This window comes from Nelumbo nucifera, chromosome 1 (genome assembly GCF_055504915.1).
Source record: "Nelumbo nucifera cultivar China Antique chromosome 1, China Antique-T2T, whole genome shotgun sequence".
In the NCBI taxonomy this organism is placed as follows: domain Eukaryota; kingdom Viridiplantae; phylum Streptophyta; class Magnoliopsida; order Proteales; family Nelumbonaceae; genus Nelumbo; species Nelumbo nucifera.
In genome coordinates, this window is record NC_142649.1 from 150,985,555 (window position 1) to 151,129,733 (window position 144,179).

Here is a 144,179-nt window from a genome sequence, read left to right on the forward strand (position 1 = left end):
ATAACGTTCTAAAGACAGTGTCTTCAGACGTGCCTCAGATTTTCTCCTCCAAAGTTTTCAGTGACCCCATTTTTCCAACAATTTTAGAACGTTATTCTGCAATGGAGGCGGAAGCAAGCATGACTTCGATCAAGATGATCAACCAAGATCTTGTTCGACTGGACCAGTTCGATGGAGCAAACTTCAACCGATGGCAAGACAAGATGATCTTCTTTTTGACCGCACTAAAACTGTACTATCTCCTGGATCCGAATCTACAATCACTTCCTGAACCCACTGACAAAAACTTAAAAAAATTGAAGAAGGAAAGAGCAAAACGAGAAGATGATTCACTTCTGTGTCGAGGACACATATTGAATGCCTTATCAGATCAGCTCTACAACTTCTATACGGAACTTACATCCCCAAAAGAAATCCGAAAGGCTTTGGAATTCAAATACAAGGTGCAAGAAGCAGGTATGAATAAGTATCTTATCGCACAATACTTTGACTTCACCATGAATGACCATAAACCCATACTAGAGAAAGTTCATGAACTACAGTGATAGTCAACAAAATTTGATCTCTTGATATCATCATTCCTGAATCTTTCCAAGTGGGAGCAATTATTGTCAAACTACCACCCTCTTGGAAGGATTACAAGAAGAAGCTTCTATATAAGGCTGAAGAGCTTACCTTGGAGCAAATTCAACAACACCTTCGTATTGAAGAAGAGTCTCGAATTAGAGACAGTAGGGATAAGACCCTGGCCAGTATGCTGAACTCTAAGGTAAATTTTGTGGAAAATGGATTGAACAAGACTAATCCTGCATTACAAGTAAAGAAGAAGGACATGAACTTCAAGAAGAGCAACAACAAGAAGGGATCCTGCTATGTTTGTGGAAAGAAGGGGCATTATGCCCGAGTCTGCTGACATCGAAAAGGTGGAACTAAGTCCGCAAACATGGTGGAAGACAATCTGGTGGCCATGATTACTGAAGTAAATATGGCAGAATCATCTTCTTGATGGTGGTTTGATTCAGGCGCCATAGTCCATGTTTACAAGGACAAGTCCTTGTTCAAGACATATGAAGAAGTGACTGATGGCCAGGAGGTACAGATGGGAAATCAAACATGTGCCAAAGTTGTTGGAAGAGGTAGCGTGGAATTGAACACCTCCGGAAAGACACTGACTCTCTTGAATATTCTCCATGTTCTTGACATTAGAAAGAACTTGGTCTCAATAAATCTTGTTTGTAAGAGGGGATTCAAAGTTGTTTTTGAATCCGACAAACTAATCCTATTTAAGAATGTGACGTTTGTTGGAAAGGGATATAATTGTAATGGTATGTTCAAATTAAATATTAATGAAGGAAAAATTTCTGCTTATATTGTTGATTCTTTCTCTTTATGGCATGATAGATTAGCACACTTGAATTTTAAATCCATAAAGAACATGAGTAAACTCGGTATAATGGCTTATAATAATGAATCAACTGAAAAATGTGAGGTATGTGTAAAATCTAAAATGACTAAGAAACCTTTCCCTAGTGTTGAGAGAAATTCTCAACTTCTAGAATTAATTCATTCTGACATTTGTGAACTCAATGGTGTATTAACTAGAGAATGTAAGAGATACTTCATAACATTTATAGATGACCTTTCTAAGTACACCTATGTCTACCTTATGAGAACTAAGGATGAAGCCTTTGACATGTTTAAACTGTACAAAATTGAAGTTGAAAATCAACTAGAAAAGAAACTAAAATCCTTAGAAATGATAGGAGTGTTGAATACTTTAAAAATGAGTTTAATTCTTTTTGTGAAGAATTTGGAATAATACATCAGTGTTCTATTCCCTATACCCCCTCAATAGAATGGCCTAGCCGAAAGGAAAAATAGAACACTTACAAAAATGATAAACTGCATGTTGTTAAAAGCTAATGCACCCTTGAACCTATAGGTGGAAGCACTCCTAACAGCCTGCCATTTACAAAACAGAATTGTTTATAGATTTAATAGCAAGTACCCATATGAATTATGGACAACAAGAAAGCCTAATCCACCCTAATCCCATTTGCACTAAGGTTGAAGGGTTATGACTTATGGATTTGGGTGGGGATGAGCTATCCCATTGCATAGCACGAGGGAGGGGAGGGAAAAAAAATCCCCTGCATATTTTAATATTCCATCTTACACACAATGACTTACCACTAACCTGGACAGTGATTAACATGCCATAATATAATTGATATAAAAGTATAAATGCGAGGTTCAAAATGTCACAATATATTGGTGCGTATTGTATATATATAAAGGATTGTGTATTTCCTCTAATTTTTATGTTTTGTTTTGTTTTGTTTGTTTTTATAACCCGCTTGTTTCGTCTAGATTGAAAGAGGCTATATATATTTCCTCACTTGATATGTAAATGGGAGAGATGAATGGACTGGAAAGAGGGAAGAAACATAATAATGGTAAATAGTGATGGGAATTGAAAGAGCAAGATTAGATGATACTCATGGATAACAAAGAAGAAAGTACATCCCAAGGAGCTGTGAAGAATCAAGTTTTCCACGCTTAGGACCCAATCATGAATTTTGATAAATAATACTACCCATTGATTGGTCAAAAAATTATTCAATTATCGAAAATTCAAATCTGAATCCAATCCAAGATATGGTACATTAGACCATTCAGACTTGGCCTCTCTATATAGTCTTTAAAATGATGAAAAAGTCTGAAAGTTTTTAAACAGTTAATTACTTGTGCATACGTAATAGATTCATATAAAACAAAATATATTTTTTTATAGGCGTATGAAAATAAAAATAAAATATTTTTTGAAGATACAGGTATTCTATAATCCAAATTTGAAATAATCGGTGTTCACCAGGAAGGCCAGCAGACAGCATTGATTCACAGGTCGATTGCAAAAAACAGAGGAGAGAAAAAAAGAGAAGGGGTGGAGAGTGGAGACTAGTTCTATTCCGCTTCTGTTCTCTGGAAATGTGGAAGACGAAAGAAAAAAGAAATAGAAACTTCAGACCTGGGTTCTCAATGTCAATCCTTCTTCACGCAATGAGACAGTCAACCTGCAAGCTGTTTTCTCTTCACACAGTAAACTGGGTTTTCTTATCTTATGGCGAATCAGCAAAGGGTCTTTCCTCACAATCGTGCAAGCAGTAGTAATGGCGAACCTGCGTACTACTTAAAATTTTTGAGTACTTATATCAGAATGGGGTGACCCAAAAAGCAGATGCTCTGTTAAGGTTTGTTGCAGCAGTGGAGGGAAAAATGGAGAGAAAGGAGAGGGAAAAAGAAGAAGGGTGGAGAGAGAGAGAGAGAGAACCAGGGGTGCCGCTGGTTTGCATGTGAAGTTCAGATGAATAGTGAAAAACTCAAAAAAAAAAGAGATGGTAACCATGGGCATTTTTGTAATTTTGCCTTCACAGTGACGTTGATTTGACGGGATTGGACTTGAGTGTATATTTACGGAAGTTGTCATGCAGAAGAAGATGAATAGTTAAAAACTTAAAAAAGATATTGTAACCATGGGCATTTTTGTAATTTTACCTTTACATAATTTGTTACATGCTCTCTCTGGCTCTGATTCAACTCCGAGAACTTGTGAAGATGGCAGCTACTTCATCACAAACACAGCCCTCTTTTGAAGGAAAAGGAGAGGCTGATGCTTCTGTTTTTTGGACTCCCCCTCAAGCTAACTCGATGAAACTCGATGTGGACGGGGCTCTTTTGGCAAATAACGCCGCAGCTTTTGGCTTAGTTATCAGAGACCATGCTAGTCTTTTTGTGGCAGAAAAATGTGGCAAAGATTCAACTGTCTCGGCTCTTCAAATGGAAGTTCTTGCTGTCCTAAATGATTTGTTGTTTGCTCAAGACTTGCATAATGGAAATGCTTAGGCCCTTACGTATAACTAGTCCTAAAGTACAAGATATCTATCTATAATTTACCCTTGGTTTTTATTACGCCTTGATGGCTCTGAATGGATCTACTGAATGGGTGATCAATTTTTCTATTCAAACCTCAAATGATAATCCAATGTTCAGCAAATTCAGCTCTTGGTTTTGAACTTCTGATAAGTCATTTTTGCCTGGCATGGTCCATTGTCAAGTATTTTCAATAACAGCAATGTTGGCTCTTATAGCTTTCTATATATGTATGCTTGAAAAAAAAAAAAAAATTTAATGGCTGCAGGTGGTGGATTATCTACTCGAAGAAGAAGTGAAGAAGCAGAGTTGTGGTTTATTTTGAAAGCAACATTATTGGGGGATGGGGGGGACATATTTTGGAGAATATTAAGGATATTTTGTATCATTTTCAAAATGTCATCTCTATTTATATATAAAGTGGATGGATACTTGGTTTGGCTTCCCTGCATCGCATAGCATATTTCATGTATAGTTTGTGCTCTTATAGTATTATTTCTAGTTCTTTGAATAAGGCTGCTCACTGTATATCTTAGAAAGCAAAGTTAATTTAGGTCTCTTCTTTAGAGAGAGAGAGAGAAATCTTCTTTAAATACTTTTGTTGATAGTTAACAAAGTATATATTTACCCATTAGAGAGAACTACCCCCAGTTTTTTGGGTAGCAAAACTCCTCAATTTTGTGAGTCACTAAGAACAAGTTAAAGATAGACAAAGAAAAGAAGTTTGGTGACAGCTCAAAACTGAGCTAAGAAAGAATACAATATCAGAGAAAAAAAATTCTGATCCCTGGTCACGAGTAAAAAAGTAAGAATGAGAGAAGCGTTATAGCAGAGACCATTCATAAGGTCATGGAGGGAGTTGGAAGCATTAAGGAAGAAATCTCCCACATCCCCATAAATGAAAGAGAACGATTGGCAAAAGGAAGTAGTAGGTGGTCTGGTCGCCCATCGCAATTCGCAAACAACAAAATAAGAGTAAACAACGGAGAGATGAAATTGAAAATAACGGCAAGGTTGGGTTTGTCTTTTGTTGATCAAACAATTTATTGCACTTGAAGAAGAGAGTGGGGACATAAATTCTTGTCTTGGAGACAAAAGGCTCCCCAAGACAAGTAGGTGTAGACTTTGTAAACTTGGCCCATTTCTTTATCACTATGCTATTATGGTGATTGCCCCCCCTCCCCCCCTTACTTGTTTCCAAATCAATATTAAATAATGCAGCGGGAAGCTCGTATTATGAAAATAAATATATGATTCATTAATTGGGGTCCATTGGACTTCTTTTCAAGTTTTAAGTCCGTCCGGCCCATCAAGATAGTCAATCAGATGGGAGAGTAAGAGTATTTGGGATTTCATGTATCCACTTCCCCGGCCTACGTCACCTGGGCAGTGGTGTTCAAATTCGGTTCATAAATCGAAAATTGAATTCGGATATTGGTTCGGTTTGTTTTTTTTTTTTTTTAAATTGGTTTTCGGAATTGTTCGATTTGATTGAGATTTTCAATCGAACCTAATCGAAAACCGAATTAGTGTTCATTTAATGAAGTATATTAAATATTTAATGTGATTTATGCTAATTAATTATTAATTTCTCAATGACAAATTTGGCAATTTTCCATTCAGTTTTAATTGTTTGTGAATAACTTTTAATTAATAATTGGTAATTAAAACCTAGACTAATCATTAATTATTCATTAAATATTAATTGTTTTTGAAAAATGTCCAATTCGCCAATTCTCCATTGGCATAAGGCTATAGGGCTTTGGGCATAGCTTTTGATGGTGCGCAATCCGGTCGGTCCTAGCTGCCGGTTACCTCGCTTCTGACGAGATTGGAGGTGCCTGAAATAAGGAAGAAAATGGAGACCTCCGGGGAGGAACCCGGTTGGAACACTCCGAAGCTCAAGTTAGTGCTCTTCAGAAGGCAAGGGAAGTGAGAAATTCTAAGACCAGGAAGCGCAAGAATCACATACCTTCTTCCCCATGAGATGGGGGCCTTTATAGTCACCTTGTATACTTACTTCCGAACCCCTGTCAGTTCGGGTATCATCACCTCTGCCAGATCGGGTCACTTCTTCTGCCAGATCGGGGGTCATTTCAGGTGTCAACCTCCACTGCCAGTCGCCAGTTGCCAGTTCGGGTGTCATAACCTCCACTGTTCCTTGTCAGGGCCGTCCCTGCCACGTCTGAGATGGCGGTGGCAGGTGACCGTTGGGGGGCGGCTATCATGTGTCGGACCCCTAATCAGTCAGGTGCGCCACCTCCATGTATGGGCTTTCTGGGTGTCAGGTACGGTTTAGTCAGGCGACTTGGTGCCGAAGTGGTGTGCGAGGTGGTCTTGAGTTCGGATAGAAGTATGGCCCGAACTGCCCTTGGGTGGGCAGTTCGGGTCTTTGCCTTTTGTGCTTTTTGTAAGGCTTAGGACCTTGAAGGGGGAGCTCGGGGCTCTTCAGCCCGGAGCTCGAGTTGTAGGTTCCCCTTTGGGGGAGCTGACCTTTTGCTAGGAGCTCGGGTTGTGGGGCCCGCTGTCGTGCCGAGCTGGCATTTCTGCCAGGTCACTCTCGGTTGCTTCCACGTGTCGTATGGCCAAGGGGTCGGGTCAAATCTTCCTCCATCAATTGCCCCCCACTCCCCATGCTCGGGGTCTTGACCCGGCGTGGGGAGTTCACGGGATGACAGGTGGATTTGCCTCGGGACACTCTAGCCTCGGTCTGGGACTTCTCTGGTCTGGCTCGCTTGTGTTCCTTGCCCAACCAGGGTTGGCTTGGTTTGACCAGGGATCAGTCCCGGTCTGCGTGTAGCTCACGCGCGCAAATGAATTTTCAAACTTTTGAACGTGCGCGCCAAACAATTTCAAATTTTCGAATGTGCGCGCCAGAGTGTCTTTTCTTTGGGGAGTGCGCAACTGACTTTGCGGGGAGCCGTTGGATGGTTTCGATCTTGGCCGTTGATGCATGGGTCCAGTGGCTTTAAATAGTGGGGGGACCCCCAGTCACTTTCCTCTGTTATCCTTCAGCGTTTGTTCCTTGAGCTCGCGTCCAAGCCTGTCAGCTCGCGTCACTCGTTTGCAGTCCGGTAGCTTTTCCTGGTGAGTCCTCAGCCCTCTTTGTTTCGATGTCTAGCTCGGGTAGTTTACGTAGTCTCCTGGGGGGGTCCGATGCTGGTTCTACAAACCGAGCTGCTGCCCCCGATAGCCTTAGTGAGTCCGAGGCAGGGCCCGAGGTAGAGCTCGAGAAAGAGCTCGAGTTCGAGTCCGTATACAGAGTCACCTCGGGTAGTTTGGCATCCACCTCCTGCCGAGGTCGGGTGCCAGATAAGTTTGAACCTTCCACTATGACGCCCGAAAGGTTTTGGTCCCTTATTGTCCAGTACAACCTGCCCGGGGAGTATACTTACTTCGTACCTTCGGGCGACTTTCCTTGGGAGCACGGTTCAGATGAGATCGTGATATTCCGGGAGCAGCTTGTTGCCGGGCTGCGCCTTCCCTTTCATCCTCTTATCGTCGTAGTCATGAACCACTTCGGCGTTACTATAGGTCAGCTCCACCCGAACTCTGTTCGTAACCTTGTTGGGACTATCTCCCTATGCTGCGAGCACTGCCTTCCTTTAGACCTGGAAGTCTTTTCAGCTATCCTCATGCTCAAAAAATAGGCGAGTCCCCTGCCCGAGCGTAGGAGGGCGTACTACTTGTCACCTCGCCCGAGCTTCAAGCTCTTACACGACCTCCCAAACAAGGTCCCAGCATCGAAGCGGGACTACTTCGTGGTTCGAAGTGTTACGGGGTGGCCGTTTCCTACTAAGTGGGGTTTGGCCGCTCTTGACCCCGGTGTCGCATTAGACAAAGACACGGTGAAGGGACTCCAAGACTGGGCCCGACAAGGGCTCAAATGCGAAGTCTACCTGACGGAGGACAAGCTTATTCAGGTCGCTCTGAGTTCGGGTAGGTTTCTTGCTCAGACGAAGATACATGCTTTTGCTTTTATTCCCGTCTTCTGACGTCGAGCTCCTTTTTGCAGGTGTTATGGAGGCAGAAAACACTCGAGGTGCAAACTTGTTCGCTGGCATGAAGAGAAGGAAGCGAGCTGCTAAGCGGGTCCGCGCCATTCCCTCTTGGGTTGCGGAGCCCGAGGCACCGAGAATGGAGCCTCCTGGGGAGCCCGAGGTGCCCCCTTCAGTTCGGGAAGCGACAGGGGCTCCCTATGCCGACACTGCCTATACCCGGGCTGTGCCTTTGGGCTCAGGAAGTCACGAGGAGGTTGGGAGCGTACTGACGCTGAGCTACACTCTCCGAAAAAGCAAGAAGGCCATTTGCCCTGAGGAGGTCGCGCGGTGGGCTGATCTTCCTACAAATCTCATAGGCGCTCGTGCCGCAACTCACGCCATGATGGTAAGTCGGAGTAGTGCTTGCTTTCTTTCTTCTTTTTTTTCTTTCTTTTTTTTTTTTTACTGAGCTGATTTGTCCTCGTTCTGGCAGGTGAACTCCTCTATTCATGCCTTGGCCATTCAGGCGGAAAGGGGCTTGAAGCGAGTAGAAGCTGTCGAAGCAGCTTCCCGTGCTGCGCGGGCCGAGCTGTCGAGGTCTCAGAGGGAGAAAGAGGCCTTAGGAATGGTGGTGAGACATATGGCCGACCTGAAGTTGGACCTGGAGCATCAGGTTGAGTACCTTTAGGAAGATATTAGGGAGTAGACTCAGATCTTTTCTCAGGCCGTCGAGGAGGCGAAGGTGAAAGCCGTCACGGATTACATCGCTTCGCCGTGCTTTGACGACATGATGGTGGGCTCGTACAGAAGGGGTTTCAAGTTGAGCCGATGGATGATATGGAACACGTGCCCCGAGCTCGATGTTAGTGCCATAACCACTTCGTGCATCACTCAGGAGATGGCTGCCGTAGCCGATGACGATGCGGATTCCGAAGACGAAGCGGGTTCTTCGGGTGTTGTCGAAGTCCCTTCTAAAGGCGAGGAAGATTGACCTCTGGGCTTGTGAGCTCGTTTGTGTTTTTTGTTTGTTTTTGCTTTTTCTTTTTAAACACTGTAAAGCAAACGTTTAGCAATGAAGTACTTTTTCTCTTCAAAAGTGCTGTGCAAATATTCTCCTTTTTGTCAAAGTGACTATATACCCGAGCTCCTAGACTTAAGCCCCGAGGCGAGTTAACAGTAAGGCTATGTGCCCGATCTGTTCTCCGCTCGGGTTAGTTAACATAGGCCGAATTGGACCTTGGGCTATGCACCTCGGGCTCTATACTTCTGCAGATTGCTTTCGTTGATGAGGTGCCGAGGTCCCTGTTAGCTCGGCATTCCGGGCCTTAGGGTGCCGAGGTCTTTGCTAGCTCAGGATAGCCCTTAGGCTATGGTAGTGGCTCATGGCCTGCTTTGTTTGTTAATTTATAGGTAAAATCGTCTTAAGTTGACGATGTTCCATGCCTGGGGTATCTGTTTACCTTCCAGGGTCTCGAGCTTGTATGCTCCTCCGAGTACTCTCTTCACTCGGTAGGGTCCTTCCCAGTTCGGCCCGAGTTTGCCAACGCCGGGTTCAGGTACCATGACTTTGCAGAGAACCAGGTCGTCGACGCGAAAGTTTCATTTCTTAACTCTGGCATTGCAGTACCGAGCTACCCTTTGCTGGTATGCTGTGGTTCTAATGTATGCGAGGTCCCTTAACTTGTCAAGTAGGTCGAGGTTGGTACGTAGCTCGTCGTTATTAGCATTGTCGTTGTATGCTTCCAACCAAAGTGAGGGGACATCGATTTCGGCTGGGATGACTGCCTCCGTGTCGTAGGTGAGGTTGAAGGGAACTTCTCTAGTGGTGGTCTTCTCTGTAGTTCGGTATGCCCATAGAACGCTGGGCAGCTCGTCTGCCCATAACCCTTTAGCTCGGTCTAGCCTGGCTTTTAGTCCGCGGAGGATAGCTTTGTTTGTGACTTCTGCCTGACCGTTTGCTTATGGGTGCGCGACCGACGTGAAGTTTTGCCGGATCCCCATACCTTGGCACCACTCTTGGAATTTGATGTCTTCGAACTGCTTGCCGTTATCGGATATCAGCACCCGAGGTAGCCCGAAGCGGCACACTATGTTCTTCCAAAAGAAGTTCTGGACGTTTCGAGCTGTGATGGTTACGAGAGTTTCAGCTTCAATCCACTTGGTGAAGTAGTCTACTGCCACTACTAGGAACTTCCTTCCTCCTGTTGCTGGCGGGAATGGCCCGAGTACGTTGATACCCCATTGTGCGAAGGGCCATGGGCTGGTGAGGTACTTGAGGTCGGCGGCAGGCTGATGGTGAATATTGGCGTGCTTTTGGCACTTCTCGCACTTCCTGATTAGCCCGACTTCGTCTGCTTTCATTCTTGGCCAATAGTACCCCTGTTGTAGTGCCTTCTGAGCGACGGCCCTGCCCCCCAAGTGTCCGCCACATAGGCCTTCATGAATGTCACGGACTACAAGCTCAGCTTCGGGAGGTTGCAATCAACGCAGGTAGGGGAGCGTGTAGGATCTTCGGTACAATCGTCCGTCTATCATGACGTACTTGGCTGCATGGCGCTCTACTCTCCTAGCGGCATTGCGTTCTGCGGGGAGAGTTCCATGTAGCAGGAAGCTCACGAGTGGATCAATCCAACTCGGTTCTGCTTGGGCGACAGGAGCGACCTCTTCTGCCCCCCAGAGAATGCTAGGCCGAGGTAACTCCTCTATGTACACCGTTCTCATGGTGTTGTCACTGGTGTTGGCTAGCCGGGATAGGGTGTCGGCCTCAGTGTTCTCTAACCTCGGGATTTGCTTGATGAAGTGGGACTGGAAGTTAAGTAGTGCTTCTTTTGATGGTGTGCAATCCGGTCGGTCCTAGCTGCTAGTTACTTCGCTTCTAACGAGATCGGAGGTGCTTGAAACAAGGAAGAAAATGGAGACCTCCGGGGAGGAACCCGGTTGGAACACTCCGAAGCTCAAGTTAGTGCTCTTCAGAAGGCAAGGGAAGTGAGAAATTCTAAGACCAGGAAGCGCAAGAATCACATACCTTCTTCCCCATGAGATGGGGGCCTTTGTAGTCACCTTGTATACTTACTTCCGAACCCCTGTCAGTTCAGGTATCATCACCTCTACCAGATCGGGTCACTTCTTCTGCCAGATTGGGGGTCATTTCGGGTGTCAACCTCCACTGCCAGTCGCCAGTTGCCAGTTCGGGTGTCATAACCTCCACTGTTCCTTGTCAGGGCCGTCCTTGCCACATCTGAGATGGCGATGGCAGGTGGCCGTTGGGGGGCGGTTGTCATGTGTCGGACCCCTAATCAGTCAGGTGCACCGCCTCCGTGTACGGGCTTTCTGGGTGTCAGGTACGGTTCAGTTAGGCGACTTGGTGCCGAAGTGGTGTGCGAGGTGGTCTTGAGTTCGAATAGAAGTATGGCCCGAACTGCCCTTGGGTGGGCAGTTCGGGTCTTTGCCTTTTGTGCTTTTTGTAAGGCTTAGGACCTTGAAGGGAGAGTTCGGGGCTCTTCAGCTCAGAGCTCGGGTTGTAGGTTCCCCTTTGGGGGAGCTGACCTTTTGCTAGGAGCTTGGGTTGTGGGGCCCGCTGTCGTGTCGAGCTGGCGTTTCTACCAGGTCACTCTCGGTTGCTTCCACGTGTCGTATGGCCAAGGGGTCGGGTCAAATCTTCCTCCATCAGCTTTTAATTAATAATAGCTAATTAATTAAAAGCATTCTAACTTTTAATTAATAATAATAGTCAATTAATTAAAACCATTAGATTTTGGGGCCATTTTAATTTTTAATTAATAACACTTATTAATTATAAATGATTTATTAGTTGTTGATCAATGTTTGTCATTTATGTAGAATTAGGGCCCAACCAAACCAAACCGAACCAAATTTGGTTAGGATCGGTTCGATTCAATTAGAGAAAATGATCAAACCGAATAGTCGATTAGATCCTTGGTTTTAACCAAACTGACCGAGTATACACCCCTACAGCTAGGCTTGGAAGTCGATTATACACCCCTACAGCTAGGCTTGGAAGTATTTGGGCCCAAAGCACAATTAAGGCGCAGAAGTATCCTGGATCAGCTAGGCTTCTTTCTTTCTTTTTCTTTCCTTTTAATTGTAGGCCTCTAGTTTACAAGCAAAATCATGCACCTTGTTACATTGGGCTTTCAGTTAAGCCCAAGAACTTCCCATCTAGTAGGATCTTAGAGTTTATTGGGCCGGCAGAGCCCATGTGCACCGACACACCGCATCTTAAATTCTTAATCCGTGATTATATTCTCAATTCCACCAAAAATGGCATCTGAATCGGATGCATCATACGGGATTCAAAGCATGATAATGGTGGGTGGGAGTGTGCGACTGAATTTTTTTTCTTAGCAGAGCCAAAAACCATCCAAAGCAAACCATATTTTTCGAGTCAGCAGTGTCTCTGTGAGATCTACCTCGTTTTTTCTTCAAAAAAGTTCTACTTCTACCTCGTTTCCCTTTCCTCTTCATTTCTCGTGTCCTTCCTTTGTTGAGTAAGCAAGCATGTCTTTGTATCATTCTTTCGTTTCCGGTGGCGGTGGTAACCTGTTAACTTTCTCCTTTTCATTTCTACCAAACCGTTTTGACTGGTTATCATTCTAATCGTTTGTGTTTCTTTACTTGTTCAAACGCTGCGCGTGCATCTGCGCTATGTGGATCTGGTGAGCTTGTGTTTCACATTCCGGAAAAGCAATTCGAGTTCCTTCTCAAAGGTGAATACGTTCAGACCTTGAATAGTTCTTTGCTTTCTCGGTGGTTTCCTGCAAAAAATATAAATCGAGTTTTCTATGTTCTTGTATTCGAGTTTTCTGCACACAATTGACACTTCCATGCCAATTCGATCAACACATCCTCCTGCTCTTCTAAATGCACCCTGAACCTGAATTACTGATGATTTCTTGCTTAGTCTCTTCTCTTTCTTTTACTTTGGGCTTCCGGGGTTTGAAGTTTGAACTATTGTCCTCACTGATTTGTCTTCAATTGCATTGGCATAGCTCTTAAGGTCAGACACTGTTACACAAGAGACACTGCCTTGGAGACCCCCACAACCAATAATATTGACAAAATTTTCGCCCAGTTGAGACTTGAGAGAACAAAGTTCCCAATTGTTCTGGTGCTCATATCTCTAAATATATAAATATATATATTGAACTAATTATCTGCAGGAATCATCAAGTAAATCTGCTCTGCTGATGGCCCAAAATAGCGAAGAACAGTCCTTGCTGGTGGGGTTATTAGACCCTTCCTCTCAACCCAATCAGAACAACACCACAAAGAAAAGAAGGTACAGCCGCTGCAAAAGTGCTCCTATAGCAGAATTTACTCTTCCAAAGAAAGATGGGAGAGGCATACTTCCACGTTCTGAATCCATCTTTGGCAAATTCCATCCCAGTTTCATGAAAGTAGTTATCTTCTTGTCTCTCTACCTAGGCGTAGGTACCCTCTGCTTTGTCCTTGCTAAGAATCAGATCAAAGGTGAGAAAACAAACGGGATTCTTGATGCTGTGTATTTCTGTGTGGTGACAATGACCACTGTTGGATATGGAGACCTTGTGCCTAATAGCACTCTCACAAAATTACTTGCTTGTGCTTTTGTTTTCATGGGAATGGCTCTTGTTGGGCTAATTCTTAGTAATGCAGCAGATTATCTCGTAGAAAAGCAAGAAGTAGCCTTGGTTAAAGCCCTAAATATGTATAACAATGTTGGGGAATTTGATATTCTCAAGGAGATTGAGACCAACAAAATAAAATACAAGTTTCTTCTGAACTTGAGCCTGCTTTTGCTGTTAATTATGGCTGGAACAATCTTCTTAACTAGAGTTGAGAATTTGGATATTGTTGATGCCTTCTACTGCGTTTGTTCCACTATAACAACTTTAGGGTATGGGGATAAGAGCTTCTCAACTGAAATGGGCCGTATCTTTGCTGTCTTTTGGATACTCACCAGTACTATTTGTGTAGCTCAGTTCTTTCTCTACCTTGCTGAGCTCTACACTGAGCATAGACAAAACTTGCTTGTAAAATGGGTTCTCACTAGGAAGCTGACACTGGTAGATCTTGAGGCAGCAGACCTTGATGATAATGGTGCAGTTGGGTATGTCTTAATTTTTTTCCAAATTGAATATCAAAATGCTAAGACTGAAAGAAAAAATCATTCTTTTTTAAGACATTTGTGTGAGCTTTGCTATCCCAAGACCTTGTTTCGCCATTATTTTCTCTAGATTTGTTGATGGATCCTATAGACAGTTTAGTTTTTCTCTAACAATTGTTTTGTTTGGTTTAATTCTCAACAGTTCTACTGAATTTGTCATATACAAACTCAAAGAGATGGGAAAGATCAGTGAAGAAGATATTGCGCTTATAATGAGGGAGTTTGAAAATCTTGATGTTGATCAGTCGGGGACATTGTCAGCATCCGATTTATTGCTTCCACAATCATCTCAAGCAGAGAAATGACACTGTTCCTTTCTTTCCCTTAGCAAACAGAAAACCAAGTAATACCATGTTGGGGTTGTTGGCTGCTACCTTCTTGAAATCTTTGTAGAAATATTTCACGGCCTTGTATAACCAATCCAATCTTAACCCAAGTGAAGGAGTTACTTGAGAATAGTTATTTGCTTATCTCTTCTGATCAGGATTTTCTTTAGCACATTAGAAATTTACAGTGGGAAGAGCATTCACTTTCATTACATCATGGAGTATCAAGTTTCTATCTTTATTTTCTAGCTAGACAAGCTACTTGGCCCTTTATACACCGAGGGTGATCTTCCTTCGTATTATCCATCTTCTATAATAAAGTAAGCTTATAATTTATTACAGTTGCCTTGTTGTTGGGTGGTCATTAAATTATCCCCTTGACATGTTAGTTGAAATAGCAGTCAATCCTTGGTCCATTCTATTGCGTGAGATTGAAGGGGAGGATTCCCGCGCTTGCCAAGTCACCGTAAATTGTAAATTCTGTTTTCTAATGAGAAATTATTAGTTTTATCTGTTGAGCAATGTCATATCCTTTTATATTTTGAATCCCACTTTATTTACAGAATTAGCTATTTGTGTTCACTGCGTTGAAATTGAAAAAATGAAATTACGATTTTCCCCCAAACTTCAATGTAACATTATCCAAATTGACTGCACTTCGCATGCTACAGAAACTACAATTATTTCTAATTCAACAGAAAGAAACTGTATGTTGTTAGATGTAGCCTCCACCTTGAATTTTTGATGGTATGTACTTCTCTGCCAAGAATGAAATTGAAGAGGCTGACAATGCTTCAATCTCAAACTTCACTCCTCTTTGCATCATCATCTCTAGCTCTGATCTGCCATGAAATGATACTACTTTGGATTGTAGGGATCATCAATTTAATCACGAGTGACAGAAAAAAATTACCAGGTAGAGGAAAAACAATAAAAATAAAATAAAACAAGCATCAGCATCAACCTCCATTTTGGTGCTTCTCTTTGCAGGTAGCATCTCAGTAACATGGCTTCTGCTTTCTTCATATCTGGGATGGATAGAAAGAAACTTGAGGATGATGTTGGAATAAAGAATTTACTAAGATGGATGAGTCTTACTGAAAGGAAACTTGTAATAAACATGTCACCTCCTGCTGTTAAAGGAAGGAGGCACCTTTCTGGAAGGCCATATTTCTTAGAATCTGATGGAAAAGCTCCCAGCCAGCGTATCTCAGGTACTCGTAGAAATTTTGCATCATATGCCATTTGCTTCGAAGTAGGCAGTTTAATAACTTGATATGTAAGTATTATAACAAAAATAAGCATGGCAGATAAGAATCCTTACCATAGAACCGAACCGGTAAGTCGTCAGTATATCAAAACCATAGGGGTCACAATCTACCAAGCAATAGACGGGCAGGCACAAATTTTCAATAAGAAGCCGCAGAAACCTGATTGAAAAGAGTGTATTGGCTTATAACAAACTAAACAGGAATTAGGGAAAAATAATACCCTAATCCATTATGTCGAAAACAGAACAAAAATAATAAGATCAGAGACACCACATGCACATACCTTCTTGTGGGAACATCCGGATAGCCTCTTCCCTGAAATAAACTAAACAGGTGTCATAACGATGCTTTTCAGCTGTAACAGGGAGGTACTGAAGGAGAACGCTTACAGTGATAACGATACAGTTGTTCGTATCGCAAAACCTGTCGTCTGCTAACCGCTGGAACACTGTTTATAGAAATTAGAAGCCCGGGATTTCAACTAATACACCAATTTGAAGAATCCACATAAATCATGTCTCCCATTCTGAAGCAAAGTTTTACCTGCTTCCTTTTCTACGATTAGTATGTACTGGGCAACGCTAACTATCCCTGTAAACAAAATATTAATTGAAAATTCCAACCATTACTTGTCATGCTTGGCATAGATTAAAAAAGTGAAAGATAAAAATAAGTAGGATATATAGCATGTACAAGTATTCTTTCCCCGTCTCACACCTAAATACGACTTTCAGAATTAAATCAACCCAGGAATTGAGTATAAGCAAGAAAGATGTTTTGAACCTAACTAAAAACAAATAGCCGACAACTAATTTCATATAATGCTCTCAAGATCATGAAGATACCTTCAACTTCTTCAACAAATACAGGAACAGGATGAGCCTGCAATTGAACCCAGATTTACAGAACTAAAATACTGGGAGATAGTTATTGATGCTTTCAGAAATATGAATTCTAATTTTACCAATTTGATTTCGTCATGTACCTTACTGGGGCTATTTATGCAATCAAATTTCTTTCCTGCCTCAAAGAATTTTAACCAACCCATCACCAACCTAGGGCATGAGTAAATGGTTGAAAATTACGTTATCAGTTTATGACAAACCTAGATCATATGATATCTTTTGAATACTTGAATAATATAGAAAGGAAAAACCATACCAGATAAAGGGTAAAACACAGTTATACTGCAGCATGTATAAGAAAAGCTAATTCACATTCAAATCCACCCCCTTTAAAAAATTACTGAAGCACACCATATGTCGATCCTCAATGGAAGTGACAATTCAGACACAATTAAAAGGATGAATTACTGAAGCTACTTCAGAGGCTACAGGCACAGAAATAACAAGAACGAAAAGGAAAATATACAAAAAAGTAGGATCTTGTCAATGTCGAACCAAGATTCAAACAAAAGGAAACCAGAATTTCACTGCTTGATTAAATAAAGGTACATAAGGATGTAAACTGAGACTAAATTTGATAATCCCAAAATGACTAAGAAATAACTAGTATCATACTGAGTTGGAAATACCACACTTTTTTACTCTACAAATTGGAGATACGCTGAAATAAGTAATGCATCTCTCTAACTAAATATTTTAAACATGACTACTAGAAAATATTAAAGTTAGTAATTAATACAAGCTAGAATGTTCAGGAAAAGTTACCATCTCCAGTCCTAGAATAATTATCTGAGCATTTTTCTACTGCTTCATTAGATCAAAGGATACCCAATTGAATTTTAGAAAACAATTTGTTATTCTTGTTCCTGGGAATTTGGGACCACATTCATAACAGACTAACAGAGTATGCAAAAGGCTGCCATGTTCCTCTTATTTTCCATGAACCAGAGGTTCTCTTTCTCTGTTTAAGTTGTGACATACCCTTTTCCAACAGCCACCTGTCAAAAGGAGAACATATGGTATCACTGACCCAAAATTAAATATTTCCATTTGAAACTATAACAGGTTTGAAGAACAACCAGTTCACAGCATGAATGATTGAAATTTTCTATTAATATCTTCGTTCAACTTTGTAATTAGTTATTTGTTGCAAGTTTCTTACACGGCTTGCACATCTCAACTGTTTGTGACCTCAGGAGAAGCTATTAAATTCATTTGTAGTAGTATAGCATACCATCAACAGCAAACACATACATACACGTGGACATGCATGCATACATCTACATAAAAGTGGGCTTTCACATTTTATAGCCAAGGGGAAAAAGTATGACGCCAGTAAGATAAACACAAAGCTTGAACCACGTAATCGGGATCCTAAACAATTCCTTAAAGAGTTTAATATCCGAAAAAACCACATGTTGGTCCAGAAGTTCCCATTGGCATGATATTGGTACAGGATCCACATTGAATCTTGTGATTATGCACTTTTTGAGTTCAACAACATGGTTTGGTCTTTTTATTCTTTGAATAACTAATCTGGTTATACCAACTGCAGCTGAGTTTAGCTCCAAAGGAATCTAATGGCTTGGACATGCAAATTAGAAAGATTGTCATTGATGTTGTTAAGAAAGTGTCCAAGTCCCCATGGTCCACTACCAGTTCTACTCCACCTGATTGTATTTGCTGAATCATCCTCAATGGTCAAGGAAGGAGGATGCATTCTCAAGCAACCCTTATACTATGAGAAAAGATGCTGCTTTTTTTTGCAGTGTTAAGCATGATCCTTTCCATATTTTCTTCCATAAATGCTTGAGTTTATTCAATTGTTCCTAACAATGTTCTTCTGTTAAATAATTAGAGATTCTATTAGTGAATGGGATAAACTGTCTTGTTACTCCAGTTTTCCTTTTAGTCATACATCACTTTGTTTTCGACTGATTTAAAATTTAAATTTCAGGATAATAGCACATACCACATTTAAGTTATGGCGACTACATTCTAAAAGGATGCATATGTCGTTGATTGCTCGATCTACAACTGCTTGCTCTGCAAAAGAAAATTATATAGAAAACAAAAAAGAGTGTAAGGAAGCTTACTTCTTTAGGGTTGACCCATGGATATTATTCAACGGTCTGTTTTTCAGTTCCCAAAACTCAATATTAGAAAACGAAAATATAACGTCTTATATACTAGCACTAGTTTTTATTTAAAGAAATGATAGAAAGGAAAAACCATATGCCTTCCACTCTCTGTCGCATTAAAACAAACACAGCCTGGGGAAAAAGAAAAATCCTGCCTACCAAATATAACGTGAATGGAGGAAATAAAAACACGGAAATAAAAATAATTAATGTCATGATACTGAATTTTGTAAATTAAGGGGAACAATACATGTCGTATCTAGCAATAGAAGTGTCTCATAATAATATATGTTTTGGCATACAAAAGAACGAAAAATGTGGGGGGAAAACATTGACTAACCTGAAAATACAGCTGGATGCATGTAATATATGTCTCTCTTCGATCCATGTCTGTTTTCTTGCAGCAGCTGCTGAATAATCAACAACACCCTCAGCAAGACATCTGAGAGAGAAGAAATAGAAAGAATTGAGAAACGATGTTGACACGAAAACATAGCATTGAATCCGTAACTCATGAAATTGTATGCCTCCGTCTCCGGGCCCTGACTATTTCTGGCTGCAGGAGCAAGTTTTTTATGCGACATAGTATGATCTTGCCGCCTTGCCCGGAAACAGAGGAAGGAGGAAGAAATATAGTAAGCTAACCCAGTCTATATGCATGGCACTCCTTTTGAAGTGAGACTATCTCTTTTCCCATGTGTAAATCAGAGCTGCAACAGCTGCAAGAAGCATTGGCTAGATATTTGTTAGAACCATCAACGTTTAAATCATCGTAAAGGCAACGTGTGAAAGCATTTTCACATGATGTTGCCAACATTTTAGGAAAAAATCAGAGGATAATACAGATAAACTTGATGGTATAAGATCAAGGATTCAGGATATTGTAATGTAGAAGTATTCGCGTAAATTTATGAAAAGAAAAAAAAGAAGAAGAAGAAGAAAATCTGGTGACTTCAAGTTTCTACTGCTATTAAGATTTCTCAAGTTTTTACTGCTACTGAATATACACTGAAAGAGGCCAACCATTTTCCAGAAGGATCAGTGCAATAAATTCTGTAGCGATTTAGGGTAACGGAGGGAGATCGTCCTCGGCGGAGATCTTCAAGAAGACATCGAGTGAATTCTGCAAGGGTTTCCGACTTGTTACAGTTGAAATTTCCAAATATCCACTTAAATATTTAGTCAGCAGGTTACTAAATGTAAGAAAACTGTAGTTGCATTATTGCGAAATTTGGGTTGATCTGTTATCACCTTTGATTTTCTTGAGCAGATCGCAGGGATTTGAACTGGAACCTCTTCTGCTCATCTCCTCTCCTGCGTTTGTTCGAATAATCGGAGACGTGGATTTGAGCTCGAAATTTTGAAACACGACACGGACAATGCCATCCATAGCGTCTACTCAAGTGTCATGTGTGTTGGGCTATGCATGTATATTTGCGGGATTGTCAATGGCATTTTTGTAGCGTCTACTCGAGTGTCGTGTGTTGCGCTATGCATGTATTTTTGTAGGGGTATTGTCAATGGCAATTTTGTAATTATTTATATGATTTTTCATATACTTTTTAAAAATCTTAACTTAGGGGAGGTAGGTAGTCGAGTGAATCAAGAGCATGTAAATGTTAAACATGAGATTCCCTCGACACTGAACTGTGTGTTTATACTTGTCATCCATTAATGCAATACAATTTGCCTTTTGTCTAATTCGCGTGCCATGCTTGTTGCCTTTTTTTGTGTTGTTGCTTGTTGCTTAAGCTTACTCGTCGCATTCGAGTGTCGCACGAGGCCTCAACTGCCCCTAATTCAACACAATGAAGAGCAACCGCGACATTGCTGATGACACACTACACGGGCCACACCAAGCCCATGACACCAATAAGGCTCCACTCGACCAGCTAGCTAGCATGGACATGCGCATCCTACGTTGCGAGGCAACAGTATGTGAGACTCGAGATCGGGTCGACGAACTCCATCTCAACACAAAGACTATAGAGAATGTTGTGGTGGAGTTAGAGAGCCGCTTCAATGGAGCCCTCCGAGACGTCCACAACACCTTGCAGCAATCACAAACCAGCTCTTCCCAAAGCAGCCTTCAAGGCATGATGGACAGCTTCCAAGCACAATTGGATGAGATGAGGGCTGAGCTGACAATCATGAAAAGAGCTATGGCCAATTCCACCGGCTCTTCATCCGCTCCATCCACCCACATCAAAGTGCACCAACCAACTCCATACTCCGGTTCTCGTGATGCTCAGGAGCTTGAAAACTTCTTGTGGCAACTTGATTAGTACTTCTCCGCGACTGGCATTCATGATGACCAAACTCAGGTACATACAGTCGCCATGTATTTAAATGATATTGCAATGTTATGGTGGCGTAGATGTTGCTAGGACATTGAACGTGGCACTCGGACCCTCAACACCTGGGTCGATTTCAAGAGAAAGTTCAAGCGACAATTCTTCCCTGAAAATGTTAAGTACTTGGCATGAAGAAAGTTGAAGAACTTGAAGCACCAAAACTCATTGCATGACTATGTCCAAGAGTTCTTAGCCCTGACCCTTGAGATCTCCGACATGTCTAACAAAGACCTTTTGTTCAACTTCATGAATGGTCTCAAACCATGGGTGGAGCTCGAACTACAATGGTGGTGGCCAAGCAACTAGTTGATCTAAGGAAGTTAGAAGAGGAAGACCACCAACCACATAGCCCACGTACCAATAGCTTGAGTGGGGGAGATCAGAAATTAACCTCTACACAGGAGAAACTAGTGCCCACTAACAAGGCCAACAATTACCAATAAGGGAAGAAGCCACAAGGAGCCCAAAGCTATCAGGGCCACCGATTCATGAGGAGACCAACTACTACTCCTACGCCTTGTTACCTTTACAATGGGAATCATTGGACAAGTGTCTGTCCAACACGGAAGAAACTCAATGCCCTCATCGCCAAACTCAGTGACAGTGAAGAGAGTGATGAGGAGAAACCCACAGCAGCGCCAAGAGTAGGCACCCTCCAACTCATCAATGCCATGGTTAAGAAAGAGGCCACATCCAAGCGGCCCACCAAAGTCCACAAGGGGCTGAAATATGTAGACATCACCCTCGACGGGAGGCCGACCCAAGTCTTGGTGGACACTGGGGCCACCCACAACTTCATCTCGCTTGTTGAGGCAAAGCGACTCGGCTTGATCACCACCAAACATACAGGGTGAATCAAGGCTATCAACTCAGGGGCCAAAGCGGTAGAAGGCATGGCTCGTGGAGTAGAGCTCCAAGTTGGGTCATGGAAATGACCCATCAATCTATCTGTAGTACCCTTGGATGATTTTCAAGTTGTCTTGGGAATGGAGTTTCTCGCATAGGCAGAAGTAGCTCTCATGCCACACATAGATAGTCTGCTCATCTTGGAGGAGTGTTCTCCTTGCATGGTTCTAGTGACAACAACCTTGAAGGTACATGGGAAGCAACTTTCGGCCCTACAATACTATTAGGAAACTGATATCAATGAAGCCAGCACTGTGCTTACAAGGAAGACCCCATCTCAATCATCTCACATTAACACTGGGACGAGTTGGGAAGTCATCACTAGGAAGAAGTCTCCCCCAAAGCCGTTCCAGCATCAACACCAACAACGACACCAACGTCAGCGCCACGAGCCGACAACACAGAAGACTCCTGGAATACCCAAGGCTGTCTCCAACCACAACCAGTTCCACTATGACAATCAACGGGGAGAGCGAGTACCACCAAATCCACTTAGGTACCCTATCCGCCACTACATTGATCAAGCCAACCCTCATAGGAGCCTTGTGAGAAGCAACCCTTAGGGGAAAAATCATCAGGGGGAATAATACCCAAAAAATCCAAACCTTCATTTTGACCTAGCATTGGCCACAAACTTTCCTACTACCAAAGCAGAACATCCAAAATCCTACCTTGAAGCAGCCAAGCAATGACTTAACGTAGGGACTAGCTAGCCATAGGTTTTCCCACCATCAAGAACACCCTAAAGACTTTCACCCAACCTCATGCTCGGACCTTGGAAGAGACCAAGTTCGTGGAGTAGCTGAAAAACCCTCCTTCATCAATAGCAGATCTAAGCCTCAAGCAGAAGCTAGTCTTCGAGTGGGCTATGCATGTATTTTTGTATGGGGGGATTGCCAATGGCATTCTTGTAATTATTTAGTATGATTTTTCATTATTTTGATGTATCTTTATGTCACTTCCCCAAAAGTTTAACGTACTCTTTGAGGGAAGGTAGGTAGTCGAGTGAATCAAGAGCATGTAAATGTTAAGCATGAGATCCCCTCGACATTGAACTGTATGCTTATGCTTGCCATCCATTAATGCAATACAACTTGCCTTTTGTCTAATTCATGTGCCATCTTTGTTGCCTTTTCTTGTGTTGTTGCTTGTTGCTTAGGCTTACTCGTTGCATTCAAGTGCCGCACAGGACCCCAACAACTAGCCCCATGACATCCTGGCTTTGTGAGATGATTGAACACGTCGGTATTTTGTATCCACGTGGCCTTATGTTTAAACAAATTAGTTGAAAAATCAGGAATCTTAACTGTCTTTTACACACAAAAAAAAGGCTAATTTCCTTAAACTATCTCTATTGTTTAAGAAATTGACTAACTGTTTACATATTGTTTTAAAGTACCCGTGCTCTTCCTAAAAATTAATATTGTCGTTAAGTGTTAACAAAAAGAAACGAAGTGTCTAATTTTTCCTCCAATATTCCTCAAATTTTAAAATAAAACCCAACTGATGAAACCTTGGGTGGTGACATGACTATCAATGGAACAAGCTCTTTTCTTTTTTAACATCTTCAGTATCCCCCACTAAGTTTCTGAGTTTTCCCACTCCCAAGCGTGAGTACTCCTATTTCGTGAATCCTATCTCCCTCCCAAGGTTTCACCCTTTCGCTTTCAAGCTCAAACTCTGATCCCCATCCTCATCCCTTTGAGACCTACAACAGCATCCTGGCTTGAGTTTTGCTTAGTCATAGACTTCACCGCTGCAACCTAGTGGTAAATAGGGGAAAATCCATGTTTGACATCATTTCTAAAGAAAGGTTCAAATGGTTGTCGTGTGATTTGGAGGATCTTTTATTGTGCTGACTTTTGGAAGTGTTGTGATGGCCTAATTGCCTAAAAGGGATGTGAACAGTTCTCTAGAGCTACAATGATGGGTTGGAAATGGTCGGTATTTGACTTGGATAAACTTCAATTTAATGTAACCTTTTTTTATTACCTGAATGCTCGGTCGAAAGAAGGATGACAACTCGGGGACAACCACCACGGCATTTGCATTGAAGTAGACCATAGTAGGGGGACTTCAACGACCGAAGATGCTATGTTTCACATCAGTTGTAGCGGTGAGCATAGACGATGGGGGTGAACATTGAAAATTGCAATTGGTCAAGGGATTTCCTTGGATGAAATTGAAGTTGTTAACGAAAAGCTAGGTTATTGTAGTTTTCAAACGTATAAGAGGCGACTTGTTTGACATTAATTATGCTTTGCTCGATTTTAGAAAGATAACAGTGATGGAGGGGAAAATATTGTTGGAAAGCTTGAAGGAAGGACAACCAGAATGAGAGGAGATTATTTTGATTCAACAGCGGAAATGAACCAATAGAAGGGGATAGTTGCAGATTGCATATTGTAGCAACGTGAAAAACGAAGAAAACAAGGAAAAGAACTAGGAACGGGAGCTTGCAGTGGTTGGTAGATGTTCTTTGTTTAGGACGATGGTGCGCTGTTTACATTATTGTTTTAGCAGCAGAAGTGGAAGGATGGATTGGAGTGGGGAAAAGGAAGAATGAGAGGAGAAAAAAAGAGGGGCACCACCAAACTGGTTCGATGGTGTTTTGTTCAATATTGATGGTTGATTTGGAGTGTTGGCTGGTGAGAAAGCGAGAGAGGGAGAGATTATGAGAGGAGAGAGAGAGAGAGACAAAGGGGAGAAGTGAAGAAGATGGGGGAGATGGTTCACCACTGCTCCACTTTGTTACTGCCGTGTCAAGGTTGAAGACAATGGACAAAGGAGGTCTGTTGCAGCAGTGGAGATAAGAGCAAGGGAGGGGGTTACAACGAAGAGAAAAAGATGAATAAGATGATGGTGGAGAAAAATAGAGAAAGAGAGAGAAAATGAGAGAGAGAGAGAGAGTGGGATTGAGTTGGACGAAGGTGTAGAGGGTTGCCACCACTAGGCTACTCGGTTAAGAGGAGATAGTTTTGGTAGTTTAAGTAGTTGGAACAGGGGAGAATCCAGCACAGGAAAATCTAAGAAGAATGAGAGGGGGAGAGTTTTGGTATTGTTGTCGCCGCTGGTTTGATTGGAAAAGAAAATGAACAGCGGTGAACAGTGCTTTAGAGGTAGGGGATGATGTATAGTGAAAGCTCGTTCCCCATCATCACACTGGGAAGTCATTGAACCGAGACTTCTGTTGAACCAACTTTTAGGAGGTCATTGAACAATAAGGGAATTTTAGGAATCTTAAAATAATTATCACTTACGTGATGTCACATGTAAATGAAGATTGACAGAAAATTAATGATAATGAAGGTTTTAGACAATTGTCAAAAAATTTAAGAATACTTAAAGACAATAACTAAACAGTAAAGGTAGAGTTAGTCAATTAGGTAAATAATAAGAATAGTTTAAGAAAATTTCCCAAAAAAAAGAAAAAGGCTTTCTTAAATCTTTTTAAGGCCCCATTTGGGAGGATTGAAGTTTTTGATTGAACTTCTTTTATTGAGTTGTTTCGAAGAAACCATTAATTTGATAGAATGCTATATTTTTGGCTGTAAGATGGTTAGGTTATTAGACCCTTTCAGGTTTTCACCAAACATTGATTTCAGGCTGTTCAAGTGAGAAGGGCTTTCCTATGGGGATTTTTGCTTTGTGGTTGGACTTGGACCCACTCAAACAGCCTATGAGCAATGTTTGGTGAAAAAACTGGAGAGTCCATATCTGTTGCTTCAATTCAGCCAAAAAATTAGGTTAAATTGAAAGAACTTGTTGAAATCAACTCGAGGAAAGGAAAGCAATTCATGCTTTTTATTGACCCTGGTATTCGCTACTGTTGGGGCTTGCAAACAATAGAGAGTACGCAAGTGAGATCCTATCAACAGACTCGAATGAAGAATGCATGTAGACTGTACACATCAATGTGGAATGGTTGTTGTTCATCCTAAACGCTCATTTGCTTATGTAATGGCTAAATCTTGTGCACTTGAACAGGTTAGGATTGGAGTTAAACCTTCGTCTCACTCAATTTGGTGAATCGACAATTTTCTTCTCTGGGGAAGAGATCGATCGTGCTTGTGAACCCTTTTGTTTTGCGCTGATTGCTAAATGTTCTTATGGTCGTCCAAAGATTCCAGAGCTGAAATCATTGCTTTTGGATCGTTCCACTTCGCAGAAAGAAGTGATTGTCTCTGTTATTGACTACATCCATCTTTTATTTCGGTTTCAATGTGAAGATGATTTCCTCAAAGTCTGGTTAAAAGAAGTGATCTACCTTAAAGGTTTCCTCTTTTGGTTTTTCAAATGATCACTATTCTTTAATACTAGGGGTGAGCAAAAAAAAAAAAAAAGAAAAATCGAACCAACTGGAACCGAATCAAAAAATCGATTAATCGAATTGGTCGGTTCGATTTCGGGTAACCAATATAGAAAACTGACCGTTAAACGAACCAATCGGTATACATATATTTCTATATATTATATATATATATTTATGTATAGTATATATATTTTATATATTATAAATTAATAAATATGCATTATATATATAAATATGTATATTTACAATATATGATATATTATTTATTATTTAAAATATAATATTTTATATATATATATTTAATTTTTATAATATATATTATAAAAATTAAAAAACCGAAAAACTGACGAACCAAACAAACGGTTCCCCCTCGGGCTATTTTCATTCAACAAGAGGTTTAAGACAAGAAGACCCCCTCTCGCCTAGTATTTTCATTTTTGCAGAAGAAGTATTTAGTCGGGGGCTGCAAGTAATTTTCAACAATGGTTGTCTCTTACTAAGCCCTCCCTCGAGGGTGTTTAAGAGTTACCCATAGTCTTTATGCAGATGATACAATAATTTTTTCTAAAGGAAATAAGAGAGGCATCACAAATCTCATGGCTTTCTTAAATGTGTATGAAAGAGCATCTAGCCAACTAATTAGCAAAGAGAAGTCCTTATTTATTGTTCATCATAAAATGCAGGCTTCTATGGTAAATATGATCAAGACCATTATTGGTTTTAAACAGCAACATCCTCATTTTACTTATTTAGGAGCTCCAATTGGTGTGGGTAAGCTGAAAATTGCTGATTTTGAACCTATCATTGCAAAAATTCAAAAGAGGATAGAAGGTTGGAAAGTTAAACTTCTCTTCATAGGTGGCAGGTTGGTGCTTATAAGACATGTTCTTTAATCCACCAAAACATATTCTAAGGGGGCGTTCTTTTTCTGGATTTTGAGAGGGGGGAAAGTTGGTCAATGGGATTTTGATTCCCATTAACCAAAAATCTCATGTTCTTTTTTTAGATTTATGTGGGGAACAGGGAAAGTTTATTTTCTTGGGTATCATTTATCCGGGTAAGTGATACCCATCTCCTAGGTGGGTAAATAACTTTCCCACCTTGGGGGAAAATTGCCAACACTTAAAAGAGACAAAAATACTCCTTGTATTTTTATGGATAAAATGATCATTACCTTATTTACATGGGAAATAAAAGAGTATGAGTAAATGCACTTACCCGGGTAAATCTTTCCCGGAAAACAACTACTTGGGTAAGTGCATTTACCTAGGTAAATAACTTACCAAAACATGAACGGGGCGTAAGTATCACTTGCCCTCCTAAAACAGTGATTAATAGAATTCATCAACTGTTTGCAAATTTCTTTTAGGGTTCTACTGAATTTGGGAAGAGAACTCATTGGATTGGTTGGCATAAAATTTGCATGCCTTTAAATGAAGGAGGTTTGGTCATTAGATCTCTTTTTGACATTTCAAAAACTTTCAAATTGAAGGCCTGGTTCAAACTTCTCCCAAAGAGCTGTTTTTGGGCTGAGTTGATGTATTCAAAATATGTAAAACAATCACCCTTTGCTTTTCTAGAGAAGAAACCTGGAATGATTTGTTGGGGGTTAAAGAAATGGCCATGGAACATTGTGTTTGGGTTGTGGGGAAGGGTGACAGCTCATTTTGTATGATAATTGGTCGGGTCTTGGAGCTTTCTATTTCAAGTTAGATGATAATAATAATGGGGATATATATATGACTTTGAGATTCGACGTATGTTGAATGAGGATGGTAGATGGAATCTCAGTATAATAAATTAATGGTATCCCTCATCAAATAGTTCTCTTGGTGCAAGCCTTGAAAATTTCCCCAAACAATGAAGATGATAAACTGATTTGGAACTATAGTTGTAATGGTAATTTCTCTCTCTCTCTCCTCACCATGACCCTTACGTTGATTGGCACAAGAATGTGGAAAGTTGGCCTTCCCACTAAAATCTGTGTGTTTATGTGGAAACTTTTACATGGCGCATTGCCTCTTGATATGGTCATTAAGAAGCGTGGTGTTTATTTGGCTTCAAAGTGTAAATATTGTGGTCAGCCTTGTATGGAAAGCTTAAGCGGCCATGTTTTTGTCAATGGAGCGCAGCTGTTGCTAACAAGATTAATTTGGTATCACTTTAGTAATATATCTTTGATATTCCCCTCATCTCAGCGCAACATGTAATGGAGTGCTGCTACATTAAACTCTCAATCTCACCAGCTTATTAAAATTACCCTTTCTATATTATTGTGGGTGATTTGGAAAGAACGATGCTCTCGAAGGTTTGAAGGAAAGGGTGTCTCTACTTTGACTAATTTGTCTTATGGTAATTAAGACTTCATATCCAGATAGCAATCCTTCAATTTTACAGATTTTAAATATTTCTATTTTGCCAATCAAAAGAAAGAGAATTTGTTGGGTCTATTGGCACTTCCCTTCTCAATTCCAGTTTAAAATTAATGTTGACGGAGCATGCATGTCGCGGCAACCTCGGTGCCTTGGAGCATTATCTACTTCTTAAGAGAGATTACAAGTCTGTTTAATTCTATGAGAATCAAATTTTCTCATACACTTTGGGAAGGAAACAGATGTACAAACTTCCTTGCTAACCTGGGAATTATGATTATGAAAAGAAGTAGACATGTGTTTCACTCTTCTCAGGATCATCATGAAGGAAGACTCTCTTCTATGTAGCTCCCAGTCCTTCCGTTAGACTGATGCTTTTTTAAAGCTCTTGGGCAGGGTTGAGAATGGAAGGAAATGCTTTTCTTGTCTGGGTTTTGGGGCAAGGTGGGTTACGTCTTCCCCTGTAATTCAATTTCCGTTTGATAATGGCTGATCAATAAATTCTTAGGTGGCTGCCCCTCCACGGGGATAAAAAAAATATAGAAAAACTATTAATAGTATTCTTTGCAAAAGAAGGATTAAAACGCTACAATTTGCTTAGAGTTCCGATTTCATGTATGTTGCAGATGCACACCGGGAAAATCTCTGTACCTTATGGAGTTCTTACAAATCAAGAGGTCATAGCAATTTTTATTATGATTACATATTGTACATGTGTGATGATCTGTATAATTTGATGACAATCTCCAACAAAAGAAAAAGGACTTTTGACCATTGGCTTTATGATTAACTGTGAGCATGAATGAATATGACCAAAGGATTGAAATCATAAGGATTTCAGATGTACTCTCACAGTTGCTTTTTTTTTTTTTGTTTTTTGTTATAGATGATTTGGTAATTAAACCATGCTACGTATTGGTGAGATTAAGGCCCAAGCATGAGGTCAAGTCCGTTTTAGTCAACCTGATCCCAGGCTAAACTAACATTTTATACACCCGGATTGGTCAATCAAGTTTAGGTATAGTTATAACCAATCAACAAGTATCATGAAAAGTTGTAACCAATTATTTGGTATTCATTAAAATGCAGGTTCAAAGTATCCATATGATACATTCCTTATAGGGCGTATAGTATTGTATCTTTTGGGGTCTAAACACCTATTTACAGGTGTTTTCATATATATAAATCAAATTAATGAAACAATACTAATAAAGTATAAAAAGCACATGGTTTAATTTACCGATACACCTCTGTCGACAAAGTATATCAATACTTTAAACTTTGTTTAGGAGGGTTTTGATTGGTCAAAGCTCTTTCCATATCATATATTTTTTGGCCAAACAGCATCAGGTACCAATAAAGTCTTCCAAACAAGTCTCCCAACAAAAACTATAACCTCACATCAGAAACATCTCCCATCAATGTCGAGGGAGATGTTTCTGATGTGCTGTTGTAGTGGCTTGTTGGGAGTAGATTTGAACTCCTTTCTAACATCATAGATTTACCCCTTTATACATGCATACATGTGCATGTGTGTATGCATTAATGTATATATATATGTGTACACGTACTTGAGCAGGGTTTGATTTGGGCTAGGGTTGAGCGAAGCCTATGGGCTAGGGCCAGACTCAGATCAAAAAATAAAAAGAATTGGGGTTTTGGGCCATGGCCCATACAGTGTGTAAAAATTCGGATTGGGTTGGAGTTGGACTCTCCAAATAAGCAAATTCACAATATGGGATCCTCCCTTGTTGGTAGCCCGGTAGATACGAGGAAACACTCGTACAAGAATATGAGCTAAAGTGAACTCACAGACAAATTAAACTGTAATCAGTATATTATTTTCTTTTGCCATTTCTACACATTTCATGTTCTAGATGGGCAAAGTGAAAAAGTTACAGAGAGATGAGATTAGAGATAACAAGCACATGATAGGACGGCTGAATGAGATGAAGAAAAGGAGCTCTTCACTAACACGATTCCTGGGGCGGGGGACTACTCCACTCCTGCTGGCTGCCGCGCGACGTAGTCCAAGAGCCCTTCTCCCGTCTTCTCCCCAATTGCTTCAGTCTCCATCCTACCAAACACAGCGACGACAACCAGGAACATCACCGTGGACAACAACAACGGCTGAAAGTAGGCCAGAACGGTCAGAAACCCGGGCGCCACATGAAAGAGGGAAAACACTACAAGGCAGGAAAGCGTCACCGAGATGATGTGATATTTGAATTTCAGAAGCCCTTCCGGGATCTCCATGTCTACCCTGCAAAGATTTAGTGATAATGCTACCCGACAGAAAGAACTCAATCTTGGTCTTTTAAGGTAGCTTTCTCATTAAAAGAGAGAGAAAGATTACTGGAGCTAGAGGAGGAGGTTATCTTCCTTCCTCTGCAAAGATTCTCTGCTGGGTGAAATGTTTGGGTTTGGATTTCCAGCATCGCAATTTTCACATTTTGCTTTATCCTTCAGCTTCCTTTTTATTTTATTTTATTTTAATTTTTAATCCAAGCAGGCAGCATGGTTTTCCAAAGGAGCGAGGTATCCCCTTTGGAAATGGCAAAAATTGTCCTCTTTCTTCAAGAGCTGGTGGCCGTCGGAGTCTTTATCTATATGTCAAGGTGTCTGTGTCTTTCTTGCATGCATAATACATCTTTTGCTAAACATGATAAATTGATAATTATATTACTTTGTAATGCTGGAGCAAAGTGTGAGAGAAGGGGACATGTTTGCCATTTTGAAAAGCTTGCGGTGGCAATTTAATTCAGAGGGTTTGAGAAGTAAAGAGGTGTTTGTGAGGTGACGATGATTCATGAATGCTAGAATTATGATATGGATGATGGCCAATGCTTAATGAGCAGGTTTACATACATGCAGACAATAGTTAGAACTTGGAAAGAAATTAACCCAAATATTTTTGATAGATCAGTGAACAGTGAACTACTTACTAGTTACTAGGCAGGGCCCTGGGCATAACGGTCATTAAAATAGAGCCAAATAAATTTCCCCTATATACATTTATATATCTCTTTTCTCCTATTAATGGTAATGGTCGATAATGAAGGATTCGTGAGGCTTTACATCATTATTATCAATATCATTATTACCATCATTTAAATTAGTTACAATTATATGGATCGGCCATTTATTCAAATCAATGTTCATAAAATAGAACCCGCACTGAGAATTGGAAAAGGGAGAGGCTCATAGGTCAATGGTTCAATTAGAATCGAACTGGAAACTGAACTGTGATGATGTGATATATATATATATATATATATATATATATTTACAATTTTTAATATATTTAAATGTGATGGATGGATGATAAGTTTTTAATTTTTAAAGCAAATGACTAAGAACATTCATGTCTCTTAATTTACATTTTCTTTAACACGTGCATAATAAAGTAATATTTACAATTAAGAATCATTAATTATTAGAAGTAGGATGTGCAATTTCATAATCAAGACGTTCACAGGTTTTTATCGGGTTTTTAGTAGATATAGTTATTGGGGTGTAACTGAACCAGCAAAGGTCCTAGGGCAAAGTTCAACTGGTCTGACCAGCCAGTCCATTCTGATTTCCTAAGCACTAGTTCAAAGAACCTTGATATATCAAATTTGAAATCGGATTTAGTTCTCACTATTACACTATCCTCACAATCCCATGCAGCCTTGTATTGGGAATATCTCTCCATGAATAAAAACATACAAGTACGAGATGTTTCCAATGCACAATTGCAAAATGCTGCGAGGACGATGTAGGCAGTTATGTGAAGATCAAATCCGAGTTCATCAAATTTATGTATCAATAGTTTTGTATTGAAAAAAAAAAACATTTTTAGAAAAAAAAAATATTTTCAGTATCATCTTTTGGCAAGGTGGTAAATCTTTTTTGTCGTTGCATTCCATGAAAACCATAAGTATATACTGAAGTTCCACATCAACATCAACATGTAGAGGGGATGATTAAGTATTTGCCAAGAACCACATGGAAAGTTTAAATGTTTGTCCCGAAACCACCAGTTTTCTCTATTTTTCATTTGTAGATTGAAGATTAAAGAAAGCTAGGGCTGCAAACGGACTGGATGGGATTCAATAAAGGGTATACCCGACCCAAATCTGATAAGAATACATCAGGTTTTCAAGAATATGATCTGAATTCAATTTTGAAATTCTTATCAATATCCGATTCGATTAGAATTATAACAAAAATCTTGATGATATAATGTAAATAGTATATTATATTATTTATATAATATAATAATAATATAATATATAATAATATATAATATGAATCAGATCGGGGTACATCTGAATTCGATCCATTAACTATAAACGGATCGACTTTTCTAATACAATCTGATTTGTTAGGATCAAGAGAGATATCTGAATTCAGCTCTTACCAGATGGAAGTCAGATTCAAATTAGATCTGATCCGACCTATTTGCATCCCCAAAGAAAACATGCATAAACTCCTTTTTTTTTTTCTTTAGGCTCAAATTGTTTCAATGTAAAATATGACAAAAACTTTCAGAATTAAAAAAAAAAAGAGCTATATTATCTCTTTACGTGAAAACCTTGATTTTCATTATAGAGATCTAGAAGAGATGGAATTCATAGCTGAAACAGTTCAATCTGAAAATTTTCATGTCTTTTGTTAATAAGGAGGAACCAACGCAACTTTACACTGTATTTGGTTGGATAAAAATTGAAAAAAAAAAAAAGAAACAGAAAGTTAATGGAAATCAAACAGAGCCCTAGGTTTGGTGTTTGATCCTTATGGCTAAACAAAATAAAAAAGTATAATGTTAGTTTAGTTTATTCTCTAATGCCCCGATCTTGTGCACAAAGAATAACTTGTTGGAGGAGCTAATTAGGATTACCTTACTTCAGCTGCATGGATCTATTATTTACTCTTCTTCTTAATGGAAATGTAATGTCTAGGTTAAGAACAGAATATCAACCAAATGTACCAACATACCTTGTTGCATGTGCCATGCTTCCGGTGGACCAAAGATTAATTTAAGGCTGTGTTTGGTTTTAAGGAAAAAGTAGGGAAAGGAAAGATAGGTAAACCTTTAAAAACCTTGTATAGGTTTCCCTACTTTTTTCTTTCCTTCAAACCAAACATAACCTAAATGTTGTGGCCTCCCCATTTTAAAATATCAAAGCAATCAGATCTAGAAAATACACTGCTGAAGCCATCCAATTAGCTTCATTCTTAGATTAGGTGTTTTCCCATCATCTAAAGGTATTGATGGTTGTTTTTTGCCCTCCACTTCAAGGGATGCTAAGGAGCAAGGTTTCATCGGAATAAGTTCTTAGGCTCAACCCTTCCCCTCACGATTTTCCCTTGGTTCAGATGTTGAGTTAGAATTAAGCTCAAATTAAATCCAGTCTATCTTAATTGGCACCTCAATATTGACCCCATGTATGGGATGATGGATCCATAAGTACAAAATAGTTGTGGATATGGCTTTACCCTATGAGCCCAATGGTTATACCTAGTCCATTAATTGTAAGGGTAAATTGTAGATTAATATTCTGTACTTTGGAGCTAGTTTCACTCTAGTACCTAAATTTCAAAATGTCTCTCTAATACTTGAATTCTCGAAAACTGTCAATTTAGTATTTGTCATTAATAGTCTTTCAGTTACCTATATCCATGACGATATGTGCATGCAACTTAATTTTTTTTAAATGCCAAAACTATCTTTTTTAATATTTTTGAAACTTAAATGTCTCTTCTTTAGCTGTAGCTTCTTTTGTAGAATGGTTAGGGAATAAAGTAAATAGTGGTGTCCAATCGTAGAGAAAAGGGATTTAAACATGGTAATTATTATTTTTTTTGCCATTTCAAAATTATGCTTCTCCTGCTTATTCAAAACTTGAAGGTATTTGTGTGCTTTCACATGCCACCTAACGCTGGTTAAAGATTTCTAACTAAACTGGCAATTTTTGAGAATTCAAGTACTACAATGGCATGTTTTGAAGTTTGGGTACTCGTTAAAGGGAGACTAATTCCAAAGTATAGGATACTAATCTGCAATTTACCCTAACTCTAGTTATGTAGACAGAGGTCAGATATCAATAAATTCTTTCGTTTACAATTGGTAATCAAACATTTATAATTAAAAATATTGAAAATTTGTCAAGTCTTCCCTTTTCTCTCTCTCTCTCTCTCTAATGGGTGGTTGGTTATAGATAAACCCACAGCAAACCCAATTGCCATCCCTTCTAGATAATAATTAAGCTTCATAACCACCTGTTTGTTTTTTGGTAAATTGGAGGGAAAAATTGGTTAATGATAAAGTTAGAAGGGGAAGGTTGATCAACTTTCGTATGTTCCTTTTTGGTAATTAAGTGTAGGGGTCTCACAGAAACTCAATTTTCCCTCGGTAAGTTATTTGGCAACTTACTTGTGTATTTACCTGAATAAATAACTTAAAAAAACAAAGGGTCACTAAATTGAATTTACATCTTCGCCCCACAACGTTCCACGGTACATCCCCATTGTGTATTATTAGGAACATCTCCGGATGATAATACCATAAAGAACTGTTGATATCATCATCAGAAGATGTTTCCAATACACGGTGGAAATGAGCTGTGGGACATTGTGGGGCGGAGATGTGAACTCCATTAAATCTAAGCAATTATGACATCCTAAACCGCAATGCATTGTAGAGCCGACCCTTGCAACTTAAGCCTGATGTTCCCATAACTGTAACATGTAAAACGAGGGATGGCAATGTATCAGATCAGCTGGGTATGCCTGCGGCAGGTGTAGTAGAACGATCAGTTGACGGCAGAATATTGTGGTGGATTGGATTCACATACATATAAGACGAAAAATTATTAGATACCATATCACTAGATTAGATCATTTGATTTGGACTTAGAATTAAAGTATATATTTTTAGATATATATACAGTTCAATGGTTTAATTATCCGTAGCTGAACAACCTAACACACATTGAGTTGGACGAGATATGACCATGTTCTGAGAAAGATTTTCACAACAATATATTGAATAAAATTTCCATTTCATTATCTAGTCTTACTCAGAGACCAGGCAGCAGGGCGCCCTCGCTCTGGAAATCTCCATATATCAACCTCACGACCTACTCCACGTCCCATTCTCTCTTTTAAGTGCTCAGCCTGACTTTGCCTTCTCCGACGTCGCTTCAATAGAGTAGCTAGGTCGACCTTGGGAGGCTACACGAAACTTTTGCATGGTTTAATTGGTCTTTGTTTACAGAAAGAGAAAGAAGCGGATGGCCCCTCGATCGTTGGATATAGCTAGTTAGCTATACCATGCTTTACGCTCCCCAACCCAAGTGGTATCATTTCGAGATTTGTTGAAGAGCAACTATGTATATGATGAGTTGATGACGACCATGTTTTATATTGTTTACGACTTGATTTAATTAGATTTTTGTAAATCAAAAGCCTTGATCACAGGCTACCTACTCAAACCAATAGCAACCATTCAATGTGATGATTTAATTTTTGATCACTTCCAAATAATGCATGGATATTATTATATATGGGCAGACAACCAAAATCAACTTCACATCTAAAACCAGTCTTCTGAAATGTTCAGCTGGTTTTGATGTGTTTTTGGGATTTTATTGTCATGAACAAATTAAGTGGGTGTTGTTGTTGGGGTTGTGGAGTCTTCCCCTTTAATTAATTTGTCGCCTTATAAAATAGCCAGCTGTCTAATTAAACTATGAGAATCTGGTAAATGCCAATGTACACGCGTTTTGATATATACTACTTCTCTTTTTTCAAACCTAATAATCATGCTTCCAAGCAAAGATGGAGATTTGGTGGTTTTTCTTTTTTTTTTTTTTGAATTATTTGTTCTTTCAAGCCACTTCAGCCTTTCAATTTAGTCTCCACTTTCAAATTTACGTCTCTTTAAACAACTTCCACTCAGTGGCAAAGCATGGTTTAAGGCTGAAGCAATTGAATTTATTCGTAAGAAGGAGCTTTCAAGTTTCAGTAACAGAGAAAAACACGCCATCACGACAACAAATTAATTAATTGAACATTTAGAACCACGTACCCTTGTGATATTTTTTTCTCTCGTTTCGTTTTTATTATTATTAATAAATTCAAGGGTAAATATTCATTTTTTATTTTCTTATACATAGAGGGTACAAACCGACCAAAAGGCCAGCCCAAACAGACTTTAATTACCAACTTTGTTATATCAATTGATCTATTCTATCCATGAATTGAAACGACCCAAATTAAGGAAAGTAGGAAACTAACAACAACACCCAAAAGCTATCTCCAACCAATGGCCAAGGGGGGGGATGTAGAAGGAGCATGCGTGCCGAAGAAATCCAATGACGAACCCAAAGGATTATAATTGATCAAGCAACCACCCCTCCCTAACAGCTAAATAAATTAAAATCACCACTAACTAATAGAGAGATGAAACAAATAAAGATTTAGCTTTCTAGGTCACAAAACATGGACAGCCTTATTGATATCTCTAGCTAGGAATATAACTGACAGACATACAAACCAAAAAAAAATTAACAGTACTACAGATTCTATCTATCCAAATGTCATATTTCAACTTTGTTGCAAAGATTTAATCGCATTTTTAGCATCAGACATCACAAGAACCATGAATCATTTTGAGTTGATATGGATGAAGTGGGGGTTGTAACATTGACATCAGTTGTAACAAAAAGAAGTAACTATCAGCAGCCCAGTTTTAGGTTTAAATTTGAGCTCGTTACATAAACAGTTTAATTTATTTTAGGGATCGACCATCCAGTAGTAGAGGTCACAAAAAGAAGATTATCAACCGGTCGAGCTTGTGATGGGTTTGGTCATTGGTTTGTTAGACCGTTACAGTCATTCCAAATCAAAAACCATTTGTTTGAAAACAACTAGGTAATTCTCAAAATAAAATTACAGAAAAACATGTTCTTGTTGGTATGAGTTGTTGCCAAAATTTGTAACAATGGTGAAATTAAAAAAAAAAAAAAAAATGGTTGGAAATCTTGGTTAAGAAGAGGGCATTGTACTTTAGTTGTTATAGAGCACTTGGATTAGAAGAGAACATCAGAGGTCGGAGGGTGATATTCCAGGGACGTGTATCAAGTCAATAACACCAAAAGTAGATAAGATGAGTTAAAGAATTTGAGAAAACATGATGTAAGGTGAGATGAGATGAGATGTTGTGGGATGTGCCGAATCATCTGATGTGTGTTTTGTGTGCAACATTCAGTGTAATAAAATAGATGAATGGCTCACTATTTATACGAGAGGAATTTCATCCAAGAATAGATATATCATTCGCACGTGATCAGAATTTGATCCACTTGTCACACTTTAATTGATATGTTATATGTTTATAGTAAGCAATAGGTCTATGTTAAATGCATTCGTGTTGATGTTTTGATAAACTTGCCCATGTATAACATCTATACGAATGTCTACAAATTACTTCCTCAATCCTCAACTAACTAGATATACATACATGTTCTAAATTGGTGTCAGGTCGACCTGGTTAGGTAGTAGGTTCTGTTTTCTAAAGTGAATTTGGCCAAATCGGTTCAGCCAAGGCTTAATCAAGTTAGTAACTCTTAGGTTTTGATGTGATGTAAAGTCAATTGACATCTTTACCCCCAACCATTACCACTTGTCAATTTCGAACTGGTGGTTGGTTTTGACCGTGGAGAAATTAAAAAACGTGTTTTAATTTTTTTTCTCTCGATGTGTCGATTTAAAAAACAAATGAAAACACAAACATTCGTGAAGAACACACTTTAAAAGGAATACGGAGAAAGCACTTATTCAATTCAAATATTTACACCTTCACCAAAAATTTGTTGGCGATTCTCTGAAAGAGAGAGGGAGAGAGATGATAATGGTCACCATCAAGAGGAGCCGTTTTCTCCGGATACTGATTTGTGCATTTACGGATTTGCTTCTGAGCAAGGGAATGCTCTTCCTCTTTTGCGGTCAATTTCTTAAGAGAATGGAGTCTATCTCACACTCACAGAACCCGTCTTTTATATGCTTCCCTAGTTTCATGTTTTGCTAGGTGGGATTTCGTTCTCTGCATTTCCAAGCACACATACACAACTATGGTGGGTCTCGAGGAACTAACTGGAAAAGAGCTCTTTCTTGCTCTGTCAGACCCTGTTGCAATCGAACTAAACCGGTTGCAGGACCAACTTAAAGGTTATACACACTCTCTTCACTATCTCTCTGTCAGTCCTTTTTCTTTTCTTCATTCTTTCTGCATCACTTGTTAATGGACTTACTATTGCCTATTGGCGATATTGTTATTCTGTTTTCTGAAAATTTCTTCTCCAAGACCAAGGTCTTGAATGTTGCGCCTGACCTCGAATGCTACTCTGAACTTAATAGGATGGTCCGACTGGAAATAGTTTTGAAGTTTACTCCTCAAGTTCTCGAGCTTCTGTATTTTGAATTGCCTAGTTACTACATACTGTTCTGGTTTAGTTGAATTCAGGGGTTGGAAGTGGTTTGAACTTTACCAAGTTTCTTTCTTGCAGCTGCACCTGCCTTTTAGATGTTAAATTTCGTTCTGTGTTTAGTTCAGTGGTTGCAAAAGTTTCTAGTTCGTTTACGTTTTTATTGACAGAATTTCCTGTGTTTCTCGTCTAGTATTCCATTTTTAGTTTTGATGATGGAATGACAACTAATGAGTCAAAAAACAATATATGTAACTGTCCTAACTGTCTAACTGAATTATGTAACTTTGCTAAAAATATGACCGCCATCATTAAATTATGGGTATATGTTAGCAGAAAAATTCATTGATTGAATGATTATGCTATCTGATTCTTCGTTTTTTTTTGGGTACGTTACCTCACTTGTCAGGAGCTGTCTTAAAAACTTAATTATAATATTAGAAGCGAAGTAACTATTATACAAGGAAATCAAACTTAGAGAGAACGCTATCACATGTGAACAAGCTGCAAGCCGTTGGACTTGGGTACACTTAACACTGATACTGATCATGTAGCGGCATAAAGCCCCTTTTGTACAAGGCGACTGGAAAAGCAGCATGTGATATCAAGGTCCAAAGTATAGATACACCTCTGTGTATCAGCAGAGGTGTTTTGGTACTTAATACCATGCGCTTTTTATGTTAGATATATAGAATTTTCATTAAAAAAGAGATTCCTGAAAACACCTGTAAACAGGTTGTATTGATACTTTGAACCTTGTGTGAGATTGAACTTAAAACCTTCCGACTCAAATCTACTTGATGCCCATATGCATCTGGTAGAGGCATGATTTTTGATAAATATCCTCTGATCATGTAGTGGCATTATACCCCCCTTTTTATAAAGTGACTGAAAAATCATCATGTGTGAATGAACTGCAAACCTTCCAACTCCAATCCACTTAACGCCAATAAGCACCAGGTAGAGAGGCATGAATTTTGATAAATGTCCTCTGTAAATCTCCTCTTGCATTAATCCTGCATTGTTCAGTTCATTCATACGTAATAACATGATTTTTGAATGATCTCCCTTTCATTATATTCTCTCTTTTTCATGAGTGATGTCTTTTATCTGTAAGTGATACTGATAACCAACTAAGAGTAGCCCATGACAATTTGATAATGGTTTTTTTCTTTCTGTCATGATTTACTCTGATGATGGTTCTTTTTATGAAGATGATGTATTCTTTTTAATCCCAATGTAAAATTTGTTCTAGTGCATTGGGTATCAGAGTATAACTCACAGCATGTTTATCTCCTTGTCCTTTCTCACTAATAACGAGTTGGAATTATGAAAAGAACCTAGATAGTCTACAATATCTTTTTAGTTAAAGCTCCAAAGAATCCTTCAAGAAAACTATTTATCCAAAAAAAGGACCCATTGACAATAATTATTTCAGTCAATGGCATGAGATCATAAAAATGCTAATTACTAATCGTACAGGAACCAATCCAAAAGAAAAACAAAAAACTAGTTGTACAGAAGTATAAGTACAGCTGGTTCTCATCAACAGGAAAAGTAGCATTGTGAGGCACTGTCAAAGGTTTAAGCTTGTACCTTCCTCCATATTGCATATGCAAAAAGTAAATAATATCTTCTTCAAGCTTCCATTTTATTATCTCATCTGTAAACTAGTATTCTCCTCTCAAAATTCATTTTCAGAAAAGGAGCAGGAGTTGGGAGTTTCTCATGGTGAAATTAAGGCTTTAAGAGTGACTGAAGCTCTGAAAGATAAGGCAATAGAAGAGGTACCTTCCTCCACCCCCACACCCCTTCTACTATCTCCCTCTCTCTCACACACACACAAACACATCTTCCCATGAATGACGGGACATTTAGCAGACTGTACCCAAAATGTTCAACATGGGTATCACGTATTATCTTTGATGCATAATTGAATGAAAAATTTCTTGCAGTTCTCTAAATGTACTAAATTCAGTTGGATTTCTCATCTGGAAGAAAGAAAAGAACTGCTAGAACTTTTTCTCTAGAAGAAGCCTTCATGACCAATCAAAAAAAAAAAAAAAAAAGAATAAGCGCTAATGTCCAGCTTGCTGCTGTCCAAGGTATTTCTTTTTAGCCATGTGGGTGAATGACATGACCAATACAGCCCATCCATCTGATAGGGGATCCTGTAACTTGGCCATTGGGAACATTTTATCCATGAACATGACCTAAATTCTGTGGAGGATGGGACTTTTCCATGTGATTCATGTGAATTGTGGCCATTCAGTTTTTTAAAGTTTTTATGAAACAAGGGAAAGCAAAGCAGAAAACGAGTTTATTGTTTTTGTTCTCTTTTATTGCATGATGGATGGTTTTTCTCATTGTAAACGGTATCCTTTTTGGTGTAGATGATCTACTTGACCCTATATAATTCTAGTGGGAGGATGAATAAAATAATTTTATGTTACTGAAAACTTTATCCAGATAAACTTAAGAAATTATACTTTTTTAACCAATTCCACTGACTTTGCGCTTGCTTGTTTATTTTAGCTCAACGATAAACTTAAGAAATTGGATGAGAAGTTTAGAGCAGCTGAGAACCTTATAGAATCCAAGGTGCCTACCTGCCCCTAAGTGAACTCTTCCAAATATATATAGCTTTTGCTTAATTTGAAGAAGTTACTTGGGTACTCAGTTTGGCTTAGCCAATTAATTGCAGAATCTTGAAATTAAGAAACTTACAAATGAGAAGAAAGAGGCATTGGCTGCACAATTTGCTGCAGAAGCAACTCTCAGAAGAGTATATGTGAATCAAAAAGAAGAGAATTTTTTTCCACTTGAAGCTGTTATTGCACCTCTTGAGGCAGATATTAAAATGTATAAAAATGAGGTATGAAGATGAAATAAGATTCTGCATTCTCTTGAAAATTTAACAGAAATTAGAATATAGTTGGGTTTTCATTGGCAAAGAGTAATCATTTCTCTTTCTTTTCCAAAATTTCTTCTTTTTCAGATTGCTGCATTACAGGAGGATAATAAGGCTTTGGAACGGATCACCAAGTCAAAAGAGTCAGCTCTACTTGAAGCAGAAAGGATATTGAGAAGTGCTTTGGAAAGGGCTCTAATAGTAGAGGAGATCCAAAATGAGAACTTTGAGTTGAAGAGACAAATCGAGATCTGCCAGGCATGGTTCTATGAACTTCATTCATGGTTAATGCATTTGGAAGTTGAGATTCTTAGCCAAAGCTTTACATCATTCATGATGATGCAGGAAGAAAACAAAACCCTTGAAAAAACTAATCGTCAAAAGGTTGTTGAAGTTGAGAAGCTTAGCCAAACCATTCAGGAACTTGAAGAGTCCATTCTTGCGGGTGGAGTTGCTGCAAATGTTATTCGCGACTATCAACGCCAAATTTCTGAATTAAATGTAAGAGCCAGCCTGTTAGTGAGTGGCACTTTAACTACTTTAGTTCAGTAAGTGCTCATAGGTCAGTGATATTTGAAGCTTTTGTTTGGGTGCAAAATTCTGAGTTGAGCTACTCCCTTGTCCTACAATTTTCCAGGAGGAGAAAAGGACACTAGAGAGGGAACTAGCAAGAATTAAAGTTTCAGCTAATCGAGTTGCAGCTGTGGTGGCTAACGAGTGGAAAGATGATAATGACAAAGTCATGCCCATTAAGCAATGGCTGGAGGAGCGGAGGTTCTTTCAGGTACTTCTTTCCTACTTAAATCCCAGAAAATGTTGTTCATATTTTGTAAACCCAGCTGTTCCTCATTCTGGATCATGAGGCATTTGTGGTGTTCCTCTAGAACATCAACAAATACGTATATTTCAAAATAAAAACACTGGATGGATACCTCTAATTGATATTAAAATGAAAAGAACTGAGTTCCCAAAATAGGCAGTACTAGAGGATCTGCCTCTTCTAATATGAGTCTAACCAAAAGCATTAGACCTAACAATTACATCACAGGCTAAGAAAATCAAATGATAGACTGTAATACAAACAGAAACTCTTTTTGTCTTTAAAGTGTTATTACATATGACTTGCATTTATAGGCCGAGATTCAACGGTTAAAAGACAAGCTAACCCTTTCAGAGAGAACAGCCAAGGCTGAAGCACATCTAAAGGTAATAACTAGTATTTTTCATCTTCCATTCAGAAATATCTGTCTCCAAATGCAAATTGTTGGTGTTGTATACTTTCTGTTCCTATTTCAGGATAGACTGAGAATGAGACTAAAGACACTGGAAGAGGGCTTAAAGCAAGTGCCAAATTTATCAATCAATCTTAATGCACCTTGTGGATCCCGAAAAACTGAAAAGCCTAATTATATTTTGGGGTTCCTATCAAATAATGCTGGACTTCGGAGGAAATCAACATCACAACCAATGTCTTCTGTTGCCAGCAATAAAGCCTCCCTGATTGAGCAGCCAAATTTAGAGATTGGAACAGCCAATGATGCTGAACAACTAAGACGAGCAAACAGCCTAAAGTTGATATATGATTCTGGAGAAAAGAAATGGATAACAAGTTTGTGGGCATCCAGACTTAAGATGCTTGATAATGATGACAAGAAGACTGCAGAAATGAAGGAAAACTCTAATGTGAATGTTGTGAAGTGTTTTCATGATGAATCGGCAGTTCCTGAAGAAATTAGAACTGATGGGAACAAAATAGATTCAGAAATTAGTCAAATTGCAGATGCTGGTGGTGAAGATATGGTTTCCGGTTTTCTATATGACAGGCTGCAAAGAGAAGTCATCAACCTAAGAAAATATTGTGAGGAGAAGGATGCAACTGTGAATGCTAAAGATGAGGAAATTAAGGTGAAGAAACTACTAACCAATAATCTCTCCCTCCCTCCACCCCTCTCTTTCTCAATGAATAAATGAAGTAGGTCAAATTCATTGGCAGATGCTCATGAAGAAAGTTGACACACTGGCAAGGGCTATGGAAATTGAGTCAAAAAAGATGAAGAGAGAAGCAGCAGCTAGAGAAAGGGAACTATCAGCCAAGATGGAGAGCAATAAACAAAAGATCAGAAGCTCAAACTTCTCTAGAAGGTCTGTAAATGGAATATGGATCACCTTCTTTCTTCCATTTCAGTATGTTAATTTTAGCACCCACTTTTGTTCTTTATTGAATTCAAAACTGCTCAATATGCCATCTTAACCTAGAACTTCCATAGTTAGCAATGTGGTATGCAACAATAAATAGGTGCAAGAAAATTAATGTCATATGGCAAAAGATCAATTAGAACTAAGACTATATTTGGTTTGAAGCAAAATGTAGGGAAAGGAAGGGAAAGAATTCCTTTCCTTACAATTTCCTTAAAAACACAGCCCAGATTATAGTTTACAGTATATACTACATAGAATATCAAAGATATTAATGAGGGATGCTATTAAACAATGATTTTATGCTACTCTTGTATTCTTCAACCCTACAAACATTGTGGGATCCATGAGAAGATACACTACAAGACATAGTTGAACATGCCTTTCCATGGGTCCCACTTGTCTTTTACTAGCATTTATCTATTAATAACATACAAAACTTCATCTACTTATCTCTTTCTAAAAATGCATGGTGTTTTTTTTATTGGAAAGAAAAATGAATTTTGCTTATAATTTAATCCTTGAATTACTTGACTATATTAACCTTTTGCATTGCGGTGCATTTACAGGTTTGCAAAAACATCTTGAAGAGTCAATGGATATCAGAAGTTAAAGTTGATCAAATGAATCTCTACATGATTACCAAAAAAAGAAAAAGAAAGATCCTCTATACATATAAAAATTAAAAGGTCGCTTTAAAATAAGCTTCCAGTTCAGAGAATTTGTAAAACGTGGAAGATGTTAATATCAAAGTTGTACTCTGCTTTGTTATCAAAAACAAAAAAAAAAAAGTCGTACTCTGCTTATCCTACATCACTGTGCGTGTATTGTCTATGGGGTTTATGCCCTTATAGTTCCATGGTAAGCATGGATGAAAAAACATTGCAAGTCTTACATGTAAATGCAAAGTGGACATTGTTGGGCCTATTGAGTACTGAGCCAAAGATTCAGGTCAATCCTCTAGTCTAGGCTAAGTATATCTCCAATCGTCTGTGGCAATAATGATTCAGTAACTGACTTGGATCAGTCGTGGTTGCTGGAGTGTTGACAAGTCGTTAAGCTTCTAGCCTAGATTACAGGGAAACACTAGAATTCCAGATTGTATAAATTTAATACTAGAATGTGGTGGAATTAATAATTAAATATATGCATTAATATTGTAGGAAAACTCACATAAATCTTATAATTACATTATCGATAATACAAATTCAATAGCTCAAATTTATTTGAGTTGTTTTCTGAATAGATGTCGATTCTCTCCATCTGCATTTTGCAAGTCATATTTCTCAATTATTCAGCTTTTTTTCCAAGCGAAATACCACGAAAATAAAGAAAACAAGGCTTTGAAGTTAAATGTCATTTCATTTTCAACCAAATGAAGCCCGAACCCGAACCTGATGCAGTTGATAGTCTTTGATTCGGGCAACCCAACTTGCATCCCTACTTTGAATGACAATAAATTAGAAAATAAATATTGGTAGAAAAAAATAAATTAGAAAATAAATAAATAAACTGCGAGTAATGGATTTGAGCAAAGAGGCCAAAAGCCCGTTATCATCAAGCACTTGGGAAATTATGTCGCCACCTTCAAACCAATTTACAAGGGCTGTTACAACACTCACACAGGTGATAAGCAGTTATTTTGTAAGAAGAACCAAAATATGCCATTTCCGACTGAAACCAGTTCACACAGGTCCAGTCCAACCAAGCCAATTCCGACTGAAACCAGTTCGTTCACCCATTTCTCTAAAGGTAAAATATGCCATTGGTTCAGGGTTATGTGGGGAGCTGAAAATGGTTTAGTTATGATTAGGTTTGCTTTCTTAACCATCAGATCACACAGGTCCAGTATGGCGATGGACCAAGGGGAACTCGATGAAAATAATGAGTGATGATCTCTCTGCCTCCCTAAGATACTGTACAGTGCCATGCATAATCGTTACAAGCTTCTGGCTAATGTATAAGCCTAGGCCTTCCCTTGAGACACTCGGGCTGTGGTGGAACATCTCTTGAATTAAAGCATCTGGAATCCCTGGTGCTGGGTGTGTGATCCTGTAAACACAAAATCGTGTTCATCAAGAGAGCTTGAATTCCCGTGGAGATTATGGACTCCAATGAACTCTTGAATGCATTAACAACACATGCATATCAATATACATGCTCGGTAAATAAGAATGTCTAACCAATGGAAAGGGAAAATGATAGGAATATTGATTAAAGCAAGATCTACTGATATTCAAAAAGGTTTAGTGGAATGCATAAATTACCAAAATTCGAGATGAACAATCTGTACAGTAGTCCCCATACGTTGCTTTCTTGGAATGACCTTAAGCACAACTGAAGATTGTTCAAATGCTGGTGTAAACAAGAGAACATTCATCATGAAATCTGATAAGACTTGCTGAAGCCTCAAGTTATCACCATACAAGTTTATGGATGACACTTCTGCTGGCAAATCATGGATCAGCTGCACCTGTCGTTCCCTGCTCAAAGTCATAACTTGAGTTATGACCACCTCCAGAGCTTCTCCAAGGTTGAATTCGACAGTATTCATCTTGAGACAGCTATTTTTGTGGTCCACAGATAATAAGCCATTTAGAAAATCTCAAAGATGTTAATGCACAAGAAACAAGTGGCTAACTACATAGAAATTGAAGATCAAAGGATCTAAAAGTGGGTACAGGTGTACAAATCTTAAACTTCCTGGACAAGAATAGTGAGGAAGAGGAAACATACAAAATGAATAATGTTGACCATAAAAAGAAGGGATATGTAAATGCCATAACAAATCAAGTGGAAACGTTACAGAAGAACATGGATTATTAACTTTTACATCATCCCCAATCATGAGATATCCTTGCCAAAAAGCAATCTGAATGGATGACCAAAACTAACCAATTTACCAAGTTAAATTTGTACAGTCAGCCAAGGTAATGACAATTAATTAAAAAAATAGTGTTTAAGCTAGAATGGTTATTACTGTTCAATATCTCTAAGGCAGAAGCATATAATGCATCTAAATGTGTTTTCCTTATGATTTTTTTTTTGCATGGAAATTAACATAATATGTGTATTTTTTTTTGATAAATAACATAATATGTGTATTTCAGTATAGATATGAACCATGGTGAAATAAAAGGCAAAAGAAGAATTATATTACATCATGAACAATAATATAGGACTCTTCATCACTCCATTGCTTTTAACTTTAAAGATTCCTCCAGATTATTTCCACTCACAACATTTATTATGTTGTTGTATCAAACATCTAGATTCCATGTCAGATCCCTATAGTCTAGCTAATATCTTCTGGTTGTTATCCTCTAAGGTTTGGCCTCAATTCCCACTTCCAAGCCTTAGGTCACTCCTACCATTAAAGTTACACCCACCATGATTTGTCCCATAAATAATTCAACTATAACTTTTTGCATTCTGTTTCTCAGTTTGGAAATAGAAAATTAAAGTCATTAAATGTACGAAAGAATCATGGAGATGAATTTACTAAGTTTCCTTACTGTTTTCCATGCATTCATATCTAAGCCAAAGCTTTTTCTTCTCAAACAATATTAAACTGACCTAAATAGTAAATACTACAATTATATCTGCAACACCACTTGGCCAATAAAGTAGGAAAGATTATTCTAATGAATGATTATGAACAAAAGGTAAATAAAGAGAAATACCACTCATCAATACTTTCCAAATCAATGTCATTTATGATCTTGGCTAGTTGTTCCTGACAGAGTATGCTTGTCCTCAGAAGTTTCTTCTGCTCTTTGCTTAAATCAGAAGCCTCCATTAGATTGCGTGTGAACAGTATTCCGTGAAGTGGATTTCTGATTTCCTGACGAATGTATGCTAATTCCTTGAGGTTATTTACTGCAGCTTGTTCTGATATACTCTGCATCCGTAGAGCATGTTGAAGTTCAGGGCTAGCAACATGCAAGAAACAGAGAACCCCAATGATCCTACCTTCTGCATCTGTCCTTTTATTTGCAAAAATAAAAGCTTCCACATACTTACCATGCCGGTCAAAGAACCCAAATAGCAACTTATCTGCATCCTGGCCTGCCATTACACTGTTCAATAATATCCTGAGCCTGGTCAATGTGTCTTGATCTTTGACCTGACAACTGAAACTATAGAGAGTGAACACCTCCCCCACAAGCATCTTATTGATAGTTTCTTCTCTCTTCATGCCAGACAATTTCTGCATTGCATTGTTCCACTCAATGCAGTGACCATGCTCATCTATCATAAATATTGGTGGGATAAGTGTGCATGTATTTCTCACAAGTGCAGTGTAATCACCCTGGATACGAGTGTATTTGTCCATCACCATCCTTTCCCCTGTTTTATCTTGCCCAATAAAGCAAACTCCTACAACATTTCCTGCCATGTCCCGGTTACAACAAGCATTGACAACCAGTATCACACGTCCATTAGATCCTTGAGGACTAAATGTTTTAAGCTTGATCTCAACATTTTTCTCTTCTTTTCCTGCAGTTTGAAAAGTCCATCAATTGGAAGTCTAAAATATTCCCCGTGGTTAATGTGATTTTTGGAAAATCCTGAATTCTTGGGATAATCAAGGATTCAAGTGGAATGTTTAAATAAAAGGAGGAATCATATGCATAAAGACAGGAAAAACAGGAATGCCAAATACTTCCCAAAAAAGCATATGTAGCAACTCTTTAAAGTGATCTTCCTATTAGTTTTTGGAGTATTTGCAGACCCTTGTCACTTATGTTAAAATATGATTAACATGTTTGCCTGACTGTTCTTATGTATCTCTTTACTTGCATGAACTGATGGCTATCCGCAAGTCTTTCAGTGTTATCATATAGCTGTCAATGATTTCTAATACCAACAAGTATGTTCATATCCAAATTAAATGGTCTTGAAAACTGCAAAATAGGACCAACCTCGATGAAAAATTAAATATGAGAAGTTAGTAACTAGACATGGTGTGAACTAATGAAAGAACAAATCCAGGAAACAATTTTATCTAGTTTTTAACAAGTATTTAATATTTTGAATAAGCATATAGGTTTCAATAAACAGCATGGTAAGCTATGAAGGATATAAAATAAAAGCCAATGGATCTACTCAAGTATCACCTTGCAAAGCCAAGGAAAGCATGCTCTTCACTTCTTGAACTGAATCATCATAAACAAGGTTGATTAATGGCATTCCAATAGCCTGCTCCACACACAATCCAGTCAATTCAGCTGCTTTGGTATTCCATCCATTTATATTACCTGAGGCATCAACAGCCAAAATGGGTACTGAAGCTGTCTCAATAAGGCGTACCATCTCACTCGTGACAATACGTAGTTCATCTACCTTTTGAATTCTTGCATCAACTGAAGGCATATTCATAATTGCCTTGGAGTCTTTTTTGTTTTCATCTTGTAAGGACCCTCGAAGTATCAGTTGCAAGGAGTGGATGGCATCCATTTCAATGTCTTCCCATGATAAGCTCCTCTTCTTGACTACCTCCAGGAAGGCCTTGAACGATGATCGAGGATGCATCCTCCTACCATCATCCTTATCAGCAGGATCATGTTTTGCACCACCCCACTTGATCTCCTTGGCTGTGTGTGAACGGAACCAAAAGAGGAAATCCTTTGATGTAATCTTGATGGCCACCATTCCACAAACTGCATCACCAAGAACTGAAGCCCCAGGATAGCCAGCTTCCATGAGGCTATCTGTGCTTAAACCTGTACTCCCATGATGGTGCTCAAGAAGCCATCCAACTATATCCCTTATTTGAGCCTCTGTAGGGGTGACCCCTAGCAACCAACATTTACCACTGTAGTAGAGTGCGGCACCATCACACTTGACAAGGTCCGTCACATTGGGTGATTGAGTAAAAATCCCCACAGGAGCATCCCTGAGGAGCATGTCACAAAGCAGAGCCTGGGTATGCAGAGTATGCTTCTCCCTCAATTGAGTAGCCAATTCCACTTCCCTGTTAAGCTGTATACCAAAGACTTGCATCAAAAACTCGCACGCATACCTCAGTGGGAATGGGACAAACCTAGGGCTTGTGTGATGGCAGACTACCAAGCCCCACAGCTTCCTTCCCTTTTTCTGACCACTGTCCATGTCATTGTCATCCTCGTTGATTGTCACAGATAATACAAGAGATGCAATGGAACCCATATTGGCCATGTATTGAGCGTGGCACCCATGAGGAGCTCTCAGTGTAGACCCACAGAGGCTCAAGGGTTGTGCCAATTTCTTGTCTTGGATTATTTTTACTGGCGGTGCTGAACAGTCACAGATCATCCTGACCTTGTTCTTCATGAAGAGGAACCTTGAAGCTTGTGGTATATCAGTAGCTGGGTAATGCAAGCCCAAGTAAGGCTCCAAATCCGGTCTCCGGCACTCAGCAATCACTTCGCCATGTTCATCTTCGTGAAACTTATACACCATTATCCTATCATAACCTGTCAGATCACTAACTTCCCGAACCAATACATTACACAAAAGCGATATATTTCCACTAGGCAAAGATTGCAAGTTGGATATAGCCTTGGCTGCAAGCTTGTAGGATTTCAGTGCCCCAGCAGCAGTTACTGGAACATCAGCAGGATTCACTGGCTCCAAATCTATAACCAAACCCACATCGATCCGGTGCATAATTGCGTAAAAGGGCTTACCGGAGTTCCTACAATATACCAATATTGGATTGAGGAGATTAACCTCTCCATAGTTGGCCGCTTTTTGCAGGGCCGCTGCACTGGAGGACCGAAAGAGGGTCCGAGCATCAGTTCCAATTGTGAGAACTTCCTGTTGCTCCACGCTGGGAACAGCAAGTGGGATCAGGTCCAACATGTCAGAGACATTCTCGCTATAGGCAAGAACAGCAAAGCTCTCTTCTTCGACAGCAATCATACAGCCAAAGGGTTGGATAAGCTTCCCTCTCTGCATCCTTTGGAGGTAAGCTGAAACAGTGGAAGAGGGAATATTATTATCCGCGCTTGCAGCATTGAAGTCAATCGACGTGGAATAATCAAACAAATGTTCGGAATCTTCAAAGTCTGCATGAAGTTTCGCATCAGCGGTGGTTTGGGCCACAACACGGGTGCTGTGTTTCGAACGAGCAGAGCTACTCCTAGAACAATTCGTCCTGTTCGACTTGGATGACATCTCATCCATTCTTCTTCTTCGTTTCCCACTTGGCTCTTACTTAATTGAATCTGCTCGTCTGAGTTGAGCCCTGTAAAAAGGCACCAAATATCTACCAGGGTACAGGCTGGAGGTTGCAATTTATGCTTCTGTATCTTCTCTCACTAAAATGAACAGAATTTTCACACGATAAACGAAAATCGAATCCAAAACCCACAGGCTACAACCCGTAAGCTAAGCTGATTCCATCGGACCCAGCGAACATAAAGAAAGCGGAAAAGTGGAGAAGCCCACTACCACTCTACCAGTCTACCATCTTCTTCATTTGAGAAAAAGTGAATGGCAAATATCCCATTTCCATTGCCAGTCCCATCTGATGACGACCTCTAATTCACTGAAGGATCGACAAAACTGTTATTGGTCCCATGAATGTATTCTGAACCAAAAAACCAACAAAATAGAAGGACAAAGACTGTAATGGCCGTAAGATATTCTCTCCTTTTTCTTAGACTCCTCACAACGACAACCCCATTAACTTATAACTCTCAAAAGAAAGTCATGAATACCATGACAAAACTGGGATTGGAAACTGAGAAACCTTGAAAAAAAACAAGAAGGAAGCCCAACCCAACAGAAAATTTGGTGCAAATACGAACTATTCATTTGCGTTTTCAATGAATATCAAAATCTCTGTAAATAAAATGCAAATCTCAACACCAGACGGAGAAAGATAAGAGCGACTGACCATTAAACAGGGCCAGCAGCGCGTGAAATTAATCTGTATATTCTGTAGCAGCCACCATGAAGAACAAAAACTGTAACTCTAAAAAATCAAAAACGGGTAAGTCAAGGTTTTTGATTATCCTTCAGGACCTGTATAAAATTTTCATTACCAAGAGAAATCATCATAATCATCATCTTATCAAACATATAAACCTTCTTTTTTTTCCTTTAAATTCCAAGCCACAAGCCACTATATATTTTGAAGGGATGAATGGAATGCTGTAACTCTTCCAAACACGGTGCAAATGCAGCATTTACATAACCAAGACAGAAGCATTAGACCTCTTAATATCTTTTTTGGCCTCTTAATATGTATTAGTATATTATCTTTATTGACCTTCCCAGAATATTTGTGATGCTCCACTCATGTTTGGTTGAATGGATTTTTCATTAAATTGCTCTTTTATCTGGTAAACCTTTTTAATATTAAAAAAAAAAAAGAGAAAATGGAAACAAATCCATTTTGATTATTAAAAAAAAAAAAAAGATTGGTGTCACCTAATTCTTCCTTTTTTTTTATTTTATCTTTTCACGAAAGATAATAAAAAAACCTTTCCTTGTTCCAACTCGAGGCGCTGTGGTTCCAATTTTGTGGCCTACAGTTGAAGCTATCTGTCAATTTACCCATTTCACATGTAAATAAAGTCTCAAATCAAAAACACTGAAACGCTTTCTTGTTTCTTAAAAGAAACAAACAATGAAACACTTCGCCCTGCTGCAGTTGTGGCAGAGCAGGAGGACGAGGAATGCAAAAGGCCAAAAACCCAGTCACATACATAATAATCATATTGGAGCAGGATTTGAGATCCAGCACCGTTCATTGTATAAACTCTATAAAGGCATTTCTCATTTTGTCTTTTTACTCCAATTTGATGAGGGTGCTTTTGCTTTTAGCACAGCGATGAGAGATGGAGAGTATCCGAGAATGTAGTGTGTTTTGAGTCAGTTAGCACGTGGCATAAATAATATAGTTGGAGTTGGAGTGAATATTAAATCGGAATTGATATCAATTCACGGGTAGATATTAATGTATAAAATGAAAGTTTTTGAGATTTTAAATGTTTATAGTTGTACGGTGAAAACCAAAACCAGGGCCTATCCGTATTTCTCCGGACCCACGTTTAATACCGACGTCTCGGTACTCGGTTGGGAAAAAAGAAGAGAAGGGCGATGCGGCAATGCAGTGTAGAAGAAACAGGTTCGTGCTCCTTGTTTTATGTTCCAAGTCCCGGTTTCAAGAATGTATTGACGGGAGGAGAAAATCAGCTACGCCCATTGATTGGAGCAGCGTAGGGCTACTAGTTCCGTGAAATGAGTCAAATAACCAAGGTTTTAAAAAGGCTAAAAGGTAATGGCCAAAAATGTGAGGCATTATAACTTACAACGTACGGAAATATGTGTATTGGAAAGGTAATTTTAAGAAATGTATCTTGCATATAAAAAAACTAAGATATGCATAAAAATATAATAAATTAAAAAATATATATTAATAATATTAAGTATATGATTTTAATGAGGTGCAAATAAATTAAATTCATATATTTTAATGGTTTTACGAAGAAATACACTATAATTTATTACAATTTCATTATATAAATTAAGGTCTCGTTTGGTTTACGGGAATAGGGGTTTGGAATCGGAATGGACTATTCCGATTCCAACTATTTGGTTGGGCGGAATCAGAACCCCATTCCCATTCCTATTGGAATCGCATTCCCCATTGGAGGGAATGGCCATTCCCTACCCCTCCCTTGGGAATGAAATCCCAGTCCTGCTGATTCTAATTCTCATTCCCATTCCTATTTGAACCAAACAGATTTTGGGAACGAGCCATTCCGATTCCGATTCCGACTGCGAACCAAACGAACCCTAAAATTTTTAAGTTTTATGGGATGGAAAAAATCAAACTCTCCTTTCCAACCATAAAACATGCATTGGCACAACTTGTAAGTGAAAATATAATTAATAATTATTTATTATTTATTTTCAAAAATTATAAAAAAAATAAATAATATACAATATATTCAAAAATAGTTATTAAAGAATAAATTTCAATTGCTTTATTGATATGATAGATTATCCATAGAATTATAATATATTCGATCATTATGATCAAATGATAAAATATAATTAATTATTATTTATTTTTAATTCTAAAAATATAAAAATAAAAAATAATAATTATTAAAGAAAAATTTTCAATTGCTCTATGGATATGATAGATCATCCATAGAATTATAATATATTCAATCGTTGTGATCGAATGATAAAATATAAATAAATATTATTTATTTTTAAATTCTAAAATATAAAAAATTAAAAAAATATATTAAAGAAAATTTTTAATTGGTCTATGGATATGATAGATAAATCCATAGATCTAAAACATATTAAGTCTTTATAGGGAAAGAAAAAAAAAATTACATTTCCAAATTTTTTGTTAATTTATATTTTCTCCAAATATTTTCATGAAATTTCCATAGATCTACTCACAACACAAAAAAAAAAAGATTATGATTTTGAATGTAAGAAATGTAGATTAACATAGATTTAAATGTTCAAGAAAAAAAGAAATCACAAGATATTATAAAAAATTTGAAAAAATTACATATTTTTGCCACATTTTTTCAAAACTTAAAAAATCTAAAAAAAATAAAGATTCGTGCTTGTTTCTTGCAAATTTTTGCATATCTAACACTATGAATGAGGTTTGGAGTTTTTGAGTCATTTGGGGGTGAAAGAAAGCTTATTTCAGGGAAAAGAAACTTTCTTTCCCCCTTTATTTTATTTTTTTTTTCAATTTTTGGTTGTATCCTTTTCATAATGTATAGGTTGATACGCCCCTAATACACCCTGATACACCCTCAATATGCCTCGACATGCCCTCGATATGCCCCGATACGGTGGAGAAAAAAGACGATATACCGATTTTCCACCATATCTCATATCTGACTTTTCAAAATACAACACGATATGCCTCGTATCGGGCTTATCGTATCAAAATTTGAAACCTTGGGTGTGAGCTCAAAGTTTAAGAAAAAATTAATTAAAGTTTATAAATTAATGGAAGTAACATATAATATGCCGAATTGAAATGATAGAAAGTGCATATATCCATAAATTAGAAGCTTATAAACAATAAGTTTACGCATTTAAGCATTAAATAAAATAATAAGTAATCAACTAACAATTATAAATATTTTATGTTTCATGTTAAAAAAAACAATTTAGAAGAAAAGAAAAATATAGCTGATTTAACAACAACAACAACAACTTTTAGAATATTAAGAAAAACCTCACTTGAGTTATCCAAAAAGAAATTAAGAACTTGATTAATCCTTTTTGCATTAAACTCTCTTAAAACACTAAGAAAAACTAATAGAATTTTATTTGCCTTGTTGTTTTTTCTTTTTTACTTTTTCTTTTTTATTTGGTCTATAATTATTAAAGTGTTTTTATATGTTTTAAATTATAAAAATGTATTCTTTTGCATTAAACCACTAAGTAATCATTGATACTTGAGGCTTATGCCTTTTTATGCCTCAAGCTACACCTCACGCCTTGAGGCTTAAGGCTTATGTCTCATTCTAATAAAGGCTTAAGCCTCATATCGCCTCGCATCAAACTTGTGAGGCTTAAGCCTTGAGGCAAATTATGTGCGTCTTGCCTCAAGGCTTAAGCCTTTTAAAACAATGGAAATGACCACCTCCAATGTCGGTCTAGACTTGTTCCTCACGAACCCCACCTCACAAGAAAAACTTTTGGCTATTTATAAAAAAAATAGTCTGGGCTGTTTTGGGAGTTTGCTGTGAATGATATCTCATAATGAGTGTGGGTAAAATAGTATACACTCAATACTTTTTTAGTTGAAAAGACAACTGAGGACCCGAATTAGCTAAGGTGTCATGTGTAGAGGCTCCCAACACAGCCTAGGCTATTTTTTCCAAACAGCCAAAGTGAACTCCACCTCACACCAACCTTCCATAATTGTGTTGTCATTCATGGAGAGATGTTCGCAATGCATGGTTTGGATGTGTTGTTGAAGTTGGTGTGATGAACAATCTTGGAAACCTTTGATACATTGTTGTCACAATCAATTCAAGGTGGAGTCACATCAATAAATCAAAGGGATGTAATATGGGCAAACATGTCCCATGTGCACATGGGAACATATTACAAGTACAAGAGAGAATTTGCACTAGCACCCCTACAGAGCATGCCTCATAGTACATCCCAACCGTGTATTGAGAATATTTATCATAGGGGTGAGCATTTGGTTTATTCGATTAAAAACCAAACCGAATAAACTAAAATTTTAAAAAGTAAACTAAAAAATAAAAACCAAAATTGAAACCAAAATTTTTGGTTCAGTTTTCAGTTATTCCGGTTAAAACCGAATTTTAATAATATATACTTTATTATATATTTATAATATTTAATATATTATATATTATAATATATATTATGAAATTGAATTTCATTTTATTATATATTAATATATAATATGTAATATATTATATATAATCTTAGAAAGTTTGGTTAATTCAGTTAATCAAATTTCTAGTTCTAAAAACCAATTTAACCAAAAACTGAAAAAAACAAACCAAAAAAACTGAAACGAAAATTTTCAATTCGATTTTTCGGTTTTAACCAAATAGTGCTCACCCCTACATTTCTCATGCTTGTCATAGACTTATAGGGAGATGTTCCCAATGCATGTTGAGATGTGTATGTGGAGCACCAATCTAAACTTTATGTCCACAAGAGATATTCTCAATGCACATTGAGGAATTGGGATCTACTCCTCACACTAGCCTCATAGCCACATCCCACCATGTATTGGAAACATCTCCCATGAATAATAACATAAAGTATGGGAGGTGTTCCCAATGTGCACCTGGTATATCTTGTGATGTCGGTGTAAGGAGCGCTCTATGAGGAGGAAATTCAAACTCCACATTAAGATGTTATGTGGAACACACTCTGTGGGGAGCCAATCCTAACTCTCTTCTTTGCCCATTAGGCTACTATACATCTTTTGGAGTACATAATTCAGATTGATCTCAATAAATGGTTTTATAAAAATGGCATTTTCTTTGCTTTGTGTGTATCATAATGTTTCACTTAATTTTTGTACTTGTATTTAGGGGTGTTCACAGGTCAATTTAATTTGGTTCTAAGCTATTTGGCCAATCGAACCAACCTGGTCAAGTTGGGGAGTTGGTCACCAAAACTATTAACCAATGGTGAAAATGGCCGATTCGGGTTCTATTAGTTTGCGTTGGTTTTTGGTTTGGTCAATTGGTTCACAAGATTTAAATAAAAAAATAATTTAAATTAAAGAACTGTAATGTTATTATTAAAAAAATAAAATATACGGTATAAAATATTTTAACTAAGAAATATGGGAATTTTCTCATTTTCCTACATTAAAAAATATAAATTTGAAATATAAAATATCAATATATATCTATGATCATGTCAATTCGATTTTGGTTAGTTTACAAATGGCCAAGTTGAAACCGCTTCGACCCCATAAGTTTTCTTGGTATTGTAGAAACTTTGGTCTTTTAATTAATGTTTGGTATATATGTTTGAATTACATCACACCAGCCAAAACTATCATAGGGGTGGATCAACCCAGCCCCAATCTGATTTAGGCATGTGAAACTCAAATGGAAGGTGGTCCTAATCCTAAACTACTTTCCGCACTAAAAACAATTGCCAACCATACATATATATACAACTTTGCATTCTCTTTTTCACATTGTTGTATAGCATACGCCCAATAGAGTTCATACTAGTCTTACACCATATGCGTGATATTTAAGAATAGGGATATTGTCTGATACTCACTATGAATTATTCACATTTTTATTAATTTCACTATAATTTTTTAAAACATCCAAAGAGCCTCTTTAGTGAGTTTTATTATCCAACATTCACCTTTCATTAAGATTTTCATTAGATCATTGTTATTGATCATTAATAAATTACCCTTGAATGATTAGTCAAGCTTATTAAATATTTTTGTGACAAAACTACTCCTAACTGTTGTGGGCCTAAGATGTATACAAGCTTGGATTAGGGGTAATTTTGTCATAAAAATATCTAATAAGCTTTATTATCCTTTTAGGGGTAGTTTGGTTATGTAAAATATTATAATGCTTATGCGGACAACTTCTGTTAATAATCATTGATGGTGAACTAACAAAAATCTAATGGATGGTGAGTTTTAGACAATAAAACTCACTAACAACAGGATTACTAGAGGTTTTGAAAAGTCATGATAAGTTTAAAAGAAATGCAAAAAATCCATGGTCACTTTAATGCCCTGTTCGCTTTTCGGTAAGTCACTTACCTGGGTTAGTATTTCCCAGGAAAGACTTAACTGGGTAAGTGCATTTACCCATGTTCTTTTATTTCCCATGTAAACAAGGGAATGACCATCTTATCCATAAAATATTCCATTATTAAAAGGGGCATTTTTGTTACATCCAAGTATTGGCAACTTTCTCCTAGATGAGAAAGTTAATTTATCCGGGTAAGTGATACTCAAGAAAATAAACTTTCACTGATCCCCACATAAATCTGAAAAATGAACATGGGTTTCTCATTGACCAACATTCCCCCCTCTCAAAATCCAAAAAATGAACACCCCCCTAGGAGAAATGCTAAAGGAGCCATGGTGAGTTTTAGATATTATCCCTAAGGTTGTGTTTGGTTGTAGGGCAATTTTATTTGCACTAGTACAAATTCATGGGAGAGCAAATGAAAAGAATGTGAATTCTGGTTTAATTATGTTTTGGGTTTTGCTTTATCCTGCTTTAGGTCTTATTTTATCTCATTTGTACTGTGATTAAACATAAATTTTGAAATAAAAATAAATCATAATTTGTATCAAAATCATTTACACTACCATTGTTATGTATCAATGCAAATAAATTTGCATTGCAACCAAACATAGCCTTAAGAATGTGAAAATGAACCCAACTTCTTTTAATAACTTATTCAATGAAACACAAATAAATTATTATCAAATGGTCTTTCACTCAATTACATATATAATGCATTGTTTTAACCAACAAAGAGAATAAAATACAAAGAACTTCCCTATACTTCAGTGGTAGTCACACTTAGGTCCCTAAAATTTTATTTGAGACATAGAACTACCCTGTCGTTTCAGATACCAACACTTTTATCCTATTGTTAGCATTTAGCATTACAGGTTTGGAGCATTTATGAAATCATTTTGTCCTCTCCTCTATTGCATCTCCAAACCTCAAAATTTCAACTTTTTTCTATCTTTCTTCTTCTGTTCTTTTTTCTTTTCATTTGCTTAAAAGAAAGACATGAGAGTTGAAAGAGCTAGATCATTAATTAGCAAACCAACAATAAAGAAGAGGGCAAAATAATCTCATAAAAGTTTAAAATTGACAGAATGCTAATGGTTGGAGCAAAGTGTGGGACACAAAAAGTACATGGTAGCTCTCTATCACAAATGAGAGTTCAAGGATGTAAGTGTCACTACCCCAAAATGTTATGATTCTTTCTTTATAATTTACTTTATAGAGTACTGATCTCATAGTTAAGTTGGTCATAAGGCATCCCTTGTAATGAGGAGGCACTCGTTCAAACTTGTAGATATATAGTTAAACTCTCTCTATTGTGCCAATGGAACCATTGTGCATCATGTTGGTAATTTTGCCTCGATCATCAAGCAAAGGTTCATAATTTCCATCTAAGAAGTTTGACATTTCAATTGGTAGCTTCAGAGCTCTGGACTAATTAATTCTAACCCACCTAATTGTTATAACCTCCAATGTTCACATCATTTGTGATGAAGATAAACTTAAGTAGCCCAGTTGGGTGGTTTAATAGATATGTTATTGTTAAGTAGCGGATGGAAAATTGATTTATTTGTTTGTAATTTTTTTTATTATTTACCGCATAGTACCAATTTATTCATGGTCAAGTTGGTCATAAGGCATCCCTCATAGGGGTGCAAATGGACTGGGTTAGGTTGGGTTGAGGTTGATCCTAACCTAACCTGAGCTATGAAATCTCCAACCCTAAACTAACCTAACCCAAAGTTTTTGGGTAAGGCCGATTTCACTACTTCAAATGTTTTTCTCCTATATGCACACAAAAGTAATTACATATTTTGTTGCCAAATTTGGTAATGAGGGGAGCTTCCTCACTTCCGATGTGATTAGGCTGAGGGTCCCACCTATAAGGAGTCAAAAGGCATCAGAATCCCTAGAATGTAGTCCTAGGGGCGAGGATTATGATGGTCAAGTCAACTGAAGGTTTTGGGAAGGCTAAGGTCTTAGTAAGCTAGAGCAATTGAAGTGAATATGCCTGTAAGAGCCATACCTGTGGCCATGAGTTCCCTTATATAGTCAGGGTCACCTAGGAGTTTGTGCATTAGGCATGATGTAACGGTTTTGCATGTCGGGGTTGTATCGTGAGTATAGAACTATGTTCAAACCCCAACATCCTTATGGGAGTTGTCTTCGGGAGACCTATAAAGAACTCCCTGCAACTGTTGTGGATCTTATAGAAACTTTTCTTTCTTCAGAACCACATAAACATGGGAATGCTTCATTTGCTCTTGTATCTGAGCAAGGGTACTCCATTGCTGGAATTCGATCATCTCTGACACCATGATGTATTGAGATTTTGGGCACATAATGATCCAACTACATTTATGATTCTAAATTACCAAATGCATGGTCGCACTAAGAGAATTCTCTTAAACTTACCGGCGATGAGGCTGTGCGCTAATACCTTATCGGAGACTGTGAACACTGGCATTCGGTGACAAATCTCAATGAGTTAACAAAGGAACAACTAAAAATGGAAAGAAGACTTCTAGAAATCGGCTCAAAGATTTCCGAATTAGATCATAGAGGAAGAGTTTGCTATGACTGAAAGAGGTAGGGGAGCCTAGTACCGACTCATATTGTAGCAGGAGGATCTTCTTTGGATCAGAACTTTTATCCAAGAGCTAGTAGGAAAGCAACGATGAACTTTAGCGGATAGGAAGCGAATATCAAAAAGGAAGAGTTCTTTTATAACAGTCAAAAGAAAATAAATGGGGTAGGTTCGTTCACCTGAGTAACTGGGTAAATTTAGAAAGATCTAGAAGCATTTGCATCCCTGTAGAACCATCAGTCAGAGGCTGGAGGAATTTTGTTCAGTTGTTAAATCTGTTCTGCTTTAGTAGACCCTCCTTCGGGACCAAAGACCTTTCACAGAACCTCTTTCCTCTCCTAGACACTAGAAGTATAATCATCAGGGCAAGAGGTTTTGCCTTCATTTTCATCGTTCATCACGACAGACCCTTCGGAAACTGGAAATTTGCATTTGTAGTTTCCAAGCCTCATCCCTTGAGTTGGAAAGACGTTGAACTTGGTCTGTCTGCAAGTTTGCACTCCAACGTCCTACTGGAACTTTCTCCGTTCAAAGAAGACAAAGCCGTGGGTTTCGCCCCCTCTGAAGAGCTGCTTTGGGCATGGGCGAAACAGGAACTAGTTCCAGTATATGGGGAATGGGTAAATCTAGAAAGGTGGTGGCCGGCGGTAAACGCAGTTCCAAATGCCCTGAGCTTCAATGGCTGGGTAAGATTATGAGGTCTCCCATTCCATCTCTGGACAATGGAGACCTTCTCTTTAATAGGATAACTGTGCGGTGGATTGGAAGATGTGGATCGTCACTCACTGAACTTTCTCAATATGAAATTCACTAGAATCAAAGTGAGAAGAAGGGGGGTCCATGCTATCCCCAGGTTTGTTCCTCTCCTGGTGGAGATGGAGAAGACGAATGAGTTTCCCCCTATTCAGATCGTGTGGAATCATTCCAACGGCTCTCTACCTCGTGGCACCTTCCCCAACGTTGCCCAGAAGCATGCTGGCGTAGATAGGAAAAGTAACAGAGACAACAAGTAGGTGGCAGGTAGCAAAGCAATCTCTCAGGTGGGAAGTTTCCTTATCAAGGTTAAAGAGGAACAGAGCTTCTTCAAAAAGAAGACAGGAGGTGGAAAGTCCTCCCTTCTCCTTAAAAAGAACCATCTGAAGACTCTCCCCAAGAATTCGACCCACCCGACCCCAAAACCCGACCCGATAAGCAACAACTTTGAGTTACTGGGATCCTTTCTGGAGGCCCACAGCCCTTTAGTGATTCTGAATTCCCCTCAGTTAAGCCCACCAAAGACCCCTCTTTCTCTGGACAACCAGTGCTAGAAACCCCACCCTGCTTTGGTAAGGTTAAAGGAACCGTGCACAGAGCTCCAACACCTTCAACCAACCTTGATGAATCCTCCGGCTATGAAGAAGCTGATTCGATTGTTGAAGACAGTACATACGAATCAGATAGTGAAGATGATCCTCAAGAGAAAGCCTTTCAAAGGGCTCAGAAATTATTTGAAGGGAAGGAGATATGGGGAGGTGTGGAGATTCTCAAACAAGTTCAATTAGTTAACCTGGATTATGGAAAAGCCTCAGATGCGGATAGTCTTAATCATAGACAAGGAAGAGGATCACCACCATGCCTTTCCAATTCGTGCCATTCCAACCAAAATTATTCAAGGACTTCCTTTGCCCCCTCTACCACAAGTTCCAACAAACCCTAAGTTTTGTTTTATCTGAAGGCTCTTCTCATTTTATATCAGTCCCTTGTCTTTTAGGTTCAGATGGAGATTTGTTCCACTCTCAGCAAGAAGCAGATTGTCAAACATCTGAATCAAATAGCTCGGGAAGGAAGGTTTCAGAGGATACAACATCAGTGAATCTCTTTAGGTCTTTGGGGATTGGAAGAAGAGGGGAAGTCAGAGATAAATAGGGTTTAGAGGAGAATTTTAACCTCAAAGGTAAAGGAGCACAACAAAAGAGAGAAAAAAAGAGCTCCAAAAGAGAACTGAAAAGACTGCAATGGAGCCTAAGGGACCAGACTGCAAGAGTTAATAGATTGAATAAGGGGACTTCCTTAAAAAAACAATGATGAAAGTCCTAAGTTGGAAAGTTAGGGGATTGGGAGGCCAAATCAAAAGGGCTCTAGTGAAGGAAACTCTTAAAAGAGAAAATCCAGACATTGTCATCCTTTAGGAGTAGAAGAAAGAGGTAGTAGACATGAAACTTATAAAAGCTATATGGGGCATAAGGGGAAGGAAATGGGTAGGCGTTCCTGCAATAGGAGCATCAGGTGGAATTATTATATCTTGGAAGAAAGATGAATTATCTAGACTGGAAATTGACAGGGGAGAATTCTTGGCCTCAATCTTGTTCACCAATACAAAAGACGGGCTAAATTGGATTCTAACAGGGTATATAGTCCCAACAATTCGTCAAAGAGAGAAAGATTCTGGGAGGAGTTAGACTCCTTACATGAGAAACACTATTAGTTGGGTATATAGTCCCAACTTCTCCATCTTTATTTCCAGACACAAGTTATGTGACATTCCTCTCAAGAATGGTCTTTTTACCTAGTCTAATGTGCAGGAAAACACTATTAGTTGCAGACCACTGGCCCAACCTTTCTCAAGATCTTTGTCATCGCTGTATTTCAGACCACTGGCCCATTAAATTGACTACAGATCCAATCCTAAAAGGAAACCCCCCTTTCAGACTTGAAAAATGGTGGATATGTTATAAGGACTTCAAGGAGCTGGTAGTTGGATGGTGAGAGGAGTGCGAAGTCGAACGTTGGGTTGGTTTTAGATTGGCACAGAAACTTAAATTCATGAAGAGAAAATTGAAATCCTGGGGAAAAGAACAGTTCAAGGTTGGAGAAGAAGACAAAAGGAAGTTACTTTCGGAATTAGATGAATTGGATACTAAGGAGCAAAAAGGCACATTAGATAATTTAGGTAGAAGAAGAAGAGAAGATCTGAGGAAATCTTGGGAAGTCTTAATCCGGAAAGAGGAAATCTACTGGAGGTGGAGATCTAGAGTGCAGTGGCTGAAAAGTAATAAGTTGGTAAGTTGGGACCAAGTGTGTAAGCTGAAGGAGGAGGGAGGATTGGGAGTTGGACATTTAAAAGAGAAGAATATCTCTCTATTGAGTAAACGGCTATGGAGATTCCCCACTGAATCCGATACTCTTTGGGCAACTGTTATCTCTAGCAAGTTTAGAACAAATGCAAATAGGTGGGAAAGGTATAATTTCCTCTCACTCATCCTTCATTCTTTCATTAGACTCAAAGTGGGAAATGGAAATAAAATAAAATTCTAGAAATATCTCTAGTCGGGGGATTCTACCCTAGTTGAAGCCTTCCCTAGAATCTTTAATCTCTCCTCAAATCAGGACTCAATTGTCTCCTCCTGCATTCTAGCCTTACCTGCTGACGCCAATTTGACTCTAAACCTGAGAAGACCTTTAAAGGAAATTGAGATCTTAGACCTTTTAAACCTCTTCCTTACCCTAAAAGAAGTCTATCTCTCCCCTTAGGCCTCTGATACCCAAATCTGGACCTCACACTTAGGAGTTCCTCAACCAGTGGTATGGATCAGGTTTGAGCAGAAGAGGCAAAGTGTATTGGCAAACCGTGGTTCATGCAGTCATGTGGGGAATTTGGGAGGAAAGAAACAGGCGTATTTTGAAAACAGATCTAAACCTCTAGAGGATCTAATTGTAGATATTTTTATCTGTTTGTAACTCTTGGGCCATTAACACTGAGATGTTTGAAGACCTATCCCTTAATGACCTTAACAGAAATATCCATTCGATATTACTTCTCCCAAATCACCCTCATCCAACCAAAAGTCTTCAGCTTCCTCAACTTGAAGCTAGGATGACTTAAAACTTTGATGGGAGTTCTGTAGGCAATCCGAGCAAAGTTGGGATAGGTGGAATCTTGAGGGATGAACAGGGTCTTATTTGTTGGGTGTTTAGTGGTCCACTAGGTATTACAGACTCAACAAAGGCTAAAGTAATGGCAGCCCTCACTGGTATCAGAATAATAAAAAACCTGGGCATTCATAAATTATCCATAGTAGGAAATTCAGCCAATACCATCGAATGGCTGAAAGAGAAGGAGGGGGGCTTAGGAGATTGAGTCATCATCTGTTGCAAGAGACACTTTGGAACATTTGAATGTTAATCTTAAGTGGATCCCAAGGGAGATAAATCATATTGCAGATGGTTTAGCTAAATTGCCCCCCCCCCCCCTTGTAATTTTGCTTTTCTACTGTTTTCTCATCTGGTACATCTGCTCATGTACTTTCAATGAAATTTGATTAATTTTTTCTCAAAAAAAAAAGATATTCACAGCCGAGCGTTACCTTGTCATAAATACGTTGGGGAGAGCTTGACCAAGACCGTAACGTTCGCAATTAATGAAGCCCGAGATGATAAGAATGCCCTTAAGGCATGCCCTGTGTCGTCTTCTGAGAGAGTGGTCAATTACACCCATATTAACATGTATAAACAAATGTTTATATAATATTTATACATGCAAATATGAATCTCAAGGTTAAATTGGCCAAAACCTCAACCTTAACCTAACTACAAATTAAGTCAGGTTCACACTTTTTAATATAATCTTAATACTAACCCAAACTTCAAACAATGTAACCCAACCAGAATTTTTTGGATTGGGCTCAGGCTAACTCGACTCAAGTTGCAATCCTAGTCCGAGTTCACATTTGGGTATATATAGTTTAATCCCTGTGCTACCTTGTGTTAGAGGTTCAATGTGCAGCCTATATAACTAACTTTACTTTAATCACCCAAAGGTCAATAATTTTCAATTGAAAAGCATATGTGACAAAGATAAAACTAATGACCCAACCAGTTGATTTAAATATGTTATTGTTAGGTCAAAGATAAAACCGATTCATCTGTTATGATTATTTATTTATTTACCTCATAAAAATTTGTGAGTATACATATAATATGGTTAAGCTCGTCTTTACATTGTGTTAGTTAGTCAGCTCAGCTATTGGTAACTTTGCCTTGGGCAAAGGTCCATAATTTCCAATTTAAACGTACGTCTGACACAGAATTTTCAGCTGATTCCTCCTATTCACCTAATTATCAGGTTGATGAAGATGAGACTGATTCCTATATTTTGATTTTTAATATTTATCAATTTATTTATTTATGTAAGGTATTCTTTGCAATGAGGTGGCACATCGGTTTAAACCTGTGGATATATATGGCTAAGCTGTCAACATTGTGATAATGGATTAGGTATCGGTGCATTTACACACCCTATTGGTAACCTATCCTAATCAGCTAATTAATGCCCATGCTTTCTACTTTCTAATTCAAAATGTCTGGAATCTCTAGTCGTAGTTTTCGAGTTATTGGTTGATTTAATTATTGTAACACTCAGTTGTAGTAAAATGCATGTGCACTAATTGAGGCGATTATCAAAACTCTATCCATCCATCTCGGATATGGTACCCAAGAAGATGTTACCAGCACCTGCCCACAATACATTACAGCCGCACATCTACATGATATATAGGCTGGTGTTGTGCTTGTGGGTAATAGATTCGGACTCTCTCGACTCTTTATCAATATATATAATATATATATATATATATATATATATATATATATATATATATATATATATATCAACGGATCACTTTAAAGAGAGAAAAGGAAAAGTCTGGAATCGTCACGTTAAAGGGGTTTTATCTGGCCACGCGTGAATCTATATTAATGTTTGGGGTAAACTATAAAGGACCCCTGTATTATGGGGTCTGTGATAAAGTCCTCCCTGTATTTTGTTACTTTTGCGATAAAGACCCCTTATACTGTGACCGTGACACAAAGACCCTTCTCTTAACTTTCTATTGAAATTCGTCTTTGTAATATTTTTTAATTTCCGTTCTACCGTTAAAAAATACTGTTTTCCGTTCCTCTTGGCCGCTCTGCCGATAAGCAATTACTAATTTTCAGTGATTATCCTACGAACAGCGGTTACCAGTAGTGAGTGAAAACTGTAAAGTTTACGGCCGATTGACTTTGGCGGTTTCTTTAACATTTTTGAGCTGGATTCAGTGAGTGTTGAGCTGAGATTCTCGAGATTTTTTCACTAAGCAGGCGGAATTTGATCGGTTTTTTTGAGCTCTTGCTAGCACGATACTTTAGTGTCTCTTCCCAAGTATAGAGGAGAATTTTCAGTCATGGTTAGCATAGAAAATTAGCCTTATTTTTACCATGTTTCGCATTTTCTCCTGTGGCCCAGAAAAAGACGTGACATTCTACATCCGTTCGTTGTAATTAGAAATTTCTTCAAATCTCTTTACGCTTATACTCCAGGTCTGCAACCTGGATTTTTTTTCCCTACTATTACAGGGCGCCATGGATTCTCAGGGAATTTAAGCTCACATTCTTTTAACGGTGGAGCAAGAAAAATACATATGCAGAAGAGACTTTGCAGAATTTATACACAATTGTTCAGTCTATTGAAATCATTTTAGGGCAGAATTCTTCAAAGAAGCCTAGAAAATTCGAATATAATCTCGTACAGAAGTTGATCGAAAATTTGTATGCTAAATTCAATCCCGATCTCTTCTACTTCTTCCAACTTTGACATCTCCCTAGAAACCCAAATGGAGGACCTCATTTCTTTTTCAGCTAAATTGCTAATCACTCCCCACCACTCCGAGTACCCCTGATCATCATTCTTCCTTGTTTCCTTAGTTTTCTCTTCAAATGAACCTGATCCCCAATCATCTGAGCTCGTAATACAAGCCACAGGTGGAGATACACAGTCGGACTTTGCAAGCTCTGTCGAGAGGCTTCTTCTTGAATTTGAACCTCTTGGCTTTCATTCTTCTTGTCTTATAAAACATTTTAACAAAGGGAGAATGTGACAATTGGAAATGATTGAATTTGAAAACCTCACATAAGAAACGAACTTCGAATTCTGTAAGGAAACTGAATTGAGGAGGCAAACCTGATAAAGGAGTTCCAGAATCGACTAAAGCATCACTGAGATCAAGAATAGAAACCGGGCCGGTATTTTCCGAGTCACATTGGGTTTCTATTTTCCTAGGCGTAGTTGCGGATTCACTCTTCTTCTTCTTCTTAGCAAATTTTGCTTTTTCAGAAATTTTCTGAAAGCTGAGAAAAAAGAAATCTTCATTCTCTAGCTGTAAGAACATCGGGGGTTCGCGAAACGACAAAGAAATCATTACCCGTCAATGGTGCCCCCGTGATAGGTCGAATTCTGGCCAGTATCCTGCATAGTTTACTGACCTATTTCGGCCAATCAAATCTGCGGTCTTCCCTGGAGGAACCCAAGTCAACTCCGGTAATGACTCAAGACCCATTAGCCTAGCGACTATACCTGGAATTGCTGCCGTTGGAGCCTCGATCTTCTTCGAGGCCTATTGCTGTTGGTGATCCGACTCAATGCAATCTGGCTCTTTAATATGATCGGCAGGGTGAGTCGGGAGACCACCAGAACAGAGGAGACGACGGAAGATGAACAGCGTTTTTAAAGGTAGTATTGGGATTAAAAAATATTGCAACAGCGGATTAATGGAAGAGGGGTCTTTATCTCACGGTCATAACACGGGGGTCTTTGTCGCAAAACAAAGCGTAGGGGTCTTTGTCACAAACCCCATAGTACAGGGGGGTCTTTGTAATTTACCCTAATGTTTATGTTGAAACTTTGTTTGGCCATCTAATTAATAGTTGGGTTTGGTGGAATCATGTGGCTTGGCACAGAGGTCCGTGCCATGTTGGGTTGGGGGTTCGAGGCCCATGGGCTGGCACAGGATAACACGTGCCGTGTCGCCCATAGCCCACATGTTGGCATAGCCTAGCCCGTGGCACGGCATGAAGCATGGCTCGTCGGGCCCGTAACGGACCGTGCTCGGCCTGCCCAGGAATATAACCGTTGGACCCCCCCCCCCCTCCCAAAGGGGCCCAACGACTAGTTTCAGCTTTCGGGGGGGGGGTACAGAAATAACCCCCCAACAACTATAAACAGCCATATTAGGGGGATATTTCTGTATTTTGTTTATGGGGGATTGAAAAAATAACATAAATGCCCCCAACAACTATATAACAACTAGTTTATGGGGCATTTTGGGTAAAGTTATAAGTAAATTCACAATGACCAAAATACCCCTCCCAACAACTAAATAACAGGTAGTTTTTTTGGGTATTTTGGGCAACTGAATTATGTTCAATTCTTATAAATATCACTATCCTCCACCATTCTCATTACACAAATTCAACAATTCTCTTAATTCTCTCTCTTTCATACTCATACATTATCAATTATCTACAATCTGAGAAATTTTGATTAACTGATTGTTTGATTTTGCATTCTCCAATTCTCAAGTCTCAACTTTATCGACGTTTCGACTTTCAACAAGAAGAAGGCTTGCTCAACCAGCTCAAGTATCTCAATTCAGGAGGCTTGGACGTTGAAAGGCTTCAACCATTGAAATCAAATTGGGATTTTGAACCGACAATCCGGGTAAGTCGAAGTAGATTAATTTTTATCTTTTTAGAATTAAAAAAAATGGTCGACCCTTCTCAAAACCGATTCCCCAACATGTTCACCATGGATGACATTCAATCGCATTACGATAGTATTAGTATTAACACTGATGCTGATGGAAGTGGAACTTTCACCCCCGGTAGTAGTGATACTAGGGGAAAAAGGAGGGCTTCTAAGTTGAGTAGCCCGGTTTGGAAAGTTTTCAAAGTAGAGGATATTGAAGGAAAGGGGGAAAGAGCCATTTGCCAAAAATGTAGGAAAGACTTTAGTTATTGTAGTAAGGGTGGTACGGGTCATTTGAGCAGACATCTGCTCACACATGAGCGAGAGGAAAATGAAGGGAGAGAAACAACCCAAACACATATTGGGAGGGGGACTAGTTTTGGTATTTTTAGATATTCACAAGAAAAAATGAGACAAGAACTTGCTAAGTATATTGTAAATGCAGAATAACCATTTATGTTAACTGAAGATCCAAAGCTAGAAAAATGGTTGTGTAGTTCTATAAACCCACAATATAAAAATGTTTCTAGAAATACAATAAGAACTGATGCTTTGAAAATTTTTTATTCATATAAACAAAATTTAATTTCTTTGTTAGCAAATCTTAATTCTAAAGTTGCAATTACTTCGGATGTTTGGACATCCAAATTTATTATTAATTATACTTGTGTTACCGGCCATTTCATTGATGAAAAATGGCTTTTGAATAAAAGAATTTTAAGTTTTACTAGGCTTGAATGGCCACATAGTGGTCCAACTATTGCTGCAAGTATTTTCTATTAGTTTTGATAATGCTAGCAATAATGATTTTGCAATAAATATTTTAAAATCTCAATTAAAACCATGTTTAAATGGTTAATTATTTCATATTAGATGTGCATGTCACATCTTAAATTTATGTATTCAAGATGCCTTGAATATTATTTCAAATCATATTTCAAAAATTAGAAATTGTATTATATATATAAAAAGTTCGGGAGCAAGAAAATAATAATTTAAATATTTATGCCAAAATTATGGTTTAAAATATAAACATTTTATATTAGATGTAAAGAATAGGTGGAATTCTACCTATGCTATGTTAGAAAGTTGTATATCTGATATGATATTTGAGGAAGACTGAGAAATGACAATCTGTATAAGAGATTTTTTAAAACATTTTTATGATGCAATAAATGAATTATCTGGAATTTATTATCCAACTAGTTGTAATTTACCGTATCAATTAATGGTAATTAGTGATTGTTTTGCCAAATATAGAAATAATCCACAATTTCAATGTATTATTGAAATTATGGAAAATAAATTTAAAAAATATTGGGAGAACATTTCTCTCCTCTATTGTTTAGCTACAATATTAGACCCTAGGATTAGGAAAGATGGCTTAGATATTTTACTTGAAACATATTATGAAAATATGAATATTGATATAGGAAATAAAAAAGAAGAAATTAATAATTTATTATTTGAAATATACAGTTTGTATGAATCTGAAGTTATTCCTACAACTTGTTCATCTTCTTCTTCTTCTCCTTCTCACTTTGAGTCCAATAGTAGAAGAGAAAATCTTTTTTATTTAATAACTAGAAGGCAGAAATCTGCTAGTTCTACAACAAGTTCATTTACTGAACTTAATTTTTATTTGCAAGCAATTTTTTTTTTTTTAATTTAGGTGAAGTATCAAATAATTTTGATATTTTAACCTAGGGAAGTGAACACTCAAAAAATTATCCGGTTCTTGTCATCATGGCACGTAATCTACTAACACCTCCAGTGTTTACAGTTCCATCGGAGTCTTGTTTTAGTGTAGGTACCAAGGTGCTGGATGACAAAAGAAGCTGCATGAACGATGAGAGCATAGAGATGTGCATCTGCTTCAAGGATTGACTAGATGCAGAAGATAGATTACAAGACAAGGGAGGGCATGATACAACACCGGACATTTCACCCGAAGCAGATGATGAAAGTCATGAATGATGATTCATGAATTTGACTACTTGTAGAAATTTTCATTTTTTCAAATTATTGTAAATTTTTTAAATTTTATTTAATTTATTTGATATATATATTTTTTAATTTTTTAACAATGTAATTTTGTATTTTCAATTTGTAACTATATTGTATTTTTTATATTTTATTAATTTATTACATTTTTATATTTCATTCATCCAAGTATGCAATGATCCAATCATTGTATTTGTAATTCACTAATTTGTACCATTCAAATTTAAATGAAATAAAATTCCTATTTTTCTTCCAATTTGTTATTCCACCATTCTTATTTCAATTTGATTAAGTATTTTTTTCATTTATGTATTAAATAACTTAGATTTCTCATTTCTTAATTTTTTAAATAGTTCCTAATTCCCAAAGTTCATAGGAAAGTTAAATATTTTTGTTTTACAATTTTACTTAGAAAAGAAATGAAAATTTTCAAAATAAAAAAATAGTGCAGCCCAGTTCAACCTAGGCCCAAGGCCCGCCCTGTGGCCTAACCCGACATGGTCCAAGCCCACGGCATGGCCTGCAGCCCGGCCCAGCCCAAGCCCGCGTGCTGGCACGACACAGCACGATCCCACTTGAACCTGGGCTGTGGGCCAGGCCTAACCGACTCTCAGAATTTCCACCAGGGAAGATGGCATGGCCCGTGGCAGCCCACGGGCCAGCACGGCAGGCCGCCCCGTGCTGGGTAATGTAGGATAATATAGAGATTGAGTGCTGGTGAGAGCTAGTCCCTGTTAAATTTTCTTTTCTTTTATTTTTTAATCCTCTTCATAGTCATAAAATTAAGAAAAAGAAACCATGTAAGTAGCAATATAAAATCCCTCCATTGCCCAACTGGCAGGGCTTTCAAGCTGTGGCTTTTGGTTTTGGGAGGTGGGGTCCATGGGACAAGTCTACAAGCAATGTCTGATAGTTAAAGAAATTTGTAGAGGCAAATTTGGTCATTGCATTTGCATGTTTTTTTCTTCTTTTTTTTTAAGCATGAAAACAGAGTTAAGCCCTACCAAATGGGCCCTAAATTTTGTTAAGCTTTTTTTTTTTTTTTTCTAAAAGCTTCAATTCATATAATAACCAAGTATTCCCAATTTGTGTCTAGCAATCAACAAAGCAAGCAATTCGATCAAAAGTTAAAGCCTGGGCCATATATGATGAGCGTATATATTTGCTTGATTCTTATTTTTAAAAGAAATTGTAGATTAGTAATTTAGTACCATGTATTTTGGGTTTAATCTCACTTTGGTTTCTGAATTTTAAAACATGTCAATTCACTACCTAAACTTTTAAAGTGTGTCAACTTGTGTATTACGTGACAACACATGTAATTTGAAATTTTTGAAAATATCAAAATTACCCTTCAAAATAAAACACTATTCATCATCTCCTTCCTCAAAAAGATGAAACAGAGGTATAAGTTTCGGGTATCAAGTTTTGCAGAGGAATGGTAATGCTCACAGCCATTAAACCTAAGCATGAGAGTGGGAGGAGTTGAGAAACAGAGATCAAAGAAAGAAGAGGGAAGAGAGATGGTTCAGACTTTTCAAGAAATGGGCATTTGGATGATTGATAAAGAAAATTAGATGATACCTAAAAGATATTTATGTCTTTTCACATATGGTTTTCAAAACCGGATCAGAAAAACCGGGAACCGGTCACCTGACCGGTTCCGTTTTCCCATAAACCATATTTCCCCCCAAAACCATTGATTTTGGTCAGCGAACCGCTGAACCGGGTGGTTAACCGTTTAAACGATTTTGACCATTTTTTATTTTTTTGAATTTTTGTCAGAATGAATCGAGTGTTCTGTTCAAACAATCAGACTATTCAACCCGATAATCAGACCCCTGACCGGTTTAATCGCCAGATCAGTTTTAAAAATCATATTTTCACATATCATTTAACGGCTAATTAATGGTAAATACTAAATAAACACATTTTGAAAATTTAGATATTAAATTACACGTTTTAAAATTTTAGAAGCAAACTGAGAAAAAGCCCAAAATACCAGAGGCAGAGACAGAGGCAAAGAGTAATTTAATTGGATCGAGATTGAGAAACCTTTTTGCGACTGCCACTGCCACTGGTTCTAACTTACAGATGTGGGCGATTAACAACTAAGTGGCTTACAGTGGCGTGTCTTCTAATTATAAAAGCATAACCAGGTGAAAGCAATATAGCTCAATGGTGATCCTGATCATCTCAACATGCATGCCATCCTATAAGCCTACCTCTAAGGCCTAAAGCCAAAATCAATAAATCATTTTCTGTCTAACATTAGCAATTAAGGCAAGGGTGTATGTATAACTGTGTTTTAAAATGGGAAATTCCAAAATTGATCCCAGTTTTATATAATTGTCAAACTTGGATCTGCCGGTCGGGTTGGCCTATTCATCAGTCATCACTACTCAGATAGGAATAGTCGGGTTGGCCACTTTTCAAATAGCGCTCCTCACTCCAATCTCACTCCAATCTCCTGTAATCTTATATACATATATATATATATATATAAATCGAAAGGGGTGGGCTCTCCTTTTGCAAAATAGAATTTTACTGTAGTTAGAATGGATTTTATGAGAACTTTACACCTGCCAATTTATATATGGTGAAATCTTAATATTTATTACTGTTCATTTCTATAAATTAAAACTTTTTCATAGTGCATGAGAGACAATTATCTCTTTCCTCTGACCACTTCTCTCTCCCGCTATTTTGCATGTATCACACGTGTCTACTTTTCATTTATGTTTCTATTTCTCTCTCCCACCATCTTCTCCTGCAATTTTCATTTTTTCTCTTCCTCGGTCTTTCCACTTTCTTCTCCTCTCTCTCTTCTGCTCCATCAACTCCCTCCTTTTTCTTCTTTGCCTCTTTTCCTATGCAGAAATACTGGCTTTACCCAAAAAGTATGCAAGGACCAGTGGCGGTGGTCCTTGCACAGGAATCTATCGAATTTGAATCTGGGTGGGGAGATTTCACCCTCCATTGGAGGCCTGAAGATTTTAAGACCTTGTACACTTTTTTCCCTCTCTTATCTTTCTAACCTCACTCACTTTTATTTACATGTATATTAGCTTCTCTTATTTCTTTATGGGCAGAGACTTGAAAGGAAATAGATTAACCAGGCAAATCCCAGATAAGATTGGCAACTATGTTTCTCTTAAAACTCTGTCATTTCTCGCCTCAAATCAGATTGACCATCTCTTCCAAGTTTTAATTCAATGGGAATGTAATTTGAGAAGATTGACGACCATGTGGGTTCTTCTCTTATGATCAGGGACTTGTCCGGTAATTCTCTTTACGGTGATATACCCTTCTCAATCTCCAAACTCAAACAGCTTGAAGATTTGTAAGTTATACTGCTTGCTCCCGAGGATATGCAGTTCTAAATGAAATAGAGTCCTTTTTGCGAGAATATGCATCATCATTAATCTGTCAATGCAGGATTTTGAAGAATAATCAGTTGACGGGCCCAATACCTTCAACTTTGTCTCAGATTCCAAATCTCAAAACTCTGTGAGTTAACCTTATCTTCAGTGTATTGTGTCTACTTTTAAATTGGCACCCTCTTTAGGTCTGATGACCTAACACGCTATTATCTTATAAAATTGTAACCTATTTTCTCAAGGATCTTGCTCAGAACCAGTTTAATCTATGAGAATGAAGTTCTGCACTATCTGTGAGCATTTGTTTCCTCCAAATCTCTGACCCATATTTCTTTTTTGTGATTTGATGATATTTTATCTTTCACTTTTTCCTTGGTCGATTAATTCTCCAACGTCATAATTCTTTTTTGTAAGGGGTTGCAAGGCAACTCATTGACCAGAACATTGTCCCCTGATATGTGCCAATTGACTGGCCTTTTGTATTTGTGAGTATGCTCTGTAGTCTGTACCACCAAATAATATTCTTATTATTCATTATAGTTCTAAATGTTTAAACTTAAATATATATTTTCTGATTAAAGTGATGTGAGGGGGAATAACCTTACAGGAACAATCCTGTATGTTTCTTAAAGCATGTCCATCTTGTACCTTGTTGCCTTTACATGTCGCATTGCACTCAATTCTGTATGTTCCTTAAATTTCAGGGATATCTCGTACGACCAGATTACTGGGGAAATTCCTTATAATATTGGTTTCTTGCAAGTGGCCACCTTGTATGCCTTACTCCAATTCTTTTTGGTGTTAATACTTGTGTTTGTGGTCCTGTCGTCAGTGTTTTAAAGCTGGTCTTTTCCCATGTTAGGTCACTTCAAGGTAACAGGCTTACAGGGAAGATTCCTGAAGTTATTGGTCTAATGCAGGCTCTTGCAATTCTGTAAGTGGCATGTTCTTTTGATGATTTGTTTTTGTCAGAAAGTTCTGATAGTGAAGGTGTTTCTATCTTTCTCTTTTTCATTTTGTTCTTCAGGGATTTAAGTGAGAATGAACTGGTTGGTCCAATTCCACCAATACTTGGCAATCTGTCTTACACACACAGGGAAATTGTGAGCTCAATGACCTTAGTAGAATACATGTAAATCTCCTTGGTTTTCATGGTGGGTGATGTCGTACAGGTACTTGCATGAAAACAAGCTTACTGGAAAAATTCCCCCAGAACTGGGGAATATGTCAAAAGTTAGCTATTTGTAAGTGTACATTCCATTATATAATTTTTCTGCATGTGGATAAAGTATACTCTTGTTTAGGGGCTGATAATCCACATTATGTGCAGGCAGCTGAGTGATAATGAGCTGGTTGGTGGAATTCCTGCAGAACTTGGGAAATTGGAACAACTGTTTGAACTGTAAGCTTCTCTTCCATCTTGTTTCGATGCCTTGTATTTTTTATGTCTTTCATTATTGGTTAATTCCAGTGAGACTTTGTACATGCCGTGTTCCAGAGATCTTGCAAATAACAATCTTGAAGGACCCATCCCACAAAACATCAGCTCTTGTTCAGCGCTGTACTCGTGCATATAAAATTTGTATTTTTATCTTTGTTATGTAATATATATATATATATATATATATATATAATTGGCTCATTAGATTAGAGACCCGGATTCAGATCCCACAACTACAACTTGTATTGTTCTTTTCCTATTCTCACAGTGAAAAAAAATAATTCGTTGCATGACACACACGTGTCCATAATTCTGTCTCCCTCCACTCAAACTCTCATCTCTTTCCTTCTTCGATACTCTCTATGCCTCGCTTTCTCTCCCTCTTTGTTCTTTTTGTTCTCCTTGTTCTGGTGAGACAACTCCACTGGAAAACCTGATTTCACCGGGAAGCCTTCTGCCAGCCCTTCCAATGAGTTGCTCTACTTCTTCTGTTGGAAAAACCAGTGTCGCATCGAGCTTGCCATCCATCCAACTTCTTTGTCCTCAGATGCACAGGATGCGGCTCTGGAGCTCGTGGATCCGCTGAAATGGCACGGATTATAAGGACCATCAAGCGTTTTGCTTACGATGAAGGAAGAAAGAGAAGATGCGGAGTCTCAGAAATCATCTGCGGAGAGGAAGCCGAATAAGAGGCAGTCTTTGAGAGACTGGACACTCTGCTCGGAAGAACCTTCAAGACTTACAAATTCAAAGCACTTGTGAACCTCGCCATCCTCAAGAACCAGATGGGTCTTGTGCATGTAGAAGGCCATCAACAGAACCAACCCGTAAGAGGAATTGATTTGTTAAAGTTGAAGGGGGTAGAAAGATATGGAAATTAAATGCCATATCAGCATAGCAACAGCATGTCAGCTTAATTTTTAGTTTGGGGACTGATATCAGTCCAAGGGATCTCCCAAGATATAATCCAATTTTTTGCACCGGCTGACCAGTCTTAAATGAGCGAAATTCTGTTACTTTGTGAAAAGCGAAATCCTATTTGTTTTTAAACTATGTCTTTTTCTTCTTAATTTTTTATAATTGGAGCAATTCGATAGCGCCCGTCGCCAAGGGAAATGTTTCAAATACAGCAAGGCAAATAGACGGAGTACAAATCCATCAGAGGAAAAAAAGAGTACAAAATGATAACTTGGTACAAGGAGATGATTAGTGTTTTCAATCTGCTATTGACTCAGTCAGTTGAACCATTCAAACCATTGCACCGCCTTAATTTTGTGTCCAGTTCTGTTAAAACCTATTGTTTAGTCAGAAAATATTTATAAACTTGGCCATAACTTTTCACTCCAATATTTAATTGGGGCGATTTTTTTTTATTTTCTGTAATTTTATGAGATCTATGCATCCGAAGGGCCAACATCTATTTGCCTTGCTAACTTTTCCAAAAAAAAACCCTTTTTTGGGCATCAAATTATAAATTTTAACATTTTTTTATAAATAAAAAATTACAAATTGAATTAAATAATTATAAGTTAAACATAAAATAATATTTATAATATATATGTTATATATCAAAAATTGATTTTTAAAACATTGGTTAAAACTGCAAAGTGGTTGAGTGGAACCCACGAGTTCTATGGGTCGTTATAATTGCAAATTTGTTGACTAGAAACAAGTACAACTCAAAATGCATGTACAAAACCTGGTTTGGGCCATATAACTCGGATGGTCCAACCAATATAAGTTGGGTTTGTGTGTTGTGTCGAGATTTTCTGAGTGCATGTGGTGTGCAACTAAAGAAAAAAGTGAACATTTGGTTTTAGAGTCGTCAATCTTTTATCTCAACAGTTGGACTAAAAAAATAGGAAGTTAATTCGATGGAGGAGCCAATTCCTTGACTGCAACCAACCAAACAATTAAAACATGGTTAGATGAAGAACGCACCACTCAGTGACAAGTCTCAATTGTCCCTTTCGCTTTGTTTTAGTGGTTTTAGCTTTAATGGTTGAGGTGTTTTTGCACATCATTAATTAGCACCCTTTAGGCTTTTACTGTGATTTTCAATTGTTTCTTTTTACATAAAGTATAACATAGCAAACGAAGGCCATTTAATATTTGTATACATACAATAAATGTATAATACTTATAATCCAAAAGTTTAAGTTCTTATATATCTTTCACTCCAGTTAACCGATATGTGCATTCCAACATAAAATAAAATATCTCCATGCACCATCAAATTGTTGAAGATAATGTACCGATGAAGGCAGTAAAACCGGCGGCACCAAGGGTGTTGTGGGCCCCTCAGAATTTGAAGTGGATGGATTTGATAAATAATTTGAGTCTTTGAAAGGAAAGGAATTTCATTAAATTGGGCTTGCACACTGATGAAGTAGTGACCAGTTGCAAAATCCAAGCATCTATAATTATGATGAAGGGGGTTGTAGCCTATAAAAATACATAGTTTTGATCGATAGTTCAGCTTGTGAGTCATGTAAGGGCGAATACATAGAAAACATAAGTAGTCAAAGGTTTTCAGAAATTTATAATATGCAATCTTACCGAAAAGTGTTTCATAGGGAGTCTTGCCACGGAGAGCATGAGTGGGCAGTTGATTGGGTAGATACACCGCAGTCTCAAAAGCTTCAACCCAATGAACGCGCGGAACAGAAGCATGATTCAGCAAGGTAAGGCTTGTTTCAATAATTTGTCTGAAGGTAAACGTGTATGGAATCACCATCCTTTTTGACAAGTAGAAGCTGGTTTCGAAGTTGGGTAATCTGAGCCTTTGATTTGGATGCATATAAGTTCTCCAACACCCACCAAGCATCTCGACTTGTACAGCAAGATTTGGTCTTCTTTGACCCATGAAGAATGAGCTGGATTGGGTGTAGTGTTATCGGAAAGGTACCGAGAAGGACATGTGAGAGAACCATCTACATACCCCATTAGTTCTGCTCCACCAATGCTATAAGTATTTGAAATTTCTAGAGTAGATAGTTATAACCATCCATCTTTACCAAGATGGTGTTTGGGAAACTGCTGTTTCCAAAAACACAAGTGCAGAGGGTGATGAAGATGGGTGGGCAGTGGTTGATGCAACTGCACCGGACTGAGTAGACATGGTTTCAGACTGACGAGGCTCTGATACCATGAAAGATAAGAGGAGTTTGAAGAAAATCGATCATGCTTAATATTGAGTGATTCGGTTGTTGTATTTAAAATGATAAATAAGAAGATAAGTTAAATAGAGCTGAACTCAGAATTTTATTCTAATTGATTAGTGGATATAAAAGATACCTAGTTAGGCTGTACAACAAAACTAATTCAATTAGTTATGCGAGCAGCTTGAACTGATCTGAGTTGGACGTGAGCACATTATCTTCAACATGACCCTCCTCCCTACAGCCATTAATTCAAACCAGTGATAGGGTGATAAACCATAGGCATCAAGTTGATGATGAAACATTGCGGTATTGAAAGGGAATTGTTGACACTCACGCGTGTCTGTCAATGGAAAGCTAAAACTGCATCCAAATTTGGGGTGGGGTGGAGTGGGGTGGGGATTGTAGACTAAAAACCGATTGCAATGGGGCCAGTGCTTGATGAGATGATTGAGAGAGGCGTTTGAACCAACTCAATTCATCATCATGTGGAATGGTAATCAAACATCAATTTTCACAGCTATACCTACATCTATAGGCATAGGCGAGATTGTTTATTGAAAAGATTAGTTTAATTTTTAGTCGACCGACCAGCTGGACCATTACACTTTGAAGTTGGATTGATCGTAAGGTATAGAAGGGCACGGGTTCAAATCGGAAAACGAAAAGGCAGGATCTCCACCAGCTTGGTGCGTCAATGGGGACCATTGATGATTAAGTCTATTCTATATTACCTCGGCTCTGTGGCAGCTAAAAAGTCCACCAATCTATTCCTCACAAAATGCGGCTCACCGGCCTCACAGTCACATCTCACATGTATTGGAAACAATCTCTGCATGAATAATAAATAAAGTATGAGGGATATTCCTGATGTGCGACTAAGATGCATTACAAAGCGCATTGTGTAAAGAGTAGATCCGGACTCAAGAGAAAAAAAAAAGACCACCTTTAAAAGGCATGAATAAAAAAGATTGAAAATGATTACTGAAACTGCTCATCATCACAAACTTTTCAATTATATATAATAGATCCTGGAAATCATACTCCATATATGACATATGATATAAACAACAAACCCTATATACAGTATATATGTATGTATATCCCAATAGAATAAAAGATCCATTACAACCTTGGATTATTATAGATGACATGATCAAACCCGGCCCAACTATAATAATGACGATAATATAAAAAGCCCATGAAATTGTCTGGAGTATTATTACATGATGACACATGACGAATGATTTTCTTCACTGAAGTAATCACAGCGACTGACATAATAACCCCTGTAGTATGGCACTCTACCACAACCACAACCACAACCATCATAACATGGAGGTGGAGGTGGTGGCATCTCATACCCATGGTAGCATGGCCCTCCTCTGTATCCCTCGTAACATGGTCTACAGCATACCACAAATGGTGGGCCCGGTGGTGCCGGCTCCGGTGGCTTTGGTGCGGGTTCTGCTGGCTTTGGTGGTGCCGGCTCCGGTGGCTTGGGGGGTGCCGGCTCTGGTGGCTTGGGGGGTGCCGGCTCTGGTGGCTTGGGGGGTGCCGGCTCGGGTGGTTTTGGAGCCGGTTCGGGTGGTTTGGGAGCTGGTGCGGGTGTCGGTGGGAGGACCTTTTTGGGAGGCTTGTCGCCGTCGTCTTTGATCTCATAGCTTTTGATGCATTTTCCGGCCTTGCAGCAGAGCTTCCTGATGAATTTATCTGGGCAGCATAAGTAACCGATGATGGTCACCTTGTTCTGCTTCTCATCGAATACCTGGTCTCTTATTTCTTTAGTGTGGTAAAGATTGAAAGAAAGGGACGCCCAAACAATGTTAGTGTTTTTTTATTTTCTTAGTTATGCAATTAAATAAAGGCAAATTAAACCCTAACGAGAGAGAGAGAGAGAGAGAGAGAGAGAGAGAGGCATGCAAGGGGATAACAAGAAAAAGATTGCTAACCAGGGAATTTGCAGAGTGTTTTCTTGATTTTCTTATAGCAGTGAGGGCATCCAAGGTCAACCTCCAGCACAATTGTTGAAACCTGAAATTAAACCAAAGGCTTTAATTTGAGCAAATAAATAAAAAGAATGGAGGCCATGATTTGATGGCTTCTTGTTTTTCCTTCCTGATCAACTTAAATTTTCTTGCAGTCCCATGTGTTGGAGATCGAGCATTTCCTTTCGGGTTAATTGAATTGCGTTATTAGATCCGGGAGAACTCAAAGTTGTACACGCGAAACAAAATTAAAAGGAATTGTAGCACAACCACCGAAAAGAGAATGAGGACTACTGATTACTTTTACCCCTTGTGAGATGAGATGAGAAGAGAAGAAAAAGAAATGAGGGGTTTTCAATTTCATACCTTTTGCACCATTGTCGTTGTTGTTGAAGTTATGATCAAAAGATCTGAATTTCATTCACCAGGAGCTGATCGGAAAACACTTACACGTATACAGAGACAGAGAGGAAGAAGAGAGGGAGCAATTGTCTCCAGTGAAGTGGTTTTCTCTATCTCTTGTGATAATTATAATAAGAAACATATGAAAAGAAAGTGGGGGCCAAAGGAAAGGAAGAATGCAAATCCTACTTTCGCGATCTGAAGATGTACGTCGCTGGTGTAGTTTTAAGTACAGAGAAAACACCCACTCTGACTCTGAGTTGAAACTCGAAAGATAAAGGGAAAGAAGGGTAACATCCGTGAGAGTAAATCCAAGATGGAGGATCTCTGTGGTTGCTTGCACTTACTAATCGCAAGCGTAGGATGAACGTTAACGGGGTTTTGGAAAGTAATTATAAGATCATTCCCGTTTCCCAATCCCATCCAACAGCGCTGAAACGAGTATTCTGGACGTAGAATTTTATGTGGATCAACGTTGGTGACGTTCAATCCCCCGATCCCACCATTCACAATCCCTGTGCTGCTCATCGTCCTATCTCACCATCCCCAATAATTTCTTTTGACGATGCGACAGAGAGGAGTCGTGTAACGTTGACAGACGAACGGATTTTGGAAATGTATATGACCCTTTTAGTGGTTCATGAATTCATCACGTCAATAAAATAAATAACAGAAATTTATGATTCAGTCCACTGACCAATAAATAAATCTTTATTAAGGTGATAAGATTTTTTTGTAATTAATCAATAGCATTTTGCCACGTGGAAGCATTTGCAGTTGCAGGGGGGCAATCTCCCATACGTATTGTACTTGTACCCTTCGGAAGGAGGACTTCTCTAAACTGGACTAGATCTGGCGGGCCTACAGAGGTACCCCCTTCACTTATGATTTACACTAGCTGTTGCAAGTTTACGAGCTGAATTCTAATTTTTCTTAGAATTATCAAGGGCAATTACTAGAAATCTAAATATAAATATAGGACAAGAGTCCAAATTTACATTTTTGAAGGACTTTTCAAACAATGTTTTAAAAGTCTAAGGGCAGAGGTGAGGCAGTTGATTCTTAGATAGGCGAAGCGTAAGCTTACGCCTCAAGGTAAAAATGATAAAAATTATAGATATAATCAATAAAGGCATTATAAAACATGAAATTGGAGTTTTGTGTAATTTTATTTGGTTCATCTAATATTAATGGTCCAATGACCATAACAGAATCTCCTAAAAGCAAAAACCTTATACACACTACAAGCATGTGCATCCATCCAACCACCCATCGGGAATTAGATTTGAATGGATCATTAATTCTGATTGGTTTAGATGAAATTCCAATTCTGCCAACAAATCAGTTGTAATTGTAATTTCAATTCTAGACCTCTATTCATGTAAACCAAACGGACCCCAAACTATTAGCCAATTTATACATCCTGAAAAACCATTGTAGAAACTAAAAAGAAAAAGAATTAAGGTCCATCATTAGAATACATGTTGTGGACAAAGTTTCATTAGAATACTCAAAAAAGTAATTTGTTTGTTTCGATTAAAAATTTTAAAGAATAGGTTTTTTTATCGAAGAAAGGTAATTTATCTTATTTACCAAAAAAATTAAAAGAATATGATGGTCGTTAACAAAAATACCCTCTAGAGGGTATTTTGAAGTGTTGATATTATTTGTATAATTAATTCATACTTGCTTACTATCAACCATTTGTCACCCAAATTTTCATCAAAATCTAAAAATATAGAAATACTTAACAGTCAATTTTTCATCCACTAAAAAAATATACTCCCCGTCAGAAATCTAAAATTACAGTCACCTCCTACTCTACTAGTAGCCTCCTATGACTATGGATTTGGCATCAATGCACCGGTCAAAATTCATTCCACCTAGGGTGGAGCTAAGATTTCTAGGGATGGACTGAACAGTTAAAACCCAAAAAATATTCATAAAAGAAATTCATAACTTGAAAGACAAGTTTTAAAGCTTAACATAATAGTTTAACCTAAAGAAAATCTCCATAAAAGTACACCCATAAAATCAAAAACTAAAAAGTATTGCTTCAGTTTATCATGGATTGAGCGGTGGATGGATTTCCGAATTCCAACGCAGTTGGCATGATCGATGGGTTTCCAAATAAAATGAGCAATCTTCAATCTTTTCCGATACAAAGGTTTGGTCTCATGTTCTCATTTTTTTAGTTAATTCTATAGGTGAATCTCCATCAGGTAGAGCATGAAGAAGAAGACCAGGGATATCTTCACCCGCCATTCATGAAGAACAAATGTTTGTTCTGTTTTATAAAAGATATGTTTTTTATTTCAGGAATCATGATTTCTCTCTTGGATTGTATCTCCACAAAAAATGCATTTCTGAGTTCCATTGATTTTCCATTTGGCAGGGGCAACTGGTTGAGGTGCACGTCTCATAAGTTATAAGGCGCAAGGCGGAAGTCGTGCGCCTCAGCCATTCCAAGGCTTAGGCTTCAAAGAAGACAGAGGCTAATGAGGCAAGGCTTTATCTGGCCGCCTCGCCTCTTTAGCCTTTTAAAACTATGGTTTCAAGTTAGTACCCCGAACTTTAAAGCATGTCACTGTAATACCCTAACTTTCAAGAACTATCAAGTCGGTTCCTTAGTTAGTGGTCCATCAGTTATTTGTATCACGTGATGACATGTGTGACTTGAAATTTTTAACTTTTAAAAATACCAAAATTATCCTTCAATAAAAGACACCTTATGAATCAGAATAGCCATTGTTCTAGCAGTGGATTTTAGGAAGAATTGCTCTGGGCAGTTGCATGGTTCCACTGAGCTACAAGTGCGGGCAACCGATTCAGTTGGAAGTTGGAAGCTCTAGGAGAAAACTGCTAATACGAGAGAGAGAGAGAGAGAGAGAGAGAGAGAGAGAGAGAGAGAGAGAGAGAGAGAGGATGAAAGGAAAGATCGTCAGATTTAAAGTGCCCTATTTGCTATATTCCTAGTTTCAAACTGAAGACATATTTGACTTTGTGAGGATTTATTTAGGGTTCATGTCTCAAGAGTTCAAACTGGTAAGAGTCCTCATAATTGGTACTGACTGGTATGAGGGCCCAAACACATTTCTATGCTTCCTACGATCACATTCTGACTAGTTTTAGAGAAACCCACAGGAGAATTGGTATTTGATAGTCTGATGTAAAACCTAATGATGTGTGATTTGGCAGCTCCTTGCTAGTAGGTAACTTGGATGCCTAGCTAAATAATGCTGAGTTGGAAGGTGACTCGGAAGCCGAACTGACTAGGGTCGAGCTAAGAGGTGGCTTGGATACCAAGCTAAGTAGAATAGCGAGCTGTGTATTTCTCTAGAGAGACCTATAGGGAAACAATATTAGAGTGCCCAGGTTTCTTTAGTCGGGGTGAGCACTCCGATGCTTAAGTCAGCAAATTGGAGATTTTTGAGAGAGCTAAAAGTGAGAGAGATAGAGGACTACGAGAACTAAATTACGCATACCTTCTGAGGTTGGAAATGAGACCTTTATATAGGCATAAGGAACCAGGAGCTTCTTGTAACATGTCTGAGATTCTTGGGAAACCGTGCCCGCCATGTTCGGAGGAGAGGGATAGAGTTTGTTCAATCAACTCTGATGCAGATGATATGACAAAACAGGTGTAACGGTTAAGCGTCATGGTCCCAGAGAAGTCGGAAACAATAACTTGCTTAAGGAAGAAGTCGACAAGCACATCTCGTAGGTTGCCACGTAGACCTCAATCAGGTTAGCAAGTCATCAAGGAGGTCACTCCTCATGTTGAGGTCCCTAGTAATGATGAGGTACTACAAGCCGGTCTTGGACGAAGTGCTGCCAACTGCTTTGCCAAGTTGTCCAAGTTGTGTACGAGGTTGCCAGCTAGGTTTCCACCAAGTCTTTGGAGATAGGTTGCCAGGTCTCAAGAGGTAAGTTGTCAAATTGACAGAGGTAGGTTACTAAGACTTCGGAGGTAGGTCGCCAAGCCGACGGAGGTAGGTCGGAAGGTCTCTAGTAGGTCTCCGAAGGTAGGTCGCCAGGTTAGCAAAGATAGGTAAATAGTTGGGACTCCATCATTTTGGCTAAGGCAAGTCATTCCCTACGTGGTGTTGGGGTGTCATCCAACTGTTCTGAAATGCCACGTGTCATGATGTCAATGGAGGACCAAAATTGCCCTCATCAATTGCCTCCCATTCCTAAGATGAGGTCAGCATGGTGAAGGGAGTAGCTTGTTGTAGGTCCTTTGGCCTGGAATGACTAGTTTGATGAGCTCATAAGCGTCAATCCAGGTCACCGAAGCAGTTATAATTTCAGTTGTTAAAATGACGTTGAGCTAGATATATAAGGGCTGACATGCATAGGTCATCCTATCTATTGCCAACACATTTCAAGGTTGGCTTAGGGGGCCTTAATGCTAAAAGAGTTTTGGCTTACCCTTAGAGTGCAGTTTCACCAGTTCACCAAAGTGGATGGTCATTTTGTAGTAGCGCGGGTGCATCTCTGCCATCATGGGGGGTAACCTTCTTGGGTATGCAATCGCGGGTCAATGCCGCACATGTACTACACCTACTCTTGGAACTGCTGGTTGCTTAGGGGGCCTTAATGCTAAAAGAGTTTTGGCTTACCCTTAGAGTGCAGTTTCACCAGTTCACCAAAGTGGATGGTCATTTTGTAGTAGCGCGGGTGCATCTCTGCCATCATGGGGGGTAACCTTCTTGGGTATGCAATCGCGGGTCAATGCAGCACATGTACTACACCTACTCTTGGAACTGCTGGTTGCTTGCTCCTACTAGAGCCATAGGTGGCTCACCTTGAGGGGGTCACTTTATTGTTTATAAGCCGCCTACTCTCACGAGAACCACGAAAGGTTCGCCCTGTGAGGTTGGCTCCACATTTAGTTAGTTTTCCACTCTCATGGGAGCCATGGAAAGCTTGATCAATAATTTAGGCCAAACTAATGAAGCTTGCCTGAGCTGGTCATTTAGTTTTTGCCCCCTTGTGATACATGTGTCACTGCTAGCGTTTAAATAGCGGGCCGGTGCCACAGTTGCAATGCGTCATTCCTCGGAGACACTGGTTGTCTACTACTACAATAATCCACAGGGAGCTCAACCTACGAGGGCAGTTCTACTAATTATAGGTTGCCAACTCGCATATGAACCTTGAAAGGTTTGACCCGCAAGGGTGACTGTAGTTTATTGGCCACCGACTCATCCAGGATGATTACATGTGTCGCAAGTCATCTCGTTTAGGTCGCCAAAGTGAGTCTCAGTCAGGTTGCCGAAATTTTAACAGGCCAGTTTGCACTCAACACCTCGGCCTGAAGACACCTTATCACCTCGGCAGGGCTAATCTACGAGGGCGGCTCCACAATCTGCTGGCCATCAACTCCCACATAGAGCATGGAGGGCTTGACCTACGGGGCGACCTCACAATTTGTTGGCTATCAACTCCCATGGGAACCACGAAGGGCTCGACTTGTGGGGGTGGCCTCACATTTTGTTGGCCGTCAAATCTCAAAGAGAGAATGTAGGGATCGACCTATGGGGGTGGCCTCACAGTCAGGGAGATTCTATCCAAGCAAGACTATGAGAACTTGTCTGGGCTAATTATTCTGATTCTGCCCCCTAGGGGTTCCTTCAATCTGGGTGTTGTTGTTATTGATTGGGGATGCCATTACTTAAGGCTCAAAGAACAGGTTAGAACTTAGCTTTTGTGTAGCAGTTCCCATAGACGGTGCCAATTGATGATGCATGATTTGACATCTCCCTGCTGGCAGGTGACTCGGATTCCTAGTTGGATAATGTCGAGTTGGAAGGTGACTCGAAGCCGAGCTAAGTAGATCAGCGACTTGTGTAATTCTCTAGAGAGGCCTGTAGGGAAACAATATTAGAGTGCCTCGGTTGCTTTACTCAGGGTGGGCACTTTAATGCTTAAATCAGCGAATTGGAGATTTTTGAGAGAGCTAGAGAGCTGCGAGAGCTAAATTGTGCATACCTTCTGAGGTTGGAAATGAGACCTTTATATAGGCATAAGGAACCTGGGAGCTTCTTGTAATGTGTCCGATATTCCCAGGAAACCGCATTTTCCATGTTTGGTGGAGAGGGACAAAGTTTGTTCAATAACTTCGATGCAGACGATACAACAAAATGGGTGTAACGGTCGAGCGTTGTGGTCTTGGAGAAGTCGGAAATAGTAACTTACTTAAGGAAGAGGTCGACGAGCACGTCTCGCGGGTTGCGACTTGGACCTTAGTCAGGTCGACAAGTCCTCGAGGAGGTTTCTCCTCATGTGGAGGTCCCTTGGACCCGTAACGGCAAGGTACTACAGGTCGGCCCTGGACGAGGTGCTACTAGTCGTTTGTCGAGTTGCCTGAGTTGTGTATGAGGTCGCCAGTTAGGTTTCCACCAGGTCTTCGGAGGTAGGTCACCAAGTCTCCAGTAGGCCTCTAGAGGTAGGTTGTCAGGTCGACGGAGGTAGGTCAAAAGGTCTCCAGAGGTAGGTCGCCAGATCAGCAAAGGTAGGTCACCAGCTGGAACTCCATCATTTTGTCTAAGGCAAATCATCGCCTACGTGGTGTCGGGGTGTCATCCAACTGTTCTGAGATGCTACGTGTCATGATGTTAGTGGAGGACCAAATCTGCCCTCATCAAAACCCTAATCCCTCCATCAACTAACACACCATGCATCAATATAAAAAGCAGAGATGGAAAATTGAAATCTAATAGGGATTAGAGATGCATTAAAAAAGGTTTAAGGAGGGGGAAGCAAAAAGCAATGAAGCATTCGTAGCCTTTATACTTTTGATTCCTTGTCCCTTGTGGGCAATTGTTTCTTCCTCCATAAAAAAGCTTAAGATGTTCTTTCCTTTTCCACAAAACATCAGCGGTGGAGGTAGAAGAGGTAAGCACCAGAGGAAGAACAGAGGTATCACCTTAGCCTTTTTGTCCAAGAAGAAAGGGAAGACTCACTGTGGCAGCCGTGGGTCCAAGCCAACGGCCCAATGAAGTCCTCATCGCCTTTGCTAAAACCTGGAAAAGGATACAAAGGGTCAAAAGAGAACTCTAGTACCACCAGGAAAGGATTCAATGGTAGCCATGGTGCAGTGTTCTATTCGATGTGTTGCATTTCGGTGCCAAAGGCGACAACAAAACTGACAACACGAAGGTGATAGCTTCAATTTCTTTCTTGTCCTCATGGACCCATTTGGTGCTTTTGTTCTACTTAACAAATTTGAATCCCATACTTAAGTGGGCTCATATTCATTTCACTAAAAATCATCTATTAAACATTAGACATTTGGTTTTTTCATAGATGTATAATAATCTCCATAGCTCTATCTCCATCATAATGTTCTTTCACAGTCATAGTTAGATGTAGAGGTTGTAGAATAGCATGTTGTGGTCTAAATTCATCTGAGCAGTCATTGAATTTAGGGTGTTTTAGCCAAATAAATTCTCACATAGGTCACGATGATTGAAAACAAGATCAGAAACTAATCACCATGACGGTTGTTGTCTCGTCACTGCTTACAAATTTCTGATGGTGGTAATGGTAGTTGTTATAATTGTGGGGAGTATAGGCATTTTACAAGGTGCCCCAACGAATAAAAGTGTTTTGAATGGTTTTGTGAGATTTATGTGGGTGTGGCAGATGAAAAAAAAAAGGGAGAAAGATGGTTCAGTTCAGGGTCAGAATTTATAGGCACAAAGTACTGTTGAGGTAGGTGCCAGCTCAAAATTGATGTCAATTCACGGGTAGGCATTGGTGCATAGAGTGTGGGTTATTACCATTTTAAATGATTATAGCTCTGCAGTGGAAATTAAAAATCTGCATTAGGCCTGTCTATACTTCTTCGAAAAAAAAAAAAGAGATGATAGACAAAAGACATTTATATCCTTTTATATGCCAATTATTGTATACTACAGTAGCATTTTAAAGTTCGGATACTAACTTAAAATTACCCCCCAATTAGTAGAACATCCAAACGTGAGATTGAGTGGTTGTGTGGATCACATGCCAATTTAAATGGCTTGAGGAGATATCTTTGGTTGCACAGCCCGCTACATAGTTATAGATTCATAGCATTCAGCTAATCCGATCTCCATATCCTAATGCAAAGATATAAAAAGTGCATTTTCAAAAAATCCAAACCATGACCCCCTTGGCTTTGTCTCGAGCTGAAGATGACTTTCCATTTAGCCAATTTAACCAAACACTCAAACTCAAAACCTATATATGTTTTTAAAGGCTCCGTTTGAAAAGAGTGCAAAAAGCTCCCCACAAATCATAGAGAATCCAAACCTATTTGGTATGCCTATGCCATACCAATCCTTTTGTTCTTAACCAAACTTACAAAGCTCTTCCTAACCAACTCAAGCCCGCCTTGCCATGCCGACCCTAGTTTTGGTAGTATGCCAAGTCATGGTCAGATAAATTTTCCTTTCAATTGCTTATTTGTGACGGCCGCTATAATTAAATAATTGAATTCATGCAAAGCCTTAACACTACACTCCTAACACTAAATGCAGCACCCGGCCCACCCTTGCGTTTGTTCATACAATACCCACAATTGCGTTTGTTTATATATATATATATATATATATATATATATATATATATATATATATATATATATATATATATATATATATATGTGAAAATCGAAACCGAATTAAACTGAACTGAGTTATGTGAAAAAATATATATTCTGAAAAAATATCTGTTAAATATGAATATTTTAGTTTTAAATAATAAATATATATCTGAAAAAATTATATATTCTGAAATATATTAGATATATATTTCCAAAAAATATATTTTGAAATATTATATATAATATTAGCACTTTGACTTCATGTGCATTGTGCAAGCTTGGAGTTGGTTGAAACCCAAATCGACCCAAACCAACCTAAACCGACTTAAACCAACAAAGTCGGTTTTACTTAATAGAGGATCGGTTTTGGTTTGGTCTATAAGTAACCCGACCAGGTCGAGTCGGTTGAAAAAACACTACCAATTAAGGGTGTCAATGGACCGGTTTTGGATTAGACCCCGTCTAGTCTAAAATCAATTTGGATGGATTGGACGGACCAACAAGACATTGGATTGGACCAATCCAGTCCACAATATTTATTAGATTGGATTGGACCTAGTCTATCTATAACAAATTTATATTGGATTGGGTTGAATTAAGCCAATATTTGGTCCATTGATATAAGATAAGAACATATATGTCAATGGACCGGGTTTGGACTGGTCCAAATTGGTCCAAAACATTCATTGGATTGGATTGGACTTGGTCCATTTACAATGGACTCACATTGGACTGGATCGGATTGGACCAAATCTAGTCCAATTGACACTCCTAACCCCAACTATAAATTAAAAAATAATATTTTATAAACTAATAAAAAAATAAACTATCAAATTCACATTTATATCAAAAAATGACATTTTAATCTCAAAAAAAATTATACAAATAAAAAATATTAATAATAAAATTAGGGGTGGCAACGAGCCAAGCTTTTCACGAGCTACTAGAGCTCAATTCAGTGGCTCGATTATTAAACGAGTCGAGCTCGAGCCTACTAGAGCCCGACTCGAATATATATATATAATTGTAGATAAAAAAATTATAATTTTTATTTTTATAAAATATTTTTTCTAAATATTTTTATAGCAAAATATTTATAAAATATAAAATAAAATATTTTTATAAAATACAAAACGAGTCGAGCTCGGGCTTATGAACTTTTGACTCGAGCCGAGCTCGAGCCTGGTATTATTCGGCTCGACTCGGCTCGAATCCACCCCTAAATAAAATAATTATTTTAGTAGTTAAAATTTATAAATTTGCACATGATATGTATCTTTAAAATATTATAAATTATTAATTAATATTTTAATTTGTATTAAATAATAATATATTTTTTATTTACAAAAATGAAAATATTATTTACAAATTATTTGAAAATATAATATAAATATATCTATGCATCCTACCATAATAATTGTAATGTATTTTGTTTATATATATATATATATATATATATATATCATTAGAATATACATTTTTATGTTGGTTATTTTGACATTAATTTAGTGGTATTAATATATTTATGGAATTTGAATGCACTTTGCTAGTGTATCCAAATGTTTTCATATTTTTCATTTGTATTCATGCATTTTAAAAATGTATCCGTATCTAAGTTGTTTAGTACAATACTTGATATCGATACTTTAATATTTAACCATGGCTACTCATTGCAGTCCACTTCCACCGTTTTACTTTTATTTTAGTAGAGTCGCATTTCTTTAATCCTTGACGAATCGGTTCTGATTCAGAATTCTATCCCGTTGGGTTAGTTCTGGTTCTTTGTTGTGTGTCCTGATTATTATCAATTTGGGACTGGTTTTGGCTGTTCCAAACCAACTTAGACCCGAACCGATTAAATATTCAATAATAAGACAAGTACCTGCTATTATCTTCATAGCTTTCATGGCATTCTTGAAATTTGTATTAGTTTATAATTATAATAGTTTTTACAAAAAAATACATATTTTAACAGTTTTTAAATGTTATTGATTTACAAGTCGTTAAATAAAATGTTCTTTGTTTACAAAAAAACCTATAAATTTTAACAGTTTTTAAATTTAATCAGTTCTTATCGGGCCAGACCCGATTGTCCCAATAACCGGTGAGGTTGGTACTAATTCTAGTTTTATAGAACCGTTAAGGTCTAATTCAGTTCTAGGTCTATTGATTTAACAATCAGTTCAAAATGATTCTACCTTATTACCGTTGACAGCCCTAGTTAATACGTTTCTCAGTCACTTGCAACCTGCAACCTTGTATTAAAAATATGTAGTTATATGTTTTTATTCAACAGCTGATGTGAATACGGTTTATCACCAACGCTCTCCAGGACTGGATCCGAGTTCTGCTTCCACTAAAATTGTGACAGAAATCCAACCGCATCTGCTGACTGCTGCCAGCAATCAAACCGCATGTTATATCTGTTATCATTTATCCAGGATTCCGGTTGGAATTATTTTCCCCAAAAGTCCAGATTCCGGTTGGATTTGGAGCCATGTTTATTTGAAAATGAAATGACCATATTATTCAAATTTAGCTCCTTTCAGATATCCATCCATTTACCCTTAGCTGCTTTAATCAAAACCGGGTTGTGGCCATAATCGTCCCGATCTTATCCTCATAGAGCGCTCCTTATATTAATCTCACATTACGTATCAGTCCTACAATGGTCCCGATCTTATCCTCATAGACCACTCCTTATATTAATCTCACATTACGTATCAGTCCCATGTGTTGAAGTCCATGTGAGGAATAAGAGATAGATTTTCATTCTAATCACAGGTTACATCATAATCATGCACATGCATCATGTCAAAAAGGAAAAAAGCCTCACATCCAAAAAGAAAGCGAATGCTTAGCCCATGAATCTATTGAAATTGAGGGCTTTGTCGTTTCCTCTTAAAAAGAATCTTACAATTTTAAGAGAAAAATGGGCATTCATTTTCACTTATCTCTTATTTTTTAAAGAAAAATCTTACAATTTTTTGTTAGTAGCAAATTTTATTTTGTTTTCCAATGATACCCCCAAAACACAAAATGCTTCTTCCTTATAACTTAAGCGAATAATAATAATAATAATAATAATAATAATAATAATAATAATGATGATGATGATGATGATTAGATTTTATTATTATTGTTATTATTATTATTATTTTTATTATTATTATAAAAAATAATTAATTAAATATTCAATTACTCAATTATGTAATCAGTATTTAGTTTTTTAATTAGTTATCTATTTACTTATTTAATTATTTTTATTACTTTTTACTTGTAATTATTTATTTAATTAACTATTTTATAATTAACTATAAATTATACAATAGTAATGATTACTTATTATATATTTATTGAAATTAATATTTAATTATTTATTCTAAACATATAATAATAATTATTTATTCATTTATTAATAATTAATAATTAATTAATTGATTATTAAATTCTAAGTTCTTTAAAATATTTATTTATTTATTTATTATTTTTTCATCATTTTATGTTCATTTAATTATTAATAACTAATAATTAATTATAATAATAAATTATTAATATTATTATAATATGAATATAAAATTTATGATAATACCATAACATAATATTATTAAAATAGTGTTATTAAGAATAAGTTATTAACTTTATTAAAATATTAATTAATCATAATAATAATTTATTTATATTATTGTAATATTAATATCATAATATTAAAAAACTTTGGATGTTAGGGGTGAACAACCTATGCTGTTGAGAACATTATTGGAAATGCCACGTTAGCATGAGAGTGGGGTAAAATAGTAATTGTCCCATTTTTTGACCAAAAGTTAGACATGGGCATGAATGGATTAAAGTGTCCAACCCAAAAACGCTCTCAACAACATGGGCTATTGGCCCCCATCAACCAACTTTAATAAGATAATATGACATTTTAATATTAATATTAATATAATTAATATTAGATAGATGAGTATGGGATATTGGCGGGATCTAGATAAGGATCCTCATACCAACATCCCACACATTGGGGACATCTTCCCGACTGGTATATTGTCATTCATGAGGAAATATTCCTAATGCAGGACAGGGATGTTCTGTGAGGTTGGTGTGAGGAGCAGATCTGATGATTGCAGTTTTGATGGACCTTGTATAAGGTACTCCCCCAAAATGCTGAACCAAATTGCAAGCAAAGAGCTAGTGTTGTCACTTTCATGGATATTGAGAAGGTGAAAGTAGAAAGTGATTGGCTACACTAGATGTACTATTTTATCTTCTTCTAAAGAAGGATGTGTTAGGGAGATTAGGTTCCTGGTCAATGATATTCTTCTCTTGGTTGCTAGAGGTGTGTTCGTTTTGCATGAGGATCTTTTAATGCCCCTCTAGATTTGCTATCCACAAAATGTTCCCACACAGATACTCACGGAACACCATGGCTGTGCACTGGGAACATCTCCCTATGAATGAAAGGGAGATATTACTAATGCACAACTGTAATGTCCCATGAGTAGAGATGTGTGAACAACTTGTGGGTAACATATCCGAGCCCTTTTAGTGCAGCTCTCTCATGGGTGATTATCCCCAAGTCACCTTTTTTTTCAGAGGTTTGGTATATTGTCAATTGTGGAAGGGTTTTGGTGTATGGGCCAAGTTTGGGAGTGTTTATGTGAAAAATAAGTTCTTATTAAATAAGTGCTTATTCTAGTAAACACTTATGAGTGTTTGTTGAAAAAACACTTATTATAAATAGGAGTAGTATTGGTATTTTCAAAATGATGTGCCAAGGCAAGGTAGGCCAAAAAGGAAATAAGCACTTAAAAATAAGTCCAAATTTTTGGCTTCTCAAATAAATGCTTATTGCTATTCTTAGAACAAGTACTTATTTTGGGTTTATTTCTCAAACGCAAATAAGTGTTTATTGGTGTCATTGAGGCAATAAACACTTATTTTTAAGCAATCCCCAACTTAGCCATAATGAATTGTCTTTGAAGATCTAGGCCATTTCGTAAATATCCTTATCTACCATGATCTACAAAACTGTTAAATGAAAGATTTTAGCTGTAGAGAAAAGGAAAATTTTCTTTGAAGCTTCCAGAATTTTGGCCAATTTGGCTTCCATGAACTTTTTATGCCAATTCTTTTGTACTCATTGTTTAGCCAGTTCTCTTTTTGCCCAGCTACAGCCTAGCGGTGAATTGGCTGTCTTCAATCCCATCTTTTATGCCTTTCTGGTGGCAAAAAGAGTTGAGTTGTATGACTTTAAAACTTGGATGCTAGAGAACGTAACGTAGCTCCGTAGGGCTGTCAATGGATCGGGTCTACCTAATAAATCCAAATCATCCGAATTGTATTTATTGGTTTTGGTTGTATGATTCATTCCGATGGGTCGGTTCTGGTTTTATTTCATGTGTCTTGATTAATATCGATTCGGGATCAGTTTTGACTGCCCTAAACCGATTAGACCTGAACCGATTATATATACATGTTTTAGAGTTATAGGTATGCCTAAAAATGTAATTTTATTTTTAATACCTAAAAGCCTCGAGCTCAAATCCTTTGGGCCACCCTTTTGTTTTGCTTTTGCCGTTTAAGGCTTTAACTTCTAAAGTTCTACTCGTCACTTTATTTTTCTCTAAGAAAGTTTCTCATCCCCGTCTCTACGTCTCACTGATTCTCAGTCACTGTCTCCTTAGTTTAGTTTCTCAGTCACCTCTGCTTTAGCTTCTAATCGGACTTCGATACTTCAGATTGGCATGACGGCATGATGGCACTTGAAATTTACTTCAGACCTTCTGTAGACTGTAGATTTGTTCTTCCTTAACTCATCACTTTTTCAGTTCGAAAAAGGTGAAGTTTTGGTCCTTGGCATCTAATTTTTGTTTCATTTTCTCTAATTATTTTTTGTTTTTTGGTAAATAATAGATGGGTGTATTTCAATATTTGGCAAAGAATAATTTATTTACATAATAAATATACAATTAGTGGTGGTGGGTGGTGGGATTTGAAGGGATGGGAAATCCATCGTATGGACGCCCGGATCTTGCGGAATAGAATGGACGAATTTTAAAAATTTCTCTCATTCCCACTAGGAATCACATTCCATATTTTAGAAAAATCACATTTTTCAATGATCTATCTTGAATCAAGAACCGAACCAAATCTGAACCAAAAGCACTAGGAGAGGGGTATACCTGATACGGAGAAAAAATGTCTCCCAACGAAGGTGTTCATGCCCAAGGAATGATCCAAAGACTGCTCCCACTGAAGATGGCGCAGTGCAGGATGGAGCAGAATCAGTAGTGTTCTTCCCAAGAACCTAATCCTTCACAAGAATTAGCAGGACGGCACGTGAGCACAGCTTCCTATCAGTCCCTTCACAAGAAAACTGATATCAAGATCCAATCATGATTTCTCCCACTGAACTGGAGATCGAACTGGCAGGTACGGCGACGCCAGGAAGGAGGCGGCAAGAGAGAATTTTCGCAGGGTTGCTGAATTCTCTCTTCTGTGATTTCAGCTCTGAAGAGGATGTGAAAAATTGTTTGTTTCTAAAAGCTACCGTCCCCTCCTCCTTTTATAGGCTTAAAGGGATCAACTCCTAATCCCGTTAGGAGTTGTTGATCCAAATCATATTTGGATCAAAAGTCCATCTAAGTACATGTGCTCACTTTTAACTGATCCCATTAGGAGTTGCTAATCTCAGAATTCACCCCCTCTTTTAACTGATCAAATCAGCCCAGTTCAAAATGGGCTTTAGGCCCATTAAGGACATGTGCTCACTTAGCCTTCCAATGCACCCCTTGAAGCCCATCACATGGGCTCCTAATGGGCCCAACACTTACCCTAAGTGGTCCCTAGGCCAAGCCACCTTGTAACACCCAGGGACTGTGGGCAGATGCAAGATTAGTCCATCAGGTATTACCCTCAATGGTCTTACACTTAACCTCTCAGCCCATAATGATCAAACACTGCCCGACAAGAGAGGACCTCTCCCTCTGCTGCAAGGAACAGTGTTGCACTCTCTACTCACATAGATCCCGAGAATTAAAACATTTTGCAAACGTTTAGAAACCGTAACATATATGTATATCAGTATATAAATATATTTTGCAAAAACAAATTTTCAACGATTAAAATCAACTGTCGGCAGTTTGGTTTCCATCAGAGATAGTGCATCCCCGATCATTACCTTTGTTCAACAAAGGGGCTGATCCTGTCACTATGATCGCCCACTCAGATGAATTCTCGGACTGTCCCAACATACCCAGATTTTGACCCCCACTAAGGATCTCACTGATTGGCATATCAAATACAGCCTAATCCGACACCTAGTGCGGTATCATAATCAAGTCTAGGGGTCAGGTGTAACTTTTCAGTTTTGCCCATCAATCTCCAAGGTCCAGAGCAATACTAAAAATCTGATCTGGTTCAAAGATTCAATTAATCCTACACTGCATGTGCCTTGGGTCTCACCCTGGCAACTGAGACAGGCCACCCAACACTTGGTAGCACACCAGTGTTAGCCTTGGTAGGATAAATCTCCCCTGACTTATCCAACGGCTGTGAACATTCTAAACTAGCACAAGTCTCATAAGTGTCCAGTTTAAGGGTATTACACAAAAACACACCATAGGAACATAAATCAAATATGTACTTTATTCATTTACAATAAATTCATAATGTACATCATTCTGATTGGAGCTAAGGGCATACAACTGTCTAACAGTATTGATGATGTTGTAGGTTGTAGCCTGTAGATGGGTCAGGATAGTTTGAGGGGAGGAGACATTGTTTGGCAACGGATACCTCTCATCTCTATCAATCCCTACACACTAAGGTCTAGAAAATAAAATGCTTATCACCGTTTAAATGCCACCCATGTGAACCTGGGACTGGGAGTACCAGATAAATGGACAGCAAGTGGGCTCTAGCTTAATTGCTGGATATTTCAATTCTTGAATAAGGAGGCAATTTGATTTCAAGATCACTCGATATATGCAGGTCTGCTTAGTTTTTTTCTCATTAGCTTCAATTTAATTGCTATTATTTTGCTTTTAGTAAGGTTAAATTGAAATCATATAGGATCGTAGGCTATTTACAATTTGACAAACAACATGTTCTTTTCTTATCAAACTAGCATCAAGTAAGCCCTTTTTTGTTGTTGTATTCATTAGTAATATTAATTAATTTTATATAGATTTTTATTAATATAGAATAGTTTATCAAAAACTACAGGTCTTACCATCTTAAGTATGGGTTTTTATTTAATCGGGTCCAATTGGGTCTAACCCAATTGTTCCGATTGACTCATCGGTTCAGTACAAATTGTGAAATAATAGAACCGATCGGGTCTGGTTTGGTTCCAGTACTATCAGTTTAATAGTCGATTCGAAACAGTTCTATCCTGTCCCAAACCAGACTTTGACCGTTGACAGTTCTAAAACATAGGTATACATTAAGGAGATCACATCTGCACCCCACAAATGCCCCACATGCACATCTCAGCGCACATTGGAAACATCTCCTGAAGTTGTCAGTGGGAGATATTCCCAATACACAATTGGGATGTGCTAGGGGCGTTTGTGGGGTGCAGATGTGAATTCCACATTAAGCTAAACAAACAAGGAACTTTCTTTTTGTCACCCCCTACTTGTCTCTCAAATATTTTATCCGAGTAATTGGATCATGATGGAAGTATTGTTGACTGAAGCTTTTTTTATTTTATTTATTTATTTTTGCTTTGTTCTTCCCTCTTGTTTTCTTATTTCGTTTGGTGGGTAAACTATCTTTCTTGGACTGTTGTGATCTTGTCTTGGTTCCTATTGATATGAAATTCCTTTAAAATCAAAGATTAAAGTATCAAAATCAATTATCGTATCAAACCATATGGATGTGGATATGGATATGCTTTGGAAACGCATAGATATAGATGAAATATGGATATGCCGAAAAATACATATAAATTCCATAAATATATTAATAATATTATATTTAAGGTCAAAATAGTTATAATTTATGTATAGATACATAGAAATGTATATCAAAAAGGTATATGTGAAAAAATATAATGCAACTAATATAGTGGGATACATAGAAACTATAAAATTTTATTGATAATGTATCAATCAAGAATACATACATGCCTACATATGTATATATATATATATATATATATATATATATATATATATATATATATATATATTATTTTCTACTGAATTTTAAGACAAAAAATATATGCAACTATCATATGTGAATTATTATATCAATTATTTTCTATTTTATTATTTTACTAAATTCTATTATTAATATTTTTATTTGTATAAATTTCTTGATATTAAAAACCATTTTTTGAGATAAATGTTGATTTGAAAATTATTTATTCTATTAATTTACAAAATATTGATTTATTTTAGTCTTTAATTGAAGTTGAACAACAATACATGTTATTTGTTTAACTTACATGTAAACGTTAAAATAAAAGATATCTCATTTCACTTGCTATTAAAAGTTAAAGGTTGGCTTATTGGTTTAAGGACGGCCTTGGTGCTTAAACGTTTAGTCGCTTTGGTTCAAATCACAATCTGTCGTGCATATCAGCTAATACAACACTAATGCATATATGCACGATTCAGGGGATACGGGTCTACTTACACCTATTTACAGGCGTTCCCATAAACTCAATTTTTATTAATTAAATTAAATAATATAAAAACATATAAAAAATTTGGAAAAAATTAAAAATATGACCGAAAATTGTAACGATACACTCCTGCCGATACATTTGGGTGTATATTTTAAACCATGACTGCATGACACCAGCCAAATCCAGAGTAATTACGTAGACGGTTCAAATCTGACACATCATTCTCCTCGACATTGTAGAAATACGACAGTACAATAGGTGTAGGACCCATGTGTATAGTAAGTGCGGAATCCGGTCAGGAAACCTAAGCTCCCAGGAATGAGAGGCTGAGGTTTTTCTCTACCGTATGTTTCACACAAGCTAATATAATCGATCCTCGGATTTTTGGGTGATGCTTAAAACATTTAGTATGCAGGCTTACCCGAGAGAGATACCAAGCAGGCGGTATTGGTTCTTAGATAAATAGACAATAATTGTATTATCTCTAAATAACCAGACCACGAAACCAAGATACATAACCGCTACAGTTTGTACTGTGAAAGAGAGAGAGAGAGACCCAGGAAATCAAATTTATCTTAAGCTACTATAGAACAGACTACCTATTGAGAATACCTCCGTAACCCCTACAGTTTGTGCTGGACTGCTGGGAGAGCGAGAGAGAGAGAGAGAGAGAGACCCAGAAAGCCGAAGTTATCTTAAGCTACTAGAGCAGAGTACCTACTGAGAATACCTCTCGAATTGAGACTCATGACAATGTGGGTCAAGCCAATCCCGAGGAGAACCCTTGGACATGGTACCACCTGCTTTGCCACTGCCGACGAGCTCTCGCAGAGTATCCACCTTATTATCACGCCCTGTTCCTATGAACTTCCTATCCGCTTCTTTCAGCTTCTGCTTGAACCGCTGCTTCCGGCCAGTCACGTTCAGCTCCTGCTGCTTTACTTGCGAAGGAGGAGCCCCGTGAGGACCCAAGTATATCTTCTCCTCTTCCTTTTTGGCCTGCTCCAGTGCAATAGATATGCATACAGGTCTTAGATGAGTTCAAAAATTAACCGCATTTGACACCATAATATTGGTTCTTTCACACCTATCTATATCTATATATAAAGCAAATATTTGCCTTCGTTCTGGTGCAGGTCATAAAAATTTAATTTCATTATATAATATTAACTACTTGTATCTTCACTCTTTACCTGCATACTTGCATAGCATAAGCCCTTGTACTAGTGAATAATAATGTTCAAACATGCTAGAGAACTTCCTTCCAACTAAAACCTCTTTTTTTTTTCTTTTTTTTTTTGGTACTGACCTTTGGAGCTGCAGGTTTCAAGTCCCTCAGTTTCTGAACATCTTCCTTGTTTTGTTCTGAGTCTCCTATGTCCAGGCTTGGGATCACGAACCCATCAGTATCTGGAACAAAGAGTAAGGTGCAACGCTGTCAATATGACTTGGGATCACGAACCCATCAGTATATGGAGCATTTTTTTATGCCAGTCTCTAATAAGGTAAGCATGCTTCTAGACTAGGGGTGCCAATTGGACTGGATTTGGTCCAATCCGGTCCAGTCCAATGTGAGTCCATTATAAATGGACCAGGTCCAATCCAATGAATGTTTTGGACCAATTTAGACCGGTTCAATTCAATGTCTGGACCATCCAATCTATTCAAATTCATTTTGATTTAGATTGGTTTCAACTCAAACTCAATCCATTGACACATATATTCTTCTCTTATATTAATGGACCAGATATTGGCTTAATCCAACCCAATCTAATATAAATTTGTTACGGACGGACTAGGTCCAATCCAATCTAATAAATATTTTGGATCGGATTGATCCAATCCAATATGTCTTGTTGGTCCGTCCAAAATGATTTTGGACTGGACAGGGTCCAATCCAAAACCGGTCTATTGACACCCTTACTTCTAGTGATTATAATAGTAAAATAAACAACATAAAAGAGCATGCAAGAGATTGGCATAAGATCACATGGAGACCAAATGGATAGAAGAAAAATAGGTATACTTTTAAAAAAAAAAAAGGAAAAGCAAGCAACGAAAAATTAGTACTGGCCCAAAGCCCCAATCCACCAATTTTGAGTACCGACTGCCTCAATTTAACAAATTCACACTGCACCAATTGAAAAATATTCCTCCTGAAGCTACTGGATTGAGTACCCAATTCATCAGCCACTCCTTTGTCCCCCCCCCCAGTGCACATCAGGCTCAGTTTGAGAACAGTGCATATGCAAATATGTACAGTGCAAAACCTTATATACAGTATTTATAAACCTTGTATTTGCACTGTACATATTTGCATTTGCACTCTTCCAAACTAAGCATCAACCCCATATCCCACCTTGTGTTAGAGTCCCCCCCACCCTGGCGGTAGGAACCATTTAAGGTTCCAATATCTTAATTCTAAAATGTTCCAAATAAGGGTTTAGCTTTGCACACACACCAAGGGTTTTACACCAAAATTTTCTTCATAAATCAAGGTATGCACTCAGTGGAACAAGCATCTGGTCTGAATAAAGTTTCCTTAAACTTAATACGCCTCCTACACAAGGAAAGAGCATAGCAAATACCATCAACTGCTTATTGAATGCAGCTTAGGCTGCGTTTGGTTGCAATGCAAATGAAAATATGTACACTACATATTTACTCTTTTTTCGGTTCATGAATGCAAACACGGTTCACATTTTAAACTATTTTTGCACTCATCTTGTTTGTTTGAAATTGGTGCAAAGTGTGGGCCCATCATTAAATGCTCCAATGCCTCAACTTTGGTCAAAAAATTAATTATCAAAAGAACACAAAATTGTATCCAAATAATAGGTACAGTAATGCTCTCTTCTCAGAGTACAAAAGTGTCAGAAAATACATTTTTGATCTGATAATCATTACTTTTTTACATATCAAACAAACACTCACAAACGCGAACCAGGGTACATAAATACCCCAGCTCGGCATTTGTATCGCAAACAAACGGAGCCTTAGGCTCAGTTTGGAAGGAGTACAAATACAAATACGTAGAATGCAAAACCTTGCATTTTGTATACATTTGTACTGTACATAATTATATTTGTAATAATGTTCTCTTTCCAAACTGAGCCTTAGAGAAACCTGGAATTTCAGGATTTGGAAGCAAAATCAGAAATTCAGCAGGTAAAATCTTAACATACACTGGTCTAATTGGGATCCATAATTCAATTTGTACCAAATTATTTTCTGTCATGATGGATAGAGATTAGCTGTCTTTGGGCTATTTAGAACTTGAAATCGAAAGAGATTCTAGTGTTGTACACTTGTACTTAGTCAGCTAATGGGCAATAGATAAACGCCTTGAATCCATAACCATAGAATAAAAAAAGCAAGATCCTTGAAATCCAGATTAAACACTTAAATGGATCCAAAGGAGTGCAAACTTTTCAGCTGACTTACAAGAAGGAAGGAGCTAAATTGCCTGATCTAGGAGGACAGTTATAATATTGGAAGTAGCATATGATTTTTTTTTGTATGTACTTGGAACTGACCTAGCTAAGCATGGCTTTTCTCTTATTATACAATAAAATTCTGATGAACCATTATCTGGTGCTTATTTCTGTAAGGAGCACAAGATCTTCTGCTTTGACTATAAATAGGCATATATAGTCACATCAACAACCAACTACAAGAAAAGAAAGGACTTCATCCAAATTTTTAGGTGGTAGGAGTTTATATAATTTTTGCTTTGAAAAGGCTAAAGATTCATACCTACAATATATGAAATTTGCTTTGTATCAACAATGCGGCAAGTAGGAGGATGGTTCAAATGTCTACTTTGAAGAAGAAAAAAAACTCAAACTGGATCTTTTCCCTTTTTTTGGAGTTTTAAGGTTCAAACTGGAAAGCACTGACCTTGACTGGGACACTTTATTGTATGTAGAAAGGGAACTGGTGAAAGTGTCTAGGCAAATTTGTCAGCCTTTGGTTAACTTTCTACAACAAAAGCCAACTGAGAAGAGGAAAAAAGCCTATTTATTCATGAAGCATCTATATAACCAAAACCTTCTTGGAAGTGTAGTTAAAAGTTATGGTGTGTGGTCATAGCTCCGAAGACACTAAGGATGAGTGGATTACATTTCAGTAATGTTTTTAAAACTGACCTTGACATCAAAAAGCAAGGCAGAAAAGATCACTAGTTTAGTCGTTCAAGCAGTCAATTAGCTATTTAGCTTGTTCTAAAGAAAAAAACAGTCAAAAATAATAAATAATAAATAATAAAAATAAAAAATAAAAAAACTCATTATCTGTCCTGGTTACCGGATCTACAGCCAAAGTCAACATGGGTTTGAAAACACTGAACGAGTTTGTTAATATCCCAGATGTTCTTGGGGATGCTACTACCCATGGTTGCTATCCAGCCTGTGCTGCCCTGATTTGTTTTCCCAAAAATATAGCATGCAGGATGCAAAAAGAACAGCCTAGTGAGCCTACAAAGAAGGTTCAGTGAAGAAAACACAATAACAAGATAGTCAATGTGATGCCTAATCATCGTGGCCTCACTAGGTGAAGTGAGTTGGCTAGCCAGTGCCCAGGCAAAATGAAGAAAACCATGGAAATACATGCTTCATTATTAAGATTTCAAACTTGACAATGTCCTCCTTTTCTATTATAAAATAAAAATAAATTAACCCATGATATTTGGCAGCAATGAAGACAATTCAACCAGCTTCAAGTTCCACAAACCTTTATTTTTGAAGTATGCTTACAGGAATAGCTACATTGATCAAATTTATCTTTGAAGTTCTAATGGGGTGTACCTATAATTGCTGAGATGATTATGAATATCACTTGGGAAAGATAAACAATTTTAACGAGAACCTTGACTCCTATTACAGTGTTGAATGGAACTTGAGCTAACGGAAGAACCTCGGGGAGGGGATGTTTGGTAAAATAATGTCTAGGAGGGAGCACAATGATTATGGTAACCGATGATAGCATGTAATAGCTTATGATCATGCCTTCGACACTAAAATGTTAGGTTTTCTTACAATAAAATTCCTTACCATTCCCCTAAGATCGAAAATAATTACCACAAAACTAAACCCCACAAATTTTAACCAAATCAGTGACTCAGCATCACACCAATAGTGAAACCCATCACAATATTGACATAAAGCCAATGGGAAAAAACAGTACCAATTATCCACAAAATAGTAATACTAATTCAAATCCAACATCAGTGAGAACCAATCAAACCCACATGAGAATTCCACAAAATACTGAACATTCAAAATCTGCTTTATGGATCAACCCATAATACGTATTAATAAAACAGAAAATCATATGCTTTTCCAATTAAAATATCACATCTTAATACAATACCGCAGCCATGATTTTCCCTCAATCACCGGCATTGGCAAAATAAAAACAGAATTTCTGCACAAAGGCAGCATTATCAGAACTAAAATCCGAAAAGCCAGATTACGAATTGATCTATGAACATTCAAATTCAAAAAGAATATAATACTTGCAATGATATCAAAATATCTGTATCGTGCGAGTGGGAAATTCGGAAAGAAAAAGAGAAGAAACTTACCCCACTCATCTTCTTCGATTGAAGGAGTGGATTGGACTAAAGATGGATCCATTGAGCGCCGATGATCATGGATTTCAACGGCTACAGGGCGCAAAAGCCCGGAACTCTGTCGTGTGCAGAAGAGAAAGGGAGATAAGCAGATCAAAAGGATCAACAGAAAGGTCAGAACAACCCAGATAGAGAAAACCGAATCCACTATCCAAAGGCCCTAGGCGGTGGCCGGTGGAAGGCTCCCTTAATCCTAAAAAGGAAAGAAAGCAATGAAACAAAGATGTCAGAGAACAAAGCTAAAGGCTCTCTTTAACCCTAAAATGGAACGAAAGCACGACAAGAGAAGGCTTGAGTAATTGCGAGTTGCGACTTGCGATTTGCGATTTGCGATTTGCGATTTGCGATTTGCGATCGTAAGTGTTTTCATGAAATGACCAAATTGCCCGGTTCGGAACATTTGGGTTTGAGTAATTAATTAGCCGACCAGGACCAACCAGAAATGTTAGCCACTCAGCAGTTACTAAGTTGCTAGTAGTATGTAGTACTACTTAGAGTTCGGATCCTTACCGTTCTAAATTTCTATTTCTCGTTCAATCACGTTGCACTATGAGCCCAATGTCTTCCATTTTGCACTGTAGTATATTGTTGGGGACAATGTTTTTGAACCACTATTGACCCGGATGGTCAGACCATTTGGCTTACGAATCATTCAAGCAATCGGTTTCATTTTACTCTAAGCCCAGTTCCCGACTAAAAACCATTGAATTGGTCAGCGATACAGTGACCCAGGCAATCAAATTGTCAACTTGTTTGATCCATTCAATAGTTTTTTTTCTATTTTTTATTTCTTTAATTTTTTTATTTTTAAGTTAGAATAGGCCGTTTGTTCAAACCAGATGATTGAACCATTGACCTAAAAACCAATGGTCAAAATGATTCTAATTCCGGGTTGATTTTTAAAACCTTGATTAGCTCTAACCCAAAAATCTAAGCTAACAGGTTATAGGCCACCTTTTCTTATATACGTCCTTTCTCTCTTATAACCTCCCTTTTCCAGGTAAGAAGACATCATCCACTCACAAGTGAATCTCAATGACTTCCCCACTCACTTTATCCGAATACACTCAACCATAAACTGATGGAGGGTAGAGAAGCCATAGGAGTCACTAACTTCTCTTGCAAACCATTTACTAACTGCTCTCAAGTCTCACCAACTATTTGAGCATGGAAAACTAGCAAAGTCATTACATGCATCCATCAAAATTTGCATAAAACTAAACCACCAGTTCCGATACCATTTGTTCAATTAACAATAACCATCCATAAGATAAAACCATGAAGTGTTTGAAATGAAATAACATCCAAAAGAATCCAATATCGATAAAAATAAATGAAATCCATGTAAAAACAAAAGAAACAAGGACTGCTAAGAACAGAAAAGAATTTATGCTGTTCATCCGCTACATGTTTAACAAATGGGCCCATTAGTGCACCCACTTATTATATGTGGTTTAAGTTGGAAGAGTTAGGTGGCATTTGATAGCACTTTTTAAATCTCTGAAGTCTGAAAATGTTGCTTTTCAAATGCCAGCTACGTTTGGGTTGGGTCTGATTAGCAGATCTGAAACCTAATTTCAGATCTAAATAGAAAAGAGCCTCCCCATGTGCTTTATGCGCTAAGAGGCATTCAGGCGTGACTGAAAGACAAAAGAACCCCCATACAAATTTGAAATGACCCATAATGCCCTTCATATAAGCTAAAAATTCAGGTCATTCAACTCCTCCCCTGGTTCGAGAAAGGAGATTTGTTGCTAGGAAGTTTTGCTTGCAGGTATGTTCTTCGACTCAACATGTCTCATTTTTGTTATTTTTTCTAGGGTTTTTAGCATTCCAACATTTTCTGCTTATTTGTTTTTTTTTCTCCATTTTCGTTGTGGCTTCAGGTAGCATTGCGACTAGCGGCACAAGCTTCTCCCTCCGCCCTTCTCTCTCTCCCCCCTCTCTTCTTCTTCTTTGATATTCTCTACATCATCTACTTCACAAATCCGCAAATCCGTCCGAAGGGAATTCGCAAATCCACACAGCACCCATGGAGGGAACTCACAGATTTGTCCCTAGTGTTCTCTGCCCCAACATTCTCTGTAACTCTACTCATGAACGGCAACTTCATTTAGGAATGTCGTGTTTGTGGCTTGGTTCTTCCTTTACTTCTTCCGTGATGAGCCACTTGTGGTCTCTCTACCCCATATTCTTGCTACTGCCGCTACAACTCTCAACAACAATGGTTAACACCCTCTCCCCAGTCTTCCTATACATAATTTCCAATTTTATTCTTATTTTAATAAATTAATTTTTTATAACTTTTATTTGTATTAATTATTAAATAGTTTAATAGTTTAAAGGTATTAATTTGCTAACTATTAAATATTTTTTCATTGTTTCATGGACTTTATTAATATTTTAACTTTTAATAATTTATTTTTAATTTATAAATTTATATGTATTTTTAATTTTATTCTTATTTTAATAAATTATTTTTTGTACTTTTATAATTTATTCATATTTTTCAATATTATTTTGAATTTAATAACTTTTTTTATGAAATAGAACAAATTGGACTCAAAATTACCAAGTCGTCTATTTAGGGGTAAAATAGTAAATCAGGGAATTTCAGATATTGAAGGTTTGATCTAACACAAATAACCTTCAATATCTAGAACCTCTAAAAAGTCAAAAAGCATCTATGTCTCTTTTCAAATTTCAGACATTTTTAATATATTTTTTTAACATTTTAGATTTCAAGTTTCAGATTTATCAAACACCACCTTAGTGTAGCGAGTGTCTATATTTGGTTAGCATTGTCGTGGTTCATACATGGAGTAGAAAGCCATGTGGGTCCACTTGAGAAAGTTGTTTTTTACTCATTATGAGTTATTATGGGTCAATTAGTAGAGAGAGGAAGAGAAAGAGAGAATGTGTGTGTGCCATAGTGGGTCACGTATGTATGTAATGGATTATGGGTAGGTAGTTGTGTGAGTGTTGGAGTCTGTATATATGTTTTCATTGTTTCATTGTAAATCATCATCATTCAAGAATTTTATCCTTAAGCCGTTAAAGGTTCCTATGAGCCTATGAGGCCTTTCATCTCCCTCGAAGCAAACAAAACAATGTTACATCCTACCCAAAATTGCAACATCAGCCTTGTCACTCACATCCATAGGAGAGAAGAAAATCGTTAAAAAAAATGAAAAACATTATATGGTATAGTATAGTTTTCAACCTAAATCAATCATCAACTCTTGTGCATCTATTCTCCATTCCTTAACCTAAGAAAAAAAACCCCACGTTTGCATCAAAAGCACTCATTCTCTCAACCTCTCTTTATTTTTTCAACAAGAAAAAGAGCAGGCTCCAAATCTAACATTATATAGTAGCAAAAAAAAACCAACATTATAAAAAAAAAAAACAATTTATATGTAAAACCCACTTTAACCTAGACTACATGAACTGTTAGATTACAACATAATCCAACAATTGAAAAAATAAGGCACCACCATCATATACAAGAGAATATTTGTGTTTAAAATTAGCATTGTTGATTTCTTATCCCATCGAGGATGATGTTTTGACACTATAGCCAAGGCCAATGTTTTCAAACCACTGTTTACTCAAATAATTGAAGCATTTGAAATGTCACAAGTCACATTTCTGGTTCCAGTTTTCCCAAAACCTAAAAATTGACCAAAAATCATTTCTTTTATCAAAATCCATATTACTTGGGCAGTTTGAACCATTGACCCACTTGACCTAGTCACGAGTCACAAATTACAACTCAATATGTATTGAAAACTTCCATAAGCCATGATTTTTTTCTTCTTTTTTTTTTTTGGATTTCAGGCAACTTTTCAAGATCTATGCGTTCTGAAGCCAAAAAATCACCATTTTTGGCATCAAATCCCCATTTTTAATTTTAAAACTGAAATAAAAAGATAATCTAGGCATAAAATAATATGGAGGGTTTGATTGGTCAAAGTCTTTATGCCTTTCCGACACACACACACATGTGGGCATGACTGTGAAGTCTTAAGACAATGAACCCATATCTCCTGCACTCGTTTTGGTGTGGAACGTGGCGCACTTCCAATTAGATTCAACCACATCACACTCCACATGTCTCCCCATCTCACATGTGTGCTCAAAAATTCATTTTTTAAAACTTGTAAAAAAGAAAAAAGTGAAAAAAATGAAATTTAACTATTCAATTGATAGATGCAAGATTATAAACAAAACAAACAAGAAACTCAACCCAAAGAAGACGCCATTAACTAGGGGTGAGCATTATTCGATTAAAACCGAAAATTTCGGTTTCGATTTCAGTTTTCAGGTTTATTGTCGATAATATATATCTATACTACTTTAAAAAGCATGAATTGCCTCAAGAATATTTCTGGAATTTTCTAAGGACAAAATTTACCCCTCTATATTTAAATTTGATAAAAAAAATGAGGGCAAATAGGGCAATCGGTTCTCAATATTAAATGAGTTGGAAAGAAGTAATTTAAAGATATTCAATGCATTCAATTCTCTCTCATTAAATCCAACATTTAAGTTATTAACTTGCATTCATATTCATTGAATCATATATTTAAGTCATTTTTGTTTCTTCTCATCATTAAGTTCTATTAATTAAATTCATACTTAATAAATTAATAATTCCAATAACATAAAAGCTTATACTTTTAAAATCTACCTAGCAAAAATAGTGTTTTCATCTATGCGGTGGTAAGAAATTAGATCATTTTGTGTCAAATGGGTTAATACATGTTGCCATGATTAAATAATAAAATTAAAAATAGATAAAATAAAAAAATAGAAATAAAAAAAATTGGGGACATTTTTAGCATACATATCAAACAATAATAAGTATGATAAATAATAAATATTTTTATTAATGATGGAAATGGAATATAAAATTTAAAACCAATTGGAAATAAAAATATTTTCCTATTATCTCTCATTAAATCCTATATTTAAGATATATTTTTCTCATCATTAAATTCTTGTAGTTAAATCCACAATATTAGTTTTAATAGTATAAAAATAAATATTTTGAAAAGTAATTTGAAAATAAAACCATTTTCTTTTCTCCCGGTGGTGGGTAAACAATTCGACCATTTGGGGTCAAATGGATTAATAAATAATGTCATAATTAAATAATAAATATTTAAAATAAGTAACTATGAAATATAAGAAGTATTTTTATTAATGATGAAAATAGAATGCCAAATTCAAAATCTACCTAGAAATGAAATGATGTCATAGTTAAATAATAAAATTTTTAATAATAGAAAATACAAAGAATCAAAAAAATGAAAAAGAAAAAAAGATAGAGAAAATTTTGGGCACATATCTAATGTTATATATTTATAAAAAATAAAATATTAGGTACATCTCTAATATTGTGTGATGAGGGGTGATTTGACCCAACCTATTCATGCATGGACACATGGAAGCAGCCTATTGATTAGACATCGACTTGGCATTCCCTGTCACCTCAGTGAGCCAAGTCACCTTGTGTACCTTGGGCACCTCAGTTGGGACTGAGGTCCAAGCAACTTGTGATGGCCCGAACTGCCGAGGTGACACGTAGCCAACTCCTAGTAGTAAGCCAGCTATCTCCGACCTCTTCATGATCACGCCACACGTCTGTAAGTCTTATCCTCATCCCGCCCAGACCGAACGGACTTGATAAACCTTATTGGCTAGCACGAAGTCCACCTCCTGGTGCGGAACGAACTTCTAATAGCACGGGCCGAGGATTTTGGAGGTGTTTTGTAAGACCTACGGCAACTCACCTATATAAGGGCACCAACCCTAACGTCTCAAGGTAAACGCGATTTACTGCTCACTAGCCTACTAAAATTCAAGCATTCAGCTCGCTCAACAAAAGTACTAACTTAAGCATTAGAGTGCCCACACCGGGTAAGCTCCCCTAGGTCCTCTGAGCCTTTCTCTTCTTACAATTTGATTGGCCAGCTAAGCAACCAATGTCCGAACTACCCTCCAGCTAAGAGCATCTAGATCGCGCCCCATCATTATGCATTCATTATATTGAACAAAAATAAGTTTTATACATAAGAAATAAATTTATCAATGATGGAAATGTAATACAAAATTTAATGCCAACTTAGAAGTCAAACGATTTTTATTTTAAGACAGTGGGTTAGTGGTTTAAGTCAAATGATACCATAAACAAACAAAAGTTAAGTGTGATATGTAAAAACTATTTTATATAATGTAAATGAAATATATAATTTAAAGGGAAAATTATAGTTAAAGTCAGTTGTACATTTAAAATTAGGTTTCAGGTTAGTCCATAAATCAACAAAACTCTTACAATCGACTCTATATTTCAAATTATAAAAATCCCCGCCAGGTCATCGGAGGCTTATGTGGCTGTTACCAACATGGAACTCTTAGTCCATGTTGGACACGGCAAAAAACCTATACCGAAAATAGGATTTTAGTTTCTTTCCCACTCCCTTTGTTTCTCGATCTCCCTCCCTTCTCTCTCACTCTCACAGTATTCTCTCAATCTCTCGCTCCCTCTATCTCTCTCACTCTCTTAGCTTCAGTAGAGAGGGAGCGGGAGAGAAATTGAGGGAGAATGATAGAAATTAAGGGAGAATGAGAGATCCATCGAGAAAGAGAATGAGAGAGATTGAAGGAGAACGATATGTAGAGAGAGAGAGAGAGAATGCGAGAAATTGATATAGAGAACATAACTACAAAAACCAAAAACCATTTTTATTTATTTTTAAGTAACATAGTCATTAAGCAGATAAAGATAACTGTGAGTGAGAGAGTGTGAAGGAGATTGACAGAGAGAGAGAGAGAAACTAAAAACCTTTTTCTTATTTTTCAATCACCCAATATTAAAGGGCAATTTCAATATAAGATTTTTGCTGTGTCCAACATGGAATAAGAGTCCCATGTTGGCAATAGCCACATAAGCCTCTGATGGCATGGCGGGGGTTTTTATAATTTGAAAAGTAGAGGTAGTTGCCAGAGTTTTGTTGGTTTATGTACCAACTTGTAGCCTAATTTTAAATGTATAATCGGCTCCAACTATAATTTTCCCTAATTTAAAGCTAATCCAAAAGTAAAAGCTATTTTCATATCTAGATGGTGGGTCAGTTATCCCACTTTTCAAAGAAACCCATTATGTCATAATTGAATAATAAATATTTAAGTTTATTTTTAATCATATTGTTACTTTTGTTAATTTTCAATTTTTATCTTAACTATGATATACCAAAAATTCAAGTAATTAATATGAAGAAAAATTTCTCATGTGCAACGCATGTGCTTAATTAGTAGTATGTATATATGTATTATATATATATATATATATATATATATATATATATATATTAACATATAATACATATATAATAAGTATAAAATATATTATAATGTATTATATTATGTATTAAAATATATATAGTTGATGTAGCACGATCCGGTCACTCCTAGCTAGCACTCGCGTGACTCCTGAAAGATACCTGAGATGAAAAGAAGAAGAATCCCTTGGGGGTTTGCCCGTCGGGGACACTCCGATGCTTAAGTCAGTACTCTGTAGAAGCAAGGAGAAGGCAAAGGCTAAGAGTGCAGATAGTGCGTTATCACTATACTCGAGAGATTAGAAGTTTTTTCCAGAGGATCTTTCTCTTCTGCCATGAGGGCTTTTATAGGGGCGTTCATGTCAGGTCGGGCGTAACCACCACTAGGCTCCTGTCACAGCCATTACCTGCCAGGGCTGCGCAGGTGGCCGTTGTGACGTACTTCTCGCCCGGGTGAGTGACACGTCTCCAAAGTGGCAGGCACGCCTCCGCTTGCTGAGAGACATGGACGCAGACTGTCGAAAGGACAGGGATTGCGCCATCAGTAAGGGACGTGGCGCAGTCTAATCGGTATGGCCTGTCAGATAGAAGCTTCCTGAGGAGTACTCATGCGGCTCGTTCGCGAGCTACTTTGTAACAAGCTCGGAATACTTAAGGATCGTCCTTAACAGAATTGGTCCTGGGGGTGACTTGTCTGCTTGGAAGCTCTCGCGAGCTAGTCCCCCTAGCTTGTGAGCTAAAGTTACCTCGGAGTATCCCTTTAAAGGTAGCTCGGGGAACCCGGAGCTCGCGTTGTGGCGAGCTCCTTCTGCTCGCTACAATGTGGCGAGCTGCTTTAGGGACCCATCACTTGGTCGCGCTAGGCTACAATGCTAAGTTGTTGCTCATACTGAGTCAGTGTCCACGTGTCACCGTGTCATAGGTCGGGTCAAACCGTCCTCCATCAATTGCCCCCCACTCCTCGAGCTGAGAGCACTGCCTTAGCGCGAGGAGTTCATGAAGCGTGATGGACTGATTTGACTGGAATTCAAACTCGATTGACTACCCACATTAAATGTATTCACGGGAATCAAGGGATTTTCTGGTTTTCTTGACTTTTTGGATTCCGAAAACATGCTGGAGTGGCTTTTAACTCCGGACGTCGTGCAGCCGCCATTACCTTAATCATGGAAGACGTGCCGTCAATTACCTTCAATTTTTAGAAGGCGTGCGGTCAGTGCGCCTACGAGCTGTTGGATCTGCTTTGATCTGGGCCGCCGATTTGGAGGCGTGGAGACTATAAATAGGAGGGCCTTCTGAGCCTCATTTTCTCTCACGCCATCTTGCTATCTTCGGATTCTGAGGTCGCGCATTCATCTAGTCTAGTCGAGTTCCTCAGTTTACTTCGTTTCGTCTCTTCTGGTGAGTCCTACTCGCTGTCAACCATGTCTGGGTATCCATACCGCACCTACCACCGGGGCAATAACCAGGATGATGACGCTCCCTCGAGTTCAGGGGGAGCTTGGAAGCAGGTCCCGGAGGCTCGGGAGGCCTCTGGTGACGTAGCATCTACTTCTCGGGGGAGGGAGCCTGACACTTTTGGCCCTTCCTTCATGACAAAGGGTAGACTTAGGTCTCTAATTAGCTATTTCCACCTTCCCAGGGATCTCACCTACTGCCTTCCCACCGGTAACTTTCCGTGGGAGCATGGTCCCAATGAAATAGTCATCTTTCAGAAACTGCACAAGGCTGGCCTGCGTCTCCCCCTACACCCCTTGATAGTGGAGGTGCTAAACCATTTTAACGTCACCATCGATCAGCTTCATCCCAATGCCATTCGGAACATGGTTGGGACTATATCTTTGTGTTATGAGTATTGTCTTTCCTTGGACCTTGAAATTTTTGTTTTTATTCTTTGTATAAAGAATGCCGCTCCCAGGGTTCCACCGGAGAGGCGCTTTTACTACCTCTCTCCCCGCCGTGGCTATAAGCTCTTGTATGAGCTACCGAATAAGATTCCTGCATGGAAGCGAGATTACTTTGTAGTCCGTAACCCCGAGGGATGGCCCTTCCCAACTTCTTGGAGGGGCGCCATCCAGGATCCTGGGGCCGAGCTAGACCCCAAAATTCAGAAAACGATGTTGTCCTGGGCATCGGTAGGCTTCCTCTGTTCGGACTACTTGGCCGAGGAGAAGCTCGTGCAGGCCGGCCTGAGCCCGGGTAGGTTGTCCTTTTAGGTTGCGTAGTTTTGGTCTCGACATGTTCATATGCATACATAATTCACTCTTACCAAGCTAACACTGATTTCTTCTTGGCAGCCATCATGTCTGGTATCGACTCGTGCCATCTTCTCTCAAGCAACCAAAGGCGCAAAGTGAAGAGGTCGCACCCCGACCGGACTCCCCCCTCGGGGGGCACTGAGTTCGGTTCTGCCGTGCCGATTTTGTCCTCCCCTCCGCCTGAGATCCCGGCACCTCCGCCCGAGGGGAGGACTAGTGGGACTAGTGTCGGGGGGGACGAGCTCCCTCAACAGGGGGCAGCTCCCAGTAACCCCCTCCAGTGATTCCCTTACCCTCCGTTCCCGGTGGGGAACTGGGAAGGGGTGAACGACTACCTCATGGCCCGCCGGAGGAGCCGAAAGGTGGTCAACAATGGCAAGGTCGCTCACTGGGGGAATATGAAACCCAAGGCGCTCGCCGCGTTTTCCGCCTCCCACTGCATGGTGGTAAGTAGTCCTTCTTTTCCTCTCATCCTTTCCTTTCTTTTGTTGTTTTTTGACCTTAGTCCCTTGTTCGGCAGGTGAACACCGCCATCCACGCCATGACCCTCTAAACTAACATCCACTCCGGCGACACTCGTAATCAGAGGACCCTTGTTCAGAAGCTCCAGGGCGAGCTCGACCAGGCCCGAGGCGAGCTTCTTCACACTCGCAAGGGGAGCGAGGCCCAGGAGCTGTTCGTTCGTGACCAGGAGGCGCAGATCACTAGGCTTTCCGAAGAGAGCGCGTGCTACAGGGAGGAGTCGTCGAGGGTGGCAGCGGAGAGGGAGCTCCTTCGCCAATAGGTTCGGGACTTGGAGTCTACACTTCTGGACCGAACTCGGAACTTCGACACCATGGTGGAGGCCGAGCGGGAGAAGGTAGTCTGGGACTTCAAGGAGTATCAGGACCTCCAAGTGGAGTATGGCTCGAGCTCGTACCGCTCTGGATTCAAGCTCTGCCACTGGTTGGTCCGAAAGAAGTTCTCTGGGCTCAACCTTGACGGCATCACCATGAAGGACCTGGCTCCCGAGATGGTGGACCAGGCGGAGGAGGAAGAGTCTGACTCCCCGGAGGATGAGGACGAGGGGGAGGAGGTGGACCCTTGAGGCTGGCAGCTCTGTTTTTCTGTTCTTATGACTGATCACTGGTGGTTCTCGGGTGCCAGAACCTGGTCTTCAAAGATCTTCTTGGGTGGTTGTGCCCCTTTTTTATCTCTTGTTGAACTTTCTCGAGCTGTTTAGCTCGGGTTTTTTTTTGGAATGGCAATGAAATTTCTTCTTTCGCTAAGTATGGTGTGCTTTTTTTATTTTTTGCTAAAGCGATCTCGTCACTCGAGTTATTAGAGTTGTATACTCAAAATAGGATTTTTTGGTAATCATTATCCCGAGCTATCCCTTAGCGTTTAAGGCATCTCCACGGTATACCGCGAAGTAGTTACCGTGTGTGCCCGGACTGTGTGTTTGTAGGTTGTACCTTACTTGGTCCAACCGAGACGAGCCATGCTTCGTAGGGTTCAGACCCAAGCTGCTTATGCCTCTTATTTCATACCTTGCCTTTATCGATGAATTGGGTAAGTCTTTCGTAGTGCCAAGGTCTTAGTTAGCTCGATGTTTTAGCCCTTAGGCTGAGGGGGTGACTTATAGTCTGCCCTTGAAGTTTGCCCATGCCATAGAGGCGACTGGGTCTTGTTGCGACAAGGTCGTGTTAGCTCGGCATTTTGGCCCTTAGGCTTTGAGAGTGACTCATGGTCTACTCAATAGTTATAGGTAATACTGCCTTAAGTTGACAATATTCCATACCCAAGGTACTTGTTTCCCTTTAAGGGTTTCGAGCTCGTATGTTCCATCCCCGAGCACCCATTTCACTCAGTAGGGCCCTTCCCAATTCGGTCCGAGCTTGCAAGCGCCGGGCTCAGGTACCATAACTTTACGAAGGACCAGGTCGCTGAAGTGGAGATTCCGCTTCTTGACCCTTGCGTTATAGTATCGAGCTACTCTTTGTTGGTAAACTACGGTCCTGATATATGCGAGGTCCCTTACCTCGTCGAGTAGGTCGAGGTTGGTACGTAGCTCGTCTTCATTTTCCTTGTCGTCATATGCTTCCAGTCGTAGCGAGGGAACCTCAATCTCAACTGGGATGACTGCCTCGGTGCCGTAGGTGAGGTTGAAGGGAGTCTCTCCTGTGGCGGTCTTCTCTGTGGTTCGATAAGCGCATAGAACACTGGGTAGTTCATTTGCCCACAATCCTTTAGATCGGTCCAGCTGTGCCTTTAGTCCGCGGAGGATGGCTCTGTTCGTGACTTTTGCCTAACCGTTTGCTTGAGGGTGTGTGACTGAAGTAAAATTCTGTCGGATTCCCATGTCTTGGCACCAGTCTTGAAATTTGATGTCCTCGAACTGCTTGCCATTGTCAGAAATCAATACTCGAGGTAATTCAAAGCGACACACAATGTTCTTCCAAAAGAAGTTTTGAACATTTCGGGTTGTGATCGTTACAAGGGATTCGGCTTCTACCCACTTGGTAAAGTAGTCCACTGTTACTACTAAGAACTTCCTCCCACCCGTTGCTGGCGGGAATGGTCCGAGTAAGTCGATGCCCCACTGTGCAAAGGGCTACGGGCTGGTGAGATACTTGAGGTCGGTAGCGGGTTGGTGGTGAATATTGACATGTCTCTGGCATTTGTCACATTTTCTAACGAGCTCAATAGTGCCTGTCTTCATTGTTGGCCAATAATATCCCTATCAGAGTGCCTTCTGGGCGAGGGCCCTGCCCCCCAAGTGCCCGCCGCACAACCCCTCATGAGTGTCACGGAGTATGAGCTTGACTTCGGTAGGTCGCAAGCAACGCAGGTAGGGGAGCGTGTAGGATCTCCGGTACAACCGTTCATCTATCATGACGTATTTGGCCGCCGGGCACTTCACTCTTCTGGTTGCACTGCAATCTGCAGGGAGGGTCTCGTGTAGCAAGAAGCTCGTGAGCGAGTCAATCTAGCTCGACTCTGCTTGAGCGACGGGAGCGACCTCCCTTGCCCCCTCGAGAATGCTAGGCCGAGGCAAGTCCTCTATGTACATGATTCTCATGGTGATGTCGTTGGCGCTGGATAATCTGGACATGGTGTTGGCCTCAACGTTCTCTGACCTTGGGATTTGCCTTATAAGGTGTGATTGGAAGTTGAGCAGGGCCTCTCTGACTTTGGCTAAGTAGGCGATCATGGTTGGCTAGCGAGCTTCGTACTCGCCAGTGACCTGGTTGACCACGAGCTGGGAGTTGTTGCAGATGACGATGTGCTAGGCTTTTACTTCTCTGGCTAGAGATAGTCCAGCTATCAACGCCTCGTACTCCGCTTCATTGTTAGATGCCGCGAACTCGAAGCGTAGCGCGTACTCCAGTTTCGTGCCACTTGGGCCGTGCAGAACTATTCCTGCTCCGCTGCCCTGTTGGTTCGAGGAGCCATCTACGTGAAGGATCCAGGGCTCCACTTGGGAGTTGTTGCAGATGACGATGTGCTAGGCTTTTACTTCTCTGGCTAGAGATAGTCCAGCTATCAACGCCTCGTACTCCGCTTCATTGTTAGATGCCGCGAACTCGAAGCGTAGCGCGTACTCCAGTTTCGTGCCACTTGGGCCGTGCAGAACTATTCCTGCTCCGCTGCCCTGTTGGTTCGAGGAGCCATCTACGTGAAGGATCCAGGGCTCCACATCCTAGCTCACGCTTGGCCGAACTAGGAGAGATGCCACACTAGCTGCTACCTCACATGGCTTGGACTCGATCGGCCTGAGAGCTTTGGGCTCACCCGAGCTGGGAGCCTCATGCTCAACCGGCCTGGGGACTTCAGAGCTGAATGTGCACTCGGTGATGAAATCTGCTTAGGCTTGGGCCTTAATGGCAGTTCACGGCTTGTACTGGAGGTCGTACTCGCTGAGCTTAATGGCCCACTTCGTCAGCCAACCAGAGACCTCGGGCTTAAGTAAGACTTGCCTCAGAGGTTTGTCGGTGAGAACGATAACAGTGTGAGCCTAGAAGTATGGGCGGAGTTTCCGAGCTGCAATTACTAGTGCGTATGCTAGCTTCTCTATCTCTGGGTATCTCGTCTTTGCTCCCTGCAACACTTTACTAACATAATAGATGGGTCGTTGAACCTGATCTACTTCCTTTATTAGTACTGAACTAACTACTTCGTCGCTTGCCGAGAGGTACAGTTCTAAAACATCGCCCTCCTCGGGCCAAGTTAAGATCGGCACACTAGCGAGATATTTCTTGAGCTCGTCAAACGCGAGCTGACAGTCTTGGGTCCATTCGAACCCTTTGCTCTTGATTGCCTTAAAGAACGGCAGACAACAGTCCGCTGATTTGGACATGAAGCGACTCAGAGCGGCTATGCGGCCATTCAGCCTCTGAACCTCCTTCAACTTCCGGGGTGGTCTCATATCTAAGATGACCTTAATTTTGTCCGGGTTGGCCTCAATGCTGCGCCGGTTAATGATGTATCCTAGGAACTTGCCCAAGGTCACGCCAAATACACACTTGTTTGGGTTCAGTCTCATAATTTACGCAAAATTTCAAAAACAGAATGCAAATCCTGTATTAATTCATGTGAAAATTGAGTTTTGACGACCATGTCGTCTACATAGCATTCCACTTTTCTGCCAATTAGTGGCGGCGCAAACAACTTATTTACAAGCCTTTGAAAGTTGCCCCTACATTTTTCAACCCGAAGGGCATAACCTTGTAACAGTATAGATCGAACTCCATAACGAAGGCTGTCTTTTCTTCGTCCTCCGGGTCCATCTTGATTTGGTTATAGCCCGAATAGGCATCCAAGAAACTTAGCAACTCGTGCCCTGAAGTCGCGTCCACCAAGCGGTCAATTTGGGGAGCGAGAAGCAGTCTTTTGGGCAAACCCGATTTAGGTCGGTGTAGTCGACGCATATGCGCCACTTGCCGTTGGCCTTCTTTACCAGGACGGGGATGTCTACCCAGCTCAGGTAATGGACTTCTCTTATGAAGTCATCTACGAGGAGCTTCTCGACCTCCTCGTCGACCGCTTTCCACCGCTTTGGGGCTAGGTTGCGTTTCTTCTGTCTAACGGGCCTAACTACAGGATCAGTATTTAACTTGTGAGTTATAAGGTCGGGGTCTATACCGGGCATCTCTGCCGCGGACCATGCAAAAATATCCAAATTTTGAAGTAAGAAACTTACCAGTTCGGATCGTAGAGGTTCCTGGACGGAAGCACCGATCTGAAGCATTTGAGTTGGGTCTGCTGTTGAGGTCGAGACTGCGACTGTTTCTTCCGTGAACGCAGCTCATTCTTCGCCTTGCTTTGTTGGCCGCTCCAGTTCGAGGTCATCGGCCACCTTGGTCTTTCCCTTCAAGGCGGCGACTTAGCACTTGTGGGACTCGAGCTGGTCGCCCCGTGCTACCCCCACACAGAAGTCTGTAGGGAACTTCATAGCCAAATGATAGGTGGAGACCATCGCCCGTAGGATATGGGTGATCGGCCGACCTATTATGGCATTGTATGGGGAGGGGGTCGCGACGACCATGAAGTCATGGTTGAGTCTGACTACGTAGGGCCATGTGCCGACTTCCACAGGTATTGTTATTTTCCCAAGGGGCCGGACTTCTTCTCCAGTGAAGCCCACCAAAGAAGTGTCCATAGGCTTCAAGTCACTTTTCTGCAACTGAAGCTGGTTGAACGCAGCTTTGAAGAGGATATCTGCCGAGTTGCCCAAGTCAACAAGTACGCGCTTGACCTCGAAGTCGTTGATCCTCAGCTTTATCACAAGTGTGTCATCGTGGGGGTAGTGGACCCCTCGCGCATCATCTTCCATGAAGAAAATTGGCTCTTCTGTCCTCGGCCACTTCAGAGGATTCTGTTCTTCCCGGGCGGCTTCACGAACTGACGTCCAAGCTGTTGCTGAAGTACAACCCGCGACGATCGAACCTCCCACTATCATGTGGATGGTGCCCTGAACCAGCCTCTCTTCCGGAGGCTGCCTCTATGACTGCTCGGTCGGCCTGTTGCTGGACTCGGGAGCATTCTTACCGTGCTCCCCTTGTCGACTTTCTTTATTATTATTATTATTATTATTATTATTATTATTATTATTATTATTATTATTTTGTACAAAGTTCCTTAAATATCCACAACGAATGAGCTCTTCAATCTCATTGCAGAGGTTTTTACAATTTTTGGTACTATGACCGTGATCTCTGTGAAAACTGCAGTACAGATTCTTATTTCTCTCATTGGGATTTCCCCTCAAACGGGGTGGCCATTTCACATACGGGGTGTCCTTGATCACCATTAGGATTTCGGCCCGCTTCGAGTTCAGTGGGGTGTAATCAGTTTGGTTCGCTATAGGAGCTTAGAACGACTGACCTGGCTTTGCCCTCCGAGCTGCATCCTTTTTCTTTCGGCTGTCCCCTTGACCGGAAGGCTCTCCTTCCCTCTTCCTTTTTTCGGGCGCACCCTCGCCCTTTTGGTTGATCTCCTCTTCGGTGGCTATGAACCTGTCTACGAGCTTAAGAAATTCGGTTATGGTCGCTGGTTGGTTGACGACCATGTGCCATTTGAACTCTTTGTGCGTCACGCCTTTCTTAGCTGTTGCGAGGCGCACAGCGGGGTCCAGGCGTGGTATCTGCATGCAAGCATCGTTGAACCGCTTGACATAGCCTCGGATGGATTCTCCCTCTCTCTGCACTATGTTGAGGAGGCTTTCTTTAGTTTGTGGGCACCGCTTACTGGTAACAAAGTGGGACGTGAAGGCTTGCGTGAACTACGCCCAACTTCTTATTGATCCGGGCGCCAGGTTCCGGTACCATGTGCGGGCTACTCCCCTAAAAGTGGTGGAGAAGGCCACGCACATGCACAACTCACTTGCTCTCGCTAGGTGCATCTGCGACTGGAAGGCATCTATGGGATCATTTGGGTCGAATGACCCGTCGTATTTGTCAAGAGGGGGGAGCTTGAAATCTTTAGGCATTGAGACTGCCAGGAGCTCGGGAGATAGGGGGATTGAACTGAAAGGATGGGGGCCTTGACCTCGCCCGAGCTTTCCTCTCCTTTGCCTCTGAGCTCGAGTAGGTCGTGGGTGGCAGATCGGTGAGCTCGGCGGCAGCGTCTCTACTTCTTGGCGGGCTCGGCGTTTGTGCTGCTCATCTCTGTGCTATCAGGAATGGTGTGTGTAGGAGTAGCTCAGGCCGTTGGTGATGGTTGCGGACAGAGGGTTTCTGTTTGGAGCCTGCGGCCAGGATCTCAAACCGGTTTTCTAGGAACGGGGTATTAGGCTTCGAGGGCTGAGGCGATGTGGACCTGGCGAGCTGAGGTCCTCCTGACCTGATTGCCCATGGCGAGGCTGGAGCAGCCGATCTTTCTTGTCTATCGCGGGAAGAGGTCTGGCTCCTTGGAGGGTTCTGGGGGGCCTCTCCTTGGCGAGAAAGGCACTCATCCTGACAGCGGGACCTAGCCCGCTGTGAGGCTGGGTGCCGAGGAGGGAGCTATGATTGCTGAAGCTGAGGTTGGTACTGGGAGACCTGGTGTAGCATATGTTGTTGATAGAGCTGAAACTATTAGAACTGCTGCATTTGAGCCTGCATGGCCCGCATGCACTGCATCAAGTCTTCCAGTTGGTTTGGGCTGGTCACCGAGGGCACAACCGAGGGTTCAGTGAAGGTTGCTCCGACTGTAGTAGGGAGCGGAGCGACGACGGGTGCCCCTGTAAAAGGCACATTCAAACTGGGGATCCCGTCCACCGAGAGGGGGACGGTGAACTGTCTGATGCAAATAGTAGGAAGCTGGGGCTGTTCCCTGGAGTTATCCATCTTCGTGCTTCATTCGATTTTGCTAGAGGAAGCCATGAGTGTTGAGTTTTTGAAGAGTAAAGAGATGTGAAAGTTTAGAGAAAGGCTTTTCAAAGCGTTTCCCACAGACGGCGCCAAATGATGTAGCGCGATCCGGTCACTCCTAGCTGGCACTTGTGTGGCTCCTGAAAGATACCTGAGATGAAGAAGAAGAAGAATCCCTTGGAGGTTTGCCCAGCGGGGACACTCCGATGCTTAAGTCAGTACTCTGTAGAAGCAAGGAGAAGGCAAAGGCTAAGAGTGCAGATAGCGCGTTATCACTATACTCGAGAGATTAGAAGTTTTTTCCAGATGATCTTTCTCTTCTGCCCTGAGGGCTTTTATAGGGGCGTTCATGTCAGGTTGGGTGTAACCGCCACTGGGCTCCTGTCACAGCCGTTACCTGCCAGGGCTGCGCAGGTGGCCGTTGTGACGTACTTCTCGCTCAGGTGAGTGACACGTCTCCAAAGTGGCAGGCACGCCTCCGCATGCCGAGAGACGTGGACGCAGACTGATCGGTACGACTTGTCAGATAGAAGCTTCTTGAGGAGTGCTCATGTGGCTCTTTCGCGAGCTACTTTGTAGCAAGCTCGGAATACTTAAGGGTCGTCCTTAACAGAATTGGTCCTGGGGGTGACTTGTCTGCTTGGAAGCTCTCGCAAGCTAGTCCCCCTAACTTGCGAGTTAAAGTTACCTCGGAGTATCCCTTTAAAGGTAGCTCGGGGAACCCGGAGCTCACGTTGTGGCGAGCTCCTTCTGCTCGCTACAATGTGGCGAGCTGCTTTAGGGCCCGTCACTTGGTCGCGCTAGGCTACAATGCTGAGTTGTTGCTCATACTGAGTCAGTGTCCAATGTCACCGTGTCATAGGTCGGGTCAAACCGTCCTCCGTCGATAGTGTTGAATTTCGATTTTAATCGAAATAACCAAAAACCGAATCGAAAATTTCGGTTTTGGATATTTCAGTTTTTCAATATTTCAATTTTGGTTCAGTTTTTAACCAAATAAACTGTTTGCTCACCCCTACCATTAACAAGCTCTTTGCAAGAACAGATCGTTTTTTCGTCAAGAGGTGGAAATCATTTTGTAGGAAACAAGATTTCTTCTTCACTATTTTGTTTTTTTCTTCTTTGGGCACCAAGAAATTGTTTTGCAAGCATATTCAAGGGATGGAAATCATTTTTCAAGGTGAGATTTGCAAAGACAGCTTATGGTTTCTTCCCACAAAAGCCCTTCTTTTAAAGGTTTTAATCATCTCAAACGAAGAGAAGCCAACCCATTGTTCTCTCACATTTTAGCCCTAATAACAGAAGAAAACCAAGAACAAATTGAAGGAAAATTCCTAAACTGATGCAAAAACTTAGTAATATTGAAGTTCAGATTACTCTATAACAAAAGAGCACTAAGAACAAATGCCAATTACTCTATAATTAAATGCTTCCTACTTTATAAAGTTTTTAATTAAACCTCTGTTCAAAAAGTTTCTTGGCATTCAAATATGTTTATAATATGGAAACAAGAAGAATTTTTCTCGAAATCATTACAGAAAAAGACGCCTAAAACTTCATTTAAGCACATGCGGTTTAGATGTGGTTTCCTTTTGTAGCTTGGTGTTGCAAAATACTCTTTTTATTGCTTCACTTGGAAAAAGTGGCGCCCTTAAGTGAGAAGAAGAAGAAACACTAAAGCTATGTTTGGTTTGAAGGAAAAGGTTGGGAAATAAAGGGAAATGTAAGGAAATCTTTATAAATCTTGTATAGATTTTTCTGTCTTTTCCTTTCTTTTCCTATTTTTTCCTTTAAATCAAACACAACCTAATGAAATCAAATGATTTCTTGTAAATGGTTTTTTGCCTTTGGCTGAAATTTGAAGAAAGAGAAGTTTGTAAATCTCTTATTAAGGGCGCCCAAAAAAGAAAACAAAACAATGAAGAATCTTGGAAAACAGTTTCTGCCCCTTGACCAAAAAACAATCTGTACCTATAAATCACTTGTTAATGGCGTCTGTTCATCTAGGGTTTGGAAAGCAAGCCTTTGGCTTGAGTTTCCTGATTGTATTGTTTAGTTGACGGTCAAATTTAATGTTTTTTTTTTCTTCTTTTAATTTTCAAATAACGAATTTTAGAGGCATAATGCCCCAAACTTATCATTTAACTTAATCCACACATGTGAGGTGGGGAGGCATGTGGCATGTGACGTGGTTAAATCTGATTGGAAGTGTACCACGCCCCACACCCAAACGAGTTCAAGAAATCCAGGTTTTAAGATAATAGATGCGAACCAATCTACACCATTACATAGGGTTTGGGTATGCATTTTGGGTCTTCATTCGTTATGGTTGGTTTAATGTTGATTATCGAGTCAAGACTCAAGAATCCTATTGTATAACATTTTGCATTCCTGGATCTGTGTTTTCTCACCCTTTGTAGATTCTAATATTTTATCAATCACACTTAAATGGGTTTGGGCCCAGAGAATAAATAAAATAAAATAAGAAATGGGAGTTGATTTCCATTTGATCTGAATTTATGTATGTTCCATGAATCAAAATAGCAAATCACTAGTGGTTCATTTGGTTGCCAAGAAAGGATGGGATTAGAAAGACCGGGATGGAAAGAGAATATATTTACATCCCATGTTTGTTTCTCAAGAAATGATAAGTTAAAGATTCATTTTCCTATGTTTGTTTTCTGAGAAAATTGATCAATTGCTTGACATTGTTCACCCCAACACATGCAATAATATGATATATTTGCTGACATGGACGTGTGTTTTGCCACGTGACAATATACATATAATATGCTAAGTATTTCATCCATTGCCACATGGCAATCAAATTTGACAAAACGACAATTCTTGGGAAATGGGTTAAACAATCTTCTCTTCGTTTATGGCTAGTAGAGTGACCATGAGGCATTCCTTGCTCGCATCGTTTTGTTTTTCTTGCATGAAAGAACATTCCTCTTTGATACAACTTTTTCAGACATGCTGTATGAGCAATAAATTGCCCCACTAAATTCTGCCCATGTGAAGTATACCCCAGGGCGACAACAACGTATTTGGCCATTAAAACATGCAAAACATCTTATCAACCCATATTCAAAAGGCTTAGGAAAACCTACCCAATAATCATCGAGTCATTAATTCATTCAATCATTAAATGTATGTGAAACAAATGAAACCCATATAATGGAATGTATCTTGAAACCTAGTCATATAATGGAATAAGAAAACCTATCCATCATCATTTCATTGAGAAAATTAAAACAAGAAAACCCGTCAAACATCATCCATATACCTATACCTAATCTGTCCAACAAGAAACTCGTCCATCACCATCCCATTCAAGTTGACATTTCATTAGGACCTTTGTCCATTTAAGAATTCATTCAATCATCCATATGTATGTGAATCAATGAATCACATATAATGAATTAAAACAAACATTCAACCAGTTGATCAAAACAAATATTCACTTAACCATTCAACCAATGTTCAACACTGGATAAGATCCAGTTCATCAAACCTATTAATCTAGTTTCCAAAATATACAATCATATATAGCCATATACTAGTTCATCAAATATGTATATATATATATATATATATATATATATATATATATATATATATATATATATATTAAATAAAGTGTGTTCAAAGCAAGAAAAAAAAAAACTGTGTAAAGTTCTACCACCGAGTAAATTGTCCAAAAAAGTATTTATATCAATATGGGTTCAGTCAATAAGGCCTAACTTCATTTCCAACCATGCCTTCCTCAACTCCGGCGCCAATGCATAAAATGCTTCTACCATGCTCTCTAACTCAAATAAGTAATCAATCGCCCTTCTGATGAACGAAGGGTTATGATCCCCCAGTTTCATGACATCCTCATATATCTTTTCCTTTTGGAGTAAACCAATTCCCTTCTCAACAGCAAAAGTTAATATTGCATCCCGCCTATTACTCTACTACATGTAATATCATGAATTTCTTCAGCATCCCTCTTCCTGAAACCCTTCCACCCAGTCGAGTTACATTTCCCTAGCCGTGAATGCCATGGATCCAGTTACCTGGTCATTCCCACAAACTATGGCAAATTGGTCATAGTTGTGGATGAACTTCCTCCTAAACTGCCTCGCTAGCTTCTGGATGCCCCTGTTTAGTTATGATGGATCAATCTAATGAGAACATATGCTACATATTGTAATTCTTATTCTATGTATAAGATTGAATCTTACCTGTAAGGTTGTTCATAAGAATGCTCAACCTAACCAAATCGATCAACCCGAACCGACTTAACCCGAGTTGGCTGGGTTTTCATCAGTACCGGTCAGTTTCGGGTTGGGCAAATATATAAACCGATATATCGGGTCGGTTTCGGTTTTCTTGTGTGAAAACCGAAATCAACCCAACCCGAATTGAGTAGTTTCCTACTTAACTATAACTAGTCTTCTACTAGAACTAGAAGGCCCATTAGGCAATTACAATTAGAATAGGCAATCTATCCTAGTTTCTAACTTTCCATAATCTTTTACACCAAATAGGCAACCCATTAGGCAATTACAATTAGAATTCAATTAGGTGTCCTTTTGTATAGGAGCAAAACCGAAACCGACCCAACCTGACTCAAACCGACCAGGTCGGTTTGGCCTATCAGTGGGTTGGTTTCGATTTCCACCTCAGGTAACCCGACCAGGTCGGGTTGGTTGGGAAAACCCCAATAAACCGACCCAACCCGACCCGTGAACACCCCTACTTACCTGGATGTATTCAACCTAAACCCGAGGCTATGCATCGATTGTTTTCGTGAGGTCATTCCAAGAAAAACCCACTTGAATAGATGATGTGGGATATGGTACTGAAGTTCTTCTTAATTGTCTTCATTCGGTTCCTAATGTGGTGATGCTTACATTGAACACTAAAACTATTGTTTATTGCTCTTGCAGCCACATTGCATGCTGGATAGGGGTGCTCACAGTTCGGTTAACCAAACCGTGGGCCTTTTTGTAACTGAAATCGAACCATGGGTTTTTTTGTAACTGAACCAGTACTACTGGTTTTTGGAAAACCAATAACCAAAACCAAATAGAAACCAATTGGCTAACGGGTTGACTGGTTCTGTTCGTTAGTTTTTCAGTTTTTTAATTTTAACAATATATATTATAAAAATTTATAAATATATGATATATTATATTTTAAATAATAAACAATATATCATATATTATAAATATATATTTATATATATAATGCATATTTATTAATTTATAATATATAAAAATATAATATAATATACATAAATATATATATAAAATATATGTATACCAATCGGTTTGATTAACCATTCGTTTTCTATATTGGTTAATCGAAATTGAACCGGAACCTTTGATTTTTAAAAACACCAAACTGATTGGTTCAGTTAACCAATTTTTCGGTTTGGTTTCGATCGGTTCAGTTTTTTGGGTTTTTTTTTGCTCACCCCTAATGTAGGTACATGGTGGCCACTAAGACCATTAGAGTACAGAGGCTTCCAAACAAACGCTATGTAGATGCCTGCGATGAATTCGTAACCCATCGCACGTCTACGATAAGCTCATCGCAGATCTGCGATTGAGATTAACTCATACCCAGGACAAGTTGCAATGAACTTCGGCTAGCGCGAATTTGCGATAAAGTTAAAACACGTGCGGGTTTGCAACGAACCCCAGATACGCGTGGATTTATGATGAACCCCAAACACAAACGGGTTTGTAATGAACCATAGATACGCACGGATTTACGATGAACCCCGAACACACACGAAGTTGCGATGAACCCGACACCATTACGAGAACTACGAAAACACGGTAGAACGGGAACAAATGCCAGTTATGAAGGGATGGGAGGAGATCCATCATATGGATGGCCGAACCCTGCAGGAAGGTTGGGAAAATTTTCAAAAATTTCTTTACTCCCATCCGGGAATCCTATTCCCAATTTCGAAAACTACATTTTTAAGGTTCGTTCTTGTAACCAAACAGGACCAAATCTAAAACCAAATTAAGGGAGGGATATACCTAATACGGAATCCATGCAAGAATGCTCCTCCCAACGTAGGTGTTCACACCCAAAGAGAGTACCAAATCCTCCCTCCACTGAAGATGACACAGTTTAGGATGAGGTAGTATTAGCAGGTAGTTCTTCAGCAAGAACTAGTGATTCTTCAGCAAGAATCGAGTGGGATAGTGAGCACAACTTCTAGATTGTTTCTTTTGGCAAGAAACAATATCAAGATCGAATCTTGATCCGATCAAAGAACTGGAGATCGAACAGGGTAGGGTGGTAAGAGCAGGAAGAAAAAGAGCAGAAGGCAAGAGCAGACTAATTGTGTTGTCTTCTCTCTGTATTCAGTGAATGTGTTTTGAAGGTTCGCCCTGCTCTCTTATTTATAGCCTTAAAGAGACAATTTCCTAATCTCATTAGTAGTTTCCTAACCCAAATCTTTTATTTGGATCTAGACTCTTTAAGTGATAAGGATAATCTCTTATCTTATCTGCAAATAAAGATCAGCCTTCCTCATCAAATTAGGAGTTCCTTTGATCCAAATCTTTATTTGGATCTGGACTCTTTAAGTGGATAAGGATAATCCCTTATCTTATCTGCTGATCCAAATCCTAGATCCACCCCAATTTAATTAATCTAATTAACCTAGTTCGAAATAAGCTTTTAGGCCCATTAAGCTTTCAGGCTCACTTCCACTTTAATGTTGGCTAGCTTGACTCTCTTTGTATGGCGTGGGACCCTATCATTGATCTACACGTTAGCCACATGGGTTCAGCCTAGCCTCTGTTAAAAGGCCTATCCGAATTCACTACTGAATGCAGAGAAACAATGAGTCCGTCACCATAGGCTCTTAATGGGCCCAACATTTACACTAAATGGTCATTGGGTCTAGCCATCTTATGAAGGCCCAAGGACTGTGGGCAGATGCTAGATTAGCCCATCAGGTATAATCCTCAATGGTCTTACACTTAACCTCTCAGCCCATAATGATCAAACATTGTTCAACAAGAGATGACCTCTCCCTCGGCTGTAAGGTGCAGTGTTGTACTCTCTATTCACATGGATCCCGGGAATTAAAACCTTTTGCAAACATTTTGAAACTATAATATATATATATATATATATATATATATATATATATATGCATATCTCTATGTAAATATATTTTGCAAAAACAAATTTCAACGGTTGAAATCAACTGTCGGCAGTTTAGGTTTCCATCAAAGAGAGTGCATCCCCGATCATTCACTTTGTCCGACAAAGGGGCTGATCCTATCACTATGATCACCCACTCAGATGAATTCTTGGACTGCCCCAACATGCCCAGGTTTTGACCCCCTCTAAGGATCTCACTGATTGGCATATCAAAGACAGCCCGATTCGACACCTAATGCAGTAGCATAATCGAGTCTAGGGCAGGTGTAACATTCTAGTTTTGCCCATCTATCTCTAAGGTCCAGGGCAATACTGGAATTTTGGTCCGGTTCAAGGTTTCAAGAAAACCCGCACTGCATGTACCTTAGGTCTCACCCTGGCAGTTGAGACAAGCCACCCCAACCAACTTGGTGGTACATCAGTGTCAGTCTTGGTAGGACAAATCCCCCTAGATCTATCCAACGGTTGTGAAGATTCCAAACTAACACGAGTATCATATGTGTCCAGTTTAAGGGTTTTACACTGAAACACCATAATAACATGAATCAAATATGTACTTTATTCATTTATTATAAATGTCATAATGTACATCATGTTGAGTGGAGCTAAGGGCATACACTGTCTAACAACTCCAACTTGCACTTTGGTCCAATCGGGTATAAGCCGGATACCCATACTTTCCACGTGTTTTTCAAACACTTTCTTTGTTAGTGGCTTAGTCAATGGGTCTGTTAAATTTTCCGCTGATGCTACTTTCTGAATCAGGACATCCCCTCTTCCAACTATCTCCCGTAGTACATGGTATTTCCTCTCGATGTGCTTTGACTTTGAGTGGGCTTGTGGCTCCTTAGCCTGAGCAATGGCCCTAGTGTTGTCACACAACAATGGAATGGGTGATGTGCTGGATGAAATTACTCCTAACTCCTGAATGAACTTCATCCACATGGCTTCTTTTGCAGCTTCACTTGCAGCAATGTACTCGGCCTCGGTTGTAGAATTTGCAGTGGACCCTTGTTTGCTGCTTTTCTAGCTAACTACACAGGACCCCACCGTAAAGATGTATCCAAATGTAGACTTTCTATCATCTGAGTCTGATTGGAAATCGGCATTGGTATACCCAAGGATCTGTAGTGAACTACCATCGAATACTAGACAAAACTCTTTTGTCCTTCGAAGGTATTTTAGTATGTTTTTCACAACGGTCCAATGCTCTTGTCCTGGGTTAGATTGGTATATACTTACCATACTCACGACCTGAGCAATGTCTGGTCGAGTGCACAACATGGCATACATGATGCTCCCTACGGCAGAGGCATAGGGAACTTCCTTCATGCCCTCAATCTCTTCAGGTGTCTTAGGAGACATACCCTTGGAGAGAGTGACTCCATGCCTGAAAGGAGCATTTCCTTTCTTCGAGTTCTCCATACTGTATCTTTTGACTATCTTGTCAATGTAAGTAGATTGGGGTAATCCTATTATCCTCTTCAATCTATCTCTATAGAGTCGAAGTATATAAGAGGCTTCTCCAAGATCTTTCATGGAGAATTGTTGCGAAAGTCATACTTTCACCGTAGTCAACATTCCTATATCATTCCCAATGAGTAGAATGTCGTCTACATATAGAACCAAGAATGTAACCTTATCCCCACTAGTCTTCCTGTAAACACAGGGCTCATCCGGATTCTGCTCAAAGTCAAACTGTTTGACAATAGAGTCAAACTGGATGTTCCAGCTCCTAGAAGCTTGCTTAAGTCCATATATGGATCGATTAAGTTTACATACCATGTGTTCCTGACGTGTAACTATAAAACCTTGCAGTTGCTACATATATATATCTTCAGTAAGATCTCCATTCAGGAATACGGTTTTGACATCCATTTGTCAAATCTCGTAGTCATGGTATGCTGCTAAAAATAGCAGGATCCTAATGAATTTAAGCATGACCAACGACAAAAAAGTTTCATCATAATCGATTCCTTCTTTCTGAGTGTACCCTTTCACCACAAGATGAACCTTATAGGTCTCAACCTTACCATCGGAGCCTTTCTTCCTTTTATAGATCCATTTGCAACCAATTGCTTTTACCCTAGGGGGTGGATCTACCAGAGTCCAGACTCCATTGGTCTTCATTGAGTCTATCTTAGCTCTCATGGCATCTACCCACTTCAAGGAATCTATGTCCAACATATCTTCCGTATAAGTCACGGGATCCTCCTCACTAATCGTTGCTTCCACCAAGTAACTTTCTCGGTCATAACCGTAACGAACTGGAGGCCTGGATTCCCAGGTAGATTTCCTGGGTTGGCTATTAACTGGAGCTTGTAGGACATCTCCCACTACTCCTGAGCTCTCCTCATCAAGAACAACTTCCTGACGATGATTATTCAGGATGTAATCTTCCTCCAAAAATGAGCATTTCGACTATAGAACACCTTCTGCTCTCCTGGGTCATAGAATAAATACCCTACAGAGCCTTTTGGGTAACCTACAAATAGGCAATGGTTGGTCTTAGATTCCAATTTGTCAGCTCTTGTTCTTTTAACATGTGCTGGACAACCCCAAATCTTCAAGTGTCTTATTGGTCCAAAGCTCATAGGGAGTGTTCGGAATGAATTTGGTTGGAGCCCGGTTCAACACGTATATCGCAGTCTCTAATGCGTAACCCCAAAAGGATGTGGGTAATTCCAAGTGTACGAGAAGTAATCGGATCATATCCAATAAATTCCGGTTCCTCCTTTCTAACACACTGTTTAATTGTGGTGTAGTAGGAGGAGGTAGTTGTGATACTATCCCATTTTCCTTTAAGTAGTCCCTGAATTCGTTAGAGAGATATTCGCCTCCTCGATCTGATCGAAGGGCCTTAATGTGTCTCCCTAATTGTTTCTCGACTTCTTGTCCGAAATCTTTGAACTTTTCAAATGATTCAGACTTGTGTCTCATTAGGTACACATAACCATACCGAGAGTGATCATCGGTGAATGTTATAAAATAAACGTGCCAGTTACGTGTCCTAACATTCAGAGGACAACATGCATTACTATGTATAAGGTCAAGTGTGTCTGTTGGTCTTTCAGGCTTACCATTAAATGGTCGTTTCATCATCTTACCCTGAAGGGAACGTTCACAGGTTGGAAAATCTTCTACAGTTAGAAAATCCAAAGGACCACCCTCTACCAACTTTGTGATACAATTTATGTTAATGTGGCTATGTCGGTAATGCCACAGGCACGTGAGATTAACTGTATCATGGGTTCTTTTCTTAGGGTTATTATCCGACGTAGTTTTGGTTATATTCATTTCTAGAGAAGGATGGAGAACATAAAGACCATTCTCAAGTTCTCCATATGCAAGGAATTTGTTATTCCTTTTGATAGAAATCACATTACTAAAAAGAATAGAGTAACCATCCGCACACAGTTTTGAAACATAAACCAAATTTCTTCTCAAATTGGGTACATAAAGACAATCTTTTAATGTAATTATTCCTTCTCTGAAATACAACTCTACATTTCCTATGGATGTGGCTGCAATGCTTGCAGAAATCCCCAAGTAAAGAATTACTTCACCGTCACTCAATTTTCTGCTTATCCTAAGCCCCTGCAATGTGTTACATGCATGAGTAGAAGCCCCAAAGTTAATACACCAGGAAGCAGAAGTCACTAACATATTGGTTTCTATGACAAAGGATTCGAAATTACCTTGTTTCTTGGTCTCCAGGTACTGAGGACAATTCCTCTTCCAGTGGCCGGTCTGTTTGTAGAAGTGACAAGCATCTAATGGCTTGTCCTTCCTCTACTTTTTAGGCTTTCTAGTTTTCTTCAGAGGTTTTTTCTTTGTCTTCCTCTTCTTCTTGCTTGATTTGCCACCTTAAACAAGCATGGCAATGGACTCATCATTCTTTATCAGTTCCTCGGCCCTCTACAACATATTGCTGAGTTCTTGATGGCTAACATTTAGCTTGTTCATAATGTAATTCATTATGAACTAGTTGAATGAAGGAGACAAAGAGTTCAGGATGGCATCAACTTTGGTGACATGATCTAGCCTAGATCCAAGAGCCTCCAATTCATTGATGTACCCCATCATCTTAAGACAATGGTCATGAACTAGCTGGTTCTTGGACATTTGTGCGGTCATAAACTATTTTATGACCTTTTGATGAGTAGAACCTGCTCCTCATACATTGTCCTTAGACTATCCAAGATATCTTTGGACACTTCGATCTGATCGAATTGTCATTGTATTTGATTGTCTAAGGAGGCTATGATATAGCACCGGGCAAGAGAGTTTTTCTCTTCCCATTCTCGATATTCCCTCCTGCGGGCCTCAGAAGCCCTATCACCCGGACAATCTGGAGCAGGGTTCTTAGCAACCTTGTCCAATTTCTCATACATCAGAACTAGCATAAGGTTATGATACCAATCAACGTAATTTGGGCCCTTAAGCTTATTATCGTCCAACAGTTTGGCGAATTGTCCGTTTGCCATTTTTTATAAAAGGCAAAGCAAATATTAGTCCACAAACCAATTTGATTCATGTCATCTACATAGGGTGCATGGAGCCAACTATTTCAGCTGCATAACCCCACCACCTTCTGTGAAGGATCACATTCACTCATCTCATGAGCTTTCCCTTTGGCCTCTGTCATACAAGGTTCATTGTCATTTTAGATTAAACCTTTCTGTCTAGTGAGTGCTTATCCATCATATTCGTGAATGCCAAGGTACTGTGAGAGAATCTTTCATTATAGGATAGGCCTCTCCCACATTGGTCTATGACGCCCCTATCATCTTATGAAACAATCCAACAGATCTAGCAGCAAATGGATAGCCCAATTTTATGGTGCATTTCCTCATTACTGAAGGACCCATCTTCATGTTAATGATGGAAGGCCTTTAAAGAGTTCATCATATGGATCTCCCTATCACATACACTCATATTTTAGTGGAGGGAACGAAATATTACGCCCTAGTTTTATTTAGGTCAAACCAAAGTGGCTCCCACTAACTTTCTCAAAGCTAGATTTAAATGGGCCCTAAATAGCTAGGGTTCCTTTTGGGAAGGAAGCTGATGTGGGGGTCCATCAAACGGGGAGATCATCCAACGATCTTATGGACACCATGGTAATGATGTGCATTCAGCCATGGTGTGTGAAAGAGCCACTATCGAAATAATCATGGGTCAAGTACTTATGGCCCATGTACGTAGCACATCACACATCCATACATCACATGCATGAAACAAATTGATCCAATCAATTAAAATATCTGTAAAATCCTTAATTAATTAGATTAAATTAGTATCAGCCCAACAGAGCCCATAATGTTATCATATAACATTATCTAGGTACATGGGTTGTATTGCAAAAAGTAGTTCAACCCATGTAGCTAAATTAGGGTTGATTCAGTTTTATCATATTAAATTTAGGTTTTACAGAGGTGAGCCAAATTAAAACTTGAAGTGGGCCATCAACCCTCTAGCCTAAATCGAATTAGGGTTAGAAAAACCAACCCCATCAAACCAACAATTCGGTTCAACCAATTTGGACCAAATCTGGTGTAAATCGACCCAAGTTTTGGTGTCTAGTTCAATATTTAATTCAAGAATAATGACCTAAAAATAAATTAATTCAAGATAATCAAATTATCAAGAAACTAAAATCAGAGGGTTGTATTGTGATTTTCTTGGGTATCCTACAAACATGCAAAGAACAGTTAATCGCAAATTGCATAATTAATATCTGCAAAATCGTAGATCGTAGAACTTGTTTTTGCGAAAATTTCTTCTCCTCTGTTGCACGCTCCAATAGCCTCCAGATGGAAATAAAATAGAAAAACATAATTTTTCTATTATTACATCACATCGAATTCCTATACAATTTGCCTAAAAATAAAAAAAATATATATATTTACAGACTAGATGAATAGAAGAGAAATTGCAGGGTGTGCCAATCTTGGCACCATAAAGATTCGATCTCCATCAAGTGGGCAGCCCAAAAATTCAAGAAAAATTCACAGAAAAATTCTATAAATTTCGGAGAATAATAAAGATTTATTTTCTAGATCATCTACCCATAATCTAGGAACCAATTCCTAGAAAAAATGCTAACTGCGCAAATCGGGTATAACGCCTTCTGCCCATTTGCACAGATTTAGATCTATTCTAATTTGGTTCAAGACTTGAACCTGGCTTTGATACCATTGAAGGGATGGGAGATTCATCATATGGACGAACGAACCCTATAGGAAGGTTGGGCGAAATTTCAAAAATTTCTTTACTCCCATCCAGGAATCCTATTCCCAATTTAGAAAACTACATTTTCAAGTTTCGTTCTTGTAACCAAACCGGACCAAATCTGAAACCAAATTAAGGGAGGGGTATACCTGATACGGAATCCATGCAAGAATGCTCCTCCCAACGTAGGTATTCACGCCCAAAGAGAGTACCAAATCCTCCCTCCACTGAAGATGACACAGTTTAGGATGAGGCAGTATCAACAGGTAGTTCTTCAGCAAGAACTAGTGATTCTTCAGCAAGAATCGAGTGGGACAGTGAGCGCAACTTCTAGATTGTTTCTTTTGGCAAGAAACAATATCAAGATCGAATCTTGATCCAATCAAAGAACTGGAGATTGAACAGGGTAGGGTGGCAAGAGCAGGAAGAAAAAGAGCAGAAGGCAAGAGCAGTCTAATTGTGTTGTCTTCTCTCTGGATTTAGTGAATGTGTTTTGAAGGTTCGCCCTGCTCTCTTATTTATAGCCTTAAAGAGACAATTTCCTAATCTCATTAGGAGTTTCCTAATCCAAATCTTTTATTTGGATCTACACTCTTTAAGTGATAAGGATAATCCCTTATTTTATCTATAAGTAAAGATCAGCCTTCCTAATCAAATTAGGAGTTCCTTTGATCCAAATCTTTATTTGGATCTAGACTCTTTAAGTGGATAAGGATAATCCCTTATCTTATCTGCTGATTCAAATCTCAGATCCACCCCAATTTAATTAATCTAATTAACCTAGTTCGAAATGGGCTTTTAGGCCCATTAAGCTTTCAGGCTCACTTCCACTTTAATGTTGGTTAGCTTGACTCTCTTTGTATGGTGTGGGACCCTATCATTGATCTACACGTTAGCCACATGTGTTCAGCCTAGCCTCTGTTAAAAGGCCTATCCGAATTCACTACTGAATGCAATGAAACAATGATTCCGTCACCATGGGCTCTTAATAGGCCCAACATTTATACTAAATGGTCATTGGGTCTAGCCATCTTATGAAGGCCTAAGGACTGTGGGCAGATGCTAGATTAGCCCATCAGGTATAATCCTCAATGGTATTACACTTAACCTCTCAGCTCATAATGATCAAACACTGTCCGACAAGAGATGACCTCTCCCTCACCTGCAAGGTGCAGTGTTGTACTCTCTACTCACATGGATCCCGGGATTTAAAACCTTTTGCAAAAATTTTGAAACTATATATATATATATATATATATATATATATATATATATGTATATCTCTATGTAAATATATTTTGCAAAAACAAATTTCAACGGTTGAAATCAACTGTCGGCAGTTTAGGTTTCCATCAAAGAGAGTGCATCCCCAATCATTCACTTTGTCCGACAAAGGGGCTGATCCTATCACTATGATCACCCACTCAGATGAATTCTTGGACTGCCCCAACATGCCCAGGTTTTGACCCCCTCTAAGGATCTCACTGATTGGCATATTAAAGACAGCCTGATTCGACACCTAATGCAGTAGCATAATCGAGTCTAGGGGCAGGTGTAATATTCTAGTTTTGCCCATCTATCTCTAAGGTCCAGGGCAATACTGGAATTTTGGTCCGGTTCAGGGTTTCAAGAAAACCCGCACTACATGTACCTCGGTCTCACCCTGGCAGCTGAGACAAGCCACCCCAACCAACTTGGTGGTACATTAGTGTTAGCCTTGGTAGGACAAATCCCCCTAGATCTATCCAACGATTGTAAAGATTCCAAACTAACATGAGTCTTATATGTTTCCAGTTTAGGGGCATTACACAGAAACACACCATAATAACATGAATCAAATATGTACTTTATTTATTTACAATAAATGTCATAATGTACATAATGTTTATTGGAGCTAAGGGCATACACTATCTAACAGGTTATATGTGTGTCTTTAAATTACGCATGTGGGTTTAATGAAAATTCGCCTACCAAATGATGATGTCACCCACGCCACGTTAGTATAATAGGATCACATACGGAGAGAATCCAGAAAGGATATGATTCTTTAATAATTATCCCTTAATAGTGAAACAAATGGAAGATCTCATTTCCTAACAGAAAGGATTCCCTTGCCTAACAGGAAAGAACTTGTTCCTTGATAAACTTAACTTTCTCTGTATAAAAGGGAGAGAGCAATTTTTCCCTAGAGAGACAATACAATGATTAACTTGACCTAGGGTTTTTGAGAGAGAAGAAACTCCTTTTCCCCTCTCTTCTCCTCTCTTCTCCACATCCTCTCTCTTTTCCGCCGCCATCTCTGGACCTTCGGAGACTAATCAACCTCCACCTTACCATGGTGAAAACACCTAACACCGGATCTTTGAAGCTTTTATCAACTTTGTACCCAAGGGCCACTTGTTCTATCAAAGTCTCAGTCAATGTATTATCCATCTTAGAAGTCCAACTCATATTGGACTTACTAGATCTACCATCATTTTCACTATTTTGAGTATCCATGTTTGATTCAAACCAAACAACATCTCATATTATTCAGCTAACAGAACAATGTCCAAACATATAGCATGATGCAAAGTTAGTAAATTCATAGCAACAATTCAACTTTTCAATCAACCTACCTTAACTAAAACTAATAACATTCATCACATAACAATGTCCAAACTAATAACATTCATCACATCAAATAGTCACACAGGGTAGTAGTTCAATTCAAAATACAACTCCATTATTAAGTCCAACACAACTAAAATGAAGATAAAACATGGATATATTAATGCCAACGCTTGGATTGAGCCATTTGGTAGTTTGCCCATATTTGGTTAGCTATCTCCTCCTAAGACAGTGTCCTTCTCTCATAGACTCATTTCTACTAATGCACTGAGATGGCTGGGAAACATGAGTATCACCAACAACATCATGACTCTTCCCCGTCATCTACTTCAACATCTGCACATCCAACTACCTCACTATCATATTGAGACATTATTCGATCATATGGGTTCGCTCCCATTACATGGTTATGTAATATGCAGCATGTTGAGACAATCTTGACTTGTGTTTTGAATGGATAATGTTGATCAGAAACCAAAATTGGGAAGCATTCCTTGAGAACCCCAAAAATCCACTCAATTACATTCCTGAGTAAAGCATGATGGAGGTTAAACAACTCTTTGGGGTTCTCAGGTTGATGTGAACCCCATTCTTCAAGTAGTATCTTGTGCTTTGGTACAGGATGAGGAAGCCAGACTTAAGAGCAAAACCCCAATCTACCAGGTAATATTTACCTAATTAAAATACAAGAAATGGTTATATAGCAATTTCCACATTTATATCTAATATGACCTATATGGGTATGTATTGATACCTTGTGGGACTTTTAGTCTATGTTCCCTTGACAATACACTACTTAACATGCAGGAATCCAATGCAACACCCTCCCATTTAGGAAACACATGTGAAAAGTAGGTCAAAAGAACATCCAATAAGGATATTTTGTGTTAGATATAATTTACGACCACGGAATCTAGCTACGTCTGCAAGTGGAACCTTCATAGGTATGCACATGCCATTAATTGCCCCAATACAATCATACCAAGCAAATAATATTGTTTGTATTTTATGATTCATCACCTAGATTCATATAGGCAACTAAGGGGTATAATATTAACACTATCATTACCTTGAAATATGACCAAAAGTCTTGTCAGTTTCTAATCTTAGGTGGTGTATCAGTGATAGTTGGTTGAACCAAGTATCTATCTTCTAAGCTCAAAGCTGCATCTAACACTGAGTTGAAGTGACGACTAACAGTCTCCCTAGATCTACTAAAGTGAAATCCAATGGTTCTATTCCTGACATTGTGTGCTAAGATGTGCAAAAGTCCAGCAACTTGTTCTTCTACACTAGTCTTCAATGTATTATGGAGTCATCCATTCTCCCACAAAATTTTACAAAGTCTGTAGAAGACTTCTTTCCCCATTCTTAACTGGTTGTAACAACCAATTTGCCTTCCCCTATACAACTGATCTAGTAAATCTTGTCATTGTAAGTCTTGGTTAACAGAAGGTTCTCTATCAACATAGTCCAACCATTATTGTACAAGAGTCAATGCAACTGCAACTCCACTAGTTGTAGCTCCAACAATTGCAATCGACATTTGATTGTTCATCTAGACATATTCATGGCACTTCATGTTACAAAGAAGAAAGGATGTGCATTTACTATTATTATCTGTTACAAAAATTATAATTAAACTAATTGTTACAAAAAGATAGATTGAGAGAGAGAGAGAGAGAGAAAGAGAGAGATTGAGAGATTTACATGTATGTATAGATAGGTATATATATTTGAAAGCATTGAGTGGTATATATATATATATATATAAAATCCAACAATTGCAATCAACATTTGATTGTTCATCTATACATATTCATGGCACTTCATGTTACAAAGAAGAAAGGATATGCATTTACTATTACTATCTGTTACAAAAATTATAATTAAACTAACTATTACAAAAAGATATATATATAGAGAGAGAGATTTACATATATATATATATATATAGATAAATAAATAGATAGGTATATATATTTGAAAATATTGAGTGGTATATATATATATATATATAAAGAGAGAGGGAGGGAGAGAGAGAATATTTGTAGATTCTTTTACCAAGCCATCCCATGGAAAAAAAAATTATGTTAGTATGGTATGTCTAGGAAGGAAACATATATCAAGACAGTTAAGATGTAATTGCAATATAAGTTGTAGACATAGTGCCTCAGGTCCACTATATTTATTTAAAAAGAGAAGACAAAGGTCTCAAATATGAAGCAAAATCTGCAATTCTAATACATTGCAACCGTCAAAATGAAACTAGCAATTATACATAAGAACAATTAAACCCATTCCAACAACCTTTCTTATTTTGTGATGATAATAATAGTACAACACCACGATCCTTATCAATTTCATTTGTCCTATAAACTTCATTGTGTATACCCACTTACTTAGGCTGCGTTTGGTTGGAGTGCAAATATGAACCATTATAAATTTGCACTCCGATTCAGATTTGTATCCGTTTGGTTAAGTTTCAAAAATGCATCGATTTTCGATACAATTTTGTATATCTTCTTAGGTTTGTATCGAACATAGGAGAAAATATTGCTTCTATGGTTGGTTGAAGTAAATAGGTTTTGAGTTTTTCCAAAACCCTCGAAAGAGAGAGAGAGAGAGAACAGCGAGTAACTACATAGATATTTTTTTCGAGATAGAGGAGAACGGCGAGTGACTCTCAACTGCGAGCAACTGCGTAGAAACTGAGTAGAACGACTCTGAACTGCCTTCGTTTTCACAGAGGTAATCCGATCTACCTTCATTTTCCAATTACCTTCAATCTATTTGTTGTTTGTTTGGTTTTCCTTTGAAAGAATCCTAACCTCTTCATCTTTAGGTCGTGTTCGATCAATTTTTCCATTTGTTGGATTTTCTGTTTTAAGAGAGAGTCTTAACCTCTTCGTTTCTAGGTAATGTTCCATCTATCTTGCTATCTACTTCCATTTTTGGATACTAGAGTTATTACTTGTCTGTTGATTTATTTTTGATTGATTAAGTGCATTGGAACTTTTTGATTTCACCGCATTCTAGAGTTATTGCTTCTCTCATCCTTCATTTTTCTTTGCTTCTTCAAATGTACCTTATCACTCATTCCCTTCTGTTAAGTCAAAATCTCCAGACCGAAGCCTAAGATAATTCAGTGACTAAAAGGATTACATAATCCAATTAAGACTCAAGTGATTCTGCATACTTGTAACACATATGTTTGAGATTTCTAGCACAAAGGGCAAAATGTTGGTTAACATGGGCTAAGTCTGAAGGGCCATTCAAAGGTAAGCATAAGATTGAGGGTAATTGGAAGCTACCATCATTTTATTATTATTATTATTTATTTATGTTGTCTCTAGTATTCATGCATTCATCATAGAGGAAAGTGCTAATCTCTTTCCCATCCTTCTTCTGTGTTTCAGGCTAAGCAACAACTCTTGTTAGCAGACAAAAAGCCATGTGGATCACCTCTTACAATTGAAGACCTCAATGCCATGCCATATGCTTCTAAGGTACATGAAAAGAGTTATCTCTCCTCTCCTTCAAGGAAGATGAAATGTTTTCAGAAAAGCTTGAGAGTGTTCAATGATCTATACTCCATTCTGTGTAATTACAGTATTTTTTTTTTGTGGATGTTTACAAAACATTAACATCCAGTTCAGCTGACTTTAGTATTTGGATTGCTGATTACTTTGGTGTCTGCTCTTGTGCTTCTTTCTTTAAATTTTTTTCTTCCTCTTCATCCATTACCCCCTTTTCCTATGAGAGCTGTTTGGAAGGGGTATAGGCCTTTTGTTGAGAGGTTTCCTTTTCCGAGCAAGATGTGAAACTACTAACCATCTACTAATCTCCTTCTCTTTTACATCCAGCATTTGGGATTTTCCCTTTTGCTGTCTTTGGTGGCAGGTCTGATCCTCCTAGGGAGGTTATGAGGCTTTTCTACTATTCTTTCTTCTCACAAAAGAAAAAAAAGAGGAAAGATTCTTTGGATGAGGGCAGCTTTCCTATGCTCAATATGGGAAGAACGGAACAATAGGATTTTTAAAGACAAATCTCAGTCCAAATGGATCCTTATGGAAATCATATCCACGGAAGTTGCTCATTAGATGAAGTCTATGTAAGCCTTCAAGCCTTTCACAACTGATGACATTTTCTAAAATTGAAATATTGTGCCACACTCATCAATTTATAGGGGGATAAGATGAATATGGATCCCTCTGTAACCAAATCTCAATAAATTCAATTTTTATCATTGTAGTTTGGGTAACCTTGGAGTTTCAGGTATTGGAGGTGTTTTCAGGAACGCCTTATATTTCAGGTCCCATTCGAATATAGAACTCTATAAAGGCTGAATTTATTGCAATCTGGGCTGAGTATAGGAAAATCCTTGCAATATAGTCACATTGTGGCTGAAGGTGACTCCTAATTGGTTGTTGGTTTGTTCAAACAATAAAATTCTGGTCCATGGATCTTTAGACAAGAGATAATGAAAGTAAGAAGATTAGCTGCAGAATTGGGGCTAAGGTTTTAATGGACACAGAGATCCGCGAATGACATGGATGATCATTGGCAAAAGAAGGTGCCCTTGGGGAGCAATTGTTTTATGGAAATACTTTTCATGGGGGAAGCTTGTAATCTAAAAACCAAAACACAGAAGGGCTACAAAGACATGCTGACCTATAGTAGGGGTGCATGGCACATTGTAAATAACATCTTTTTAATAATGCAATAAAGCTTACAGTTACCGAAAAAAGTATGGAATGATGGATGTTTATGTGCTTAATTGTTTTCGGTAAACATTTCCCGTAGTTAAACATATGGAACTAGAG

The 144,179-nt window shown here is 38.7% G+C and overlaps 7 protein-coding genes and 2 long non-coding RNA genes across 21 annotated transcripts in view; 4 read left to right on the forward strand and 5 right to left on the reverse strand.

Annotated features, from left to right (window-relative positions):
- Nucleotides 1-12,175: 12,175 nt before the first annotated feature.
- KCO1 (Outward rectifying potassium channel protein) lies at nt 12,176-14,948 on the forward strand. 2 transcript variants are annotated; one of them, XM_010271912.3, is made up of 3 exons: nt 12,176-12,637; nt 13,091-14,019; nt 14,219-14,948. In XM_010271912.3, exons 2-3 carry the CDS (start codon nt 13,118-13,120, stop codon nt 14,379-14,381), a joined length of 1,065 nt encoding a protein of 354 aa, XP_010270214.1. In that variant the 5' UTR covers nt 12,176-12,637; nt 13,091-13,117; the 3' UTR covers nt 14,382-14,948. The 2 variants fall into 2 exon arrangements, with proteins under 2 accessions (XP_010270214.1, XP_088750833.1); XM_088894707.1 differs by having other exon boundaries at nt 12,176-14,019.
- Nucleotides 14,949-14,989: 41 nt separating this feature from the next.
- On the reverse strand, nt 14,990-20,190 carry ATSPO11-1 (Spo11/DNA topoisomerase VI, subunit A protein). Its single transcript, XM_010271913.2, has 15 exons — nt 19,971-20,190; nt 19,743-19,842; nt 19,365-19,438; nt 19,060-19,161; nt 18,551-18,624; nt 17,560-17,576; nt 16,659-16,728; nt 16,519-16,555; nt 16,217-16,264; nt 16,063-16,121; nt 15,957-15,988; nt 15,727-15,832; nt 15,530-15,650; nt 15,367-15,430; nt 14,990-15,244 (listed from the first exon to the last, which is right to left on the reverse strand). The coding sequence occupies exons 1-15, from the start codon at nt 20,107-20,109 to the stop codon at nt 15,118-15,120; spliced, it is 1,170 nt and encodes a 389-aa protein (XP_010270215.1). The 5' UTR covers nt 20,110-20,190; the 3' UTR covers nt 14,990-15,117.
- An 18,450-nt stretch (nt 20,191-38,640) lies between these two features.
- MAP70-5 (microtubule-associated proteins 70-5) lies at nt 38,641-45,147 on the forward strand. The gene is made up of 11 exons (XM_010271916.3): nt 38,641-38,881; nt 40,840-40,925; nt 41,674-41,739; nt 41,843-42,013; nt 42,137-42,307; nt 42,395-42,550; nt 42,687-42,833; nt 43,184-43,255; nt 43,346-43,954; nt 44,043-44,191; nt 44,815-45,147. The coding sequence occupies exons 1-11, from the start codon at nt 38,785-38,787 to the stop codon at nt 44,831-44,833; spliced, it is 1,743 nt and encodes a 580-aa protein (XP_010270218.1). The 5' UTR covers nt 38,641-38,784; the 3' UTR covers nt 44,834-45,147.
- Nucleotides 45,148-45,771: 624 nt separating this feature from the next.
- Nucleotides 45,772-52,538, reverse strand: PHYC (phytochrome C). Of its 2 annotated transcripts, XM_010271919.3 has the most exons (5): nt 52,131-52,392; nt 49,366-51,779; nt 47,929-48,745; nt 46,513-46,809; nt 45,772-46,297 (listed from the first exon to the last, which is right to left on the reverse strand). In XM_010271919.3, the coding sequence occupies exons 2-5, from the start codon at nt 51,413-51,415 to the stop codon at nt 46,081-46,083; spliced, it is 3,381 nt and encodes a 1,126-aa protein (XP_010270221.1). In that variant the 5' UTR covers nt 51,416-51,779; nt 52,131-52,392; the 3' UTR covers nt 45,772-46,080. The 2 variants fall into 2 exon arrangements, with proteins under 2 accessions (XP_010270221.1, XP_088750834.1); XM_088894708.1 differs by having other exon boundaries at nt 45,873-46,297; nt 46,513-46,728; nt 49,366-52,538.
- A 15,005-nt stretch (nt 52,539-67,543) lies between these two features.
- LOC104606621 (uncharacterized) lies at nt 67,544-68,746 on the reverse strand. Its single transcript, XR_016070087.1, has 2 exons — nt 68,082-68,746; nt 67,544-67,965 (listed from the first exon to the last, which is right to left on the reverse strand). It is a non-coding gene; the product is annotated as an uncharacterized LOC104606621 (long non-coding RNA).
- Nucleotides 68,747-74,428: 5,682 nt separating this feature from the next.
- On the forward strand, nt 74,429-77,561 carry LOC148803991 (uncharacterized). Of its 4 annotated transcripts, XM_088894710.1 has the most exons (10): nt 74,429-74,654; nt 74,920-74,991; nt 75,087-75,158; nt 75,271-75,321; nt 75,733-75,801; nt 75,891-75,962; nt 76,056-76,131; nt 76,201-76,272; nt 76,359-76,430; nt 76,527-77,561. In XM_088894710.1, the coding sequence occupies exons 1-8, from the start codon at nt 74,521-74,523 to the stop codon at nt 76,210-76,212; spliced, it is 558 nt and encodes a 185-aa protein (XP_088750836.1). In that variant the 5' UTR covers nt 74,429-74,520; the 3' UTR covers nt 76,213-76,272; nt 76,359-76,430; nt 76,527-77,561. The 4 variants fall into 4 exon arrangements, with proteins under 4 accessions (XP_088750836.1, XP_088750835.1, XP_088750837.1 ...); XM_088894709.1 differs by having other exon boundaries at nt 76,056-76,272; XM_088894712.1 differs by having other exon boundaries at nt 74,516-74,654; nt 74,741-74,991; nt 76,056-76,272.
- Nucleotides 77,562-80,627: 3,066 nt separating this feature from the next.
- LOC104606622 (uncharacterized) lies at nt 80,628-82,672 on the reverse strand. The gene is made up of 3 exons (XM_010271922.3): nt 81,985-82,672; nt 81,583-81,664; nt 80,628-81,412 (listed from the first exon to the last, which is right to left on the reverse strand). Exons 1-3 carry the CDS (start codon nt 81,994-81,996, stop codon nt 80,853-80,855), a joined length of 654 nt encoding a protein of 217 aa, XP_010270224.1. The 5' UTR covers nt 81,997-82,672; the 3' UTR covers nt 80,628-80,852.
- An 18,008-nt stretch (nt 82,673-100,680) lies between these two features.
- Nucleotides 100,681-106,211, reverse strand: LOC104606623 (Na-translocating NADH-quinone reductase subunit A). Its single transcript, XM_010271923.3, has 3 exons — nt 105,838-106,211; nt 101,563-101,663; nt 100,681-101,252 (listed from the first exon to the last, which is right to left on the reverse strand). The coding sequence occupies exons 1-3, from the start codon at nt 105,887-105,889 to the stop codon at nt 100,971-100,973; spliced, it is 435 nt and encodes a 144-aa protein (XP_010270225.1). The 5' UTR covers nt 105,890-106,211; the 3' UTR covers nt 100,681-100,970.
- Nucleotides 106,212-141,769: 35,558 nt separating this feature from the next.
- LOC104606625 (uncharacterized) overlaps nt 141,770-144,179 on the forward strand; it is a 3,977-nt gene continuing 1,567 nt past the window's right edge. Inside the window, exons 1-5 of one of the 8 annotated variants that reach the window (XR_016080397.1) lie at nt 141,770-142,104; nt 142,199-142,271; nt 142,468-142,634; nt 142,773-142,862; nt 143,220-143,467. This is a non-coding gene — a long non-coding RNA (uncharacterized LOC104606625). Of the gene's footprint in view, nt 142,105-142,198; nt 142,635-142,772; nt 142,863-143,219; nt 143,468-144,179 lie in introns of all 8 variants that reach the window. The other 7 variants (XR_016080394.1, XR_016080396.1, XR_736793.3 and 4 more) reach the window with 7 other exon arrangements.

Coding starts and splice junctions, on each gene's coding strand:
- KCO1 (XM_088894707.1), top strand. CDS start 13,118: ATGGCCCAAAATAGCGAAGAACAGTCCTTGCTGGTGGGGTTATTAGAC. Junction 14,020..14,218: donor GATGATAATGGTGCAGTTGG/GTATGTCTTAAT, acceptor AATTCTCAACAG/TTCTACTGAATTTGTCATAT.
- ATSPO11-1 (XM_010271913.2), bottom strand. CDS start 20,109: ATGGATGGCATTGTCCGTGTCGTGTTTCAAAATTTCGAGCTCAAATCC. Junction 15,989..16,062: donor ACAACTGTATCGTTATCACT/GTAAGCGTTCTC, acceptor AGTTTATTTCAG/GGAAGAGGCTATCCGGATGT. Junction 15,651..15,726: donor CTTACCGGTTCGGTTCTATG/GTAAGGATTCTT, acceptor CCTACTTCGAAG/CAAATGGCATATGATGCAAA.
- MAP70-5 (XM_010271916.3), top strand. CDS start 38,785: ATGGTGGGTCTCGAGGAACTAACTGGAAAAGAGCTCTTTCTTGCTCTG. Junction 38,882..40,839: donor GTTGCAGGACCAACTTAAAG/GTTATACACACT, acceptor ATTCATTTTCAG/AAAAGGAGCAGGAGTTGGGA. Junction 42,308..42,394: donor GACAAATCGAGATCTGCCAG/GCATGGTTCTAT, acceptor ATGATGATGCAG/GAAGAAAACAAAACCCTTGA.
- PHYC (XM_010271919.3), bottom strand. CDS start 51,415: ATGGATGAGATGTCATCCAAGTCGAACAGGACGAATTGTTCTAGGAGT. Junction 48,746..49,365: donor GCTTTCCTTGGCTTTGCAAG/GTGATACTTGAG, acceptor TTCAAACTGCAG/GAAAAGAAGAGAAAAATGTT. Junction 46,810..47,928: donor TTGGAAAGTATTGATGAGTG/GTATTTCTCTTT, acceptor CCACAAAAATAG/CTGTCTCAAGATGAATACTG.
- LOC148803991 (XM_088894709.1), top strand. CDS start 74,521: ATGCAGAAATACTGGCTTTACCCAAAAAGTATGCAAGGACCAGTGGCG. Junction 74,655..74,919: donor CCTGAAGATTTTAAGACCTT/GTACACTTTTTT, acceptor TCTTATGATCAG/GGACTTGTCCGGTAATTCTC. Junction 74,992..75,086: donor CTCAAACAGCTTGAAGATTT/GTAAGTTATACT, acceptor CTGTCAATGCAG/GATTTTGAAGAATAATCAGT.
- LOC104606622 (XM_010271922.3), bottom strand. Junction 81,413..81,582: donor AACACTCTGCAAATTCCCTG/GTTAGCAATCTT, acceptor ACCACACTAAAG/AAATAAGAGACCAGGTATTC.
- LOC104606623 (XM_010271923.3), bottom strand. CDS start 105,889: ATGGATCCATCTTTAGTCCAATCCACTCCTTCAATCGAAGAAGATGAG. Junction 101,664..105,837: donor AATCGAAGAAGATGAGTGGG/GTAAGTTTCTTC, acceptor TCTTTGTTCCAG/ATACTGATGGGTTCGTGATC. Junction 101,253..101,562: donor TGAAACCTGCAGCTCCAAAG/GTCAGTACCAAA, acceptor GCACTGGAGCAG/GCCAAAAAGGAAGAGGAGAA.